The sequence below is a fragment of the Catharus ustulatus genome, chromosome 11, assembly GCF_009819885.2.
Source record: "Catharus ustulatus isolate bCatUst1 chromosome 11, bCatUst1.pri.v2, whole genome shotgun sequence".
NCBI classification, from domain to species: Eukaryota; Metazoa; Chordata; class Aves; order Passeriformes; family Turdidae; genus Catharus; species Catharus ustulatus.
In genome coordinates, this window is record NC_046231.1 from 15102906 (window position 1) to 15225182 (window position 122277).

At 50.0% G+C, this 122277-nt stretch overlaps 6 protein-coding genes across 9 annotated transcripts in view; 2 read left to right on the plus strand and 4 right to left on the minus strand.

Moving 5' to 3' along the window:
* Positions 1-7999, plus strand: part of PSME3IP1 (proteasome activator subunit 3 interacting protein 1) — a 13045-nt gene extending 5046 nt beyond the window's left edge. Inside the window, exons 4-7 of the mRNA XM_033069891.1 lie at positions 147-268; positions 4034-4167; positions 6087-6151; positions 7260-7999. Coding sequence (XP_032925782.1) covers positions 147-268; positions 4034-4167; positions 6087-6151; positions 7260-7477 — 539 coding nt within the window. The 3' untranslated portion in view covers positions 7478-7999. The remainder of the gene's footprint in view (positions 1-146; positions 269-4033; positions 4168-6086; positions 6152-7259) is intronic.
* A 2665-nt stretch (positions 8000-10664) lies between these two features.
* CPNE2 (copine 2) lies at positions 10665-53199 on the minus strand. Of its 3 annotated transcripts, none has more exons than XM_033069878.1 (16): positions 53166-53199; positions 42474-42670; positions 37202-37381; positions 34286-34360; positions 31806-31877; positions 28213-28296; positions 25161-25250; positions 24882-24980; positions 24057-24143; positions 23829-23888; positions 21377-21510; positions 20657-20711; positions 16396-16447; positions 15338-15471; positions 12101-12337; positions 10665-11256 (listed from the first exon to the last, which is right to left on the minus strand). In XM_033069878.1, the coding sequence occupies exons 2-16, from the start codon at positions 42639-42641 to the stop codon at positions 11149-11151; spliced, it is 1635 nt and encodes a 544-aa protein (XP_032925769.1). In that variant the 5' UTR covers positions 42642-42670; positions 53166-53199; the 3' UTR covers positions 10665-11148. The 3 variants fall into 3 exon arrangements, with proteins under 3 accessions (XP_032925769.1, XP_032925770.1, XP_032925768.1); XM_033069879.2 differs by lacking the exon at positions 53166-53199 and adding an exon at positions 51783-52079; XM_033069877.2 differs by lacking the exon at positions 53166-53199 and adding an exon at positions 47987-48561.
* A 5944-nt stretch (positions 53200-59143) lies between these two features.
* On the minus strand, positions 59144-88495 carry NLRC5 (NLR family CARD domain containing 5). The gene is made up of 47 exons (XM_033069809.1): positions 88427-88495; positions 87240-87540; positions 85858-85920; positions 84672-84737; positions 82502-84257; positions 82049-82132; positions 81646-81729; positions 81485-81568; positions 79949-80038; positions 79073-79123; positions 78676-78741; positions 78368-78451; positions 77950-78033; positions 77730-77819; positions 77074-77139; positions 75940-76017; positions 75469-75552; positions 75181-75264; positions 74154-74243; positions 73983-74030; positions 73517-73585; positions 72807-72890; positions 71981-72064; positions 71344-71433; positions 71176-71238; positions 70484-70567; positions 69791-69874; positions 69092-69181; positions 68141-68206; positions 67594-67677; positions 67435-67518; positions 66852-66938; positions 66317-66397; positions 66001-66081; positions 65575-65658; positions 65254-65337; positions 64699-64782; positions 64524-64607; positions 63791-63874; positions 63273-63356; positions 62380-62463; positions 61642-61725; positions 60824-60907; positions 60636-60719; positions 60122-60205; positions 59770-59853; positions 59144-59383 (listed from the first exon to the last, which is right to left on the minus strand). Exons 1-47 carry the CDS (start codon positions 88430-88432, stop codon positions 59302-59304), a joined length of 5580 nt encoding a protein of 1859 aa, XP_032925700.1. The 5' UTR covers positions 88433-88495; the 3' UTR covers positions 59144-59301.
* A 4291-nt stretch (positions 88496-92786) lies between these two features.
* LOC117001452 (cholesteryl ester transfer protein) lies at positions 92787-100014 on the minus strand. Its single transcript, XM_033069810.1, has 16 exons — positions 99712-100014; positions 98447-98561; positions 97606-97740; positions 97055-97125; positions 96609-96696; positions 96439-96508; positions 96111-96171; positions 95424-95515; positions 95027-95206; positions 94601-94651; positions 94105-94272; positions 93683-93750; positions 93520-93562; positions 93364-93433; positions 93046-93131; positions 92787-92951 (listed from the first exon to the last, which is right to left on the minus strand). The coding sequence occupies exons 1-16, from the start codon at positions 99860-99862 to the stop codon at positions 92877-92879; spliced, it is 1524 nt and encodes a 507-aa protein (XP_032925701.1). The 5' UTR covers positions 99863-100014; the 3' UTR covers positions 92787-92876.
* A 5683-nt stretch (positions 100015-105697) lies between these two features.
* Positions 105698-112552, minus strand: HERPUD1 (homocysteine inducible ER protein with ubiquitin like domain 1). The gene is made up of 8 exons (XM_033070156.2): positions 112395-112552; positions 111081-111158; positions 110925-110999; positions 109797-109918; positions 109204-109326; positions 108228-108575; positions 107280-107385; positions 105698-106724 (listed from the first exon to the last, which is right to left on the minus strand). Exons 1-8 carry the CDS (start codon positions 112524-112526, stop codon positions 106557-106559), a joined length of 1152 nt encoding a protein of 383 aa, XP_032926047.1. The 5' UTR covers positions 112527-112552; the 3' UTR covers positions 105698-106556.
* A 3648-nt stretch (positions 112553-116200) lies between these two features.
* On the plus strand, positions 116201-121588 carry LOC117001285 (partitioning defective 6 homolog alpha-like). 2 transcript variants are annotated; one of them, XM_033069483.1, is made up of 3 exons: positions 116201-116281; positions 117559-117781; positions 120511-121588. In XM_033069483.1, the coding sequence occupies exons 1-3, from the start codon at positions 116219-116221 to the stop codon at positions 121296-121298; spliced, it is 1074 nt and encodes a 357-aa protein (XP_032925374.1). In that variant the 5' UTR covers positions 116201-116218; the 3' UTR covers positions 121299-121588. The 2 variants fall into 2 exon arrangements, with proteins under 2 accessions (XP_032925374.1, XP_032925375.1); XM_033069484.1 differs by having other exon boundaries at positions 120514-121588.
* Positions 121589-122277: the final 689 nt, after the last annotated feature.

Below are 122277 nucleotides of genomic sequence, written 5' to 3' on the forward strand. Positions count from 1 at the left end.
AAATGCACTTCCTCTTTTGAGACAAGATTTTTGAGGGAAGAAGCAGTGTGATTTTTTTTTAGTTATTGGTTGATTTAAGAACATTTGGAGGAGACAGACTTGGACTTGGTGTCTGAAACCAACAAATTTCTTCTTTCTTTCTTCAGAAAATATGGTAAGAGGATTAGATGAAGATGAGACGCATTTCCTTGATGAGGTTTCTCGGCAGCAAGAGCTACTAGAAAAGCAACGGAGGGAAGAAGAGCTGAAAGAACTAAATGAATACAGAATATCCTTTGCACTAAAATGGCTGGTGGTTACCTAGAGGAGGGTAAGAGTGGGCTGCAGTTTGTTCTCACAGTCGACATTCTTTTTATAAAAATGCTTTTTACACTTTCAAGGTTTATCGGTTTCATTGTAGCTTTGATAGACCACTGCAATGTTTGATATTCCCCCCTCAATCCCATTTCTTTGATACTTTTCTTTCCTTCTCCCCTCTTCATTGTTTTGGGGTTTGGTTGTGGTTTGTTTTTTTCCTGTTATTGAGGTCATGAAATACCATCACAAAAAAGAGAAAGAGAACATAAAGAAAAACGAGTCTATTATTCCTAATCTTTTGCTTTTGTCGTCTTATGGAAAATTGCATGTGTTTTTTTTTTTTAACTGCCTGATTTTAACATACCTGTTTGAAATAAGGTGATTGCTCTCTGTTACTCTTCTTGGAGTATTAGATACTTTCTCCCTTGCTGATACTGCAGGATGAGAAATTAAATACATCTGTGCAGACTTTCTTCTGGCAGCTCCTTTAGGTAATACACACTTGTAGGCAGGACTAAGGGCAGGACAGTTTGGCTTTGCTGCCAAATTAATTGCCAAATTAAATGCCTAATTTTCTTGTAGATATGCTAGAAAATATAGGATACTTTTCCTCTTTAATTAGTGCCAGTCAAGGGAGGTTGGAATGCTTTGAGAATTTCTGTGCTGAGCAAAATGTTGCTTTTTTGAGGTTTAGTGAACCTATGCAGAATCTGATGTTTCCTTGTCTCCATTGCTTTTGAGTTATGGGTGAACAAAACACAAGTTCTTAGAGAAGCTTTAGTATAAATGGAAGAACTTGTAGACACAAGGAGGTGGCCAGACCAGTCAGCAAATAAAATGAATAGTGCTGATACTACAAAGATTAGTCTTGTCCTGTGTTAGTCAATGATTTACAATTTGGAGCGTGCGTCCCGTGAAGAGCATCTCAAACTCAGAAATGCATTTATGAAAAAGCAATCCTGATGCATTTTTTTTAACTTCAGAAATAAGCTGCAGTTAGCTGATGGATTTGGAGTGTTTTCTTGATTTGCTGGGTGTAATCTTGGGATATTCATGGGATATATTTAGTTTCAGTGATGGTTGCTTGCGGGGCTGGCTGAACCAGGGCTGTGCAGTGTGACTGTGCTGTGGGAGCAGCTGACAGCTCTTGTTATGTCACATACATCTGGGGTGAGCCATACCAGCCCTGAGGGAATCTTAAGTTGCCTTGAATTAACCACATAACACACAGATCCCTAAACAGCCTGATCAAGTTGTACAAGCCATCTTACCTCAGTCTTTGCACTCTTAGTAATATTGGTGGCTCTGAAGTCTTGCCATAAAAATTTAACTGTAGAACTTACTGCTGATGGGGTGGAGGAATCTCTTGAGAAAATCAAAAGTGTTGCCCATTTAATTTCCTTTTTAAATTTTTTTTATTTAACCATAATATTTCAAACAACCTCAGAGCAAAATGACTTGTATTTGAAAATTTTGGTATTCTGAAATGCAAAAGTGTTTTTTGCCTCTGCAGGTTGTTGCTACTGGTTTGTTACTGCAGTGACAAAAAGCGCTGTGCTGCATCTATAGCTACTGTTTAAGTGCTTTTCCAAATTAATAAGAGGAATGTCAACACAATGGATTTCATTATTTACTCTTTTTCCTGGTATAGCATCTAATTGAAGCTACCCAGAGGCATTAATTTAATGATAAAAACTGCGTCAATATTCAACTACAGAGATTTTTTTTTTCCTTGATTTTTCAGGTTGAGCAATCACAAAATTATACATCTTCAGGATAAATATGCCTTGGAATATTTTAATGTACACTTGAGTATAAGAAATTCATATGGATGGATGAATAGGAATTTTTCTTTCTCCTCCATGAACAACTAGGTTTGTTTGTTCCTTACCTTATCCAGACTCCCCTGTTCAGATAAAGATTTACAAGTATTTTTTAAGCCATTTCCAAGAAGTATTTGAGAACTAGAGCATCTTGTCTTCACTGCTATCTTAATGTAGGAACAGTCCCCCTCCAAGAAGCTGCTTTACTGAAGGACAGCTTGTTTAGTGCAGCTGATATTTAAAATTGAGAGATTTGTTTCTAATGTTGTCTTCCTGAGAGGGAACACTTCTTGGCTGGGTATAGCATTACATTTGCTAATGACAGCAGGATGTATAAAATACCTACTAAAAATGTGCTGTGCCTTTCTAGTTGAGGAGTTTTAGGAGAATGCCATCCTGGATGGAAGCTAAAAGCCTGCAGTTTGGTGTCCTTTAAAAGAAAAGCCTTTGAGTTCCTTTGAATATAACAAGGTGAAGGACCTAAATGTGGCACTTGAACACTGCAGTGTGTGGAAATCAAATTGTGTTCAGAACAAGGTGCTTTCAGATGACTTCAGACAGCCACAGGATGGCACTCCTGTGCCATCTCAAAAATAGATAAAATTGAACAGTGGTTTGGGCTGAGAGGACTTTTGGTTGAAGTAAGTCTGGATTACTGCTGTATCCTTAGGAAAATCAAATAATAAATGGCATCTGAACATTCCTGTTGGTGAAGTGATTGGAGATTGAATGTCACTTCAAAGCAAAGTCTGAGTTTTTGGTTTTCAGATGTTCAGTGCGGGGAAAAAAAAGCTATGGCTTCAAATATATGGGCCATCAATGTGAAATTCACTATCCAATATAGGTCTGCAGTGGCTGGGGCACCTGTAAAACTCCAGCTTGTGGAACTGTAGTCAGAGGAGAAACTGTTAGAGCACTAGATTTGAGTTTCTAAACATGCTTTTAAACTAGGTTAGTTTGCCTTTGCCATTGCAGTTAAAATTTTTGCAGAATTTTGTGTGACTCTCCTGGCACCTCATGTACAAACAGGGTTTTTGACAGATTTTATCACACAAGATGTGTTCGGTGTGTGCAGAGTGTGCCCTAACAAACAGACCCAGCTCCTTATCCCATCTGAGAACCTGTTTAAGCTTCTCCACTTCACTGTAGGTTTCAGCTGCATTCCACCTTGCTAACACTGTTTTAATCTACTTAGCTTTTCTGAGCAGTTGTAGTCTTTTTTGTGTGACTCTTGGACCACAATTCCCCTTATCAGTGTCTCCTTTCTCTTGGGATTGGTGCTCAGCCCAGCAGTGGAAGCCTTGTGGTCCTTACAGAGAGATGAGCTGATAAGGTAGAATGCTAAAGACCAAACACAAAAAAATGCTAGGCTGAAATCTGCTGGGCTCAGCAAAAAGGATTTGAGAAGTGGAAGTGAGTGCAGATATTGCTACTTAGCTTTTCTGGTCAGGATTAGAGTGTGGAGCAGCAAATTTGAATTACAAATGTGTTGATCCCCATAGAAGGGGCAGTACTGCATTGCCTGTTTGGTTTGTTTGTTTGTTTTGGTCCAGCCTCACCTTTTTGCTTTTCTAAGGCCTTTAGGGAAAGGCAGGATTGTGGATGTGTTAATGAGTGCTGGGTCTTTTGTGTTACACCTTTCTAGCCTCAGAACAGCAGCTCCCAGGCTGCTGCCTGGACATCTGCACAGGGAGAGCTGGTCCTGATACCTGAGAGAACTCCAACCCCAGAGAGCCAAGTATCTTCTCTTTTGGCTGAGGCCACCAGCTCAATGTCATTACAAAGAAGTTTATTTTGACAGAATATGTGAATGAACTTCGGTCGCTGCTGTCAGCAGAGCTGGCTAAATATATCAGGGAGGAAATGTCTGTTCTCCCCCTTCCTTGCCAGTTGATCCTTAACCCTTAATTCACAGCACTCTCGCTAAAGTGGGAGTCAGTATGGACCCAAAGAAGGAAACTGAGAAGAAATTGCCCATGAAGTCAGTGGAAAACAAGAACAAATTTTCTCAGGCAAAGCTGTTGGCAGGAGCTGTGAAACACAGAAGGTTAGTTTCACACCTCTATAAATTCATGAGGAACGGAACCCAGTTAGCAGTGTAAAGGGAGACAGGCCAAAACTGCCTCCAGAGAGTGAGGTGTAAACCTTAGCCCTAAAGAAAAAAGGGGGAAGGTATAAGAAAAGACCAGTCTTGTTGCTATAGGCTCTCACAAACTGTGGGGAAAAACATGAAGCAAATCAAATAGATAAGTGTGTGTAAAGCAAGTGGGTAGGATCTTCATTTTAGAGTGCCAGGCTTGGGCAATCCTGCTTGGGGTTCGAGGGAATCTATTTTATATCTCTGTTTGTAGATACCAGTGTCATCTCAGGAAGGCAATTTCATTCAGGTTGCCTTATTTATCAGCCAATTTTACCTGTGTTTAAAATGGATTGTTTTAATTGCTGCTGGGGACAGCATGGGGGAGACAAGATTACAAGAGAGGAGCTTTGTGTACCAGTTTGATCCTGAGGATATCAGAGAAACTCCCCAGTGATTTGCACTGATACATCAGCACCCTTTCCATCCCAGGGAGGTGACAGCTGCATTTGTGATGTGTTTGCTGCTGTGATCATGACCTGCAAACACAGCTGCTGGTGTACTACAGGTTATGGAGAAACCAGGCATGTGGGACCAGACTTATTTCCCACATGAATCATCTAATACTTAATATGATTACTGACACCTCAAAATTCAGTGTGTTTGAATCGTCTCAGAGAATATGAGATTATTTTAGAAGCTTATCTTGTAGGGTGATGTTTAGCTCCCAGCACAGCAGTTAATTGCATGTCTGGAAACTGAAGTAAGCACTTCTACCACCTAATGTCTGTGGGGTTGGGTAATAGTTTGGGTTTTGGAAAGGAGAAAAGAAAAACCCTGAGCTGATAACAAGGAGCCAATAATGTTGTCTTTGTCTTGTAACTAATAGGACTTAACTCAGTAGGATGTAGAAAAGGAGCTGGCATGTGCTTAATGGTACTTCTGAAGTCTGCAGATGGCATCTGTTTAAAGAGAGCATCTTAACTGACATGTCAGTGCCATTGCAGACTTGCTTTGCAGTCTATTTTTGCCATCTTATCTTTTATTGCAAAGTGGCCCAAAGCAAGTGTAGTATGAGCTCAACATCTGCTCCCTGAGCTTTGTAATTTCCTGTAAAGGATGTATTACTATTAAAAGCTCTTAGCACAGAATAACCTTTCATCTGTACTGCATGTTCTGATGGGGACCAAAAAGAGTTAATGCATAATAATTGCTCATGCTTCATCAGTTCATCACTGCTGAATCTGGGAAGCATTTGTTGATGTGGATGCCTTAGAATTGGGAACATGCAGGAGTGGGGGGGAAATCTGAGCAGTGACAGGGGAGAGCTCTGAAGAGTCAGAAGTCCAAGTCATGTTTCTTTCTCCCAATGGCACTTTGGATCCTTTCTGGACACTGCAGCTCTGTGAATTGCTGTAAGACTGTCTGGGCTTACTGGGTGCAGGATTTCCAGAAGTTTTAGGATTTCCAGATGCTTGAAGGAGGGGAAGGAAGCCCTGCAAGGGAAAAGCCATAGAAGCAAGCCTGGTAATCATCCACATGTGCAAGGCTGTGGTCGTGTGGGTGTCTGAAGCTCAGTCATTCCCTGTCTCCTGTGGGGCACATCCTGCTGAATAAGCAGCTCTAGGTTGCTGTGCAAGGAGTTTGACTTGGACTCTTAGAGGTGTGTTCCTTTCCCAGGTTAACAACTTGTAGTGTAGGTCTTGACACTTCCTTGGATCCTGCATGTTCCTCAAGGAGCCTCAGCTAACAGCACTTGGAAGTGGTGATGGTCATCAGGGACCCTGCTGGCATTTGCTGTAGTTTTTGAGGCAAAGATGTAACAATGACTTCACAGTAATTAAGTGGTTGCTTATGAAGAACAAGACACTTTCTCATTTTTTCCACAGTTCAGATAGTGGTAACAGTGTGAAGAGGTTGAAACTAGATACTGACCACGACGAAAAGAGTCAAGGTATGTCCATGTTCTGCATGTGGGAAGCTGGGTGTCTGTCACTGAACAGCAACTGAGTTGGGGTTAAATCTCATAGAGGCTTTGCTTTTCTGTTCCTTCACTGGGCAAGACAGCATGGACTTTGGTTGGCACATTCTCTTTTAAAGCAGTAGAATGGTAAGTGTGGGTGCTGACAGCCTTCATGGAAAATAGAGCTGCAGGGAACCTCTGCAGGGTATCAGGATGTCCCCTGCCCAAACCAGTCCTGACAGACGTTTGGCTAACAGCTCTTAAGTCTCCACAGACACACACTCTTCCTTCAAGAAGTTTATTAATCTGAAAGAGTTTAACCTGATAACTAATGGAATTGTCCTTAGGTGCATTTCAAGCCTAATGCGTGTTCTGTGGGCTGGAGACACAGAGAACAGATCATTCCCTTCCTCTTCACAGCAGCATTGCATACTTGTATCCATCCACTTCAGTTTTATGAAGTGATTCAGTCCATCCTGAAATCTATTTGTTTCAGAAAATTGTGGGGAACTAGAAGAAAAATTAAGTTGTGTTTCAGCTTTAGCTGTCAGGGCTGCAATTGACTTGCTGTCAAGATACTCTGACACAAATCGGGTGAGCTGCAGTTGTGTAACGACAACCCAAGGCGCTTCCTCAATCTCCTTCTGTTCAGTAAACTTTCAGAACAGCAGAAATAATTAATTAGCCATGGAAGATGGGTGATGTTGACTAGCAGAATGATGGAATAAAACTTTTTCTCAACTATGCTGTTACATTGCAAAAAAATACTCAATTACTCAAAGCAGAGCCATTTATTCTTATTTAGTGGGTTTGGTACTTGACAAGCATCAAACTGACAACTTTAGAATAAAAAATCTGTAATGCCAGCATAGAGCTGGGCTTAAACTAGTGATGAGAAGAAAAAAATCCCCTGAGGTTGCAAGTCCTCCCTGTCAGAATAGCTTTATTACAGCATAAAGCTGCCTTATGCTTTAATTAAATCCTGCAATCATCCGCTGCTTATGTGGGAAAAGCAGGTGAGTGACACGTGGCGGTTCCTGGGCTGATTGAAAGCCCTTTTGCTGCACTCCAATTTTTGACAGAGATTTCTCTCTTCCAGAAAAACCCTCCTGTGTTCCCTTGGGGAGCAGCTCAGTGGGAGGCTCCACAGTGCACTGTCCCTCAGCAGCTGTGTGCATTGGGATCCTGCCTGGCCTGGGTGCCTACTCAGGGAGCAGCGACTCGGAGTCGAGCTCTGACAGCGAAGGCACCATCAATTCCACTGGGAAGATTGTCTCTTCTGTCTTTCGTGGCAACAGTTTCTTTGATGGTCCATAACAAAATCCCTCCGTGAGTAATGTAGTGCAGAATATCTTCCAAAGCCCTGATGGATGCTTGTTGCATCCTTCTGCCCCAAATATAATCTTTCTAGCTAACTTCTCAACTTTAATACACTCAGATACTCCTAAAGTAACTCATTATTCCCCCCCCTACCCCCAACTTTCCATTTCTGGGGTGCATACTGAGCCTGGAAGAAAAGCTGCCATCCTAAGGCAGAAGGCACTCCTAACCATGTCACAAAGGTCTGAGGGTATGGAGGAGAGAGCTTTATCTTTTACAATTCTTATGGAAAGAATTATGTTGATTTAAGAAGTTTATACAAGACTTACAGGCAAAAAATAATCACTTGAAGCAGTAAAGTCTTGTAGAAGCAGCCATGTGTTCTGTTTTAAAATGTCATTTTTATTCTGTATTTGAAAAATGGGGGCAGAACCAAATTTGAGCAGATGGTGAAGTGTAGATTGCCATGACACTGTAAAGAAGTTTTAGTGTTACATGATTAAAGACGTTCTGAATGCATTTTTTTATCTCTGCCTGTGCCATTCATAATTGTTCTCATTCCATTAATCAATTTGTGCTCTACCCAACCAGCCCTTCCCTCAAACCACCATCCACAAGAGGTGTAGGTCAGTTTCCCACAAAAGCAGAGGTGCTGATGGAAAACTTGGCCTGAGTGAGTTCACAGGAACTGCAGTTGGCTTTTCTGCTCTCAGGCTGTTGCTCCAGCACCAGGGTTTTTTAGCAGCAGTGTCCTGAAGGGTATGAATCCATAGCAGGTGGGACAGCTCTGTTCAGCCAAACTCCTCTGGACAGAGGCTGGAGAATTCCAGAATTAGGGCTGAGGGCCCTTCCTTTTAATCTCAGTGTGCTGATGGGAGTTTGGAGGGTTGGAACAGCTCAGCTGGGCTGCTCAGGGGTGGAAGTGTCTTTGTGCAGTCCTGCACCATGTACTACCCTTGTCAGTGTGTGCCAAAGGGCAGTTACCTGGAGGTGACACTGAGGGACTTGGGAGGGAGCAGCTGAGCTAAAAGCAGAGCAAACAAGGCCTGTAGTGGATTCATACCTTAGCTTGAGTGTTGAATTTTCCAAAGGAAATGGGGAGAGTTGTGCTCATAATGAAGCTATTTTAGCCAAATACCTTTTGTGTTTGCACAGCCCTGCTCCACAGTCAGATCCTTACAAACACACTGCAATTCCTCCCCTGTTCTGGGCTGCCTGGCACCTCCTGTATTTGCTCCCAAGTTGCTCCTGCCTCTTCTCTAGCTACTGTAATTATGGCACTTTTAGGTGAAAGATAAGTAGCAGCCTCCCTAATGCTTTGCTTTTGATGACTTTCATCTTACTGAGCTATGGAATGAAATGGAAGTGGTGCACAAAAAAAAAAAACCCAAACATGTTTTCTTATTAAAGTTGCTTGGGCAAGAGCCTCAAGGAGTTGGTATGAGAACTGCTGGTGTTCTTCCCTGGCATTAAACTAGATCAATAATCTGACTATAGAGTCAGAGCAGCCTGGCCCAGCTGTCAGCATGCTAGGGCTATTTTCCTGAGTTGTATGTTGCACAGCTGCAGTCAAAATGCCTGATTTAGAGAGAAATTTATAGTGGGAGTTTCCAGCCAATTGTGGAAAATGCAGTGGTGGGCTGCAGGTGAGATGGTGTGTATATTATGGTGTGTATATTATATTATGGTGTGTATATTATATTATGGTGTGTATATTATGGTGTGTGTAAGGGGGTATCCAAGGCCAGGAGGAAACATAATCCAAGAAAAGCAGATGTGAGGGCCCTCTGCCTTTCTCCTGTTCCTAGAAGAATGGAACAGGACACTTGGGGAATGCCTTTGAGTCTGAGTCAGCTCTGCTGTTCTCAGGGCCTGGCCTGTGCAAACAAACTGCAGAGCTGTCCCAGCTCTTCACTCCATTCCTTGGTCCCATTTACCTTCGTACATCAGAAGCCATCTGACATTAAAATACTCCAGTGCCCTGGGAGGTGCTGGCAAGTGCAGAGTGCATGTGATGGAGGATAAATCAGACCTGAAAAGGGCAGCTGTGGCAGTAACCTTGCCCCTGGCTGCCAAAGCCGGAGACTAAGAGCTGGCTTTGGCTGGCTCCAGCAACTCTCATTCACTGGTGGATTTAGATACATATTTTTTGTTATTTTTAAGAATAAACCATGAAGCATAGTGTGTGCTTCATCCCCTCCCCAGGGACAGCTCAATAAACCGCTTGTTGTCTGTGCTAGTTGTTAAAGCTTCAGCGAGGTGTTAAAAAAAACCCAACAAACCCCCACAAACACTCTACTAGCAGAAGAGCTTACAAGCTCCTGCAGCTGCGTGTGAGGTTCTCTTATGGAAATTTAAAAAAAAAAAAGTTTTTCCAAAGCCACAGACTTGTGGAAGCTGAGCTGGATACAGCATTATTTTTAAACAAGCCACCCTTCAAAGTCTGCTTCTCCCTTTGGAAAAGGGTGGTGGTGGTTGTTTATTTTCCCTTCCAGGAGGTTTTGCAAGGCAAATGTTTCTCGGAGCAGTCCCACCTCTCCCAAGGGATGGGGTCTCAGCCAGCACTGTGCTTGGAGCAGAGAGTACAACCAGCAGCACACACTTGTGCAAAAAGGGCAACAGGCTTTATGTAGGGACAGCAACCTCCCACCTCAAAAGCTTCCATTAATGGGGAGGAGACTCAAGTCGAGGCTGCTTGAGTTTGGAGTAGGGCTGGTGATCCGTGCCGGATATTCAACAGCATACTCAGCTTCAAAAGACCTTAATCTAGTTAGGAGCAGCATAAAGCAGCAATTAGTGCATTGCTGATGAGCAGCTCAAAGGAGCTGCTGGAGAGCAAGATTTCATTACCCAGCCCATCTTCTGCCAGGCAGCAGGGAGCTTTTGTTACTCAGACTTGGAAAATTCTAGAGTTGAAGCAGCACTGAACCATGAAACTCCCTTTGATGGTTTGTTGTGGGGTCACTGGGTTTTCCCAAGCACACAGACTCAGCTCAGGCAGGCATTAGGGGCATGCTGCCTTCCCCAGGATCTCCAGCTTCACTAAATCTCCCTCTGGGCTGCTGCCATTGACAGTGTGGGGCTGATCCTGGGCCAGCAGAGCAACTGAGGGACCAGGACAGGCCCTGCCAGGGTGACTCCAAACACCCAGCACTGCTGACAGACCTTCCCATCTAGGAGACTCTTATTTTAAATGTCCAAGTTTCTTTATTAACCTGAGTATAACAAATATAACATGTACACAGTATAAAAATGAACACAGAACCTGACAGGTGTACAGGTACAACACAAATACATGAACTATACAACGACCAGTTCATTGAATGATAATAATATATTAAGCATTTCATTGCTTGGAAAAAGCAAGTTTTGATCATAAAAATTGTATCCTGTACCACTGAAATTATACAAAGTACATTCAATACTGAAAAGTGACTCAACGGAGCAGGACCAGGGCATGGCCTGGCTGCTTAGTGTTACCTTGGGCCAAGACTGTACAAAATGAATCCAGACACTTTGCTGGGATGAGTCTTAAGAACTTAGCAATTAAATTAAGAAGTACAAAGTGTTTCAGGGAGGGTATTCTTCTCTTTGAAAGCATGTGGAACGTGCTTTTGGCAGGACCAACAGGCTTCGGCAACATGCAGAGGGTGCAGCCTGGCACAGCTCTACGCGGGCTCCGAGTTGATGGGGGGCAAGTTTTGGTGTTTGAAGTACTGCACGACTTGCTGGGGCAGCTCTGCCAGCACAGCTTTGGCCAGGGTCTCCTTGGGGACCTGTGAGCCAAAAGGAACCAACACCAATGTTAGGACAGCCACAGGGGACCGACTGAGCAAACATGGCTGGGCTGTCCCCAGCTCCAGATCTTGGCATTTCATTTGATGTGACCCAGAGTCTCTTGATAGCCAGCATTTCAGACACCTGGGATTATTATATTCTATACCACCCTTCCCTCCAGGAGAGAATCCACTGGTACAGAGGAATAAAACACCCTGGGTAGGTCAGAAAACCAGGTGTGAGTACCAAGAGGTGAAACAGAAAGACACTGATTAATTGCAATAAGCACAAGCTCCATCCTTGGCAATCAATCCTGTGCCAGTCTGTCCCAGAGTTATCTCCTGGGTGATTGCAATGGACTCATCCCACAGAAGGGACGTGCAGGGCCAGTGCCACCAGGGGATCAGGGGGCATGGGGCTCCTTCTCAGGACAGTTCAGCATGAAGCCCTTGGTGTGTGGCACATCAGGGTGCTGGATGAGGCCTGAGTGGGACTCACCAAAACCAGCACAGGACTGTGGTGAGGAACCTGAGCCCAGTGCTGCCCCACCCTGCTGCAGGAACCCAGATCCTGCTCTGAGTCACTGGTTTTTGCTCCCACCTGTCTGACAATGACAGGGAAACATGGCATGCTCAGGTGGAGCCACTACAGAGCTGCAGAGCACAGTGACCCCTCCCTGTAGTGCTGATTTATGTGATCCATACCAGGACCTCCCTGAGGCTAAGACAGAGCAAGACAGGCAGGTACCTCCTGCCTCTGTCTGCCTCTACCATGGTTGTTCCACTTCCAGGGTGATTCCAGGTCTGACATTTCCCCGTGATCGCCTCCCCTGCCCTCACTCACGTTGCGGAAGTTGCGGAAGGGCACGAACTGGACGATGTCGCGCACGGCCTCCTCGCCGGTGTAGGAGTGCAGCACCCGGCTGTCCCCGTCCAGGAACTCCATGGCAGCAAAGTCAGCGTTGCCCACACCCACGATGATGATGGACATGGGCAGCTTGGACGCCTGCACCACGGCGTGCCTCGTCTCGTCCATGTCGCTGATCACCCCGTCCGTGATGATGAGGAGGATGAAGTATTGCTGTGGAGGGGAGGGCACAGGGTCACACCCAGCGGGATGGAGGCCAGTACATCCTCACACTGGGAGTGGCCAAGGTGCTCACATGAGGGCTGGCAGCTCCCCTGGGGATTTGGGGGTGAATTCCCAAATTTCCACCATTTCTCTGGACAGCTGGCTGGCATCATGCCTGTTAGCAGAATCCAGAAATTCAGGTGCTCCTATTCTGCCTGCTTTTTGAAAGATCTTAATCAAACAACAAACCAGCTGTCACTCCAAAATATTTTTCTGAATTACTGATTTGCTGTACTTAATGATGCAAAAAAAACCAGCTTCTAAACTGTACAGGATCTCTGTCAGGGCCAGGAGAAAATCAGGGTTGGCACATGAGCCCAGCAGGGAGATGAAATCTCTGCCTGCACACAGTGGGGTGTGCCCCATCAACATCTCCCTGCTCTCATGAGGAGCATCTCCTGTACTGCACTGCCAGGCTGTGGGGCCATCCCTGCTCAGGGCTTGTCCATCTCCTGTGCAAAGCCATGAGTATGGACACACTGAGGGGGGATGCAGGGGATATCTGCAAGCTGGGGGATGACAGAGCAGCAGCATTAGAAACTGCTCCCCTTCCCTTGGGAAAAAGGAGGGCACCAGGACCACTCCTGCAGAGCTGGGGAAGGATGGACAAACAGATGGACAGATAACCCTGTCCTGGAGCATGTGGACCCCCCAAAATCCCATCTCTGTCTCCAGGGAAAGTAATGGCTCAATTTTGGCACATTACAGAGCTTGTGCGTGCTGGAGAAATGACGAAAACAAGCACTTAAGAGCATTAAAGCCCTTTGTTCCTCTTCTCATTCTTTCCATTTCCTCTGAAAACCGCTAGTGCAGCATCCTGGAAAAGCAAAGGAAGGAGTGCTGCCCCAAGCCTGTTTTTCTGGTCTTTCTCCAGTCCACATCCCCTGAAACCTTCCCAAACTTCATCTGCTCTTGATGATCAGCAGTGCTAAACTCCAAGTACTAACAAATCTGGCTAGAGTTTAGACACAACCTGAGGACATGGATGAGGAGATTTTCCCAAGCCTGACCCTTCCCCACTCCAGCCCCTTTTGATGCATTAATCCTGCCTGCACAGCACTGTCCAAGCTTTTTATCTAAATATGAACTTTTGAGAATAAATCATGGTGAAACATAAGTCTGCAGAGCAGGACTGCAACAGCTGAGTCTGGAGGACAGGACTAAACTTCAGGAGAAGACCTGCACTGGTCATAACTGGAAGCAGGACTTGGACCTCACCCCATCTGGGAACCAGTAGGGGAGGAAGAATATAAAACCTTGAGGGGAGCAGCTGGTAATGACTTTAAGCTGATTCTGCCTTTCCCTGCCTGGCCTCTCTACTGGAAACATGGAAAGGGTTATTTCCCTTTGTTCCTTTTTTTCTGTGAAATCCGTAATAAGATCTGAGAAAAATGCTGGAAAGTATGCAGGAAAAGGGGTGGGGAGGCAGAGCTTGTCAAATGTTTATCACAACATATTTCAGAGGTCAAAAGAAGTAAGAGCTGATGCTGGGAATCAGCCTCAAAGCCCAGGGGCTGTGTAGGGGTGATGAGCATCACTACAAGCAAGGGACCAGGGGGCACTGCTGGAGAGCATCAGTGGGAGATTCCCAAGGAGCAGTGACAGTTCTGGTGGTGTCAATAAATGACAGCAGGACAGGAGTGCTGGTGGCACCTCTGGGCTCCAGCTGCAGTACCCAGCCAGGGTGGCACCTCTGCCAAGCCACAATCAGAGCTGCTGGTGCACAGGGACCAGGCTGGGGGGGTCTGTTACACACCAACCCAGCAGCACCTGCCTCCTTTCTCCTGTTTTCCTTTTCAAAATGGCTGATGTCTGCATCCCCATGGGCTCCTGGGATGATTCCTGATCCATTTGTTAATGATATCAGCAATTAGGCTCAGGGGTGAGCAGCACTCAGAGGGATTAGGCAGCACTGAACAGCATGAGGTGAGAAAAGGAGTGGTTTGGATGCAGGGACCCTGCTTGAAAGGTGAGTTCTAATTCCCCAAAGCTTATTAATCCTTCCCCAAGAGTCACATAGTGTAACATCCCTCTGTCCCTCCCCCAGCCCCAGGATGTTTTAGTCTCCCATCCCTTAAGAGCTGAGGGCTCTGTGTGTGATCTGTGTTGCTATGGAAAAACTACGAGGTTTTTTGGTTTTGTTAGGAGTGCTGGGAGCAAGCAAGAGGGGAGGAAGAGGAGGGCAGGTCCAGGCAGCCACTGAAGCCATCAGCACCAGGAATGGCTTTGATGCATGAGCTGAGGATGGGAGGGAAGAGGAGAAGACCCCGGGGGAGTGAGATCCCTCATCAATAACGCTTTGTGCTGCCAAAAAAACACCGAGCCAAGCCAGGCTTGCCTCTGACGACACTATTAGTGCCCATTATTTAAAATCTCCCTTGATTAAACTATTAGTGCCAGCAAAGGGGTGCAATTTGCATACGATTAGTGCCTCTGCTCAGTGCTGAGCCCGTGGGCTCTCCCTCCCCCACTGACAGCAGCACAGAAAACGGAAAAATGAGGAGCGACCTGGATCTGTGCTGAATTAAACCAAATTCAGTATTTCCTCATGCCTGGAGCTGGGAAGAGCAACAGCACTCACAGCAAGGCTGGAAAAGGTCCTCGTGGGGAATAGGTTTTAGGTGTGATCCTGCTTTGCTCCAGGCAGGAATCAGGGAAGCTTTTACCCCAACATCTCCTGTCATGCAACTGCTGATGCCCAAGCTGAGCTGTTTTGGCTAACAAAAGCCAGAGGCCAGATCTGCCATCCTCCATGGGCACCTGCTGCCCAAGGAAACTCTATCTTGGAGACTTCAGGTGCTCTTCACACCCCTAAGAGGACACTTTGGTCACCACTGGCAAGGCTGGACCCACAGAGAAGGGAAAGACACAAAAGCCAGCTCAGGGTTTGTGATCCCCTGCCCAAAGCCAACAGGATTGCCAGCACATCATGGAATCTCACGGACTTACCGACGCAGTTTCCTGTTGGGTGGCTTGAGCTGCAAAACGAGCCACGTGGTTGATGATGGGGGAGAAGTTGGTGGGTCCATAGAAGCGGATGTGGGGCAGGCAGGCAGAGTATGCTTGGACAATGCCCTCCACACCTTCAGGGAAAGCAGAGAAACCAGGCATTACAGAATGTCACAACTCAGGACCACAGCAAGCCCAGTTAGGAATCATTAGCTCATGCTTCATGGAGCTGAAGTCAGATCTATTCCCTCCTTCTTCCCCAAAGCATCCAGAACTACAAGTTTCTTCCACCCCAAATTTTTGAATACCCAAGCTTTGCTCTTCAGTCACTTTGCAGTGGGTCCTCAGACCTTCCATGGTAGGGAAGCCTTCACAGTGCCCACAGTCAATGAAGGCATTCCTTGGGATTGTGAAAAAAATCTCAGAATCCAACAAAGAGGAGGAGCAAAAAGAAAAGCAACTCCTGGTCTCTGAAGATAACCAAAAAACAGAGGGTCCACGGTGGCCCTTACCACTTAGGATTTGAGCAGTCCTTCAGCCATCCCTGTGAGCAGCTATCAGCTGCTAAATGGAGCATTAAGTCTGAATTCCCCATCTGCTGAACAGGCCTTGTGTTTCTTGCAGCCTTGCTGGGAGAGCAGACGGCTGGGAGGACACACCAGACAGCAGAGCGAAGGCGGATTTTACACAGTCTGAATCCAGTTGCATCTTACCCTGGGCCTTCCTACACATCCCCAAATTTTCTGTGCTTTCCTCTGAGTGTGCCTTTAGCATGTGCTCTGCTTCACCATCCATGTCTGCCTCTGAACATGCCTTGAAAAATCCCCGTGATCATGGAACCATGGAATGATTCAGGTTGGAAGGGACCTTAGAGATCATGCAGTGCCAACCATGCTGACATCACTGGTGATGCCATCCATTAGATCAGGCTGCTCAGGGCCCCATCCAGCCTGGCCCTGAACACATCCAGGGATGAAGGTGTTATTGAAGAAATGCAGAGGAAGGACAGAAGGCACTGAAGGTATCTAAGGAGTCCTAAAGAGCTGGTAGATGCTCACCTGAACAGAATGGATTCCTGGGATTGAAGTTAATGGCAAACTCATGGGATACCTGTGGGGAAGAAAAGACACACGTTAATTTGGATGGCCAGTGCAGGGCAGGCAGTTCACTAACAGCTTAGCTGATGCTGCAGGGCTGGTTTAGGGGTGATGCTCCCCTGGAGCAGATGCAGGTGGTCACAGAGTTATGGTCCATCCTGCTGGGTCAGTGCCACTTCCCAGCTCTCTGCTACCAAAAGCAAACACAAATGTGGTCAGGGCTGAGCAGCACTTGAGGATGAACCAGTTCCCCAGTGCCCCCATCAAGGAGCCTCCTGAAATTACCACACCATACATTCTTCCACAGTTATCAAAGCAGATCTGCCCAGAGGGGAAGCAGGCAGAAAGGATGCTGTCAGCCACTTGTGCCACCTCACCAGCCACTAGGAGAAATTGCTTCATCCTGTTGCAGGCATTAAAGGAAGAAAACTAAATCTCATCCCAGGAAGTCCCAGTCCTGGCAGCATCTCCATTACCCATCTCTCTGCACAAGGATGATGCAGCAGGAGGGAAGAAGGCACAGAGTGAGCTGTGCTGAAGACCTGGTGTGGCACGTCAGGTACAACAGCAAAGCAGCAGCTGATTAACTTCATCATCTGGGCCAGCACGAGGGTGAAAGGCAGCGTGGGAGAGGAGACATGAAAGCTTGGGTGTGATGGACAGTGAGTCCCAGCACAGTCTGGGCTGATTTTCATTGCCCATGAACCCATCCTTCCACCACAGCACATCCAAGATCCTTCAGCTTTTCCACCACCTCCTTTCAAGCTGAGGGAGAAGGTCTTGCAAAAAGGTCTTGTGGCAAGAGCAGAGAGCCCTCACACCTTGATCCCTGGCCTGATGCACTGGACAGCAGTTGCTTTGAACCTGTCTCTGCCAGCAAAGAAAGCTCAGCAGCCCAGCTACAGGAGAGAACTCCTGGCTCCCAGTATGAACCTTTCCAGTGCTGCTGTGGATCAACAGCCACCAGATGTGTGGGGTTAGACATTCCTCACTCTGCTCCCAGCAATTTAGGCAATCTAAGAAACAAACAGACTCTCAGGAGCATCAAGGATGTACAACTGCCTCTCCAGCACCTCTGAATTTGAAGGGGTGATTTGGGCTTTCAGGCCACCAGCTCAAGGACTCTGAAACAAAATGCTCCCACCCTGTTCGTGCCAGTGTTACAAAACAAGGATATTGTCTCCCTCTCGGAAGGGTGGAGGTTTGCTGAGCTTTTCAGCGAGGGAATTGCTTGGGGACACACAAATTCCCAATGCTGGCAGAAATCAGTGTCCTCCAAAGCGCCGTCTGAACCAGAGTCCTCCCGAGGCTGCGAACACAACACGCGGCTGATTCAGACTTTCCAATTATGCTGAGCATTGTGTCGAAAGCAGCAGAAACTGTTTTTACAAGAGGCTGTGGGGTGGGAAACAGCAACCAGACAAAAGTAAAGTCAACCAAAAGTCTTCCCCATGCTGCAAAGCTGATGGGCTGCCCGACTGTTCAGTGGGCACAGCCTGCTCAGGGCTCTCCAGGGCTGCAGAGCACAACCAGGAGCACTCACAGCCACCAGGTCAGAGACCAGCTGGATATATCGTGTGTTTTGTGAACACTCCTTCTCACAGAAGCCTTGATTTGGGCAATATACCCCAATTCAGTTGACTTGCGGTTGTAATGGGCTTGCTTCTTTTTTTGTTTTAGAGATGTTCAAAAATTCTGCCGCAAGTATTTATAGACAAGGCAGGCAGAAATATTTCCATGTTTTGCTCTGCAAAAGAGGTGTTTCTCTTTCGTTTAAGAAGCAATAAAATGGTTTCAAGCTGTGTTCCTCACTGTCTACAGAGCAGAACCCCTACATGGCAAATGTGTTGCAAAACCTCCTCTGGAGTTTTTATGAATTTTACATATATATAAAAAATATATATCTATATATACATATCTGCTAAAAAAATCAGCAGGAGGGCTTCAAAATAACAAAAAAAAATTTAAAGAAAGGATGTCATTCCCCACTCAGCTTGGACTTTGGAATCAGTTTCTGTGGAGTCCAGTTTGGAGCACCTATAGGTATCCCATTCCCCAGTAACTCACAGGGAGAAAGTTTTGAACCACTCCAAAGGGTAAGACCAACCTCACAGAAGGTTCTCTGCCACCCCCAGAAGGAATCCCACCCCTGCCATGACTCACTTTCTCTCTCTGTATGTATGCAAGTCAAAAGGATGGGAAGCATTGGAGGTTGCACATCAAGCTGCCAGCTTCCCTTGGCTGACCCCATCCCCCAAATCCAGGTGACCCCTGTGGCTCCAACATTAAGAATCCCACTCTCCGCTGCTGCTTTGCCTTTGCTCATCCCCCAGAAACCACAACCCATCTGCTCCCCTCTCCTGTTCCCTACTAGGAAACCACTCGAGGCTCTCTACAGAGCTGTTACACAGCAAGATGTTCTGTGACATTTCCAACGCGACTTTTGTGTGCAAAACATCTTGCTCCGATGGGCGCCTGAGAAGCGTTGGGGGAGCCATGGCAACGGGAGCACAAAGCGCCATTTATACCTCTTGTATCTCTTGGCAATCTTTACTTGGGGCTCTGGGTCCCTGTTTCCTGTCCACCATCACACAGGGCACAGGTTTTCATGAAGAGTTGCTGCTTTGGCTTTGAAATTACCCAACGAGCCTTGACTGCCAAAAAATCTTTAGTGAGTGAGTGGAGGCAGTGATGCTCAGAGAGAGCTGGGGAGAGCCCTGAGCTGGAGTGGTGCAGGGAGATGCACCAGGGATGGCCCCAGTGATAACATGAGACAGCTGATGGGTCATGGGGGACCTGCAGGCATGTGCCAAGCACCAGGGGAGGAAGAAGCTGCTCCCCACTGGGGTTTATTTGGGCTCAGAAATCATTCTGGGGAAAAACAAGGTGTTCTTTCTGGTAGCTTTTACAGAGCATCTCCAGGCCCACAGGAGGCTGCAGCAGGCATGTGCAGAGCCCCCAGCCCTCACCCTCAGCCCAGTACCCACCTCCAGTCTTGCCAGAAGGGCTGTTTCCAACCCAGCAACGCCCCTCCCGTGGGCACTGATCTCACACATGGGCAGCAGAACAGGATGCTCTCCATCATGATCCCAAGCTGCTGTGCCCTTTCCATCCCTACTGCATTTGCCATTCCCATTCTTCTTCCCAAGTAATAAAGCAGCTGCCAGCAGCTGGCTCTTAGATCTTGGAAGCTGCCTACCTAGATTTTCCCAACAGAAGTGATAAAGTGACAGACCAGAGACATTTGCAGGCCAAGGAGGATGAATCAGCTCCAAAGTGCACATGGAGGGATCTCCTTCTGTGGCTGGCAAACAGCAAGAGCTCCCACTTGAGTCATATGAATTGTGGCTGCCAGCAGAGCAGAGAAAAGCACAAAGCCAGAGCGGGCAGGACATCCCCAGCCACGAGGGTTGGCAGTGATGAGCTTCCCAGCCCAGTTCCCAGCTGCTCATGACTTCTGTGCCCCGCTGTGCTCAGCCCAGAGCACAGCTCCCCTCCCACAGAACACAAAGGGCTCGCTGAGATTCAACCCCAGCCTGAAGCAGGGAACGCCTCAAAACCAGCGAGCAGAAAGAAAATGCACACGAAGGGCGTGAGCAAAGAGCGGCCAACAGACCCAGCCAGCAATTAATGATGGTGGTGTCCCAGCACATTGTCTCAGCCATGAGAAAATGCTCCCCATCTGCCAGCCAGGCTGCAGGAACAGCCCCATTCCCTGCCCTCCAGATGAGCAGGATGTGCAGCTCAGCCCTTGTAGGACCAGTGTCTAATCCTAAACAAAGATCAAGGTGCATTTTTGGGAAAGCTCCTCTGCTTCAGCCCTTGCAGGCTCTGCCTGTGCAACACCACATCAAGGCTCCCTAGCTCCCAGCCCCCTTCCAGACTTAGCTGCCGTCTGACACATTCATCCAGAGGCCTTTTCCCTTCCCCAGAATTGTTCCTGCCTTCTGCCAGGAAAATGAATCAATGCCTGGCTCTGCCCTTTAATGCCAGGGAGCTGCTGCTTTCATGCCAGTGCAGAATGAAGGGATGGGTTGCTTGTGCCCCGTCTCTGTTTTGTTGCCCACCCACGCTGAGACATCTCAGTGACTGAGATTCCACATCTGCCCACTGCCCCTCTCCCCAGCAGCTTTTCCCCGACTGAGCCCTGGCAGTTCTGCTCCTGCCCAGGCAATATGAGGACAAACCCATCTCAAGCACTCAGGTGCCCACAGAATTTCACCTTCCAGTCTGGCGGGAGCTGGGCACCGAATCCCAGAGCAGGAAACATCTTGTCCCTAGGGAGAAGGAGGAAAACATATGGGTGTACTGACACACACAAAGCAGGCTTGCGCAGATTTTCCCAAAACATACAGTGCTTTTAAATGGGAGATGAGCAGAAAGAACAGATATTCCCCCTTGAATGTGATCTTTAGAGAAAAAAAGAGTCCAGCTTTGCTCTGTTTCCCATAGAGACCGGGAGCATCCTCCTGCCCAAACACTTGTATCTCCTGCAGGCATGTAACCCTGGAGATTTTAAAAAATGAACAATCCATTTTGGTCACAAAAGCCATCACAGTGAGAGCAACACTTTTGTTTTGTTTTCTCTATCAATGTCTGAGATGACATTTTTCTGGTATTTTCTCCACTCCTCAGGATATCTGAGGAATGAGGCAGTCTGGGGTCACAGCTCTGACAGTAAACAACAACAACAAGCTGAGGGCACCTGCCCCAGCAGAGGATGCTTCACCTCTGCTAATGCTCCTTCCTCTCCACAGCAGCAATGGGGGAGAGCAGAAAGCCTGTCCCAACCCTCTCCTCCTGCATCCTGATGTTTATGGTAAGTAACACCCTTCAGGTATTATTTATCCCTGAATCAAGGCAGATGCATCCCAGAAGCCTCTTGGGAAGCCAGGAAAACATCTGCAAAACAGAGGTGGTGGCAGAAGGGCACGGTGCTTACGAGTCATAGTCCTGGATGATCTGTCCTACAGCCCAGATGGCTGACAGGTACTCGTTGGTCCCCAGGGGGTTGATGTAGTGCAAAGAGGAGGGTTCCTGGGGGTTCCCATTGGAAGCTGTGAAGTCAATCCCAACCTGAACGACAAGAGAGATGCATAAACCCATCCTCTGTTAGCAAATGCCATCTGAGACCTGGCCACCAAACCTCTACAGCACACAGCTTCCCTCAAACCCCAAAGCTCAAATGTTTGAAAAAGTCTAACAAAATCCATTTCTTCACCTTCCCTGCAAAAAGCTGATTAAATACTACATTAGGCAAAGTCATTCACTCTTAACTCTCCACTTTTCATCAAAGAGCATCACATAAGGTGTCCCCAAGCAGCCCCTACTCCTGGAGCAAGCCACCACCACCTCCAGCTGAGGACTTTCACTGCCCATCTCCCAGGTGCACAGGAACTGAGCAGCCCCAGGGACACCAAAGCAGCCAGAGCCATCTGGGTATTTGGATCTCAAGGTCTTTGACCAAAGAATCACAACCCTGAGCAAATCTTTCCCTGCAGGCAGGAAGACCTGCTCTTCACCAGGCTTCCCCAGGGACCAATATACGCTGAGCTCTCAGGGGACTCTGTCAGGAAGGCACTCATTTTTCTCCCTCCTAAATTAGGCCTTCTATTTAAAGGCATTTGTAGAAATGCCTATCTCAGACCCAGATAAATCTGGCCAGAAGAGGCAAGATGCTGAGCCACCCAATTTGATACGACTGGGAAGGAAGAGTTGGGACGAGGCAAACAGGCAGCGTGACTGCACTCCTCTTGTTTGCTTAGCAAAGAGGCAAAACCCAAAATAACTCCACTGGCTAAATTGAGCTCAGGGATTTTGCAGATTTTGCTCCATGATGGGAGAGGAGGAACAGCAGTTTGGCTGAGAAGGGATCTTGACCTGGCTGGGGCAAGAAGACATCACAGCCCAGGATGTGCCACCGCGTGTGCCAGGGTGGCTGGTGAAACACACATGGCAGGATAAGGGAATGTTTTTAAACTGAAAGAGTGTGGGTTTGGATTGGAGATCAGAGAGAGGGGGGTGGTGAGGCACAAGTTGTGCAGAGAAGCTGTGGCTGCCCCATCCCTGCAAGTGTTCAAGGCCAGGCTGGATGAAGCCCTGGGCAGGCTGGTCCAGGGGAAGTTGTCCCTGGAGATGATCTCTGAAGGTCACTTCCAACCCAAACCATCCTATGGGTCCATGAAGACTTAACTTCTTCATCAAACAACTATAGGGCCTCACCACACCTGTGGCCCACCTCTGTAACCCCCTGTGCCCAGCTCTGGCCAAGCCACCACGGCCACAGGGCAGGAGGGAAACTGAGGCACGGGGTGGGGGCTCAGTGCAGTCACACAGGCAGGGCCCTGTGCAAGCAATGTCATCCAGAGCAGCACTTGGGCAAGGTCTGAGAGGGACACAGCTGCTCTGCTGCCAACATGAGGTGTGACACTGGGCCCAAAACCCTCTCTGTGGTTTCAGCTCTTCTGTCCCGAGCCCCTCCCGTGGTGGAGAGGACACCAGTTTCCAAATTGCAGGGGGTGTGTGCAGCATCCTCCTGCCAGCTCAGGTGTTTCTGCAGTGTTGCACCCTTTGGAAACACACCCTTGGGAGGAGGAGGAGCCCTCCAATAACCAGCAGATCTTTATATGGGGGGAAAATTTCTGCATTCAAACTAATTCATACAAGAGCTCTGTACTACCAATAAATTCACTGATTTTCTCTCCTATTCACTCTCCAGCACCAAGACCAAAGCACACAGAGGCAGAACAGCACACAAAAAGCTCTCCCAATCATTGCTGTTCCTATGGCAACTCTTCCTCCTCCTCCTACTCTTCCCCCATCATGTTTTCAGATAAAACAACAAAATACAAACTGATCTAACTGAGAGTGCCTGCAGCTCTCTGGATACTGCGCCAGGAAAGTTTGCAGAAATTGAAGAACCCACTTCTGCATTGTGGTGGTTTCACTCAGGATTGTTATGTTCTTGCTTATTTACTCCTGACAAGCTGTGGTCCAGCTTGAAAGAAGGTGGAAATGTCAGTAAAAACACAAAAAACATCTCTATAATGTCCCAAAGCCTCCCATCTGGGTTCAGAATAAGGAGAGCTTCCATAAAAAATGAGGGTTGTTAAAGCCTGAAATGGGGAGAGGAGCTGGTGACATTTTTGAAGGGTCAGAAGGTCTTTCTGAAAGTCTGGCCTTCAGCCAAAGTCCAGCCAGCTCCCCCCATGCTTCTGGAATTACCTCAGCATCCAGAACCCCCAAAGCCACATGGTTTAACAGCAGAACAGGCAGCTGCTTGCTGTCAGAAGTGACCCCAAGCTGGTGCCAAACCTCACACAGAACCTCATTCCCCAGCTCAGCCCTTTACACAGGTGTTACTATTACTGGGCAAAGAGAAGCAAAGTCCTTACCGTGAACATCAGCTGGCAGCCTCCCAGGATGTAGTCCAGGAAGGAGAAATCTCTGGTTATCTGAAAGAAAAATTAAAAAAAAAAAAAACCCAGTGCTTCAGCAATTGTCATCATTATTCAGGCTATGCAGGTCCTTGAAAATACAAGAGAGGCAGAAGGGATGGGGGGAGCTTGAGGAGACCCAAGCTGAGTCAGGGGCTGAAGGAAACATCTCAGTAACACACTCACTTTGCAGGACTTGACAATGATGATCCCAGAGTTCTTGTAATTCTTTTTCTTCTTTTGCTTTTTGGGGTTGATGCAGTCTAGCTCGAGCTGTAACACACAAGGCAGACCCTGGGGTGAGAGCTGGGCTGGGCTGGGCTGTGCCACCTGGCTGCAGATGCCACCAGCAGCACAGCCTGGGGCAGCCTCCCTCCAGTGAGGAGGAGGAAGATTTTATTGCCAGGATATTGCAAATCCAGAGGGAAAACAAGCTCAATGCCTGCCTCTGGCACCACCACCTCGTGCAATCCCAGACAGGGCACTTCCATGCCTCTGTGCCTCAGTTTCCCCAGACAGAAAATCCACACGTGGTGTTTTACACCCCTCCATGCCCTGGCCAAGATCTCCTGCCTGCAACCCTGGTGAGCACAGCAGAGCAAAGCCCTGCCATCCAGGGGGCTGCACAACATCCCTTCGATCAGGAGGCATCTGCCAAGGGTCCTGGCCAGCACTTCAGGGCAAAATGGGGACACCTCTGGTGTGTGAGCGGCAAGATGCAGCCCCAGCAGCCAGTCACACTTCCCCTTCTGGCCCCTCAAACCACAGGGCACCTCCAAATCCTGGGTGTAGCTTCAGACATCCCAGCAGAGCCTGATTTTCAGCAAAGTCTGCCTTAGCTCTGTCTAGCCCAGATGTTTTAGCCTGGGTCACTCATGGTGCGGGTGGAAAGATAAAGAAATTTAGACTTGGCTTGTTCTAGCAGAGATTGAGGGTGCAAGTACCAAAGTCTGTCACCAACCCTGAGGAGCCCCCTTCCTTACTCTTCCCCAAAACCATGTCAGCACTCACTGGAGAGGCATCTTGGGCTTCACACAGCCTGGCCACCGAGGTCTGAAACTCCCCGATGAAGTCGTGGCCCCCATCGCTGTCGTAGTCGTAACACACAACCTGGGGGAAGGAGCACAAACCTCAGAAACAGGAACCACCTCCTGCAGGACCTGCTGGAGACCCCAGACAAGGAGTTTTTTGTTGTTTTGGGGGTTGTTAATAAGCCAGCCATGGGGTTCAGGTGTTGAGCAGTCAGTCCCAGAGGCTGATCCCCACTGCAAGCCCAGGGCTCCCCGGTACCTTTATCAGCTTCTCCATATCTCCATCACAGAGCGACACCAAAGGCACAGTGAACGGCTTCCAGACAGGATCCAGTGTGTATTTGATCACCTGGAGGTGGGAGCAGAGGGATGCTGTCACATTGGGCACATCCACAGCTAGAGATCAGGACAAATAGGGACAAATCTCCAGGAGTGACCCTGGAGCAGCTCCCAGGCCAGGCAAGCTGTCTCAGCCCTCTCCTGCTTCCACAATTGAGACACAGCAGCTTCCCCTTCTCAGGCTGCAGCATGTGTGAGTTAGAACAGGTTTGTTTTCATGTGCTGGGTGATTTATCCACCTCTGGGAGCAATTAGATAAACTGCCTGAGAGAACAGCTGTGGCACACTGGGCAGCACAGGCACAGCAAAGCCACTCACTCCACAACTCCCAGGCCAGCAGATGCTATTAATGCCCTCTGCATCCCACTGCCTGCCCCCTACTCATTGTTTACAGCCCCCCAGCACCCAAACACAGCCCAAATCCAGCTGGGCCTGACCACTGAGAAGATGGAGCAGCAAGATGCTGCAAGCAGCCCTGGAAAGCCAAAACAGCCCTGGGCACATTAAGCTCTCTTGTCTCATCTGTGTAACATCTGCTGCCTGAGCTAGAGAAATATTAATTGATGCTTTTTGACATTTCCTGAGAGAATGCAATTGCTTAGTAGAAACCTAAGCAAACCAGAGCGGGCTCCAGGCACATGTTGTGTACATGGGAGGTGCCTGCAGGGCAGGCAAAGATCCCTTTTCTCAGAGGTGTGGTGCTCACAAAGACATATTCACATGGAGAGTAAAAAAGGCACAGGCAGCAAGTTAACCCTTCACTGTGCAAGGCAAACACAGGGGATATCTGGCCTGGAGGACCTTGGATGTCTGCAGCTGGGACAGAGCAGTGAGGAGGAGATCCATGGCTGCTGCTGGGGGAGCTGCACAGGACCCAGAACTGGCATCTTGTGTGACAGCCAGGCTCTTACTGAGGATGGGGAAACCCTGACAATGCAGGAACAGTTTAGCTGAGTTTGTAAACACCTCCTCCAGGAGCCTGGGAGAGCCCACACATCCCAACATGCTGCCCACAGGCTGCCAGGTCACCAGGATGGGTGGGGAAGGATCCAGAGTTCCAGCTGAGCATTCACATTTGTGTTTAGACAACAAACTGCAATAGTGCTCTAATCCTGCCCTGTCAGACCTGCCCTGTCCTTTGTGGCAGGAGAAATGTCAACAACAGACTGAAAGCTGTTTGTATTCCTGCACTGAAAGCTGCAAGAATGGAGAACTTCATTTCTTCATATCCAGCCTCAAAACATAAAGATGGTCACAGTATCATGGAATGGTTTGGGCTGGAAGGGGCCTTAAAGATCATCAGTTCCAACCCCCTGCCATGGGCAGGGACACCTTGCACTAGACCAGGTTGCTTCAAGACCCATCCAGCCTGGCCTTGAATGGGTCAGGAATGGGTCAGGAATGGGCCCAGGAATGGGTCACCTAATGTGGTCCCTCCCAGGGCAGCTGGATGCCTCCAGGGCTGGTAAGGTGAAGGCTGCTGGAGCATCCTTTACTTGAAAGAAAACTTGTGTAGACCTTGATGCAGGGAGACAGGACAACGGGACAGTATAGACATCTGCTCCCCACAAACCTGGCATGCTTACAGAGATCCCAGCAATGGATCACCTTCCCATGCCTCTTCCAGGAGGAAGGGCTGGAGGCCACTCCAAACCCCCACAACTGAGAAACATGGCTTGTTGAGTCAAAGCTACACACACTGAATCATGAGGAAAAAAACAAGTAAGGTCCGAGCCTGCTCCCACAGAAATACAGGAGAAATACCAAGGTTGATATGAACTAAATGTGCAGGGAAAGGTGTGTGGGAAAGCACCAAAAAAATAAACAGCAGAGCTGAGGTTATAAGGATGGCCTGTGCTGGTACCACAGAACACAAGGTGCCATGCACATCCTGGTGCTCGTGTGGGTGTGTGAGTGAAGGAAATCCTCATGGACTTCGCACACAAGTGGTAAAACCGAACATACGGAGAGACTTTGTAAATAAACACCACTTCCTCCTTCTTCCTGAGCTCCCCCCGGGTTTTGTTACAGCAGTTTCCTGAGATGGTACAACAGGCTCCTTAACTAGGCTTTGAGGGGACAAGAAAAGGGATGGAAAAAGAAGGGTGTGAGGTGGGAGCTCTCTCGGTCTGCCATGGAAGCTGCTGTGAGTCCCCCCTCCAGTGATTCCCCCTCCTCTCTCTGCCAGCTGCCAGGAACTATGTGCAAACTGAAAAGAGCCTTAAACAAGCTTTGAGGAGCAGAAAAAAGGCAGTTGAAAAGTAGTTATTAGTCCATTGTTAAAGGAAAAGCCAGCCTTTTTCTCCCTGCCCATGCCGTGCCTGGTGTTCTTAACACCACTGGCTTTAGCAGCTTGAGAATGTGACCAGAGGGAGCTCTGATGAAAATACCACAGCAGGTAAAAATAAGGGAGAGGAGGGGTCAGCTGGCCCTGATCAGACCCACCAGGAGCTGCACAGGTCTGTGCCTCCTTGGCTGTGGCTCTGGCTTGTGAGAGTTTCATCACTGGAACTGGAGGTGCCTGAACACCCAGCTTAGGTGAAGGTTTGGCAAAAGCTCATTTCAGCCTTTCCCCACCCCACAGCACCGCTTTCCACCTCTCCCCAGGTCACAGCTCATCCTGGTGCTCCTGCAAGTGGAGGGACAGTGGTCCAGGGCTCAGTGTAAGCCCAGAATGAGACTAGAGATTTTTATGGGCTTCAAGACCATCTCCCTCTCTGCATGCTAGATACAGCAGTGGGTAGGAGAGAAAACTGCTTCTATAGAAAACTATTTCAAGACTTTGCTGGCCTCAGTGAATCTCCATCTGCTGGAGTCCAGCAGCCTCAACTGGACACCAGGAAGGGAGCTGTGAGCTTTTGAAATCCCTGGGTCCCACCCTACTCTACAGGCAATGGATGAGATAATGCCATGAAGGGCAAGAGGAGCTGATGTGAAGGTGGAGGAGCAGCTCAGGTTGGAGTTTTGCTCACCTCTGTTCTGTGAACCAGCATCCACTTCCCATCGTCACCTGGTTTATAAAACTCCAAGAAGGGGTCTGACTTCCCAAAAAGGTCCTGGAGGGAGAAGAACAGGATGGGTTACACGGTGCTCTGCAAGCAGCAGAGGCCCAAGAGAGATGTTCCTGTGGCACTGCCAGCCCTGCAGACACTCTCCTGTCCTCATGGGGCCAGGTCAGGCACACACAGGCACGTCCTGCCCACCTCCCTGTCCTGTTTGTGTGGATCCCCTGGGTTTTCCCAGCACATTTTGGCGAGGTGGGTGTGCTGGCACCCAGCGTGTGCCCGTACCCAACAGGCTCTCTGGACACAGATGCCATGGAAAACAACCCCAGCTGGGAGGCAGCTGCGTTTGGGCTTGGAAAAACATCCAAAGCCTCAAAGGAAAAACAGAATTATGAAGTGCATGTCTTGGGGGAGAAAGGAAGAAAATCCACCCTCCTACACACAGCAGTAAAGCACAAGCAGAGGAAATCTTTAAGGAGCGAGCTGCCCTGGTGTTGACAGAGATCATGTAACACCCTCTGAGACACGCAGCCCTGAGTCAGTGTGTGCTGCCTCTCCTGCCAGCATCTCCTCAGATAATCCCCGACAAAGGGCTGCTGCTTTCTGAGGAACACACACACACACACACACACCCCTGCTGGGAATCTGCACGGGGGCTGATCCGCACCCGCAGCCCGGGGAGGCGGAAGGCACCGACAGGGAAACTCCAGCTTTTCTAGGCACAACTTCATTCCCATTCAGAAAAAAAAAACCAAGGAGTTGTTAACAAGAAACCAAGTCCCAAATATTCCAGACAATCCATGGAGAATCCAAGTTATTTCAGTTGGGTTTTCCTCCTAGAGGGAGGTGGGTGTTTGAATCCTTCAAAGAGCTGGAGGAACTTTTTATGGGTTTGAACAGGGACTTTTTGTGCTTCTGAGTGATGCAGTGGGGACGTGAGGGGCTGTGCATGGAGCAGGAGGAAACGTGGACACTCCAGGATCTCCTGTCCACAGCCAGCCCAGGAGATGGCAGCTGGGATTGCACATGGGTTCTAGCAACGTCCCAGCAGAAAATCCATCAACATTTCTATCTAAATCCTGTTTCTGAGGCCAGCCAGGAAAGTAAATCACAGCAAAGTGTTTTGGCTTGGGGGTACAACAACTTGCTTCAGTCAAAATTCTTCTGCAGAGAAGCAGACCATAAAGGCTCACAGGGATGCTCTCTGGTGAGATAAGGTTATTTTTTTTCCTACCCTTTTTCACATATTTGTAGGACAGAAACACAAGCCATTCCTTCTGCAGCATTCCAGCTACAGCACAGCTCTGATCCTGCTCACCCACCACCAGGACCTGGCACTTCCAGGCTTCACAGATGGATTAAAGAACCAGGGGTGGGTACCTGTGCTAGGTTAACCTCCAACCCAAGGCAGCTTCATCAGCAGCAGCCCAGCGTGGGCTGGAGGAGGCAGGGGAGGCTCTGGGGGCAGCAGGAGCTTTGAGGGATGTCTGATATCATCCCACATGGATCAGCCTGGCTGGCAAGTCCAGTCAGCCTTGTTCTGTTCAAAGCATGGTGGGAGATGCCTCCAAGCCACAAGATTGTGGGCTGCTATTTTAAAACATCAAACCCACGCACATCTCACCCCTGCAAACCTGGCGGGAGATGGAAGCTGAGCAACCAAAGCTCAGATCAGAAGTTCGATCTGCAAATTGGTCCAAGAATCAAAATTATCCAAACTGGTTTTAACACACCACGGAGAAGGAGGGTGGAACTGGCACTTCCAGCTCCCTAAATCACAGCTTCCAGCAGCAGTCCTGGCTCACAGCACTTGCTGTACCCCAGCCACGCTGGAGCATCACTGCCCTCCTGCTGTCCCCATCGTGGGGGTGGCATGGACAGCTCTGAGCTTCACATGGCTGGCCCCAGGTGGAAATACTCTTCTGCAAGACATTTTATCTTCCAACAACTCTCCCAAGAGCTGATCTGACATAAAGTATAAGAGCCCCAGGCTGAATCTGCTGCTGACATGATCCCACTCTGCAGCTTCAACACTGAAATCACGGTAGTGAGCTGCAGGTGGAGAGAACGGACTTGTGATGGGGAGGAGGCTCTGCCTGGAGCCCCAAAGAGATCCCAGCCCCAAGGAGATCCCAGCCCCAAAGAGATCCCAGCCCCAAAGAGATCCCAGCCCCAAAGAGATCCCAGCCCCAAAGAGATCCCAGCCCCAGGGTAGCCATGGCACAAGGGGCTGAGCACAGCTCCAGGCTGGGTTTGTGGCACAGCTGCCATGACCCAGCTTCAGCACTAAAGACGATCCCATGACCCCACCACGAAATCCTGTGAGATCCAGGCCCTTCCTGTAACATCTGAGCCTGTAGCTGTGCTCCCCAGCTCCATGCTGTGTGGTACAGGATGTTGTAACTCTCCAGGCTGCAATCTTAGCCTTGGCTTTCTTTTGTTTATTCAATTTTTCACTGTCTTTCCTAAGCTTAAACAAGTTTTACCCAGCTCCCACAGTTGCATTTCAACCATAACCAAAAATGACCCAAAAATAATGTTTGCCATCCAATTTCCTTGTTCAAGGGTCATAAATTTGCATAAAGTGACCTGAACATTCTTTGCTCAAGAGCAGGACTTTGAGCACTTGCACTCTGTCCTGCAGCATGGGAATTGGGAAAGAAACCTTGTCAGTTCTTGGTGACAGCAGGTGGTCACTGAGCACAACCTTTCTGCTGACACCTATGGATGAAATTGAGTTGTTATCTGTTATTTCTTAACTGGCAAGGTAAGTAGAGGGGTGAGCAAACAGCCATTTCCAACAGGTGGGAAAAAACATTTGGATAAACAGATACCCACTGAGTTTTAACAATGGGACTGGATGAACCCCATCTCCTGGCCCAGCAAATACCCTTCTGCTGCTTGCTTTACCCTGTTTTACAGACACTGAGGGCTATCCTGCCAATAAAACAAGCTCTGGAGAGACTAGGAAGAAGGAAAAAATAATATTCCCATCGATTGCTTAGCAACAGGACTGGTTCAAGAGGAACAGCTCTGGTTGCCTGGTAAATAAGGTCAGAAGATGCTGCTCAGAGAGGCTCACTGTTTCCTGTCATCACATCCAAAGCACAGCTCCTGTGCTACCTGCCTCTGTGAGATCCACACTTCCTTGGAGAAGACAGGCCCTACACCTGGATACAGAAGCAGAGGGGCTGAAGGTGACAAGCCAGGAGCTCTCAGCACACCTGAGATACAGAACCAAGGGTCACCAAAACTTCCAGTTCTGTCAGCAGAAAGTTCCAAACAGCTGCCACTGAGCAGTAAATCTGCTGCCTCTGAGACATGCTGATACACAGATCCTGTGCCACACAGAACCCTTCCATCCCCAGATGTGTGATGAAGGAAGAAATACTGTGACAAGAGGGAAACTGAGGCACAGCTGTGCCCAGCAGCCAGAGGATCTTGCCTGCTTTCACCCTGAAGTTTTCTCCAGTGGGACTGTTTTCTGTCACTGCTGTGCCCAAAGCAGAGATTTCTTTAGATCCCAAGGGCAGAAGTTAAACATTGCATCCCCCACTCACCTTTTTATCCAGTTTTCTGCCAGCCATGCTCAGAGTAATCACTCTGTTATCTGAGAGCTCCTGGGCAGCTATCTGAAAGACAAGAGAAGGCTGCAATCATTTTCAGCATAAAAAATTAAGCTTCTGGTAAAAAACTCAAGCCCCTTCTTGGGTGTTATGCTGGACTTGGTCTCACGTGGATTTTCTACACAGGGCTCCTTCAGGACCTCCAAGGAGAAGAAGCCATAAAACCCTGCCAGCAAGATGTGCCACCTCATCCTCCCTGCCCTGGGCATGGCAAAACAGGCTCCCATTCCTTAGGGGAAATGCTGGAGGAACCCAGGACTTGAGCCATGTCTCCACATGGCCACCTGCTAAGGCAGCCCCAAGGATGAAGATTCCAGACTGCTCCTGAGGAGCTGCAGCAGGCAGGAGCACAGCCCAGACCACTTCAGCTTAAGAGATTTTATTCACACATGCTCCAGAAGGGCTTCAGCTGCCAGCCCCCAGTGGGACAGTTTTGTCTGGAATATGGTCTAATCAGTCTCTTGGTATTTTAAAGGAATGTTTATAACAAAACCCCACATTTATTCACTTTCATTACAAGCCTTTTTCTGAATCACTTGTCTTTTTTTTCCTGCCCAAGCATCTGCTCCCCACCTCTCCTTCCTCTGATCTCTTGAGGTGGGCTGAGCTGTTCCCCAGCATTCCCAGCTGCATTCTCCTTCTCCCAGGGCAGGAGCCAGCACCAGAACAGCCAGGAGCACAGCATGGACACTGTCCCTGTGCAGTGTCCCAAGCATGGCTGTTTGCTGCCTCTCACAAGGGGCTGTCCTGCACTGAATTTTGCACTGTCACTACACCAAGGCTTTCAGAAAGACTTGCAGAACTCCAGGGGACAATTTTCTACAGAATGAGCAGAGGGTTATTGGCACTTAGGAGAGCTGGGGAGCTGGCAGAGCTGAGGAGCAGAGATGCAGCTTCTGCATCTGCCTGGGCAGCTGGGTGAGGGGATGAGCCACAGCCCCTGTACAAGCTCCTGGTTGTTCCCATGTGGACACAACTCTTTGGCCCACAGAGGACCAAATCACTGCATGTGAACCCCAGTTTTCCCCTCTGGTCCATACAGAAGTTCCCTGCTGCCATGCCATGGAATTACTTTTCTCTCCCACCCAGTCCCTGGTGGGTGTAACCAGTCACCAAAACCAGCAGGAGGAAAAGGAGCTGCAGGGAAGAGGATGAAATGTGCCCTTTCCTGAGCCCCACAAAAGCATTCCCAGTTGGAATCCAGCACTTTAGCACTGTGTAAGAGCCTGGATGTGCAGACAGGCCAGGAATGTCCTTGTGCCACCCTGCCACAGGTTGCTGGTGACAACTGCCCTTGGCCCTACCACTGTGACCAGCAGAGGTGTGCAGCAGAGTTTAAAACTGACTTCTACAAACACAGAGGTTTGCTTTGGGATCTTCTCACTTCAAACTTGGGGACCCCCACACAGTCCCAGCTATTCAGCCAAAGCTCTTCTGCTGCATTCACCCCGGTGGCATCTCAGTCAGGAAAGTGGATACTGGGCAAAACTGAAGGGAATGAGGACAAGGAGGTCAGAACAGGACTTTCCTTTTCCTAAACCATGCAACCTTTGAACTTGACTGGAAGCTCTTCCAGCTCCTCCCAAGCAAACATCAGGTGGGATGTGGAGAGCCTTGGGAATGGCCCCACTTCTGAACCTCACTGCAGCTTTTCCTCTCCATTTAAAGACTAACTGCAGCAATTAGGAGAGGAAAATATCTTCCCCTAAAGCAAACAGCAATGGAGATGCACCGGGGCCCAGGCTTTTAAACCTTTCCAGTGCTTTAAACCTGACAAAAGTTTAACTCCTTGCTGGCCTTTCCTTCCAAAACTTCTCACATCCCTGCATCTTCTGCACATCTCCCAAAACCCATAACACAGCAGAGATCCAAAAATGATGGGAGCTGTGTAGAACAGAAACACACCTAAATTTAATCTCCTCTCTTTGAAAAAGAACATTGCTAAAGAGAGCCGCAGCAGGAAGGCCACTGCCCGAAGGGGTCTGCATCAGAATCTGTGGCTGTTGCTATGAGAGTTGTTGCCATGGCACATCCTCATCCTACAAACAAAATCACCCATCCCTGGAAAAGGAATGAGCCCTCTTACCTGTCACTGCACCACAGAGGTCTGAGCAGGCTCCTTGTACCAGATAACAAACAACAGCAGCACAGATTTACTTTGTACTTCTCCAGGCTGAGGTATTTTTTATTTCTGAGACTGAAGCAGAAGTTGAAGCACTGGACAAACACTGAGCAAGACTGTCCCTGTCCCAAATAAACTGCCCTCCAAATAGACCAAAGTGGCCAGGAAAACAAAAGGTAAAAGGAAGAATATTCAAGAGATACACCCCAATCTCCTGGACCTCACGTGAGTGTCCTGCATTGCCCCCATCCATCTTTACACAGCCAGCAGTAACATAAAGCAGCAAACATACCGTTATCATCCCCTTCCCAGCTGGTTTGCCATTCCCCAGAAGGAGAGTCCGTGTTATTTTCTTGCTGGAGACAATCTAGAGAAGCCAAAGACAATAAAGCCATGATTGTACAAGTGATCAAAAGCAGACTCACAAGCAACTGATCATTGCTCACGTTGGTTAATTCAGATTAAGCATCTGCAAGAGTAGAAGAAAGGCACCAATCTGCAGGGATGAGTGTGGGAATATCAGCACTGACAGCCCAGCCCTCGGGGTGCACAGAACTGATGGCACAGGAGGCTGAGGCAGCACTGCCCACTGAACCAGGGAGCACTGGAGGAGTCAGTGGGACCTCACACAGACAGAGCTACTGCAATTTGTCCCCAGCAAAATCAGCACTCCATCCCTCAAAGCCCATTTCATATAATTCTGCCACAGCCCCTGCCAGCAGCTTGATTGCAGGACATGTTTCCATGGGGGATCCTGATCACAAGCTGGATGCTCTCCCCAGCATCACTCTGCACCCCCTGCACAGCACCTCAAAGGCATCTTCTCCCCTTCACTCCTGGTTTGTAACAGGACAGAGAGAATAAACTGGGAGATGAATTAAACCCTTGAGAATTTTCCCAGCTCAGTGAGTTTCAGTCTCCTTCACATCTGGAGAACCTGTAATTTTTCCTTATGAGGTGCAGACGCTCACATGGAGATGCAGCAACCTTCTGGAACTACCTGTGTCCTGATCCCACATCCAATGGGTCCCCCTTGAGATTGGATGAGCTTTAAAGGTTCCTTTTAACCCAAACCATTCTGTGATCCTTACAATTTCAAAGCAAAATCCCTTTCCATTTGTGAGGAGCCAGGCAAGTCCCAGTGCTTTTGATGCACAGGAATCACCAGTGCAGTGTAACCAGATCTCTGTGCCACACTGGGCACAGGCAGGACAAACCTCATAACCCTGGCTAGCAGAAACCATGGGCATCCTCCAGCCTGGAGTCTGATCCCTGCCACATTTCCTTTGGCCACAGCTCATTAGAGGCCTGGGAATGATCCAGCTTTAAAATCCTACTACAGATCTCATTAGCTGCACTAAGCAATCCAGCTAATCTGACAGCTCCCATGCAAACTCAGAACTGAAAAGTCAGATCCTCACTGCCCAGTTGCTGCACTCTACTTCTGAGAGCTCATGGAAACATCTCACCAGGCAAATTCCAGCCACCAGGAAAGCCACAGCAGGGTGGCTGAACCCACAAGCCCCATCCTCTTTCTTTCACCCCTCTCCTCACCCTGGCACAAGTGCCACCCCTCCAGCCCACCTCTGCTCCACTGGGCTGTGCTGCCAGCCCATGCCAGCCACAGGGAGAGCAGGCAAACAGGATTTCAGGGGGAAAAGGGAAATTAAAAGATTCCCCCATTCTATGCTGATGCCTTGTTTTGGACTGAATGTCACTAAGAAGCTGATATGGGAACTGCTGCAAAAATTGGGCACAGGTCAAGTTCTCTTTTGCAGAGTGAAAATACTGGTGTAAGTTCACAGAGTTCCAAGCTCTCTTCTTCCTGACAGACTAAGCCCACCAGCTGTGCCCAGAGACACAGCAGACAGTGATGCCACCACAGCAGAACCATCAGCTGCTCTGAGAGAGCCCCTGGATGTGAGACCTGCCCCCAGCTGCCCATCCCCAGCATCACCACAGCCCAGCAGGGTCTGTCCAGACTCATCTCTGACAGAATCACCTTCCCAAGCACCAGAAGGGTTCAGATCATCTGGGACACCCAACAAGCAGGAGGAGATGGTTCAGACCCTTCCACCTTCCTCCCCACAGCACATGGATAATGTTCTTATCCAACATGAGCCTGCAGAGTCACATTCAGGAACACAAAGGTTCCAGCTGTGTCCTTGTGTCCATGAATGCTCTGCTTCCACCAAGACCATGATCTTCACAAGCAGCCCTTGCTGAGCTGCCCCACACTGGAGCTGGGATTCAGCAGCAGCAGGATGGGTTTGGGCTGAACCACTGAACAAAGGCCAGATCTGCTGCCTGCACTGTCTCTTAACTTCTGCACGAGCAGAATTAGGTCATCACAGAGCACTTCCAAAATTCCAGCCATTAAACTTGAAACTCTGTAAATGTCAGTGCTCTTCTAGCACATCAAGCTCTGGAGCTGGCAGTGAAGTCCCTGCTGCTGCCTGCCCCATGCTGCAGTCTGTGTAACACAGAATTCTGCTCATCAGCACCTTGAGCTGGCTCCCTGTGCTGACACACCCACTACAGCACCTCCTTCCTCCCCATTCCCAGTTTCTTCTCTGTATTTGTGCCAGGTACCACAGCAGCCCTCAGCTGCCGGATGCTGCAAAAAGATGGAAAAAATTCCCCTCATTTCCTGCTTCTGAGTCAGAGAACAAAACATTTGGAGAATGTAGCTGCCAGCTTCTAACACGGTCTGGGATCATGAATGAAAAGACCTCCCAAAAACTTATAAATCACATTGTGTCTCAAAAGCTTTTCCACACAAGACACATTCCAGCACCAGCGTGCTCAAGCAGGAGGAATGTTTTGCTACACAACAGCAATGGACAAAACTTTCAGAAAGCGAAAGCCCAAACTGAGAAAGAAAGGCAGGCTGCATGCATCCTAACTTCAAATATCTGGAAGTTTCCCAAGCCCAATCAGGGCCCTTACTATAACCCAGAAGCTTCCAGCTGATGTCTCTGCCAGCACCAGCAGAAACCCACACCATGACTAGCTTAGACCTGAGCAAGACAACAGCCCTAACATGGAACAGCTCAACCTCAACAGCTGAAGTGTGAAAAGCAAATTAAATTTGTCTTTCCAGGAAGGAGCCAGAAAACTAGGCATGTGGTAGGAACAGCTGTAATCTCACCACACCCCTTGTCTGATGTGTTTTGGGGTCCCTGTGCTGCAGGGATCCCAGACTCACCGTGCCCAGCGTGCAGGAGAACTCGCCCAAGAAGTCATGCTCATACAGCTGTGTGCTCGACTTGTCCTGGTCAAACAGGGCAAACTTGAGCTTCTGCACTTCTTCAAAGTGGTAGTCAATGATGAACTTCTTGGCAAAAGCTGGGTTGAGGTTGTTCACAGCTGTCTCTGTCCTGTCCAGCTGCAAAGAAAAAGAGGCATTTCAGAAGTGCATCTTAGAGCTTTGTCACTGAAACTGAATTCAGCCAGAGCCCCCAGAAACCCCATGGTGACCTCAGAACAAGCACACCAGGCCCTCAGCAGAGCTGTCCCAAACACAGGCTGTGACACCCAGGTGCAAAGCTGGGATCCATCAGAGCACATCCTGCAGAGCTGCCTTCCCAAGCATGGGGTGCCTGGGGCTGGACAAACCCAGGGTGGAAGTGCCCACCAGCCAAGGCTCAGCATGGATTTAAGGATCACTGAAGCCACAATTGCTTCATTTGCTTCTTAGCCCTGTTCTCTCAGGAGCTGAGGCTCTCACACACCTCTGATCCTCAACCAGCTCTAGTGCCAAACTTGTTTCTTCCAGGCTGTGCAGCCAGCAACAGGGACAACCAAAACAAGAAGTGTCATGAGCCAGAACACAACTCTCTAGCATTTCCCTCCAGAACTCAAACCAGAACAGTCCCTTTTTCATAGATTTCATCAAGCATTAGTAGCAACAAGAGGAAGGGTCTAGAGACAAAACTTCAGAAAACATTGTCACCCTGAGCTATTGTGGGCAATGCTGAACTGGAAGGGCAGGAGCAGACAGGATGATGGAAACTGGAAGGCATTTGGGGAACCCACCATGGAGGGAAGCACCATGGAGGGAAGCACCATGGCTCTCTGCAGCATCCCACAGCCAAGAGCAGGGATAGCAGCAGAGCAAACTTGGCAGGCAGCTGGTGGAAGTGTGGGTTTACAACACTGCATGGCACAGGTGGTGAGAAAGCCTTGAGTGAGCCAGGAAAACACCCTGAGGACAGTCATGATGGAGATCCCACAATGCTGCCCTCCAGAAATGGAGCTTTGCTCCCAAACCCCACAACTCTCACTGCAGGAAAGGTGGCAGCACCAGCAGGGATCCTGTCAGGAGCCTCCACAAAGACAAACCCCATGATTTCAAAGTGTTAGAAACAGGGAAACTGAGGCTGAGAAAAGCTGGTGTATTTACTTCTGGAAGTCAATGGGCAAGGAGAGTCTGAACTCTCATGTCAGGACCCATGTTCCCCCCAGACTCACTGAAAGGCAGGAGACAAGGGCAAGTTTAGAGCCCAATATACAAAATACCCTTGTGAAGCTGAAAGGGGCAGGAAGGGCATGGGCAGCAGAGCCTGAGAGCTGAACAAGAAACACCCAGACCTTGGGGGGAGAGTCCTCCAGCATGCAAAGCAAGCAAGAGCTTTGTCAGAAGAGCAGCAGTTGGTATCATGTTATCATGTTCAGCCTGGGGAAGATAAAGCTCTGGGGAGAGCTCAGAGCACCTTCCAGCATGTACAGGGGTCCAAGAGAGCTGGAGGGACTTTGGACAAAGGTCTGGAGTGACAGGACAAGGAGGAATGGCTTCAAGCTGACAAAGGGCAGGTTTAGATTAAATGCTCTGAAGAAATTCTTGCCTGTGAGGGTGGTGAGTCACTGGCACAGGTTGTCCAGAGAAGCTGTGGTTGCCTCATCCTTGGAAGTGTTCAAGGCCAGGTTGGATGTGGCTCTGAGCAGCCTGGTCTAGTGGAAGGTGTTATGACAGCACTGGCATTTTGCCACATCAGCCTGTTATCCCAGGATATGGTAACATGGATATTACAAGAGAAGGAAACACAGGCACTGTCCAGTGTGATCTCATCAAAAGCTGCTGCCCTCGGTGTCTGGAAAGAGCATCCCATCTCCCTGGGGGATAACACAGAGCCTCTGGCCATGCTGTGGCACTGGCCAGCATTCCACCTCGTCTTGCAGCCAGGACACCCAGTTCTGGGCAAGGCTGAGCTGCCTGTGCATCCCAAACCCAGGGCAGGACCTCTCTGGAAAGCAGCTGCCAACCCTGGGCAGTGGGATGGTGGGATGTCTGCCAGAGCTGCCGAGCCAGGAATAAGCAGAGCAGAAAAGAGCCTCCAAAAAAGAAAACAAAAAAAAAAGCAAGCAAACACATACCTTAGTCCCAGAGAAACTCATTCAGCACAGAAGGCAGGTTTGGAGGGGCTCAGTGGAAATGTGGTGAGTTTGCTATATATACACCCAACCATCGCAGGGTTTTTTTGAAATTGCTCGCTTAGTCTGTCTTAATTGCCAAGAAACGACTAAAGTAAATGCTGTGTTCCCAGAATAGCCACCTGCTGCACGCCAGGGAATCAAATCCATCAACACCAGTGGGCTGTGAGCTGGCCAGGGCCACACAGATCCTCCCCTCTCTGCTGCCAGCCTGCACTGAGGGAGCCACGCATCTGCTCAGGGCTGTGCTGGACCAGGGGGCATCCACAGCTCGGCTTCATTTCAGAGCACAAGGCACAAATCCCCTTCAGGCCTAGGAGAGGAGTCTGCACAGGCAGCAGAGATGGATTTTCGGTTTTTCCATATTCTTTGAATGGCTGTGAAGCCAGGGAGCAAGGGAAACCAGTCCTGTCACACCCACACACAGTTTGAAGGAGATAACCTGAGGTCCCATCTCCAGCTGTGCTCTGGAGGAGGGGGTTGAAGGAAGGGTAAGAAAATCCAGCCAGCTTGAGGTAACCTTGGCAGTGATGTGGTTTCCTTCAACACCCAGATTTAACAGTTCAACCTCCTGCCCAGTGCCAGGGTGAAGCACAGCAATATCCCAAGCCCCAGCTGACAGCTGCACAAGGTTTGATCTGGGTTTGGTGAGCACAGATCACCTTCATGGTGATCATCACACACAAAACCTCTTCACACACCATCCCTCACCTGCCATCAGCTCCTGCCATCCCCTTCACATCTGCAGTCCCTGGAAAGAACTGTGAGGTGCCTTTCCTACCAAAAGGGTTTTCAAGAGGCAGCCAGGCTAATTAAAGAAATCTGTTTGGATAAGAGCCTCAAAGGGCCACAACACCAATTAGAGGGATGGAGTGCCTCTCCTGTGAGAAAAGGTTGAGAGACTTGGGATTGTTCAGAAGACAGAAGGCTCAGGGGAGACCTTAGAACACCTGAAAGGGCTGAAAGAGAGCTGGAGAGGGACTTCAGACATCAGCATGGAGTGACAGGGCTAGGGGGAATGGCTCCAAACTGGAGCAGGGTTAGTTTGGGTAATTGGAAAAAATTCATCCCTGTGAGGATGGTGAGGCCCTGGCACAGGTTGCCCAGAGAAGCTGTGGCTGCCCCATCCCTGGAATTGTTCAAGGCCAGGCTGGATGTGCCTTCAAGCAAAGGCCATGGCAGGGTGGCAGGAATGAGGTGACCTTTAAGGTCCCTTCCAACAGGAACCATTCCATGATTCTATGAGGCTGCAAATCAAGCACAAAACAGGAAATCATCTCCAGCACCAGCCCTTGTGCTCAGTGGGTGCAGCTGGAGAGTCTTCCAGTGCTCTTCCAGGTTGGCTGGAGACCTTCAAGCATCCCCAGCCCGTGGAGGTGCTTCATGCTCCAACATGGGGAGATGTCTGAAGTGTCAAGAGAGTTCCTGCTGAAGGTGCAGGACTGCCTGGATGACTCAGTGGCACAAAGGCAGCTGCAGGGCTGAGTCATGTGTCCCTTGTCCCTGTTCCTGGCACCAAAGGTCAGCTCTTTCATGGCTTCTGTGAGGTGACATCACCAGGCAGAACACTTAAACATCACCCATCTTCACTTCCCAGCCTGTGGTTTATCGTCCCTCCCTCTCTCCCTCCCTCCCCCACCCCTCCAAGGCTGATTCACAAAGATTTTTAATTCCTATTAAGCTCAGTGAGACAAAATAATTGTATTTGGGAACAAATGTTACAGCTAGAAAGAACAGTGAGCAGAAATCTCCCTGCTGGCATCAGCTGGTGCCACAGCCCCACCTCCCAGCTCAGAATCAGCACCAGGCTGGTGCCAGAGGAGGAGATCCACCACCACAGGCAGGTCCAAGGCTTGGGACAGGTCCCTGATCTGGTGTGGAGGACAAACGGGCAGTGGGGTGCCATGGGTTCACACCAATGAGCTTATTCTGTCCCATCCCTCCCCTACACTTCAGCTGTGCTATTGAGGTCATCCCTCTCAGACAGGAGAGGTTCCACTTGGGGCACATCAGTGTGGCCAAAATCCAGAACAAGGGGGTAGCTCTGAACCACGAGCCCTCAGCTGCCACCAAACATCCCAGCCAGCCAGGTTCTCATGGCAATCCCACCTCTCCTGGCACCCAGCCATGAGCCAAACCCACACAGCAGCCTGACAGGTGTGAGAGCTGGGCCATCTCCATCCCAGCAGTGTCCCCAGGGTGCCACTGACCAGAGCCAGCTCAGGGACACAAGAACACCACGCCCTGTGCCAGCCCATTCCACCTCTGCTGACACCAGAGCAGCCCTGAGCAAGCTGCTGCCCAAGGCTCATGTCCAGTGCCTAGAGTGCCAATTAAAAACAAGCTAAAAATAGCAGAAGAAAAGAAAGAAAGAAAAAACCACACCAAACAACTAAAAGCACCACACATTTGTATTGCAAAGAAAGCTTCAGGATCAAAACTGCTGGACTGAGACATTACTGACAGAAAGGGAAATTCCTGAAAAGCACAATTAGGTCAGAGATGACACCTGTCAAGGCTGGAAAGCTCATTAGTCTCATCCAGGCTGTTGAAAAAAAGTTAATTGCAGACTGTCAAAGTGAGGTTTTCCCGTACACTCTCCCTGCTGAACGTGAGATCAGCTGCTGGACACCTGAGGTGCTGCTGGTGATTCCCCAGCTCCTTGGCTAAGCACCTGAATGGGACCACCTAATTTCCCAGGAGCTGGGAAAATCTTTGTTTGGTTTGCATGATTTAAATCCCTTAATGCTCATTTCAATGCATTTTCTGCTGCACCCAATGCCTGCATCCATCACAATCCATGCTCTGCCTACCCTGCTCCCTCCCAGACCAACCACCTACTGCAGGTATAAAATGGAATTAGCAGGTAAAAACAATGCCCAGCACAAAGCAGAAAGCACAATTCTGACACAGAATAATTCACACAGTGGTGCCACACACAGCCTCAGCAGCACCAGAAAAGCTTCAGGGAGGAACAAGCAGAGACAGAGCGACACCAGCACGAGCAAAACACAGGAAGAATAAATCCACACAACAGCAGGACTTACCTCCACCCACTTCCCGTTGACTTCCATGAAGAGGACGCAGAAAGGGTCGGATTTGGAGGTGACATCCCTGTCCAGAAGGTTTTGGCCACAGATGGACAGCTCGACCTTGCAGACACAGTACTGGGAGCCGACGGGCGCCGCGGGCGAGGGAGGCACGGTGTACGCCATGGGCCCCGCTGGCAGCAGCTCCAGGCTCTCTGTGGGACAGCACAGGGACAAACCTCAGTGCTGGCAGCCACCAAACACCCTGCCAGCACTGCTGAGCTGGGCACAGCACAGCCTCCTGCTCTCAGTCACACACAGGATCATCCTCCATCCCGGCTCCAGCTCCCAGATGTCCTGAGCCCAGCACAGCACCCATGACCTGCTGTGAGTTTGCTCCATAAATTACAGATTTTCAAGGAAAATCTTACCCCCTCAAGGGAGAGGGAACTCTTCTTCCAGCATGCTTTAGTTTGTACCGAGAAGCCACATTTCCACACCACCTTTCAACACAAACCTGGCTTTCTGCTGGCAACAAACCAAAGCTACGAGGGGCAAACTTGAGCTCTGCCCTGCAAATCTTGATAAGGAAAGGGGTGAGACTGTGACGATGAGTGTGATGCAGGGCAATGCCAGCCCTCATCAGCCCCATCTCCACTCAGCTCCCAAGCCCAGCAGAGAACAGTGGCTCTGGCAGCAGTTAAAAAATGTCAATAGCTGTTTCAGAGCAGTCAAGGCAAATGTGACAAGCACTGCATGACCTGGAGCACAATTTACAGGGCTCCAAGTAAAAATCCATTTAAGATCTTATCAAAAGCCTGCTACCAGAGTAATTTTGAAGAGATTAATGTGCTTTATACCATTATTAGTGCAAAACCCCATCCCACAGGACAGTCTTGATTTCTGATATACATTTTACTTGTCACAAACCACCAGTGGTCTTCAATGTACAAGAAAGGGGAGAAAAAAAGAGAAAAAAAAGCATTCTCAGAGTAATTTATACTAAGAAACCTTTGTGGCTACAGCTGCTAGTGGAGAGTGAGCTCTTCTCAGCAGCTGCTTCAATATTTTTTGTCTTCTTTTTCAAGAGTGGCTCCTGGCTCATCCACTTTATCTGAAACACCCAAACATTGCCCTTCCCCACCTTGATAAACCATCTGCTTCTGTTTGGCACTGAAACCCCAATTAATATTATCTATTTGTTTTGCCTGGCTATGAGTATTTACAGCCCTTGTGCTGCCAGGAGCTGGGCTGCTGCCCTTTTCCCTTGCAGCTCAGCTTCCAAGCTGGAATGGGGCTGGAGGGCAGGACAGGGTGATCCCAGCTGTGGGAGAAGGAGCTCTGGGATGTCCCGAGTGCTCAGCCCTGCTGCAATGAATTCTGAGCAGAAAACAGCTCCAGCTCCCAAGGCCTGGAGCCCTCCTCTCCTGCCTGCCAAGATCTCTGCTTGGCACTAATCACCAGAAACAAGCCTGGTTTTAACCCCACCAGTAAACACAAGCTCCTCATTCCAGCCTGCTGCTCAGAGAAAGAGTGGTACAACCATCCCAGCTCCACAAGAACCCAGAAACTTCTCCAGAAGGAAGAAAACCCCATCCCTGGCCTACAGACACTCGTGTACATCACCAAAACAGCACCCACATCCCTTTCCCAAGCAAGGCTCCCCCTTGCCTAGACCAAGCCTGTCCCGTGCCCTCACTCCCCGTGCACAGCAGCACAGTGCCAGAACAGTGGCAGTGGCACACCAAAACTGTGTGGCAATTTTCCACCTACTGCAGCTTCAAGGAGGAGCACAGGGAGAAGTGAAAAGTCCTCATGGCTCCTCCACCGTGGCTGGGGATCAGCTCCAAGGTGCCCATCCCTGCCTCTGCTCCACTTGAGCCCCCGCTGCCAGCTGCAGCTAAAGTGAAGATTCTGCTTAATTATTTTTCTTTAATGCACAGATCATGTAATCAATGTCTTAAAATAGCCAGGCCTGTTCTATTTATGCTGCTGTCTGGCTACTCCCTGTGAAAAGCAAACATGGGGTAGCTGTGCTGGCATGAACCTGGTCCCTGCCGGAGCAGGGAGATCTGGGCTGGGTTTTTCCATCTCCCCTTCCCCCAGATCTCAGTGCTGTCTCATAAAAAGCAGAAGCACCAAGTGACTCAGTGGAAAAACCTCTTTTTCCCAGGGCTGGCAGGCGCCAAAACATCCTCTTGGTGTGCAGCACATCAGCCGTGCTCCAGCCCCTGAGCTCAGCCTGCCCAGCTCCCCGGGGTGAGGACAGGCACTGGGATGAGGTGATGGCCAGAGCAGACACTGGAAAGCCACCTCTCCAGATGCAGCACCTTGCTCAGGGCCAGGTGTGGGTTCAGCCCCTGCTGCCTCAGCACCAGCCACAGGTTTCCCCAGCTCAGGCTTCACATCTGAGGCACCATCAGCAAGCCAGCACCATTCTAACACCCCCCAAAAGCTTCAAATTCAGCGGGTATTTGAGCTGGCACTGAAAGAGTCAGCGTGCCATCATCTGTATTCCAGTCTCTCCTCCCGTTTTTGTTCTCCTTTCCCCACATTTGGTGCCCTGAACCAAGTCCTGTGACTCGCTCACATCTGCAGCCAGATATTCTCCCGTGTCCAATCCCAGCTGCCAGCTCTGTGCCGGGCACACTCACACGTGGTCTCACAACAAAACACAGCCAGGGTACCAATGAGGGCTCTCAGGGACAAGCCACAAGGTCTGAGTGCCCCACAGTCCCATCTGCTGTCAAGGGGTGTCACAAGAGCAAGGACAGGGTCAGCAAATCCTCTTTGGGCTCCAGCATCCAGAGCCTCCTGAACTGAACAACTTTGTGCTCACAACTTTCAAGTACTTTCTCCTCCATGGCTAGGTCACTTCCAAGCTGCTCCACGTCCACAACATCCTACAGAGAAGGGTTTTGTTGGCTGGGAGCACACACAGACCCTGGGGCCTGCCCTGAATCCCTAAGAATATCTAACAGTGCCAGAGCAGAGTCTCACCCCAGTCTCTACAGCTGATTGCCAAATCACTTTTACAAAGTGTAAAAGGGTCAGCAGAAAAACCTGGTGGTTTTATTTCCTCTTATCTGAAAGGGAAAGAGGGGAAGGAGGTAACTGTTTTGTAAAATAACTTGTGACTGAAGAGGTCCCCTTCCCTCTGCAGAAGAGCAGCCTTTCCTCAGGCCATGCTAAACCTCTGTTTTAAGCATTAACAAGAATAAACAGAAGGGAAAAAATAAAGCTGTGCTTCAGGAGAAACATTTGGGGGGGGACAGCTTTCAATCTTAACAGTACCTTAAATTCAGTGATCTCCTCTCATTAAAGAAATAATTTCTTTTCATAGCCAATACCAGGCATATTTGAAACACAGAAGCACCAACACCCAACAGTGATACCATGCAAAACCCTGCTGAGCCCATCCCAGGGAACAGGAGATCCTGCTTTGGGATAATGATCCGTGATTTCTGTAACAGCCCATGAAAGTCACCTGTGACTGCTTCCTCCCTAAGGCTGTCCCACTACAGCCTACTGAAATTGTGGAAGCAAAATTCCTTTTGGGAAAGCAGAAATGAGAGAGGAGTATCAAACAGGTAAATTGGGGTTGTTACAAATCACATATCTGAGCTCACAGGCAGCGGAGACACAGCGGGAGAGCAGCAGTACCCGAGGGAGGATTAAAGGCAGGTGAAAACAGGTTGTCAGAAGATTGAAGCAGGAGAGGAGTGTGAGGATACAGAAACTGGTTGCCCAGAGCAGCAGAAAAGCTGAAACAGGACATATGGAGCTGGAGACACCAGGAAAAGCCGGGATGCAATGGACACCCAAGGCAGCTCCTCACACCACAACTCACAGTGGCCACTTTCCTCTCTCCCGTTGACAAACAGAGTCATCTCCAGAATTTTTTCACAAAGCAAAAGTGTTTGCCTCCTAGTGACACCCAGGCAGTTCAGTGGATCCACAGCGTGCACCCAGTCCTTTTAGCAGCCTCATTACCTTCTGCACACAGGTGCAATTAGTCACGTACACTGCACCTCGCTGCCAGCCCCCAGCAAACGCCTCTGCCACAGGTGAGCGGGCTGGGAGGCACAAAGGGACCCTTGGAACATCCCTATACACGTTCCTGCTGCTGTCAGAGTCCCTTCATCTCTCCCACTGGGCAGGGAAAGGCTGAAAGCTGCCTCTGAGCATCCCAGCACAGGCAGCATGGCTGGGACTGAGCTCAGATTCTTCCAAATTCACAGAGATTTGGGGCAGACCCAGCAGAGAGAGATGCCCAGGAAAGGCTCTTGTTTCCAGCCTGATGCACAAGCCCCACAGTCCTGCCTGCTGGAAGCCAAGGGAACTGTACTGAGATGCTTTGGCACCTGATACCGAAGCACAAAGTTTTTCAGGACAACCCAATAAAGTGACGTCTCCAGTGAGCCCTTCCTGATGGAAACTGTCCCTGATGGGCTACAACAGACAATGCTGCTCGTGCTGACAGCTGGCTTCTCATTAGCACTGCAAAATTCCCTCTCAAGGGCTGGTGGCCACTGGTGCAGCAGTGGCTGCTTCTCCATTTCACACCTGGGCCATCCCCACCCACAGTGCCAGCCCCTCTCAGACTGCTGCTAAACCCAGAAAAGCTCTCACCCACCAGCTCTTGGCAGGTCTGGTGCCCACCTTGCTGAAACCCCACGCTGCACCAACCAGCACACGGGCAGCACCCAGCAAAGCTTCTGCAGGGGGTGACAATCAGCACAGAAGTCACCTGAGGTAACCTGGGAGTCATGAGTCACAAAAAAACTCTGAGGCAAACCCTGCAGCACCAGAGCTGGACACCTCCAAAGGGGCCCATCCCATTTAGAAAATATCACCTGGAAACCAACTCCAAAGCACTCTGCCATGCCCAGGACAGAGCTGAGACAGCCACTGCTGATGTCAAGCACGGCTCCACCACCTCCAGCAGCCTCTCTGCCATCCCCACACGTGGCACTGGACTGCGGGAGGCAGTGGCACCAGTGAAGGATCGCAGGGTGGGAGTGACTCCTCCGCAGAGCCTCCTCCTGCCCTGCACCCCTGCTCCCTGCACCACCCAGAGCCCTGACCAGCATCCCTGTGACCACCACACTTGCCACCTGGTTGCTTCCTCCATCTGGGCAGGATCTGGAAGGACCTGTGGCTGTTCTGTCCCCAGCAGCCATCCTGCATCCTGAGCTGCTGGGAAAGGCAAAACCCTCGGTGCCAGCATCCCTGCGGAGTGAAAGGCGGTCCCTCCACAAAGCCGCTGCCTGGACACTGCTCCAGGACCACAGGATGGACACAGCTCCTCACAGAGGGGCTCACACCCACACAGACACCAAAACTGGAAATCTCAGCACGCCGGGGATGTCCGAGTAAAACCAAACACCTTCATGTGCTTCTGGCGTGGAGGCAGCTCCGGGCAGATCCTGCCCTGGCACTGCGGACCAAAGAGCAAATTTGTTCTCCAACACTTTACCGATGAAATCTCAAAACGTCCCCCAAATAAACAAGTATCTAAACCCACTTACCGGTGAGAAATCACGGCCCCAAGAGCAGCAGAGCCAAGTGCTCCGAAGAGAGGGGCCCTGAGCTCTCCCGAGTTTCCGCAATCCTCAGCCGTCCTCGCAGAGCCGAGGGCTCCGCGCTGCCAAACGAAAGCGAAGCAAAGGCTCCTCCACACCCCGCGGTGACGTGGGGACCGGGGCAGCCCCGCTGGTGACCGCTGGTGGCCGGGAGGAGCTGCAGGGGCTGGGCGTGCTCGGAAAATAACAAACTGGGGGGAAAAAAACCTAAAAAAACACAGGGAAAAAAATCCTTCCTCAAAAGCGGAGAGGAAACAGAAGGGTCTGACGGGTGCTGCCAGAGCTGTGCCCACCTTGGTGCCCTGCTCACGGAAACCCCCAGGCTCTGCGGGTGCCCTCCGGGCTCGCTGCTCGGACGGGAGAAAGGAAAAGCGAGGTGAGAGCGCAGCAGCTCCCCCAGTTCCGCGCAGCGCACACAGAGCCCATTCCCGTCTCCTCCGGACCGCACGTATTTGGCTCAGATACGCCGAGAAGGGCTGCACATTTGCGCTTGACTACGAGTTTCCTCTGGGGCTCAGTTTAGGGAAATGTGTGATTCAGGGCAGAAAACATCGTGATGTCACCGTGAATGGTGGCGATCGCATCAAGCCCTGCACGCAGCCGCCCTGCGAGGCGGGCCCGAGGAAAGGTTCGTGTGCCGGCTCTGCACCAGAGGGATGAATCCACACTGCCCGCTCCAGGGGCAGCGGGAGGCTTGGTCACTCTGTCCCAAAGAGGGAAACGCCAAACACAAACCCCCAGCATCCCCAGGGCAGCGATGCTCTTGTCGGACACCTGCTCTGGGTGGGACGGACAAGCAAACCAGGAGGTGCAGGGAGGGAGGACAAGGCACTCAAGGATTTGGGGCATTCCTTGATTTTAAAATCCTAGGAGATGAGGTTTAATTTCTCTAACCAATCTGGGGCATGTTTTAACTTCCGATGTTAAAAATGCCCTGCCCCATCCTACAGCAGCCATATGTCACAAGGAGGGGGGATAGAGCTCTTTCAAAACTGGATTTGGAGGGAAAAGTGGAGTTATTAAAGGCAGGCCCTATGGAATGGACAGGATCAGGGCTGTGGGGAGGGTGCAAAGGACACACACAGAGCCAGCAGGGCTCAGAGGGAACCTCCCACATCCTAACTATACACCATGTATAGAACAGGCTGTTTAACTTATTAACCACTTTCCTATGCTATTGAAAGCAAAAATGCTGCCTTTCTGAATCTTAATTGGATTCCTATTCCTAGCCAACACCATCTATCACATGTGAGAGGGGAAGGAAAAAATCATCATTTATGTGATCAGAAATATCTTTAGCTGCTTTTGGACCTCACTGCATGTCAGCCTAACCTGGTGTCAGGCAGAACAGCCCCAGCAGCAGGCAGCTGTGCAGGCCCCTCCATCCCATGCACCAGCTCATCCCTAAAGCAGCCAGTGCTTCAGAGCTGATAAGATAAATAAATAATAATTCATGGTTATTTATGTGCCATGCTGGCTTGCACTGGGACACCAGCACCAAGTCAGGCAGAGCACTGATGTCCCCAAGGCTGGAGCCACTTTCCCCCTCCCTTCCACCCCCCACTCAGAGCCCCCCATCCCTTCCCCTACACAGACAGGATTTTCATCACTAAGATCCAACATTTTCCCACAGAATTTTAATTTTTTTGGCCTGCTTTGCAGCAGAGAGATGCTGCCACTTGATGTGTGAAGCTTCACCCTGAGACAGAATTGTGTGCCAGCGACACAAAAATGCTGTGGTTTGTGAGAATGACGTCTGACTAATTCTCGACCCCTTCTCAACAGCTTTAGACACCGCTCGAGGGAATATCAGACTGGGTTTAAATGGTTGCACAGCACTGGACTTGTTTAATAGCAAAACTTGTATTCCCAGCTTGTATCATTTTTAAAATCAGCCTCATGACAGCTGATGTTTCTTCCTAAATCCTCAGCTTCTGGAATCACGTGATGATGGAAAATCCAGGGCTGGGGGGAAGGCGACTATTTTAGACACAAGATTTTTTCCTTCTGGCTACAGGCAGAAAATATGACAGCTCCCAAACACACGGCCTTAGCAAAAGCAGCAGACAAATAAAACTGGAGCCCTTCTTGCTGAATTCTACACTCGTTTGTTTTTCTGGCATTTTAACAACAATTTTATGATCTCCAAACTCACCTGAGTTCCTGGGAATTAGTTTTCCCCCGCTCCCATGATCCAAACAAGTAACCTTGCAAAGCCAGCAGCCAGGAAACTGAGCCAAAGCAGCAAAAAGTGATGACTCAGGTCCTTCAACAAATATTTTACGCAGGTTTAAAAGACAAACTCTAAGATTTCAGCAGAAAGGGTGGGGAAGTGTTCAATTCTTTTTTTTTTTCACACTGTTTTGTGGGTTTTGCATCCTGCCAGGAGCACTATTTCAAGTGCCAGGCGCCTCCACTGCACCAGAAAATTTACCTTTCCTTCTATCCCCCCACCCTGCCTCTGAACACCAGCCAAGGTTCTCACATAAAGAGTTCCTTATGAGAGCTGGCAGCCCTGAACCCGGACAGGAGGCTGCAAGTGTTGCTTTTTCACCAATTAACCTGGAATTCTGTTCCCAGCGCACCGTGGCTCCTGGAGAACAAGCCCTGATTTACGGCGGCTCCCCCCGGGCAGAGCTTTCCACTGAAGTCAGTGGGAAACTCTTTCCACCGAGTGCAACAGGAGCAGCAGAAGTTATTCCTCCCAGACTGAGGCTGCTGAAAGGCAAGCAGAGCTGATGCAATTCCAGAACACAACTGGGCAGACTGGGAGATCGTGGGGTAGCTAGTGGCTGCTCCAGCACCACAAAATCCTGATGTTTTGGGGTGAGGGAGGGGGATCGCTGGGAGAGGAGCAGAACTGAGGAGTGCCAAGGGCTGGGCAGCTGATATAACCCCCTAGGGCAAAGAGATCTTCATCCACAGCTCAGCCCCAGCAGCTGAATCCAAAAAGGATTGTTCCACACTGGAATCCCCAGCTCCTGGGGCCCAGGCCCCCCCTACAGCACAGACTGGACGTGCACTGGAGCTGTCTAACCCTGACAGGCAGAGCCTGCATGAAGCTGTCCCCCAGCACAGACCCCAGGAGCAAGGACATCCCCAAGACACACCATGTTGATCCTCAGGATCCATCACAGCTGTCAGAAACCCTTCCCACCCTCACACTGCACCAGGGCAATGTCTGCAGCCCCTTCAGGAGATCCAAACTGTGCTCCTGGGAGCAGCAGGGCACATGCCAACAGTGCCAGCAGAGGCAGGATGCTGGATAACTCCATCCCTGGGGGCTGGGGACAGCCTTGGCTCTTGGAGAGCAGCTCCAGGACGGTGTGCCTACACAAGGCAGGTGCTAGGGGCTGCCTACACCACAGGAAGATGAAATCTGGGGACACTTGGAAGCCTCCCTAGATAGCCACACTCCTTCTCTCCACTTTATCCCAGTCAGGATGCTCCAGCAGGGAAAGAAAAACACACATCACCAGAAAACCTACGTCCCAGGCTATCACAGAGCTGTAACCAAAGCAAATGCAGCATTTCCCCAAGGCAGCTACAGGAAAACATCCTCCACTGACTGTGTTCTTCAAAATAACTCCTTTCCACATGCCCCGAGCTTTTGTTCCCAGCCTTCCTCCTCCTGTCTCTCCATTCCCTGCCCCCAACAGGCTTTGGTGGAAGGCTATTTCTGGCTGATAATAAATAATTTTGTGACTCCAGAAAAGCACAGTGGTATCACAGGCCCCAGTACCTGAGCTGGCTCGAGGAGGCTGATGCAGGTGACAGGGGAGCAGGATCAGAACTGAGCACACCTGGGCTGTGCTCACATCTCCAGCTTTTCCAGGGAGGTTCAGGTGTGTGGCCAGGAGGTTCAAACCAGGTCCTCGAGGTTCAGCAGGATCCTCCCAGTTCCTTTCCACAAAGCAGCTCACACTCTGGGGAGTCAGCAGCAAGGACCCAGCCCTTCGGAGATGTTTCTGCCACTGAAGCTCAGCTCTCTGCTCACCTCTATTTCCTGTTCCACCCTCCTTGTGGTGACCAGCTCCACAGGGTGTGTTTGCCCACCAAGTCCTCCAGCCTTGCTGGCTTTACTCCAGCCACTTGCCTAAATTAGGGTTACTCACACAAAGACTTATTGCATCAGGTCTTCAGGCTGGCAGAGCTGACAGGAAAACACCTCCGTGCTTGCCATCCTCCAAGCAGCCTCACACTGCTGAGCAAAACGCTCTGCTCGCCTCTTCCCCAGAGAACAAAGAGTCTTGCTGGGCACAGAGGAGAGAGAGGCAGCACAGGGTGAGCACAAACCCCCCCAGTGCCCCCAAAATGCGTGGCATGAAGGGTATCAGCAGCAGCTGGAGCAGCATCAGGCTGCAAACAGCTCCTGAAGAAGCAACTCTGCGATTCCTCAGCCTCCAACTCGCCAGATCCCCCTGGGACTCAGTGCCAGAGGATAAAAGGAGAGGGGCTTGCAGCAGCTGCCCAGAAAAAACCCTGCAAATATCCCCAGGCTTGGGGAGCGGAGCCACCACTGGCGTTTACCTGGGGGTCGCATGCCCAGTTCACATCATTAGAAACAGATACAGACACACAGAGAGTGGGAACAGAGCAACTTCCACACCGGGCAGGAATGAAGGGACCAGGGCTGGGGAAGGGGAGCATAAAGTGACAGGGGGACTGTCCTGAGGGATGGTCAAGGAATGGAAGGTCAGTCCCAGGGGATGGAGGGGCTGTCCCAGGGGACGGAGGGTCACTCCAAGAGGATGGAGGGTCACTCCAAGAGGACAGAGGGTCTGTCCCAGAGGATGGAGGAGCTGTCCCAGAGGATGGAGGGTCACTCCAAGAGGACAGAGGGTCTGTCCCAGGGGATGGAGGGTCACTCCAAGAGGACAGACAATCTGCCCAAACGGATAGAAGGCAGAAGCGCCACCACACACCTCAGGACCAGCCAGTGACGGACATTCCCCTGCAGGTCCCCATCCGCTGGCTGCCACCGGTGTCACCCTGTCCCGGCCAGCGCCACCCTCGCACCGAACTCTGCAGTATCTCAGCACCCACCCGAGGCACGGCGGACCATCCCGCCGAGCATCCCCACTCCGTTATCCCCACGGCATCCTCGGGGGCTGCCGGTACTCACCGGGCCGGGCCGAGCGGCTCCCGCGGGGCTGCGGGCTCAGAACCTCCCCACGGCCGCGCCCGCCGCCCGCCCCTCGCCATCCCCCGCCCGCCCCTCGCCATCCCCCGCCCGCCCCTCGCCATCCCCTCCCGCCCCTCGCCATCCCCTGCCCGCCCCTCGCCATCGCCTCCCGCCCCTCGCCATCCCCTGCCCGCCCCTCGCCATCCCCGCCCGCCCCTCGCCATCGCCTCCCGCCCCTCGCCATCGCCTCCCGCCCCTCGCCATCCCCTCCCGCCCCTCGCCATCCCCCTCCGCCCCTCGCCATCCCCCTCCCGCCCCTCGCCATCGCCTCCCGCCCCTCACCATCCCCTCCCGCCCCTCGCCATCGCCTCCCGCCCCTCGCCATCCCCTCTCGCCATCGCCGCACAGTGCGGGTGGGCGGCGGGGCCGCGCTCGGACTCGCCCCACCCGGAATGGATCCGTTTCGGATTTAAAAACAAAAAATCTATCCCAAAACTTCTTCGCTGGCTGCTTTGGAAAAAACAGCCTAAAAAACACACCTAGAAAATTTTTCCACGTTACGCACTCAGATCCAAGGGGAAATACAACTTTGTTGGGTTAACACCTGTTATTTTTAAGCAGAGCCGCTGGGTTTTGTGCTGTTTGGGGGTGTAAGCAGGTTTTTGCCTGCCCAGCCAGTGTGGGTGCTCCTGGTGCTGAAATCATTCAGGCCTGGACGGTGTCCTGCTGATTGTGCTTCCCGTGGGAAAAAGATGGTTAAAGAAGGAAAACAAGCCGGCTCCAAATGCACGGCCCAGATGTGGAGGGCTGGCCACAGGGCTGGCCAGTGTCACACTGACCCATCACCCACTCACCCGAGGAGCTGGTGTGTGCTCCTTCGAGGCTGGTACCACTGGGGTTTGACCCCAATGTGCCATCAGCAACCTCAGCCAACCCTCGGACACATCATCAGGTGTCCAGGATATCTATAGAGATATTTTTTATGTGGAGACAGGGTAAAAAGGCTGAAAGCCTCCCTCTGAGGCTGCTGATTAAATAAGCCATCAGTATTTGTTCAGAGCTCTTTACTATGGGCTCCTTGGGAAGATCACAGGCAAATAAGCAAGTCCTGAATTCCCCTGGCCAGCTGGAATACTTTCCTCAGTTTGTGGAAGGAGTGTTAAGGCACCAGGGTTTTAGCCTGCACAGGGTGCTGCCTCTGCCAGCCCAGGAGTGGGGCAGGGGACACAGGACAGGTTCAGGGGTCACCACTGCTCCTGCTCAGCACAGGCACCACTCAACATCCACCCAAAAGCTGAGCCTAGTGTTTAGGAGCAGCCCTGTTCTTTCTGTGGCCAGAAACCATCACAGAAAGGTTGTGCCTGAAAGAGGAATTCAGTGGGAGAAGTGGGGTCTGTGCCAGACCTACCCTCCTACCTCCTTGCCTGAGGCTTAAAATGTCACTTTGAGGGGAAAAGGGAGAGGCAGACGGTGTTTCACAAATGCCAATATGCTGTTTTCTCCAGATCAGCTTTTCCTGTGTTTCCCCTCCTGCCAGCACGATGCCTCCCAGTCACAGCAGGTTCAGGGCTACCTGGAACAGGTTTTAGCAGAGAGGAAAGAGGGGCTGTGTTTCCAGCTCTACCTGGAGCAGGTTTTAGCAGAGAGGAAAGAGGGGCTGTGTTTCCAGCTCTACCTGGAACAGGTTTTAGCAGAGAGGAAAGAGGGGCTGTGTTTCCAGCTCTACCTGGAACAGGTTTTAGCAGAGAGGAAAGAGGGGCTGTGTTTGGAGCTGCCTCCATGGTGTGCAGGAGCCTGGCCCAGGCTGGCTCCAGCTGCTCCCCAGCACAGAATCCAGGCTCCCTCCCGCCCTCCAGCAGTGTGTTTATTTACAGCACAGTGTTTCTTTCTAAAGATCCGGTCTCAGGGGGCAAAATGCCTTCTGTGTATGAATCCAGTACTGACTAGCTCAGGCATTGTCTTCCAAAGACTGCAGGCAGCCTGAAACAATAGGGGTGTGCAGAGAGTCCTGCTGCATTTCCATTTTTGGATCATGATAAATCCAAAACCTAATAGTAACAGCTCTAAAAATGGCCCAGGGTAATTAGGTGGTTGGGAATTGTTTTGTTATTTGGCCATCACACACAGTCCCTAATGGCCTCACGTCTTCCTGCATTCCAGAAGATTCATTTAACCCCTCAAAATTGGACAAAGCCCCCGAGTTCCCCTCAGAAACTTTCAGAAATGAGCACAAGCTGGAACACGGACATGACAAGCACAATGGAAATGGGAAGCACACCCCAGAAGTCCTTGGAATTACATGGAAGAAATGAACCACAGACCGATCGTGTTGTTGTGTACAACTAGGTCCAAATCTCTGATTTTTAAAAAATGCAACCCATGCACATAAAATACAGCACAGAGCCCGTTTTTCCTCCTAAACCGCTGGATTACAGACAACAGCTCCCCATTTTTGGGGTTTTGCTGACACCTGGTGTTCTGGAAAAGATGCTGTGTGTTCCTGCAAGTTCCCTTCCCTGGCTCCCGTTGGGATGGCCGCTCTCCCAGCTCAGACTGCAGTCCTGAATTTGGGGGAGACCCCGAGAAATGCAAGTGTGCAGTTCGATTTCAGAGCCCCTCTTTTAACATCTCAAGAGAAGAGCAGTGCTGCAGGAGCATTCACACGTGTTACATCCCTGCAAACCTCACCGTACAAATGGACAATTCCTGACTTCAGCAATCAGGGGAAACCTCAGGTCTCATTTATCACAGAACAGTCTGGGTGGGAGGAGAGCTTAAAAATCGTCTTGTTCCAACCCCCTGCCACGGGCAGTGACACATTACACTGTCCCAGGCTGCTCCAAGCTCCATCCAGCCTGGCCTTGGACACCCCCAGGGATGGGGCAGCCACAGCTGCTCTGGGCAACCTCACCAGGAAGAATTTCTTCCTCATATCAGGTCACCACATTTGGTGAAGATTTTTCTAAGTGGCAATGTTTAGATCTGAGGTGCTTGCTTAGTCCATTGATTTACAGCCTGATGAGGAATTTCACTCCCTCGTTTTTCCTTTGTTTTTGTTTCTAAACCCTTTTCGGAGCAGTGTCCGTAAAACGTGTCCCACTTTTACATCACCACGTCATTGTGTCACAAAGCACGATGCTGATCTTTAAATAGGGACAGTGGCTCCCCCAGGAATAATCAGCACCATCTGTTCACAACCAGTTGCCCAAAGATTTGCTGGACCAGCATTTCTATCTCATTCCAGATGTCTGCCCTGCCCAAATCAGATCAGTTACATCTCTCCAGGCAAACACTGCTGCAAACAAAATTCCATAAATAAACCCACCACAAGACCCAAAAACATGTAAGAAAAACATTATAACATTAAACATTAAAACATTATAAAACCAGGTAACAGATGAGAAGAGTGTAGCTGCACTCCTATGACATGAGCCAGAATTCCATAAGTCCAAGAGCAGTAGTTTGTCTTCTCTAAGCAGCAGCAAATTTGGTGTTTGGGATCTTTTCCCTGAAGTTCCCACAGGTCCAAAATCCACTAACCAGCAACACAAAGGCTTTGGGGTGCAGGGGACAGCAGAGACTTGAAGGATCTTTCATGTGGACAACATTTCAAGCTAATTGACCCCTCACTTCTCCTGGAAGGGGTTAGTGCAACTAGTCCAAAACCCCACAAAGCTCTACAAAACCCTACATGAAAATAGTCAGTAGCATCACATTCCTGTCACACAGAGCAGTGGGTTTTCTTACAAATTATTTTACAACCTCGGTCCCTTAATATTTCTAATTGAAATTTATGGCAATAGCAGCATTTCCTTTTTATCACAGTATAGACATTGATCATTTCTGGGCAATGACTTGAAATTTCAAGTGGCCTGAAGCATTTTTTTTGTTTTAGTTTTTTTGGTGTTTTTTTGTGGTTTTTTGTGTTTTTTTGTTTTTCTTTTGGTTTTCTTTTGGTTTTTTTGGTTTTTTCTCTCTTCTTCACAAAACTGAAGCAATTCTGTGCGAAAAGGAGGCTGATATAAAGAAAGCAAAACTAAATATTACCTTTTTCTTTCATTTTTTTTCTTATGAGAAAACCTGTGGCTTCCCCATCCCTGGGAGTGTTCAAGGCCACCTGGCTTTGAGAAATCTGGTCCAGTGTAAGGTGGCCTTGCCCATGGCAGGAGTGTTGGACCTGGGTCTTTAAGGTCCCCTCCAACACTATCTGTGATTCTATGACTTTTTTCCTAAAAATCATAGAGGAATTTCACACAGTTACAGATGATTTTCAAGCAGCCTGTTGGACTTCATCTGTAACAATGTCTACAATTCACAGTTTTGTAAATACAGTAGTTTCACGAATACAAGCCGCACGGATTATAAGCCGCACCCCCGGTGCCTCGACAATGTTGCTGTCTTTGTTAATAGATAAGCCGCACCCCGAATATTAGCCGCACTTTCGTTCGTCGCGAGAATTCGTGCGCAGCTTTCACAAATTGGCCAATTAGTAACAGGATCGCGGCATAGCGGGCTTTACTGGCTCGGGGCGGGGCCAGGAAGGCTCGGCCCGCTCATGGTTGCCAACGGGGCCGGGTGGCCCAGCTCAGCGCCACGGCTCGGCGGGGCTGGCCGGGTGGTGCTGCCGCCGCCGCCGGGCTCGCTGGCCCCCCTCTCCCGTCAGCACCGCCCCGCTGCCGCTTTCGCTCGCCCCGCTGCCGCTTTCGCTCGCCCTGCGCCGCGCCTCGCGAGCGCCGCGCCCGCCCCGCCCCGCTTTCGCGAGCGCCGCTTTCGCTCGCCCCACCGGCAGGGCTGCCGCCGCCGCCACCAGGCTCGCCGGCCGCCCCCTCCCGTCTGCACCGCCGCCGCGTTTCCTCACCCTGGCCGGCACTGCAGGCCCCCGCACCGCCGGGCTCCCCCACGCTGCTGGCCCCGATTCTGCTGGGCTTCCCCCGCTGCCAGGCAGCCCCACCCGCCGGCCTTCCTGCTTCTGCCATGCTCCCCTGCACTGCTAGCCCCAGTTCTCCCGGGCTCCCCCGCCCTACTGACCCGGCTCTGCCGCCCCCCTGCCCCGCCCTGCTGGCTCAGGCTCTGCCGCCCGCCCCCCACACTGCTGGCCCCGCCTCTGCCAGGCTTTCCCACCTCTGCCGGGGCCGGCCGGGCTCCAGCTTGGCTTGGGGCTGCCGCGGGCTCTCACTTCCGTGTTGGCAGCTTTTAGAATTTTGTTAATAGATTAGCCGCCCCGGAATATTAGCCGCACTTCCGGGTTTCCACCAAAATTTTGGTCAAATTGGTGCGGCTTGTATTCGTGAAATTACTGTAATTCTACATCCTCTCCTGGAGGATGTGTATTCTTTTACTGCAACACCCTGTAGGTGTTGTAATCTTGATTAAGGATAATGAAATACTCTGCTGGCTTTCTAAATGCCTGAGAAGATGCATCTCACCCTAGAATAATGCAATCATAGATGGTTAAGGTTGGAAAAGACCTCTGAGATCATTGAGCCAAACCCTTAACCCAGCATCAACATGTTCATCTCTAAACCATGCCTCCAAGTGCCCAAATCCACACGTTTTCTGAACACTTCCAGGGGTGGTGACTCCAAAATCTCACAGGTCTGAGAAAACCTTCTATCTGCTTTTTCATCACTGTGTGTGAGAACTTAATTATGGCATCAATTCTTTCTGTCACTCACTGCCCCTCCTTCAAAATAAAGACCAAGTATTTACCTTTTAACACAGCTGAAGCTTGGATGGAGGTGATGCCTTTCGTTGTAGGACAATACATAAATAATGTCTAGTACATAAGCATTCTTATCACTATTTGCCACTAATTTTCTGGAAAGTTATTCTCTTGGAGAGAGTTTCAGTGCTTTTACACTAAGAATACTGTACTGCCTGCTCAGCAGCAGTTCTTCTGCAAATAACAATAAATTACAATAAAACAAAACAAACAACAAAAACAACAAAAACAATACAAGTAAAACCCCAAACCAAACAAAAAAATGCCAGTGTCCACATTTTGTTCAGTGCAGCTAAGAAATACCCAATAATAATGGTATTCAGCTGTAGGAACTTGGAGTTCCTGGGTTCTTCAGTGCAGTTTTGAGGGCAGTAGGAGACAGAGAGCAACTCCTAGTTAGGCAAAGGATCTTTTCTAGTTGAAGGAGAAACACAGTCTTGGGTCTTGGCTTGTCAGACTCTCAGCAAGGCCCTTGGGCACTGGATTGTCCCACAGCCTGCAAGGACAGCAAAGGTGTTACCTGTGTCTGGAAGATATGGACCCCAGGCGAGGGTGGGACAGGGCAGGGATGTGCAGCAGAAGTGAAGCGACGAGGGAAAGAAAAACTTAAAAGAACAAATGCAACAACTTCCTGATGGGGGCATTACACAACTGGGTCTTCATTTTTGCCTCATTTAAAGCCATTTAAAACTTTCTTTTTTTCCCTGGACTTTCTGAGGAGGTGAAGGTATTCTGGAAAACCCTCAGCTCACTTGTGTCTGCATTCCCTGACAGCTACCCCAGGGCAGCAGGGCCATGGGTCACATCTGTCCCCAGATGGTCACCCTGACTTCTCCCTGTTGAGCCAAGACCCAGCCACAGAGCTGTGTGGTTCCTGCTCACCTTATGAATTGAATGTCTGGGCACTTGGCAAGTTCCTCCATGAGCTTTGTGGCCCCACTGGCTCCAATGCGGTTTTTCTCCAGGCTGTTTTAGAAAATGAAAGAGAATTTTGAAATCCAAAACAGATCCAGAGTGGAAAACAGCTGAATAGTCCCATGCTGTAATCACCTCAAACAAAATAAATGCTACTTCAAGTGTATCAGCCAGGCAAGGCTGGCCCTTGGAAGCCAGAAGTTGAACTGCAGAAGCCTGTCTGCTCCTCACGTACATCCCCTTTTCTCAAGACCCCTGATTGAAGGCTCAAGGACAGAAAAATGAGCCTTCCCAGGGTTGTTCTCAGGGCTGTACTCACTCTAACACCTTCAGCTTTTCCATCTTTGGGAGAGCACTGGCCAGCTCTTGGGCTCCTCCATCTCCAAGGACATTCCAAGACAGTCTAAGGGAGACAAGAAATCCCAGCTATGAGTCTGAATAAACGCTGTCACTACAGTGACCTTACCCCTCAGGGATTAGCCTTTCTGCAAGAGCTAATCACCCTCTTACCATGACAGGTAAACACTCCCCTGGATTACAAGCTCAGTTTTGGAGATTTCCCTCCATTTCATCACATGGAGTGTCTATGGACTGTGATTATCTCAGAGTCCTGCAGATCCAGGGAATGAGAGGTGAAAGATGGAAACGACTGCTGAGCACACAGCTTTACCCCAGGAGTGTGTTTCATCAATTAGTCATTACTGGTACATTATTAACAGTATTAACAAGTATTCAGCAGGCTCAGAAGTGCCTGCATTTCCAAACAGGAGCAGACATGGCAGTGATTGTGCCCTGTGTGTGCTGGATGCCTCCCCACCCCTCCCCACACTCACATTATCTCCTCCAAGGAAGGGCACTGCCGGAAGCCCAGGGAGAGCGATTTTGAAGCATCATCAGTGATTCCACAGAGTTTCAAGCTGAAGCAGCAGGGAGAGAGCAAACAGAGGGCATGGTGTGCTGGTGTCAGAGCTGTGGGGAGCTGAGTCCTGCCATGCTCTGCCCCCAGTGCCCTGGTACTCACTCGATCCTCCGCAGGCGTCGGAAGCACGGCAGCCCCTCGGACAGGGCACGGACACTCTGCTCCCCGAGGTCATTTTCTGATAAACTGTAGGAGGGATGGAAAAGCTTTGAGTGGTACAGAAAAAGCAGGTACAGTCAGAGAAAAGCCACCATAATCATGTGAAGTAGCTAGTTAATAACTACTACCCAGAGTAAGTGAGGACTGTGTAGGCAGCAGGGATGAGCCAGATTGGTGCACAGCAATTTTAAGTCAATTCACTGCTTGGTACAATGGGAATGACAGCCCTGCTGTCCCTTACAACCTCAGTCCTGGCAGCAGGGAATTGCTTGCAGGCAGAAACATGGGGTGTAAACCTGTGTCAAAGGACAGATCTGCAGCACATCATGTGAAACTGGAAATAAAAAGTTATACTGGAATTAATGACTTGGGAGGAAGTGACAGTAAGAGAGAATGGGAAGAAGACCTTCCAACTCCTAAAGGAGCTACAGGGGAGCTGGAGAGAGACTTTGGACAAGAGCATGGACGAGGGGGAATAGCTTCAAGCTGACAGAGGGCAGGATTATATTGGATATTAGGAAGCAGAAATTGTTCCCTGTGAGGATGGTGAGGCCTTGGCACAGGTTTCCCAGAGAAGGTGTGGACATTCCATCCCTGGAATTGTCCATGGCCAGGCTGGATGGGGCTTGGAGAAACCTTCTCCAGTAGAAAATGTCCCTGCCCATGGCCAGGAGACTGGAATGAGGTGATCAAAGATCCCTTCCAACCCAAACCAGACTGTGATGTTTGGCACCATCCCAAGTGCACCTGCCATATCCTACCTTATCTCTTCCAGCAGCTCACACTCCACCAGGGCTCTGGCCAGCTCCAGCCCTCCTGCCTGCCCAATGTTATTGTTCTGGAAGCTAACCACGGAAACACAAGCATTGGAGGATTGTTTTGGAATAAAGCTGTAACAAAAGCTCATGTTTAACTTGCCAAGAACTGAACCAGAGGTGGTCTCCTACCACTGGGACTCCTTTTCTAAGTTATCTTTTGATTACATTTTCAACACAGACAGGAAGAGATGCCTCTAGGCTAACTGAACCCACTGAGCACTTCTAGCTCACCATTTTCTTGCTTTGTGACTATAAAACAGTACAGGAAAGTCCTACAGGTCAGAGTCCTGGAAAGATTCCCACAAAAGTTTTAAAAATACAGTAACACTGAGTTCAGGGAAAATAAATGACTCAGAGGTGCCTGCACAAAAAAGTGAGGGTCCATAAAAGATGTTTATGCTTACATTCCACCAGAGGCATCAGAAACCAACACACTCAAAACCAATTTTAAGGCTTATTTTACTGTATATCTCTTCCTGGTTCATCTCTATAGCTAATGCTGCAAGAGATTAAGCAAGAAGAGTTTGTGACTCTTACAGCAGAGAAATTGTGGAGGATTTCTCAGCCCTGGGAGATTACTCTCTGAACAACCATTGCCCATGCCTTTTCCCATTCCTTCTTTCAACAATCCTCATATTCCCCAGGATATCCTGCCTTCCTGGAGCAGAGGCTGACACTTACTGCAGGATCTTCAGGTTGGTCATGTGAGGCAGACAGAGGGCAAGGCTCACTGCTGTCCTGTCTCCAAACCCATTCCTGGACAGTCTGCAAGAAGCAGACATGAAATGTTAGTGGCAGTGAGGGCCTCATTCCTCACCTGTGTGTCACCCACACGGATGTGTGACCCCCATTCCTCACCCACATGTGCTGAAAGGACCTAAAGTGCCTCATTCAAAGGACTCAGAGTGGGAGGAAGAACAGTCAGATTTTGAAATCCTGCAGCAGAAGTTAAGAAGGGAAGTAAAACTGAGCTACACTTGTCTCCCTTCCTGAGTTACCTGAGCTGGAATTTAACTGAAATTGCACTTTTTCAGGTGTGCCCTTAGTACACACACCATAATCTGAAGGTTACAAGGACAGCTCCAGTAGTTTAACTGCAATTTTCCCTTATTTGTTATTTTAAAATTTTATTTATAATATGACAGGGTACATACATTCCTTAAACTAGTGTAGAATAGAACATCAATAGGTCTGACTGTGTAAAGCCTTTATCTGTCCACTTCCCTCTGTTTTTGCAGCCACACAGATTAATGGTGATTTCTTGGGCAACACAGGCACTGAGCAGCTGCTGTGCTTGAGACACTGCCTATAAACTTGCAGATTCAGCTCTTGAATCCATTAGTTCACTAATGCAGACTGCACAATTCTTGGAAATCTCCAAGACAATCCAGCAACCCATCCCCAAACCTTCCACACGCAGCACCACACATTTCTATGGTGTGTGGCAGAGTTTTACCCTGCTCCCACAAGAATCAGTGGTAAAACTGATCCTGGCTTTATTGGAGCTGTCTCAGATTTTTGTGTCTTGGTTTTTGCCCAGCTTCCCAAAAGGACATTCAAAATGACACACTTACAGTAACTCCTCGATGTGCTTGCAATGGGCAAGAGCTTCCATCAGCTTTTCCCCTCCAGCAGGACCAGGACAATTCCCTGAGAGGCTAAAATAAACATGAGACTCTCAGTGAGTAAATGAGAACCACAATGGACCAGCTGAAATATTTCACTGTTTGCCTGCTGGGATGGAACTTGGGTCTCTGGGAAATGGTCTGGGGATTTTTAGGCTCTTTTGTCAAGTTCTGAGTAACTCCTGGCCCTGCAGGTACTGTGGGGAAAGAACAGTTTTCCCTCTAACAGAAAGAACTGGGAACTTCCTATTCTTCAAGTTATTTTCAGGTTTTTAATTTTAAAAAGTTACAAGGTTTACCCCAAGAGTTGAGCCTAACAAAGAGCCTGGATGCTCTGATTTCTGTTCCCTGGGAGAAGTAACAGTTTGAGCCCATGTCTCAGAGAGCCCTGCACAGGGATTCCCACATAGGCTTCCCCACCAACCACAGCCATGACCAAAAAGCTGAACCAAAACAAAGGGACTCACTCGATTTTCTTCAGGTTTTGCATTTCCAGCAGGACAGCAGCAAGATTTATCAGGCCTGGATCTCCAATCTTGTTGTGGCTCAAACTTTAAAGAAGAGACAGAAGTCTGTGTTGTAAAGGAAAATGGCAGGCAAAGTACAAGATCTTTCTTAATGTGTCCCAATTGCTGGATGACACCTGGAGCCTTGGCAGCAGAATCAAAGAGATGTTTATCTCAACATCTCACAAAACATTAATAGGTGTTAATGAGGAATATTTAAAAATGGCAAAGAACAATTAAAATCATTGGATCCTGTTGACAGGTGGGAAATTACTTCAGCCAGAACACCAAGACAGGATGAAGACAGGTTGTTATTATTTTCCAAATTGCTACAGTGGAGAATGGACAGCATTTGGCAAGGGAGAGGGAGAGAGCAGAGCAAGCCTAGGGCCAGCTCCAGATCTTTTCAGACCAGGCAAATTCCGGGACTGAGGCTCTCCCAGGACAGAAGGGAGTCTCTAGTCCTATTCTGGATCCCAAGGAAGATTTCAATTCTATTTAATCCATTTTTTACATGTCTGCAGCAGAGTGGGGTAAGACCCAAGTTTCCTCTTCTGAACATCAAGTCCAAGGTACCTCTTGCATGAGCATTTTGCAGCCTTGCTGCTTTGCTACAATAGTGTGTATAAGCACATCTGTTCTCTGCAAATGCTGGCACCAGTGGTCTCCTCTCTGCAAGAAAGGAAAAACTTACTTGATTTCCTCCATGTTGTGCATTTCCCTCAAGGCTTCTGTGAGTCTGGAGCAGCCGTCATTCCCAATGCTGTTGTGGTTCAAGCTGGAAACAACATCCCCAGGAAAATGGGCATGAGCTGCTGCCACTCAGCATCCCCAGCCAGGCCAGAGGTGAGCTGCAGTCACATACTTACAGCAGCCTTTTCAGGGATGGCATCTCACAGAGCCCCAGCACCAGCTCAGGGATGGCAGCACTGCTGAGTTTCATGTGGCCCAGGCTGAAGGAGGGAATAACAAAGGTACAGTTTTACAATTATCTACCCAGGGACAGCTGGGTGAGCACTGGGCACAGAGGGGAGCAGAACAAGAGTGGGAGAGGTGTGGGAGTGTGTTCTAGTCCCTGTGGATCATTTCAGTTTTGTTCTCTAATGCAGTTCTAATGGACCTGTCTGGATTAACATCAAACCTCTGGAGCAAGAGCCCCTTGTGGAGCCACTGTGACCACAAGACAAGATCCATGCAAAAATAACTACCAAAACATTTGATTCTCCACTGGAATTCCCTGCCACAGACTACTGGTGTCTGTCTCACTCACTGTTCATTGCAAATAAAGAAGAATTGTTGCTTCTTCCCCATCACAAGCAATCAGGAAAAGTATATCTGTCCACAGTAGAAGAGAGGCTGCAGTTTAACTAAAGCTTCTAGAAAGTCCTGGCAGCCTCTGGACAGCCTGGTAACAACTCACTCACTTGAGTTCTTCAATGGCCTGGCAATTCTGCAAGCCTGAGATCAAATACTCAATTCCAGTTGGTGCAACACTGCTAGAGGTCAGCCTGCAAAACAGCAAGGATCAAATGGGAAGATTAGGTCTCAGCACACTGAGAAAGAAGAGTTTACTCCACAGGTAAACTGTCCCATCCCAAATCCCAGACAGCACAGACATCAGATACCAGTAAATTTGGAGAGATTTCCACACCCCTTGTGTGCAGGACTAAGAGGACTGGCCTGAGGCACAGGATTGAACAAATAATAAATATTATTATAAGGAAAAAGTCACAGCTGAGACATACCCAAACGTCCTCAGCTCTGGAAGGGGTAGCAAAATCCTGACTAGAATTTCTGCTTCATCCTCATGGAGTTCCACATGAGACCATCTGCAAGGAGGGAACAACAGGTCTGGGCTTTGTGCTGTGGTGGCAAAAGGTCTGTGCCAAGCCCACAGCTGAGACACAGCAGTGCTGGTCACTGAAGGAGTGACACAACGCTGGTACTGCAGCCATGGTGAGTGAGTAGAGCTGATCTGGGCACTGGGACATTTAGATGATTTCAAAGGACACCCCAGGAAACCACCAGGTCTCTGGGTCTTTCCTATTTTCCATTCAAACACTCCAAAGGGACTGGGACCTTGCACTGGCCTCTCTGTGTGTTCAGAGTGCTGCACCCACCAGGACAAGCTGCTCCCCTCCCTAAAAATCCTTTACAACACCTCAACTCACCTCAGCTCCTGAAGCTGAGCACATTTTTCACAAAGCCTTTGGCAGGAGGAGTGCTTGATTTCTGGCTTGTACAGACTCAGTCTGCAGGACACAAACACACAGCACAGCTGTCAGTGAGGATCAGCAGAGCCCAGGGCAGCACCTGGTGCCCCCCAGGGACACGATTAGGGACAGATCAGAGCTTTTATTCCACATGTGTGGCACAGAGGGGCTCTGAGACTGAACCCAAGTAGCCTCAGACACTCTGAAGATATTCTTCATCCCACAGTGAAATTCAGAGCAAGCAGAAAATCATGATAATCAGTCACTTTCTCACCTGCTAACAACTGATTCTGTCTTCTCCAGGCAGTGTGGGAATTTTATGACTAATTGGAAGAGGGTTTTATCTTTACATATCCTGGAAAGGTAGAGATTAGAGAACCAGTGAACTTCCAAGGGAAGAAAATACTATTTTGCATAGGAAAAATTAGGAGGACTGAATGGGATAGGGTGATGCTGGCACATGAAAGCTAATCACCCATCTCTGAAGAGGTTTGTAATGTTTAAACTAGCTCCAAAACCAGCCTAAACCTGGCATCCTTTCTCCCAAGGACAGCCAGGAATATGGTCTCCTTCCCATTAAACCTCCTGAGCTGTGTGACCATAAACCTTCTAAGCACTTCTACCCACCAGCCATTTGGGCTAAAATTGGCTCAAGTGGGCAAACAGATCATAAATGCACTGGAGACAGTGAATAAACAACAGAAGAACCAGTGCTGGCTTCAATCTCATTTCCTTAAGAGTATCAGGACAAAAGAAAAGGAAGACACCAGTGAAATGGTGAGAGACACCAGAAGCTGAGTGCCACTTACATGATCTCAGAAATGTTTCCAGAGGCCTGGACTGCCAGCTCCAGAAGGTTCATGACCCTCTCTTTGCACACCCATGGCTCTTCTATGCTGCAAAGCAGAATAAAGGCAGCTCTGCTTTATTCACACACAGGGATCCATCTCTGCCTCTGTCAGCTGAAGGTTCCTCACTCTAAATACGTGGAAAGGCTGCTTGGCTTAGCAGAGTCATGTCTGCATGGCAAACAGGGGCAACCTGGGGACAGGCAGGAGTAGCCCAGCTTCCCTGCAGAGGAGGGAGAATTCACCTCCCAGGCCAAGGGCAGGATGCTCTGGCAGCAGGAATGTGTCCTCCAGAATTATCCCCCTGCTCTGCAAGGCTGGCAGTGCTCTTTGGAGCCAGCACAGTTTATGGCCACATGAGGCTCAGTGGGAATCAAGGAGATAAAGCCAAATACCAATAACAGAGTCAGCCATGGGAGTTTCTCAGGACAATGTTTCCTGCCTTTGGAAGAAGCACAGTTCACTTCTGTTTTTGATGAAAAGACATCTTAGAAGATCACACCAGACTCAGATCAGTATCTAAAAAAGCACAATGACACAGTACCTGATTTTCAGCAGCCCCAAATCTTTCCTCAGGGAATGCAAAAGTCTTTCTGCAGCTTGGACTGTCATGTTGTTATTTGAGGACCTAGAACCAAAGCTGACTGGAATGAACAGCTCACAAATAAACCCACCCAAATGGGCCCAAGAGCCATTAACTCACGTGTACTCTGTCAGACCAGTGCACTTTTCCAGGAGCAAGAACAACTTTTCCAAGTGCTCTGGCTGAAAGTTGCACTCTGCCAGTCTGAAAGGATGAGAAAGAACAGCCTTAGTTCATCACACACAGCTCAGGCTTCCTGAGCCAGAAATATCAGACAACACAGCCTAACCTCACAGAGAAAGGAGGAGGCACAAAAACCTTAAACACCTTTAAGAGTTTCCAAAAAAAGATTGTGGCAACCCTTCAGAAGCATCTGTTGAGATATTCTGGTAGAACATAAGTGTGTGCTACAATGGCACTGCTTTTTGTAGGACCCTGTCCTGTGACAGGGGTGTAGAGCAGACAGTGGGGAAGCAAAGAGAAAAAGGGATGTGGAATTCTCTGTGATGTGAGAAAGCTCTTCTCAGAAGGTGAGTCAAAGCAAATGTATCAGCTATTAGTGTAAAATATCACCATGCCAGGGGGAAAAAGAGGTTTTGTCTGCTTTGTCCCTTGAAAAAGGATACCACCTTTGCCAAAGAAATCACCAAAAAGTGTGTAACATTACCTCAAAACCTTTCTTGGGTCATTTCCACTTGTCAGCTTGATGATTAAAGTTGCTTTGGAGCACAAACTGCACAGAGGAGACATGAGTGTAAGATTTAGATGGATCATTACTACCTTCCCCAGTGATCAGAATTTTATGATACCAAATTCCAGAATATAATCCAGTACAGCAGTGACAGAGGTACCTGGCTCTGCTCATCCCTCCCTAAAATAAACCAGCCCAGGGAAATGCTTCAATAAGGTCTCACTCATGCTAAATTGGCACAAAGGCAGCACTGGTGTTTGGAGAAGCAATCCTGACCTGTCCTGCTTTTACCTGCCTCCTCTGCAGTCCCTGTTGGGCTCTGGGGAAGGATACAACAGGAAACCAAAGATTCAGCACCCACATCCAACTGCAGGAATGAATGGAAGTGCCCCTGGTTAAAACTGGCTCAGGACAGACCAGCTGGTCCCATGGACATAAACACTGCTGAAGTCCCACAGATGTGCAGCACAGCCCAGTCTCATGACTGGAATCTGTGAGAAAAGCACTTTGTGCCAGAGCACCAGGCCCAGAGCCCATGGGATATTTTTGCCTGAGAGAAAATGAGATAAAGATGTAAATCCAAGTAAAAGAACGTGGGAAATTGCTTTCTATTGCCCCTGAAATCTCAACATACTGAAGAGAACCCTAGAGAGCAAATGCTGGCCTCTGCCCTAAAGAAGTTCATTAGCAGATTCATGACAATAATTGGTACAGCTGAGCATCTCTGTCTATACACAAAATAACCTGGCCCTGTGGAGTGCTTGGCAGTTATGTTTGGCCATTCCAAATGGACATAAACCAAAGCTTTGGATAGCTGGACATAAAGGTAGTTGAAATCATCATTATTACCTGAAGATCACAAACTTTCAATAATGAAGAGGAAAACAAGCAGAGAAGACTCAGAAATTAATGAGGAGAAACAGTCACCTGACTTGAACTTCAGTGGTGTTTCCAGATGTGACAAAGGCATTTATGAGATGTAGGACTCCATCCTGAGAAATCCCATTATGGCTGAGACTGCACAGAAGAGAAGGAAGGATTTTCATGTCAGGAGTCAGGGCTGACCCACAGGCACAGAAGCAAAATTCAAGTTGGCACCAAAGACAGAGCAGTTTGTGCTGGGCCTTTTCAGCTCTGCTCAGTCACTGAGCACCCCAGGACGGTGCTGATGACTTGGGGGACACAGCAAATGCAATTTTCCTCTTGCACCACAAGAGGAACAGCTGGAACATTTACTGCCCCACCAGCAAGGGAAGGGGAGAGGCTGCTCTAGGGCTCAGCTCAGCTCACACAGCTCAGCTCACAGCACCTGTGGGTCCTGTGCTACTCAAAGAGGACACCCCATGCACAAGAGTGATGAACTGAAAACCCTGGGAACTTGGTCAGCTTCTGTCACACCACCCCACTGTGGTCATTGCTGTTTCCTGCTGACACTAATAAAGAGGCATTTGCTTATTTTCAGCAGGTTTTGGATCAGGCCCTGAGTCACCACAGCCTGGTGGTCTTGAGTTGTACTCAGGGTTCAGTCAGAGCTTTCCTCCTAAGGCAGGAGAGGGCAGGAAGCACAAGCAGCAGTCTCATGAAGGATCACACACACCCTCCTTGACTCACTGGCTGTTCTCTTACTTGAGGGAGCAGGTCCCAGGAACTCGATGCAAGTGGTCCAAGAGGCACCTCAGGCCTTCATCTCCCAGCTGATTCCTGGAGAGACTGCAAGGCAGAAGAACAGTGTGGCCAACCAAAACTTAGCCTTTGGAACAGGCTGCCCATCCCTGGAAATATCCAAGGCCTGGTTGGACAGGGTTCTGAGGAACCTGATCTAGGTGAAAATGTCCCTGCTCATGACAGGGAGTTAGACTAGAGGGACTTTAAACATCCTTTCCAAAAAAAGTATGCTGTAATTCTGTATTCTATATATTCTATACATTAAACAGCAATGCTCCTCTGAGAAGCTTTGAAGGAAAAACTCAAATTTCCTGGATTTAAATCCTAGCTTAGGCAATAAAAGTCTGTTTAAAACAACTCACTGCCTAATGAAATTACCTCATGAATAAACTCCAGAGCAAGCTCAAATGAAGAGCTCAGGTGAAGCAACAAATGCCTCAATACAGCAATGGAGTGAAAATCCCAAGGAATTTGTCCCTTCAGCTCAAAAGCACCTCTATAATTTCCAACTGATTGTGTTTCTCAGCAGTCTGAATGAGCACACATCCCCCTGCAGACAGGCTGAGAAACTCCAGGCAATGCTGAACCCCACCAGCACAGCTCTCCCTCAGTGTCTCTGCTCAAGATCATGGTAACACCCCAAACCCCACTCACTCTACTTCTGCCAGCCACTGGTGATGCTCCAGGATGCTGCAGAGCTCCTCCACCTGCCCCTGCCCGATGGCACAGCCTGTCAGCCTGTGTGAGACAGCAAGGGTTAAACATGGCCAGCTCAGCCTGTGTGAGACAGCAAGGGTTAAACATGGCCAGCCTGTCAGCCTGTGTGAGACAGCAAGGGTTAAACATGGCCAGCAGCCTGTCAGCCTGAGCTCAGAACTCAGCAGCTGCACCAGTCTCTGTGCAGCATTCAGTTTTTGCCATCTCCTTGGTGCTGGAACAGACACGTTACAATCTCCTGGCTGGGGCACTCAGGAGCCACCAGGGAGGCTGCAGACACACCTCACATCACACAGAGTTCATGTGGAGATTATCACCCAGAATTTATGGCACACATTTGGAAAATGCAGTGATGAGGGCTCAGTTCAGGTGCTCGTGCAGCAGAGTTTGGTGCAACTCAAGATGACCCAGAAAAAAAGATTTAAAAAAAGTACAGCCCTTCCAATGCATCCAAATTGTTCTGAATTGCATTTAAGCAGATGAATTGAGCACTAAGGCTTAAGCTACTAGCTCAAGCTCCTTGGCCACCCATGAATTCTCAACACAAGAGGAGATCTGGCTCCCTGCACCAACTTTTGTATTTCAAACCCACCCACAAGTGAATTACAGTAAGAGCTCTCTGCCAGTACCTGCAGGATGTCTTTTGGCTTTGTGTGCTTGCTCCTAGATGCAAGAAGGCATTTTCACCTGACCTGAAGCAGAAACAAAACACAGTCCTTGAGCAGTGATCTCCAGAGATGACAGGCTCTGCAGTCCCTCCAGGGCTGAGCTGCTGGGCTCCAGTCTGAGTGCCTTACCTGACTTCCACCACTCTGACCCGCTCACAGAGGTTGATGGAGTTGAGGAGTGAAACAGCACAATGTGGGGACAAGGAGTTTTTCCTAATACTGTGAGGGAGGAGAAGGAAAAAACACTGAGGTCAGCTCCTGAGAGGCTCCCATACACACAGCCCAATTTTCCCATTGCTCATTTGGAGACACAAAAGATTGGATACATCCCATTTAACTCAGGATGAGGGAGCAAGGACCTGAAGTTTTGAGCATTGGCACCCAGCATTCCTTTACCTAAAGGAGAATCTCCTTTAGTTCACTTTGGCTAAAAGGGGAGTACAGACCAAGGGCTACACTGAACCCTTTGGGGCCACTGGACTAGAGATACCCCAAACTGGAGGCAACCTCCTGACTGAGCAAACTCAGTCTCATGAGACATGAAGATGCTACAACATCTTGTAAAAGATGGCCAAGCTCCTTCTGGGCTTTTTGTCCACACAATGGAGTGTCCTAGCCCCTAACAGCACTTCTCTGGCCTGAATTCCAGACTAAATATTCCAGCCTAAATGGCTGATATGCTGCAGAAAACTCTCGTGGTGTCAAGATCTGCTGTGGTATTAGCACTGTTCATGGCAGCAGCCAAAGCAGGGACCCCAAACATTACCTCAGTAGTGTCAGGTGACAGAGGGATGGCAGAAAGCTCAGTAATCTCTCAATGCTCTGGTCACTCAATGAATTTCCAGACAGACTGTAAAACATGGGAGGAAACAACACCCAGGAGAAATTGTTTCAATCCCTAATTACTTCTACAACATTTACATGGACGTGCACACATACATGGCGTTATGTGCAAATTCTGTAAAAGGACATGTCCAGAAATGCCATGAAAGTTGGGCAAGATTTAGTCCTTACAACCTGATCTCTGTGTTTCTTTACATCCTACAGCCAATTATCATTCCAGTTTCAAGAGTCTAACTTTTGTACATTTACAAAACAATGCTACTGATGTCTTTCATGCACGCAATGGGGTGTTATATTGTTTTTATTTGCTATTACTCAGTTTTTGTTCTGAGCAGTATTCTTCTAATTTTCAGTGACCAGCCCTTCAGGAGCAGAGCTCATGGCTTAGTGGGGCAGGAGCTCTTGCTCTGGCTGTTCCACAAGGTGAAGTCTTGAGGAATAGAAGACAATCTAGACACAGGAGGAAGTCTAGAATCACTGAGGAAGATTATGAGAACACACCCTTGTTCTGGGGCCTTCACACACTGATGTGGTAGGCTTAGGAGAGGCCAGGTTCTCTTTGAAACAGGGCAGTAAAATCTGGGTTTAGCTCAGTATGAGGGTGGAGCTCTGTGGGGAGCCCTGGGAGGATGTGGTGAGAGCAGAGCTGGTGTGCACCAGCTGCCACCCTGAACATCAAATCTGTGTCTGGGGAGGCAGACAGACAGACAGACAGGCAGGCAGACAGGCAGGCAGGCAGGCTGACTTACTCGATTTCTGTCAGCTGGGGACATTGAGCCAGTGTCTGGCACAGCCTGGTCACATCCTCCAGACCCACTCTGCAGTCCCTGAGACTGAAGCAAACAAAGCACTCAGGAGCTGAACATGACCACAGGGTCCAACATTCCCAGCACACCCCAGATCCTCACATCCCAGAGTGACCCTCCCACTTTCCCTACTTACACTGTGCTACCCTGAGTCTGGGACTAAGAAATCAAAACCTGGGACAAGCTGATGATGATTTCACCATCCCTGAGCTGATTAGAGAGAGCCAGTCCACCAAAATACCAATACTTGGGGTGCTGCCTCCCTGGAGCCACACCATTGGTGATTCAGTTGTCTCAGGAGACTGGACAGCATCTTTCCCTGCTCAGCGCTGTCTTGGCTCTCCCAGAGGGAGGCTGGAAATGCTGCTCCTGTCCTTCTCCAAGGAGGAAACCATAGAAGCCTTTTTGGGTGACAAACTGGCAGGTCTCCATGGGATGAATGCAGTAGTCACACAGATCTGTCTCTCATTATTTATACTGGAAAGCGAGGCAATCCCCTCAAGCCAAGCAAGAGATGCACTGTTTATTTTCCTCCCTGAGGAGACACAGCCAGAAGGATGGTCTGTCCCACACACCACACTGCCCCAAGGGCACAGACCCCACTGCCATCCCTCCCCCAGTCCTGGTGGCACAGGGAAGCCAGGCTGCCCTACCAAAAGCTCTGTCCTGTGGCTTCCTGCTTGGGATGTGCCCGGGAACAGCTTCTCCATCTGCTGGCACTCCTGGGGAAAGAACAGTTTAGCCCATGAGCTGTGCTGATGTTCTTGCTCCCATGTAGCCAACTCCCCACGAAGGGGTGAGGAGGTGGCAGTGGCCTCATGTTCCAACCTGCCTTCCCTCACCACCTGCCACAATGAGGCTCACCCCTTCCCCAGGAGAAAAAGAGCCTGATTAGCCCTTTTCCAGCCTCCAGAGAGTTCTGCACCCACTCAGCCCTTGGGCATCTCTGTGTCCTGGCCCAGCAGGGAGGTGACTGCTGCTGTCAGCCCACCAGCCATGAAACAGCTCCCTGTGCTTCCCCCACCCTGCCTGGAGCTTGGCTCTTTAATTAACCCACACATCACCTCCTATTCAGAATTTCACAAGTCTTTTAAACTTTATGAGTGGGTATGATTTTACCTGACTCTTTCCCAAAAGGTCAGATGAACCACCTGTGTGTGTCCTAAGCTGTAACCAGAAAAAATATCATCAGCATGGAGTTTGACAGCACAAGCTGCTGTATCACTCCTCAAAACCCACAGCTTGAGGTTTTAAATAGCAAAAGAATACAAAAAGTACTCCTGGCCATACCTGAGGCTCACTGTTTTAATGTGTTCCATTGCAGTTAATGATTGAGCTATGAAAAACACAGAGCTGAGGGAGATCTGGTTGTCATTAAACCTACAGGAAGAAAAGAAATCAGCTGCTGCAAGAAAAACTGATAAAAATTAACACCATGCCACAGAACAGTGCTCCTTGTGCAGCACTCCCAGGCTGCTGCTTTGTACCTCTGCAGGATTTCCAAGTCCAGTTCTGCAAACACAACTCACTCCTGTATATTTTAAATTCATCCCTCACTTTCAGTGTTCAGAGAATCACAAAATAAAAGAGGTTGGAATGGACCTCTAGAGCTGATCTAGTCAAACTCTCCTGCTCAGAGGAGGGTTAGCATGGAGGAGACTGCTCAGGACATTGTACAGCTGGGTTTTTAACACTCCCAAAGACAGAATTCACAGAATTCTGTCTCTCAGGGCAACCTGTTTTAGTGAGATTGTAAGTAGGACAGTCTTGGCTTGAGAACAGTTCAGTTAAACAGGAACAATAAATATTCCTTTCCATAGTGCAGAATGGAGCCAGACTCCTTGAGCTCTGTTCAGAGCACTTGCAATGGGAGTGCCAGGTGAGATACCCAGATAAACACCAGCCACCACTGCAGGTGAGCTCAGACCCCACCACCGAGGCACCTCCCTTCCTTCAGAGCTGCTCCCCTCCAGAGAGGAAGGACTGCTCCCCCTCCCAATGAGGAACTTGAAGAGGAAATGTTCAGTGAGTTGCTCAAGGCTGTTTCAGAACCCAGGAGCTGACACAAGAGCACCTGTCCCCTTCATGGGCAGTGAGCACAGAGGCTCTGGGGCACTGAGCTCAGTCAAGCTTCAAGTGGAGTCAGCCTGTGCTGGACTGGAGGTGGGGGTGGAGCAGACAGCACAGTGCAGCTGCCCAGCACAGAATATTCCTGCTCTTGGTTGTGAAGAGCCCTGCCCAAATGTGCACTGTGCTTCCACAAACAATACTCCACAAAACCCAACCCATGCATAAGGAAAAAACAGGAGCTACTCACTTGAAAGAACGTAACATTTTCAGTTTTGGGAGGCACTGAAACAGCTGCAAAAGTCCCTCATCTCCCAGATAATTATGTGATAAGCTAGGATTTAAAGAAAGGCATTTAATCTTCACAGCAACAAAAACCAATAGGCACCATCAGCTCTATTTTCTGTATGTACAGCCACATTTCCCCCAGGCCATGCCTCTACCCCACTCTGCACAACTCTGCAGAACAAACAAGTGGCATTTTCTCAGCATCCCAAGCAACTGCAGGTAAACACCATGGGGGATAAGGAGCACTCACTCCAGCTCAGAGATGTGCCCACATTCCTTCAGGACTGCACACAGATTCTTCAGGTCACTGCCTTGAAAATTACAGTCTGTCAGTCTGTGGGGGAAAAAGAAATCAATCAGCCAGGTCTGCAGGATTTCAAACAAGCTTGTAAACTTCACTCCTATGAAAACTAGAGAATCAATGAAGAGATAACAATGGAGTTAAACAATCCCCTTGAAACAGCTCACTGCTCACCAGCTCCCAGAGGGGCTCCAGGTGATGGGGCCACCCCCTGCCTGGTCCCTGTGTCCTTTGTAAGGCACAGGGTGGGCACAGGGGCTCCAGCCATTCCCCCAGGGCAGAACCTGCAGCTCCCCTGGCAGCTGCTGGCACTGGGGAGATTCCCAGTTCTCCTGTGATTCACCACTGAGGGATGCAGAGATTGGAACACAACCCAGAGACAGGACATGCATGTAATACAGTGAAAACTGGCCAGGGTACCTTATTTTTTGGGAGGTGGCAGGTGTCTGGTTTTCCTCCCCATGTTGTTGGTCATCAGTAGAGAGCACAGGCTCTTCCCTAAGTGAGCACAAAACCAGACAAAAGTAAAAACTCTTTTGCTTTAGCAATTTGACAGATCCCTGGGGCTACCCTGGCTCCAGCCCACGTCTGTACCTTGTAATTGCAAGCTCTCCTTTTCTAACCAAATATTTGAGCATGCAGGCTACTGGGGAGAAGGGGAAAGAGATATTTCTATCAAAGTTGGATGGAGAATTTAGCTTTGGCTAAATAAGTTTTGTGAAGAGCCTGTACAAAAATCTGACTATTGATAATTAAATGGAACTGTCTATGATTAACTAAACTGTAACCCTGTAACTAAAAGCTACAACTATAAACAGTAAAGCTGTAACTAAATCTGACTATTCATAACTAAATGGAACATGCAAAACCTAAAATATCAGAGTTAGAAATGTCACCTGATGCCTTGAAGGAGTCCATGTGTGTCACTCTCTTTTGAGCACAACCACTGGGCTGTACCCCAGCCCAGCTCTGCTGTTTCTCTCTGGCTAAGAGGTGGAATGCAGGTACACCATGGGAAATGCTATTTTACAGTGGGCTCAGTCCACAGAGAACAAGAGTTTAAATAGTGAAATTTCCTAAAATTCCAGGAGCAACAAGAAACTATTTCTTGGTCAAAACCTTTGGGTTGAGCTGTTTCAACCATAATTTTCTGAGGGGAAAATTTAAACTCCAAACATCTCATGATTTAGGAGTACCATGGTCCAGAGTGCCTGGTGTTCTGAACTGCAGGGATCTGTGAATCTTTTCAGAATTTGGTGTGGCATTCACTTGTTTTTCAGCCTCACTTATCAGACAGCACAGGTGTCATTAAACAGCCTGCTCTGCTTAGGATGCTGTGGGATGAAATGTGCTGTAGAGACATAAAACACTACAGAAGGCAGTGACAACTTTTAAAGTGGCTGAGAAAGCCAGGAGACAGCTCTACATTTAGATTTGGGGGTGGGGTGGGAGGCAGGAACTGCTGTGCAGTGGAGTGTTACCCTTGGTACCTACACAGGATGCAAGAACTAAACAGGATGCTGAGATAACACCATTTGTGCACACACAGCCTACCTAGGAGGAAGAGAACCAAAATCTCTGTCTTCTCTAAACCTCAGGACTGCAGTTTCACGACAAAGGCTGTGAAAAAGAGAAGCAATCAATCAATGTCATGGTTTGGTTATTTACAGGACTTCTTGTTTGCTTTTGCTCTGCAAAACTCTGATGACATCAATCACTTGTGCTTAAAACACTCCCAAAGCAAGGAAAAATAATCTACATCAGTTTTAAATTATGAGTGGATCAAATTATGCAGTTTCTCTGAATCACTACACAAAGCCCAGACAAAATTGCTGTACTTGAACTCCAGTGTGTTTGCAAGTGAAAGTAATAGAGGAGAGCTTCAGTTCTGCTCCAGGAGGTGTCACCAGCTCTCACACTCTGCAGAGATCCTGTCTCCAAAACTTCCCAAGGCAGAGAGCAGGGAAGCATTTTAAAACTCCCCCGTGCATGAAAGGACAGCCAGTTTTGTAAGTTTTGTAAGTCAGTTTTGCTGGCTGATGGCCCTGATAAATTCAGCTTACAGCAATGTGTCACCAAGGGCCAGTGTTAGTGACCACCTTGGACATGTTCTTCACCCACCACACTCCTGAGCTGACAAAACAAAAACCTCAGAATGTAACTCCCAGAATTCTGGGATTAACCCCAGGGATGATTCAAGAGCTACATACCTGACCTGCACCTCCACCACCCTCTGGCAGGTTTTTACTGACTTCAACAGGCTGCAAATGCCAGTGACAGAGAGGCGGTTCTGACTGAGGCTGAGAAAGGAAAAGGCAATTAGCTGGAACCTGAAATCCCACAGCACTGTCCCAGTGGAGCAGCTCCCAGTGTTCTTCATGTTGAAACCTTTTCACTTCAGAAGAGGGTTTTGTACAAGGCAGCACTTACTTCAGCTGCTTGGAAATCGATAGCCAGGGGAGGCTTTCCAGCAGGAAACTGCAGCCTTCATCTCCAAGCTTGTTGCCTGATAAACTGAAGCATTCTCCAGTTAGTGGGGACTGATTTGAACAGTAAAAACAAAGCCCTCAAAACCTTGCTTCCCTTGCTTGCTTTCCCTTTCCTACAATTGGTTTTTTTTTTTGCCTGGATTGTTCTTCTGTCTCAATCTTCCCTGCTTATTTCTGCATGAACCAACTTCAGACAAAAAGTTTAAGTCCTTTGGCAACATGATTCATGTTTTAGACCCAAACCATTTTGCTTTAGAAAATCTATGATCTTTAAGGCCCTTTCCAAGCCAAACCTATGATCCCCTGCTCCCACACTACCTGCCTACAGCCACCCAACAGGAAGGAGAGGAGGCACTCACTCCACTTCAGAGAGACAGGGACAGCTCTGGAGAATGGCCACAATCATCTTGGAATGTTGGGAAGACAGCCTGTGATCCTGCAAGCTGTGAACAGGAAGGCTTGGTGAGCAGTGAGGGGATGGGGGTGCCCCTGGCTGGGCTGGAATAGGATTTCTGTTGTCATTTTTATTTACTGATTCAGGTTTATTTCAAACTTTTCCAATATCCTCTGTCCTCGAGGATGAAAACCTCTGCTTTTCTTGGCCTTCTACAGTACCTGTCATCTGCAAATCACATGCACCAGCAGGACTTTCAGTGTCTACTCTTACCATAAATTCACACGTCTAGTTGGAATTACATGTTCTTTATTCTCTTCCAACTTCAAATCCAAAGATCTGCAAACAAACAAAATATTTGGTTTTTAACGTGCCTTCATGAAATACCTGACAGCTTGGGTCCTGGTTAATATTTTCCAGCAGAAGCCACAAGGTCTGTGGTTTCAAGGTTCTCTGTCTTTCAGCAGTTTTGCAATAGAAACTTGGCACCTCCAGCCTACCCAGGCACTAAAGAGCTGCAAACCCAGGTGTTTTGGTTATTTTTCTACTGCTCAGGCAGACCCTGCTCAGTGGGCAGCAGTTCTGCTGTGGTTGTGGTTTATGGTGACACCCAGTGATGGATTCAACCAGCCTGACTGAACACAGCATGACCACAGGTGCAGCATCTCACCTTTGAGCTTCCCCAGACGCGCCAGAAAAATAAATAATCATGGTGTTCACCCTGAAAAAGAGATCCAGGTCAGTGTTGGGGAAGAGGTGGAAGGATGCCAGTTGTTTAGCAGGAGTGTTGGGTAAGGACAAAGCTGTTGCCTGGATGCTAAAGAGGACTCTGACATCTGCCTGATCATCATTGCCATGTGTGGAGCTGGGGCTGCAGAGCACATGAGATGGTCACACCGTGGGAAAGACTGGCCCAGGATTTTATTTTTTCTTTTATTTTTTATTTTTTTGCAAGGCCAGAAGTTTGTTGGAAAGACATTCAGTAGGAGCTCCCTCCCAGCAAGAAAAATAAGAAAAAGCCATATGCAATTTAAGTTACACCAGGGATTACTTTGGCCTGTTAAACTTAGAACAGAAGACAACCACAAGAGCCAGGATGGTTTAAAAAAATCTGCCCTTGTCATCCTGGACACATAAAAACCCCCAAAACCTGTAATTTAAAGGAACACACAGCTAGAGCTAAATTCACACATTTTCACTAAACTTAGTTGACTGATAGCAAATTTATGCTGGTTGGTAAAGAATTTTCTTTGTGATATATTGCAGACCTTAAAAGCAAGTTTAAATTCTGTTATACAAGAAGAAATATCACACCCTGCAAATGGCTTTATAGACCAAGGATAAAGTGACCTATTAAAAATACAAAGAGGAAGTACATGGTATGACAAATTTCCATTTTGTTTCAAATAGAAAAGAAAAAAGGAGTCAAACTGATTTTTGTTCACTTCAATTAGCCAACCATTAAGCTAAAAAGCAGTGTCCCCTTGAAGTCAGCGTCTAAAGAGACAATCTACTTGCTTTTGCAAGAGCTCTCATGTGTTGATACCTGGCACACAGTTCAGTGACATTCTGACACACGATGCCTTCCTTTGCCAAAGTGAGAACAGCACTCAAGTTCAGGTGGTTGTTGCTCAGGCTGTGAACATGAGGAAAAACAGAACTCAGCTGTTGGACCCCAGAGCATTTTCTTTTGTTACACAAATGCCCTCTGCTCTGCTCCCCAAATATCCTGAAGCACACAATCTTTCAATTAGGGTATTTCTCAAAAAAAATCTGAAGTTTACATTTAGGACTCAAGAAAAGCATTATCAGATGATCAGTTCTTTCTCTGCAAGCTGTAGCTCCCGTGAGTTTAGAATCAGAGACAACTCTTCTGTGTGCAGCAGAAGGATCATTAACCAGTTTAGTTAGTGGAGGCAGCTCTTACCTTCATGGTGACACCACTGATCCACAGTGCAGTTAAACTCCCACCACAACAAATCCAATTTAAACCTGGCTTATTAAAGCAGGGAGGCCTGAACACAACCCTCCAGCCTCTGAGGATTTATTCTTTAATTGCATGTTCGTTCTGTTTCATTGGACCTCATTAGGTATGAAACACAAGATCTTGCTTCTACAAATCCTCTGCTTGTTCTCAGGGCCACAGGGCACTGAGAGCCTCAGGGGAATCACCCTGAGAACAGCACTGTGTGTGCAACAGAGAGGGTGAGGGAGGGAGGATTGCAAGTGGCACAGTTTTCCTGCCTTTTCTCTAGGATAAGCTGCTTCCCTGGGGGCAGGCTGGCATTCCCCACAAGCTGTTATCCAGTGTGCCCAGGAAAGCAAGAGCAGCAGGTGCATTCCTCCCTTCCTCCCTCCTTCTGCCCTGCTTTCAAACGCTTCTAACCACACTGCAGAGTCAGTGACTAATTCCTGGATGGGATCCAGCAATGACTGCAGGTATTTTGGATTCACCTGCTTGCACCTGAGGGTATGTGGAAGACCTTTGAAGGCAGAGTCTCTCCCTTTCACCTGGGGCTTTGTGTCTATTCCTGTCCTGTCACACAAACTGCACTCAGACTCCAGCACTGACAGCAGCTCTGCTGCTGCTTCATCTGCCCCTGGCAGCTCCTCAAAGGCTTTAAATCCCTTCAGCCAGGCTGGTTCTCTCCACCTGAAAAGCTGCAGGTCCATGCTGGGAGTTTCACTAGCAGTCTGTCCCTCTCAGTCAGCACTGGGTGGCCACAGGAGTGTTAGAGGGAGCAGCACAGGAGAAGAGGGAAGACTCTGATGGAGCCATCCTCCCTTAATCAGAGTTCAGACATCTCAACCTGAGCCTCACCAAGGGAGAGAAGAGGAAAAGCCCAGCTAGGCACTGAGCAGAGCACAGGCACTGTAATTCCTGGAGAGGTGTCAGTGGTGCCAGGACTCCCTTGGGATGATTTTAAAAGACCTAGATAAGAAGTGTGAGGCTGAGTCTGTCTCAAACTGAGCCCAGCACAGTCCTGCTTACAATTAAATGTCTGTGCCTCAGCTGGGGGCCCCACATCTCTGTGCTATGCTTGTCTTCACAGTAGCCAAGGTTTAATCCATTTTTACTCACTCTACTTTCTTCAGCTTTTCCATTTTGGAGAACAGGTCCATCACCCTCTTCACTTCTGGATCCCGTATCCGATTGCCCTGCAAGCTGCACACGGATTCATTCCCATCAGCATCCCAAGGAAGGAATGGTTGGTTTGATGGTCATTGCCACAGCCCACTCACTTTATTTCCTCCAGCTGGAGGCACTGTGATGCAGCCTGGACCAAGTTAGTCATCCCCTCAGCTGTGATGCTCCCACCTGTCAACCTGGGAAGAGAAAGGATCACTCAGACCAAGCAAAGGGAGGGCTAGAATCCCCTGCCTGTCTCACAGCCGTGCCTGCACCATGTGCCCAGCACACAGAGGCAGCAGCCTGGCTCTGCCACCTGCAACCAACCTCCCACTCCTTTTCCAACACAGCACTGCTCTGGATGCCAGCACAGAACAAGAGGCACACGTGTATGTGCTGCTGTGTGCGCTGTGACCCTCACACTCTGCACAGAGCAGATCAGCCTGGGGTGAGCCAATGTCACTGAATTTTACAGAGCACACAGGAAGGGAGAAGGCTCTGGTGTTACAGACTTACTCCAGTTTCTTCAGGCTCCCCATTCCTTGGATGGCCTTTGAAAGAGCAGCAGCAAAGTCATCGCCACATCTCCTGCTACGGAAGCTAAAATGTGAAGAAAAGGGGGAAAAGACAAACAGACCAAAAGCTGATATTATCATTTGCTTGCACCCTTCCTTCATATTGAAAAGAAATGCCTATCATCTTCCCTCTTATCTACTGCATTAACCACCCTGTTGTTCATCTTAATCAAAATGGAAAAACTAACAAAAATACAGCCAGAATGGATTTATCACCTTATTATCCTTCAATCACTCATAAATTCATTATTTCATGCAGTACTGAAGTTATGCTGTTCAGACCAAATTTTCTCACATTATCTCTCTCTCTCTTCTAGAACAGACTTGAGGTTTGACCTTCCAGTCCCTTTTCTCTTCTCCCCACCCACCAGCTTACAGCACTCACTGTGTTTACCTCAAGTGTTCCACATTTTTACAGCCAGCCAAAACCTCCAAACAGTCAGTGTCCACAAGACATCCTGCAAAATCCAAACAAATCAAGTCCTGGCTCGAGTTTATGACAAAAACCAAAGCTGACATGTCCAGCGTTGTCAGTCTCAAGTTTTTAAACTCATACTTGAAATTCAGCAGGCTCCCAATGTGCTGGGCTACTTCGAGGTTTTGTGTTTCAAAGGTGCAGTGGCAGAGCTCAAGGACCTTAGGCCCTGACAGATGAGTGGCTGCCAGCTTCTTGAGATTCTGCAGGATCACATCCTGCTTTTCCTGTACCCAAGCTTCATCTTGCTGTGCCAGCAGCATGAGAAATGTCCTACACTCTCTTGACGACAAGCCCGAGAGAAATATGTGAAAACTCTCCATAAACGCAGTCTTTGTCTCATTCTTTGAATTCCACTTTGACTTCAAGAAGAACTTCTGCTTCAAGCAGTTCTTGTCCACCCTGCTACTCACCATGAGACACAGTGCTGCAAAAAACTCCTGCAAGCTCAAGTGCACAAAGGCATAGCCAACCTCTGGGCAAGTGCCAGTGGTCTTCACCTCAAAGACAGTCAGCAGTCCATGCAAGGAAGCAAATTCCTTCACGTCCTCGGGAATATCACCAACATAAAACACAAGTTTCTTCTCTTCCAGGCCTCTCAGTGCAAGGTCAAACAGACCCAAAATGGCCTTTTTGTTACAGTTCAGCTGAGTCTCCTCATCACCAGCACAGTCTCCTTGCTGCTTGTTTAGGAAGATGAGAAACATTTTGATGTAAAACTGTGTCATGGTCTGAGGAAGCTCCACGCTCAGGGGATGCTTAAGGAGCAAATACTCCAGGCAGATGCAGACGATGTTACACAGAGCAGGGATGAGGCACATGCTGAGGAGTTTGGTGTTGTTCTTCACGTGAGCTATGGCTCGTTCTCTGAATGAATGCTGACGAAAATAGTGGCTGACGTATTCCTCAACCTTCTCATGGTCAAACCCCCAGATTTCTGCCAGCACACTTACTGTATATAACAAGAAGTCAGGTAGCCTCTTGGGTCGGCTGGTGACCAGCACTGTGCAACCAGGCAGGAGCTTCCCATGACAGAGGTCTGCAAAGAGCTGGGATATGGGCACAGGGCAGGAAAGACCTGGGTCTCTCTTAGAGGAGTATGACACGTCTATGTTGGCTGCAAACTCATCCAGCCCATCAAAGATGATCAGTGTCTGCTGGGCATTCTCCAGGAGGCCCTGGAACACTGCATCAGGGCTGTCCTCTGGCTGGAGGAACATGTCAAACAAAAGCTCCTTCAGGGTCAACTTTCTTTTTAACAAATTCAGCTGCCGAAACTCAAACAGGAAAGTGAAGAGAAACTGAGGTAGGACACCTTCTGCCCATTTCTGACAAATCCTGTGCATCAGCCTGGTCTTACCTGTACCTGGTTTACCAAACAAAAAGATCACCTTTGTTGTGTGAGATGGAGCCTCACTACAGAACAGATCTGACACTTTCATGGCTGTATCTGCACATTCCTCTGGCTCAGGAGCACCTCCCTGCTCCTCTCGGGCTTTCTCTGTTCTCTCTTTTAAACGGGGGGCTCTGCTCTGGTGAATGACAACATTGACAAAGGTCTGGGTGAAAGGCAGTGGCTGTGTTTGCTCCTGAGCTTCTGCTCCTGCTTCTCTCGTGCTCCTGTATCTCTGGTGGATGGAATTGATGAGGAGGTGCCGGTACTTCACAGATGAGTCTAAGAGAGAAGACAACATAGGGGGTATGAGGGTAAAAAAGCTAGTTGTGGGTCATGACACATCCAAAATAGCACCACTTATGGACAGAGAAACAACAGCCCTGATCAGAGGTTGCTGGGTAGAAACGACGAATTTGGAACTCCTGAAAATATCCTAAAACTTTTCCTAATTTTTCACAGGGGCCAAAGAAGAACAACATTCAGGGGAAAGATGAAACAGCTTTATGTGAAAACTAAATCCTTCTGTCTCTCAGATGAGAATTAGGTATCTGTGTATTATGCATATAATTCCCTGTTCACTAGCCCCCAGTTCACTCATGCTGGAAGTTGATTTCTTGGGCGTTTCTGCAAAGATGTTAAATAGATCCTTTCCTCAGAGGGAAGCCCAGCACAGCTTCTGGAATTTCCACATACCCAGTCGTCGCTGTTTGGCATCCTTGTCACTCCCAGAGCTGCTGTGACGGCGACGGCGAGCGGAGCCTGAAAATGGAGAGGTCAGAACATGTCAGAGGAGTGCTTTGAATGGCAGGGTATTAAACCAGAGCAAGACTTTCCAGCAAAGCATTTAGGGGGCTGAAGAGGAAAAATTGGGCAGACAAAACTATTTATAAACTCGGTCTGAGATTACAAAATTTCTTTTTCTGAGATGGGCCACAAGCACCTCGCTGGTGAGTCTTTGCAGGCTGATCGTGCACCTGCCTCACTCTGAGCAGAACTGCTCTGATATCCTGGGGAATGTGGCAGGCAATATCTGTTCTGGGGAATGCAGGCCCACAGATTCCCAAGGTTGTTTATGGTGGTTATATTTCCTGGTTTTTTTATGACACACTGTCAGATGGAAATAATGGACAGAGCTGAGAGAGGCACATGCCTTTCTCAACAGGTCTGAGTAACTTTCAGCACTATTTTCAAATTCCCATTCCACCAGCAACTGGCAAGATGGACTCTCTAGGACACCACAGCAGCTGGCAGCAGTCTGAATGCAGAACAAAGGCCACCTTTTTCTTATTTTCAAGATCTTAAACCTGCACATGACACACAATACAGTGCCATGTGACATTTGCAGTGCTGTGACTTAGAAGTCTCTGAGCAAAAAGCAGAGACAAAAATGTCTCTCCATGATCTGCACCAGCTAGGAAGGTCTCAGTTCTAAATCCACCCCTGAAGAAAACCCTACTATCTGTTCTCTTAAGCTCCTATTCTGACAACTCTGGAATGGTTTCTGCTTGATTGATGCCTGAATAGTTTTTCTGCTCTTCCTTTAAAGACCAAACCAACTTCCTCCACTGACCAATGAGCTGACCACAGGAAAAGTGCAAAAAGCATGGGTTTTGTAGAGTGAGTGGGAGATTCCTGCAGAGAAACTAAAATGAGTGAGTTCCTTAGCTGGGGGCCAGCAAGGCTTGTCTGAAATTCATGGACAAAACCAAGGGAGGTTCACAGGCAAAGCACCAAGAACAGAACAATGAGATGTGAAGTTGCAGTGGCTTTTCCACACCTTGCCTGTGCTGAGGGTCAATACCTGGGACATTTGGAGCCCTGCCCAGGCCATGAGCAGAGAAGACAAACTCCAAGAACTCAGGATCTGTTCCAGCCTTACCTTTTGGCACAGGGGACTGGACTCTTGTATCTGTGCCTGCTTCTTCTGTTTGGCTGAAGTAACCTAAAGGAGTAGAATGGGAAATTCATTATGGTTAATGTGAGCATTCTGCCCTTAAATTTGGAGTGTGGCTGGCCAGAGAAAAAAGACAAGCATCTTGCAATAGACAGCACAAACCAAAACTCAGTATAAGGGATGCAAACATCCAGGTTTCAGGGTCTCCATCTGCTCCTTTCCTTCCAGATTACTCTTACAGTACAATTAGCTTTGCTTTTAAGGCAGGAGAAAAACAACTTTACTCTCTGATACAAACAAACTCAGAGTATGGGCAGCTTTAGCTGATGTAAAAACACACTGTGGCCCAAAAGTAAAGCCCTACTTTCCTTGCAAAGAAGGGTTTTCTGTGAATAAACCACCAGCAGCCAGTCAAGGGCTTTTTCTGACTCACTGCATAGCTCAAAGCTACCACAAAGCCCCCTCAGCATAACCAGAAACAATTCACCCTCAGAAGGATTAGCGATCTCAGCTGCTACTGCAGAAGTTAAACCAGTATAAGCCAGCTCCAAAAGCTTAAGAGACATCATCTTTTATGATATGTCACAGTATCAAAAGGCTGAAAACTGTTCCAGCTTCAGTCTGAGAGAACTCCCCCACCAGTCCACATTCCCCATTGGTTGTCTGGTTTTTGCCCTGTTTCATCTCAGCCAAAATAGCTGCTGCTGCACTTGGTTACTAAGGCTGCATCCACCCAGCTGGTGCATCTAATAAGAGTTACTGCAAGCAGGTTGTGAAAGACAGTACCGTTGAGAAGGACTCACCCTGTAAGACTTCCTGCAGAAGAGAAGAATTAATCACCAGATGAAGCAACCCACTAAAGGAGAGGCACAGTGGCCCTCACCAAAAAGATAATGTGCACACTCTGTGTCGTTTGAGATAACACACACTAACTGATCGTGGTCCTTATGAATTGCTTCATTTTCTCTAAAGCCACTGCCTCTGCTAATGAGAAATATGGAGAAGTGGCTTTCTGTGGTTATTTTATGACTTATTGTTTTTTTCCTTGCCTTTCTGGATCAGGAGAATTTTAAAAAATAACAAAAGTCTACAGAACAAAGAGATTGGAGTCTTTTCTTCTTCAAATAAATCCGTCCACAAATTGCATCTCAACTTTGTTGGAGGTGGGGGTGCACAATTTTTATTGGTTTCATCTGTTAATGCCAGGGCTTTTTTACTTCAAATTACAATTCTAACCCAGAAATCGTGCTTCCAAGAAAAACAAGACCATGCAAGTGAGGGCATTATGGTCCCAGTACCTAGACTGGGTGAGGTGATGGGTGCCAAGGCTGTGTTTGGTCAGGGGACACTGGCCTGACCTCTCTTACCTTCTCCTGCAGAGCTCATGAGCAGAACCTCCAGATCCAGGGGCAGGTCATACTCCATGCAGACAGACTGTGCAAAGTGTTTCCAGGCAGCAGGACCAGCCTCCTCCAGCAGGTCAAGGAGCACTGAGGTTTTTTCTCTGGGGTCAGTGATGCCCCCCAGGCTGCTCAGGGCTGCCGGGGGGATGAAGCGCTGGGAAGTCGTGAGCAGCCAGTGGGGACAGGGAGTCAAGAACTGCACCAGCTGGGGCCTGGCTCTGGCTACAGCTGCTTGCAGGTCCAGATCATCATTCTGAAATGGGGGCTAGAGGGATGAATGAGCACAAAGGGTAGCAGTGGGCACAGGAGCAAGAGATGTTCACCCACGCAGCCCTGCATGGCTTGATCTGCTTTTCTACTCCTTCACCAAACCCAGAATTTCTTACCCTTACTCCTGAATTTCTTACCCTTACTCCTGAGTCTACAGTACAGATCTGAGCCCAGCCATGAGGGTGCAAGGATGGCAGTCCTTGTCTGCTCAGTGCCTGACAGCAGGGCTGGGAAGGACAGGGGCAGTCCCTGGGAGTCTTTGGCACAGCCAGGGAGAAGCTGTTAATATCTGTATTGCTGCAGTGGCCATCTGCCAAATATAACCTCCCAGGTATCTCTCACACGTACCAGGACCTCTGGGGAGGTCAGGGATGTTTTTGTTATTGTTGAAGAGTGCTCAACACAGACTTGAGGCTTTTCCTGCTTCTCACAACACCCTACCAACAAACAGGCTGGGAATGCACAGGGAGTTGGGAGGGAACAGCCAGGACAGCTGACTTCAACTGGCCATGTGGCATCATGCTCAGAACATAAAGCTGGGGTAAGAAGGAGGAAGGCAGGGAGTTAGAGTGATGGTTTGTCTGCCCACATCACCATTACATGTGATGGAGCCCTGTTTTCCTGGAGAGGGCAGAACACTTGCTTGCCCATGAGAAGTTGTGAGTTAATTCTTTGTTTTGCTTTCCTTGTGTGTGCAGCTTTCCCTCTACTTGTTCAGCTGCATCTCAGTTCACAAGTTTGTACAGGACCCCCCTGCACAAACGGTTCAGGCAGCTGCTCTTGCTGCTCATATTGTGGGAATGAGCAATCCAATTCTGCTTGGTGACAATGCCACCTCCACACCACTTCCTTCCCACAAAGCCACGCACAGGATCTCCTACCTGCATTGTTGTGTAATCAGTCTCCTTCCAGTCGTCAAGTGCTCCATGTTCTGACAGAGAATTGATCTGCTAGAGGCAGTCTTGGCACACAGACACACCCCAACACGTGGGACATGCCTAGCTGGGTGCAGATACCTGGGGATGACACCAACAGAGCTTGATGTAGACCTGCCAGGCCATGGAAATTATGTGGGTCACAATCTAGAAGCTCTGCCTTTGATCCAAGGGTCAGCTGTGTTGCTTTTCATCTCTTCTCACTCAAACCAGCAGTGACCACAAACTTTCAACATTTGAGGATTCACTCCTGGTCTCATGAAAGTGCAGGACTGAGCCTTGTGCCCTAGGATGTAAGTGAAGAAAGACAGCTTCAGAGGAACACTGTGGGAATCACAGCTTTCCTGGAGTCACTGCCTGATCTGAGCTGGGCTATGCCACCCTGCTGCTGTCAGCCCCTCTGTGGAAGTTGATGCAGAAGTAGCAGCATCTTACTCAAGTCACACCAGAAAAACTGTGAAAAGCTGATCTCTGAAAGTACACAGATCTCACAAAAGAGTTTCAAGTGCAGGAGGCTGAAAATGCCCCTAGTGCAAGCTCCTCACTCTCAGCAGAAAGGGAGAAGGGAAATTTCACCCTGCTCAACACCTGGCAGTTGGTGTCCAGCCATCCCTACCACAGGCAAAGGGAAGAGGAGAGCAATCACCGACTGATCAAGAACAACAGATTTAATAAAGCCATATTAAATACATATATAAACAAATAAATCAGCCCTGAATGCCAATGAAGACTAAGAGCCACTCATACAAATTAATGACACATATTCAAGAACAAAACAACACTGGAAAGCTGGATGAAAGCTCAGCCACACTGCACAGCTCCTGTACAACTGCTCTGCTCATGATTGGCAGTTACCTTCAGTAAAATATCTCTGATCCCAAAATGAAGCACAAAAACCTCCCAAGAAGAGCCAGAAAACTTATGAGCCTTGATCCTTGCCCTTCAAATGCAAAACCATCTTTATCACACTTTGCAGAACTTAACCTCCCCTCCATAACTTGGCCTTCGTAGCGTTCTCAGCCACAAAAAATAAAACTGAAATGTGAAACGCCCTGTTGCAAATCGAACGACTTCTTGTGCCCTGAGGGCACAGAGTACTCACCAGAAGCCCAGAAACAGAGTGCCAGCACCAAAACAAGTGTGGGGGTCACCAAACACCAAAGCTGGAGGACAATACCCACTGCCTGGATTTCCCCACGTGCTAACCCGAGGCACAAAGCTTTTCCCTGCCCTTTGGGACCTAATGAACAAAAGACTGAGCAAAATGAAAGTGAAATCAGCCGGGAATTCCCCAACTGAAATGCATCTGCTGTAAAAATAGAGAAATGCGCAAAAATATCCGGTCAGAACAGAGGAAAGGTAATATCCCACCCTAAAATCTATAGTTAGGTGATAATTTAGGTAAAGCATCTGAGCAGTGGTCCAAAGAAATGGGATACACTCATCATGGAGTAAATTCTGACTTGGCTTTGGTTAACACACTTCCAATGAGAATATTTCTGTTTAAACACATAAATCTAATTATCCTGGCACACAGAGAGATATTTAATTACCTCTTCCATTATATCTAAGAGGAAAAAACAAGTTGTTTTTCCTTTGCAAGAAGGACGAGGTTTAAATGATAATGTAGCAGATGTGAATAATTAGGGAAGAGATCCCATGTCTAGGCAGAGCTGTGTATCAGAGATCTCCAGATCTGATCGGATGGGCTGCAACAAACAATGAAATGCTATTGATATTTCTCTGAAGGGCAAGGAAATACATTGGAAAACCAGAAGGAGCCTGAAGCCGAGTCCTAAAAAAGGCAAGATGGCACACTGTGCTGTCCCATAATTCACTCATCAGAGAAAAAAACCACCCGGACCGAGCATCCCCCGTGTGTCTGGACAGAAGGACGGACTCGGGCTGTCCTGCCTTGGGCAGGGTGCGGCGAGTGAGGGGACAACTGAGAGGGGATGGAGGGGTGACAGTGACACCTCCGCCCCACCTTGCCACCTCCTGGGCCAGCTCTGTGCCTGGCAGCACAAATCACCTGTTCCCCTAAAGTTTGGCCTCAAACACCTGGGAGGTGTTTCCAGCCTTCACGATTCCCTTCTCTATCCCGGCTATTCGCATAAGGGGAGCACAGAGCCAGCCCTCCAGCCCCCAAACCCTCTCGGGGCTCCCAGCAGGACCTCGCTCCGTCCCTCCCCGGGTGCCCAGCGCGATGTCCCGGCCCGGCCCCGCTCACCCGGCCCGGCTCGGCCCCGCTCGGCCCCGCTCCGCCCGCCCGGGACAGCGGCAGCGCCGAAAGCGAAAGCGGCGGAGCTGTGCCGGGAAAGCACGTGGGGCTGAGCCGGGCGGGCGGTCCCCGGGATGGGCACGGGCAGCTCGGGGCCCGGGGAGGTGCCACTGGGTTTGGGAAAGATCCCCGACATCACCGAATCACGGCTGTGCTCAGCGCTGGGGCTGCATCCGCAGCCTGGGACAGCGCCGGGGATGGTGGGTTCAGCTCTGCCCTGCGCAGCCTGTCCCGCTCCTGCTGAGCTCATTTTCACTAATATCCAACCTAACTGGCCCTGATGTAATTTAAGGCAGTTTGTTCTTGTTCTGTCACTTGGTACCTGGGAGAACAGACAGAGCCGCGCCTGGCTCCACCCTCCTGTCAGAGAATTGTTCTCCTTTTAGAGAATTGTTCAGTGTCCCTGAGCCTCTTCTCCTCCAGGCTGAATCCTCCCCCTTCCATCAGCTGTTCCTTATCCAGCTTCTGCTCCAGATCCTTCCCAGCTCCTCTACCCTCCTTGCTCCCGGTCCAGTCCCCACTGCACATCCCCCAGTGGGGCAGGGCACCTCCATGGCAGAAACAAAGGTGTTTTTTCACTTTTATCAACGCTCACCACTTTGGGGATGTCATTTAAGACAACCAGAGGGCTGTGGCTTGATGGAAGCCAGGTCCCCGTGGTCCTCAGCAGACATTGCCATGCAGGGAGTGATCACCTGAGCGCTGGTGGCTTTAGAGGAGGAGGGAACATGGAAAGCCCTTAAACAGCTGGCACTGAAACAGCTGGCACTGAAACTGCTGGCAGAGGCAGTGATGGGAACAGGGTGAGAAGGGAGGTAGATAACTGCCCACTGCACCAGGGCTCCTCCCAGGCCCCAGTGTCACACCACACATCACACCGTCCGTAGCCCTTGGCTCCTGCTGTCCCATGGCCACCCCTGTGTCTGACCTTCCTTGGCTGACTCTGAGGCCACTCCAGCCTCCTCTCCCCCCAGCCAGGACCACTGAAAGGATGTTCATGCCAGGACCACTGAAGGGATGCTCATCCCAGCCCCCAATGGAAAAAGGAAGGGCCTCTGGTGCAGTGGGGGAGAGAGAAGCAGGTCAGAGTGACTTGGCTTATATCCATGGCAATGCAGAGGGAGCAACCACCATGCCCAAGGAGCTCGGGAAATTGAGCCCATGCTGCTACCAGCCCTTCCTGGGACTGAGTTTAATGTTTGTGTACTGCTCTGCGCTGGAGGAGAACATCATCTCTTCCTTGGTTAATGTGATCACCATTACAGGTGCTGGATTTGTCACCCAAGACCTCCACCAAGTGAAAAAAATAAAACAAAACCAAAATAAAGCAACAGCATGAACTGGTACAGGAAAATAACTGAGCCACTTGAGATAAAGTATTGCACTGTAATAGGAAGGAAAAGGGACTTGCTTCTTGACTAGATACTTAAACTTCCTCTTATAATCTCTTTGGTTTCCTTATAATTTTCATTGCTTTTCTCATGTTTGCTATCACTGTCTCAACACGACCTTTATCAATTTGGAGCTCTAAACTGAACCATCAGGGTCTGTAAAGGAATTACCCTGGGCACAAGAGCTCTCTGTTATTGTACTGCACTGCAAATTCACATCCCATTTACTTTTTTCAGCAGTATTCAGGTCTTTTAGCATTACTGGTTCTGAGCTTACTTGGAGTTTGGTAATTTCATTTGACTTGCTGGATTCTGTCAAAATCAGGAGGCTCTTGGCAGAAGTGAAACCCAGGACGAGCATGAAAGGTGCTGTATTTCCAAAATGTAACAACAGAGATGCCAAAAGGTGGCAAAACCCATTTCTGCTGCCTCCTGAGACTGCTAACCCAAAGCCCGTGCACTTCAAGAGCCCAGCTCTGATTCCTAAGAACACAAGCCCATTAAAGATCCTGAAAAAGTATTATGGATTGAGGTGTAGACTTCAAAATCTTTGCAGAAGAGAAGCTCCATGGAAGCACAGTTGCATAGAGCCTAGAATGTCTCTCAGGAAAAAGAAACAAAATTCAATCAAAACTGATTTAAAGCAGCTCATCTTTTAATTAGTTCAGACACAATTTTTCTGGCTGTACACAAGTTCCTGTGCTCCTCTGTGAAGGGATGAGCTCTACAAACTTTTCTCAAGAAAATTAAGAAGCAGGTGACTTGGGAAGCCAAAGTCAAGCTGTGCAATTATGTATCCCTAAAAAGTGGGGAGAGAACAGAAAATATGATATTAGTTCATGCCACAATCCCAAGAGGGTTTTGAGAGCTGGGTAGTTCTGGGCTCTGCTTACCTTTCTGGTGATGATCTCAGGATTTATGATATCAAAGAGATCAAGCCCTTTGCTGTTCATCAGTGAAGTCAGAGTTGATCCAATACCTGTGGAATCAGCAAACCCATCGAGTTACAGGGATGTCCATCCTGGCTTGCTGCTCGTTGGGATCCTCATTCCCCAAGTGTATCCAGCAGAATTTCAAACACTAATGTGATTTTCCCCCCTCCCTTCCCAGTTGTCAGTGTTATTGATGCATTTCTTCAGTACTCAGGTTTAGGAGATCTGATTTTAGACAATTTATGGAGCAGGTTGGCATTTCCCCAAAAGAAAACTCACGTGAAGTTACTTCTGGAATGCCAGCAACCAAGATCATATTCTGCAGGAAGCTTTGTATGGATGGGTCTTCCTAAAACCAGAAAAGTCATACAATAATGCTTTAAAAGACATTGTTTAGCCTCAAATGGCTTAGAGAATACTTGTTGCAGGACTTACCCCACTTGGATCAGCTGTGCATTTAAACACTTTCATCTCTACACTGAAGGGAAGGGGGGAAAAAAGGGGAAGAAAAGTCACTAAATGCTGCAGAGTTCCTCTTTGTGTGCTGCTCTTAAACATGGACCAAAAGAGGCAACTCTCAAGAGAGAACAGCACCAACCTGGAGTCCACAGGCTGCAAAATGAGTTTCTTTTCTGCATAGGTAGCTTGGATAGTGAGGGTGATTTCCTGCAGAGAGAAGAGCAGCAGGGTTCAGGCATGGCCTTATAGCAGGAGCTGCATTTGGATATTTTGGGCTGTTTGCCAGGAGCCAGACTTCAATGTCTTTTTGGTTTTATCTTATTATTGATAGAGAATGACAGCATTTTCCTTTTCTACCCCTCATGCCCACAGCCTTAGTCTCTAGTCACTGTCATCATTCCCAGGCTCAAATGTCTAAGGAACAGATGCGAGTGTTAAAAAAAAAAAACAAAACTGATTTGCCTTCTCCACCTCCCATGGTTTAGCCACCCACCCTTCCCAAAGGGCTCCCTGCACACCAGGAATCCCAAGAATTCACAGCCAGGAGGTGCCAGGACTGACCTTCTCCATGTACAGAGCCACCAGGGGCTCTTCTCCAGCCAGGAGGATGCTGACCTCCACTGCTACCGAGGACCTCACGACTGTCCCCTCAGGCTGAAGGGAAATCTGGGGCTGGCTGAGACTCCACACCTTGGCCACAGAGTCATTGTAGGAGGTGCCCTGAAAAATCTGGTCGAGTAAGGAGTAACAAATGAGTATTCAGGCTTTTTCCATCCCAATTTCACATTAACTTGTCACACAGCTGTGTTCCTTTTGCAGTCCCCAGTTCCTCCTCCTGTTCACACAAGCCCAATAACTCAGACTGTGCCAGCATGGAAGATGGAGAAATTCTCCTTGCAAAGCACAACTGCTTCTCCATCAGCCCCTCTTTTTCTCCATCTGGCCCACCCAAGACTCAGATTATCAAAGGGAAGGACCCAAGTTGTTACAATACAACAGAATCCATTCTAAATTTCCTCATTTGGGATGCAACATTCCGAATAGGACAAAAAGTTACCCTCTGCACTGCCTTCTGCTGTGCTTCTGTGTCTTCCATCTCAAACAGCTCCTTCAAGAAACAAACCAAAAACAGATTGTGGGAAAAACAAAAGACAAGGTTATGAGTGCCCCTGGTGCAGAATGGGCTGAGGACTGTGCCCAGTGCAGGTCATGGCTGAGCTCCCCTTTTTTCCATCTCAGTGACCCCCCAGAAAATCACATCCCTTCACAATTCAGCAGACAAGTTTTCTATCAGCTGCTGTAACCCACCCCCAAGGAATAACACTGCCTGATAAGAAGGCTCCAATTCCAAAATCACATGGAGTTACTGGCTGTAGATTTCATTCTCCTACAGCTCTCACCAAAACACAGTATTTAGTGAATTTTTCACCTTTTCCCCAAAATATGGTGTATGAGGTAAGGAGGGCACCCCTCTGGGAATCACCTGCAGTTTGTCCCCCCTGAGGCTGAGCTCCAGTCGCCCATCCAAGAAAGCTGCAGCAGCCAGGGAGCTGAGGCTGTGCTCGGAAATCCAGAAGTAGAGCATCCGTGACTCTGTCAGCAGTGATGGGGAGAACACCGAGTCACTGAGCACACTGGAGGTGTTATTGTACAGCACAAGGCCCTGCAAAGGAAATCAAGTGTTGGCCACAGCAAGCAGCAGGGAAGCAGGACAAAAAGGCAACACCTGCATTCCATGGCAAGGCAAAGGGCTGGCTGGACACAGCAGGGAGCAGGCTGGCATCAGAGTGCCACAGCCTCACAGGAGCAGCCCCTGCAAGCCCTCCAGAGCACACCATGGCCAGAAAAAACTGGGGTCTGAGCAGCCTGGGTTACTTCACCTTGTGATGGGATTCTATGTAGTTTGCTGTTATGACAGGGTCCGAGGCGAGGGAGATATCGACAATGATGTCCTTGTCTCTGACAAAATTGGCTGCAGGGAGAAACACAAAAACCTCACACCAGACACAGGACCTTAAGCACAGCTTGTGCCACTTGCTTTTACAACTTGGTGCAGGTGGTGACAGATGTTATAAAGGCACACAGGGGTGGGACAAAGGTTCCCATTCCTGTGGATGCCAGCACTGATCCTGCTGCAGCTCACTGACTCTGTTTCTTCATGGGGAAATTGGGATAATTTTCCATTCCACAGTTTTACATTCCACTCCTTTTCCCTGATATTTGGGACTGGGTAAATCTCCAGATGCTGTACAATCTCATCCCTAATACTGCAGTACATGCTTCTGCTCTAGCTAACACTGATCCTGCAGTAACCTGCACAGCTGATCAGCACATACTGAAGGAGAAATTCCTTATGAATTGAAATGTTTCTGAATCTGTGCAATCACCCTAAAAGATCAAACTGATGCAGAAAAGTCCAAACATAACATTACTAAGGTTTATTTTGCTGCTGTCTGAGGGCTTGGGATCCCATATACATTTTTAAAGGATGTGGCTACTGCTCTGCTGGGACTCAAACATTAAAAGCTGCACATAAAAAAGAAAGCAGAAAAAACAAGACTATTTACCTGCTAAATCAAGTACAAAATTTGTCAGCGTCTGAGCAACAGCATTTATTTCCTTGCACACCTACATGAGGAAAAGATGGGGAAAAATTAGGGGAATGAGCAGGATTTTGGTTTGTAGAGCAGAGCTGAGCCCCATTGAGATCTAGGGACTGTTGGTTGAGTCCAGCAGCCTCAGGGTCAGCAACACCTCTCACTTTGCCCAAGCTGCTTTTTTATTGTGGATTCAATTTATTTGTCTTATCTTTCATGAGCACTAACATTACACTGCTACTGTCTTGTGTGGCATGCAAAGCCACAGAGCTTTCCTCAGTGCTCAGGCTGCTCTTACCTCCCTCTTGAGGACCAGCTTCAGAGTGAAGGAGATGAAATCTGTGAAGAGCTGCTTCAGCCAGCCAGGTCTGTGTGAGACAGAGCACAGTCAAGGACCACCTGTGGTCTGCACATTTGGGGACCAGCAGGCGGACAATAAATCTCAATTTTGAAAGGGGTCAGACTCACTGCTTGTCTCCTTGGAGGTGAAGTGTGAGTTTGTGGAAAGCCAGGTAGCAGTCTGAGGCATCAGGAGCCACTTGTTGCTTTTGGCACACTGCATGGGACAAAAGGAAAAAGAATAGCTGATTTATCACTGAGATGAGTGCACTTTGCAGACACTGCAGAGGGCCAGCCAGGACTCCCCACATCTCCCAGAGGAGGTTTCCAAAAGATTCCAGACCCTGCCAGGTCGGGGAAGATGGGGCTAGCTTGCACCTGGATGGTTTCTGCTCAGCTGAGCTGGTCTACCAGACACCCTTCTTCATCTGGGTACCTGCCAGCTGCCCTAGCTCCTGCCAGCAGACACAGCTGTCCCCTCACACAAACCCAAATCTGAACGTGCAACCCACAAACCAGGGTGGGGAGGGAATTAAGTCACACTGCAAAAAGTTTGGGTACTGCAGCATACTTACTCAGATTGATATTTAGCTGGAGGTCAATGGAAGACTCGATTTCAAAATCAACTGAGTGAGAAAGCTGCAAGCTGTAATGGCAGGAGAGAGGACATTCAGGAACCTGTGTCAGGAGCAGCTCCTCCCTGACAGATGTGGATTTAATAACACCTCTCACACCTGTCCTTGCACTGCAATGAGCAAACCCCCAGCACACCACAGCCCCATCTCAGGTACCCTGGCTTTAAATCATTGCAAACTGCTGCCTTAGTGGCACTTAGGAGCATTAACCCCCCTTTTTATCCACTCAGAGTTCACAGAGCAACAAAGCAGAGCCAACTCATATGCTTTGGCCATCTGGTCCTGTCCTGCAAGGTGAGGACAGAAAGGCAAAAAGCAAAATGGGGCTGAGAAGTCCTGCTGGAGTATAAACCCCTGTCTCAGGCAGGAATCAATGCAGCATTGCCAGAGAGGCTGAGGAGCTCAGCCCCCTCCCTTTGTCACAGGCCAGCCCCACGGGCAGCAGCAGGAGCTGGGCTGTGGTGTGAGCAGCCCCAGCCCCAGGTACTTACAACCAGGCCCCAGAATAGCCATAGGTCAGGGTCCCTTTGAACAAGGCTGACACGTTTTTGATGGAGATGTGAATGGCATTGTCCTCCTTGAGCTCCACCTCGCTCCTCTCGATGGACAAATCATTGACCTGGATGCTAGAAACAACAGAAACACAGCTTGTCCCCAGCCCAGAGCTGTTTGCTGTGATGGGGCAGGACAGGTTTATTCCTGAGCAATAGGATCCCTGAGGGATCCAGACTCAGGAGATTTTGCAAATCCAACAAGCACAGTGACAGCGATGCTTTTGCTCAGCCTGGTGCACTGTGCAGTGCTTGGACACAAGGTTGAGGAATGCTTTAAACAGGAAACATGGAACAATGCTGGGTTATTGCAGTGCTCTGTGCAGCTGTGGTCATGGCAGGAAGTGTGATCTGTGAGTACACCACCGAATTTGTGGTCCCAAAATAGAAGTGAGTAACACAGCAAGACCCAGCTTGGTTTGTCATAAAGCACAGCCAAGTGACATCCTGCTGACAGGGGTGGCTCTGGCAGCCCTGGGTGGGTCCCCTCTGCCCCTCAGTGTCACAGGGACACTCTTCCCCATCCCCATTGTCAGAAATGAGCTCCACACCCTGCCTTGCTGGCTGCCCATTCAGTTGGAAAAATAAATAACTCTTAAATAACACATTAGCAGCCTAAACCTTAACATGCAAATGGTCTGGGAGGCTTAGATCCAAAACTGTGCCTGCCCCAGTGCAGACCTTCGCTTCCACCAGGAATTGCTGCCTCAAGGCTCCCTCCAAGGCCAGTTCTGGTGCCCTGTGTCCCCTGTCCCCTCCCCTGGCACAGACACAGACTCACTTGCTCAGCCCATACGCCACCCGGCCGAGGAGCCGCATGGACCTTTCCCCGGTGATGTTTGGGAATTTGGCACTCCTGAAGGCTGCTTGAATGACCTGGGCAGTTTCCTGGTTCACTGTCAGTGGAAGAAAAGGGCAAAGATGTCAAACTGCAATCTCTGCTGGCTGCAAAGTCAGACCTGCACTCTGCATTAAATCACTACAGAAGGCTTTTATCTGAGGGGTTTCCATTAGATTCAGGAAGCACTAGAAGTAATTTCAGAGTAAATTTAAAAATTTGAAATCCCTCACTGTCCCAGCTGATGGCAGCAAGGGACAGCAGCATGTGTGGCTGGACAGCCACCAGTAGGAGCTGTCTCCAGGGAGTCGTGGCCAGCTTTCACACAGCTCAGGAGCAGATTTTGGAAAGGTCAAAACGTGCTCATCCTTACACCACACAAGCTGTTGACTTTACCCCAGTGCTTCGTTGCTGCTTACTTGTATTGCAGTCAGCTCGTGGGTCTACAAAGAAAAAATTCTGAAAAAATTTCCGTGCCCATTTTTCTAAGTTAGCCCCTTACAGCCTCGGGCACATGCTTGTACAGGACTTTTTCCTTCCAGAAATACCCTCTGTTAGTTCAGGAATGCACCTTTCTCTGCATGTACCACTGTGGGATGGGACAGAACAGAGCTGTTCCCACCCTCCACAGAAGAATTAAATTCTTCCCCCACCTGCAGAGCTCCCAAATCCTTGTAAATAAGCCCACAGCAGAAGAGAACCTGTTTCCCCCTTCTGCGTAACACCTCCAACAGACGACATTGCAGTGAAGAAAATCAAACACCCATTTGCTCATCACACCAAGCCCCTGCAAGAACAGCACAAATCCTTGGGCTGAGGAGAGGGGCTGGGGACAATTTTCAAGCTCCTTTACCTGTTCAGGCTTTAACCTGTGCTCCCAGGCAGGGGTTTTCACAAGAGACAGAGAAGCAAGAAGCCCCCTCCCTGGGCTGCTGTGACACCAACCTGTGTCAGAGGGGCAGACACAGCCCCAAGGAGCACACACAGCCCCAAGGAGCACACACAGCCCCAAGGAGCACACACAGCCCCACAAGGAGCACACACAGCCCCAAGGAGCACACACAGCCCCACAAGGAGCACACACAGCCCCAAGGGGCACACACAGTCCCACAAGGAGCACACACAGCCCCACAAGGAGCACACACAGCCCCACAAGGAGCACACACAGCCCCAAGGAGCAGGCACAGCCCCAAGGAGCAGACACTTACACAGCAACGCCGCGGGCTTGGTCATCCTGCACACGATCCCTGTGGCTCTGTAGGGGAAGGGCCCAAACTCACAGGCTGCTGCTGCTGCTGTGTGGACAAGCACCAGCAAGGTGCTGAAGGTCCCCAGCATCATCCTGCCAGCCCAGCACATCCTCAGGCAGAGCAGAGAGCGCTGACAAATCCAAGTGACCCTTGGTGGAGGCAGAGGCTGCTTTCATACCCCCAGCAGAGCCCACCCGAGGCAGGACATGACCTGCTTCCTCCACTTATCAAACTCATCACACGTTTCCTAATCTTCCTATAGTTTCCTTGACACCATTCATGTTGCACACTACCTTCCTCCCTCAGCAGGACTTGGGCTGCAGGGCTCGGTGCTTCTGCCAAGACTGCTTTAACTCAGGACATGTACACACACCAGGGTGGGTGGAAAAGGCTGGAGGGAGATGGAGACTTGAAGAGTCAAGGGAGCAGCCTCACATGCTGGCTCCAGCCACTTCATCATTTTTTCTTCTTGCAGAAATATTCCTTATTTTGTATTGCTGCAGCAATTCCCCAGAAAAGCCCTGTTAGAAAGGTGCCTGCATCATTCACTGCTCCCCCTTCCACTGATTTTATAGACACTGTGGGGAAACTGAGGCACACTCCTGGGAAGGGGATGGTTCCTGCTACCACTGGCAGAACCCACATCTCCCACATCCCTGGAAAGCTCCATGACCACAGCACTGATTGCCTTTTGCTTCTTGTCTGGGTTTGTGACTGATGATTTGCCACCAGAGTTTTTCATGCATCCAGACTCTCAGCTGCTTTTTGGGGAACATCAGAGACCCAAGCTCACACCTGCCCTAAATGCCACTGCCCTCCTGCACCTCTGCTGTGCTGCTGGGGCCCATCCCAACCCCAAAAGAACCTCCAGCATCAAACAGAGTGGGGTTATTTCAGAAGGAGCTCCCTTCTGACAGAAAAGACCGAAGGAGAAGGACAGGTGAGAGCCTGGCAGCGCTGCAGGAGCAGCCCCAATGCCCTGAGCCAGACGAGGTGCCAACCTCCCTCCTGTCCCTGCAGATGCCCCATCCTCCTGGGCAGGGTGAGCACATTCCTGAGCACATTTCCCGCGGGGTCCCCGCTGTCCCCACCCTGCCGTGCTGTTTTCTTCCTGAGCTGAGGAGGTGAACGGCCTCGGGTACCCCCGGGAGGGAGGCACTGCCGGTCACTGACCCAGGGGAGCCGAGCGTCCGCAGCTTCCTCCGGCTCCTCCGTGGACAGGCTGCCTGCTCCAGCTTTATAAACCAGCAGCTGATTGTTGGAAACACAACTGCAAAGGGGAGAAGATAAAGAACTGGACACTGCATGGTTCACTGCATGAATCAAGCAAATGCTATTTTATTGTTCTCTTGTAGCCCTGGTATACAATTTCTCTTCCCCTGCACTCAAGCACACATCATTGGTATAAACCTCTTGCACAAGGCAGACATACAGACTTTTCTGCTTTACATTGGCTTAAGAGTTCCTTGGTATTCACCTTTAGCTGTTTTTGTCTCATCCCTTGTTTCCTTGTTAGACTGCAGCTGTTCTTATCTTTTTTTCAAGGGCAAAGCTACAGGCCTAGCTCAGGCTCATAAAAGCATTCATATCCCTTCTCTGGTTTGTTCACTACATGTCCATTTTTCTCTAAAAACATTCCCATACAGAGACAGCAGGTGCTTGAGCAGCAGAGCTCCCACATGGCATCATCTCAGCTGCCACAGCATCCCAGGCCAGGAGAGCTCTCCCCAGGACAGCTGCACACAGCACGGGCACGTTACAAAAGGATTGGAATTCAAGAGGATTTAACCATCCAACAGCTCTATTTTCTATCCTCTCAGTTCAGGGGATGTGGGCACAGTGGCCAACACCTGCCATAAAGGGAATCCTGCAGGCCACAACCACTTCTTTGCCCAGGGCAGCAATGCACATCAGCATGGAGAAAGGGAAACTGGCATTTTGATACAGGGATATTTGTCACTGGGGTAGATAAATGCTGGAAATCCAAGACCCCAGACCCATTGTGGATCCATGCATTCACAGCTCCCCTGCCCCAGCACTGCTCTGCAGAGCCTGCTGTCAGCTCAGAGAAAAGGAGAACAGGGAACTGCCGGGCATTGACCTCCAGTGGAACAGGAAGGCTGGAGACTTTCTGCCTACAATAGGAAAAGCATGTGGAACACAGAGATGCTGTGAGCATCCTTGTCCTGGAGTAACCAGGCAGAGGCCAGGACAGCAGGGACAGCACAGCCCACCCCCCTCCCAGGGCAAGGTCAGGCTAGGACAAGTCAGGTCAGATTTAAAAGCCTAAGGAAAGGTTAATTTTGGTTAGCAGGAGGCAGGGCAGGCTTGAAACCCCCAAAGAAAAGTTAAAAAGCTGTAAAGGGGATGCTGGAAGATGTTTTGATAAATATTTGCTGTGTAAGGCTTTATCTGAAGGCTGTACATGCACACATGCACTCACCACCTTGCTGTGGACTGCCCTGTAACCAGGCTTGTTTTTCCCCACATTGTCCAGGGCAGAGGTACATCACAGTGCCATTAATCTTTGTGCTGCATTGACTAAAACATTTGGTGTTACCCTGCAGATGCTTCCTGAGAGAGCCTTCCAGGTGCTCTGGCTGCCCCTGTCAGCAGGATGGGCTCCAGCAGCACTGCCAGCACTCACACAGCCCTGGGATGGCAGCAGGGTCAGCCCAAGGACCCTGCTCCCTTCTGTCCTAGGGGGTTATAAAACTGAGACAAGTAATATTCAAATAAGATTTATTTAAACACTAGTTAAATCAATTAAAGCTATGCGATATTTGAATACAGATTTGTGATGCTAAATGAAATTGGTGTTACCCGAGTTACTCTCAAAATTTTAGAAAGCAGGAGTAACCTGGAATCCACCATCCCATGATAAAGTGAGGGCTCTCAACCTCAAGGAGTCTCCTTGGGTGATGTCCTGACCCCAGGGGTGTGCTCTCCCATTGCAACTCCAAATTCTCCTGAACTCAATTTCTTCTCTTCTGTACCGGTATCATCCAAAACAACCTCTAAAGAGTAGAAATAAGCAGGCACACACAGATGGCCCTAAGTCAGCCCAGGCTTTTCACAGCTGAGGGTGCCCAGGACAGCTGGGCTGGAGCTGAAGTGCAGCAGCTGCATTTCTGTGGCACTGACCCTGCACTGGCAAATCCAGATTGAAAGAGCAGAAAATACAACTTTCAGTGCTACTGTAAGAAACTGGGGACATTCTTCTGCAGCACAGGCCACTGAACAGACACAAGGCATGACCCCAGAAGCAACATTTCCCAGGATTTGTGCAACCCTCCCAGGCAGGCAGCTGAGCATGAACTGACCTCTCACTGCAGGCTTGTGAGGGGCTGTCACACCAGAACTGGGTCACCCCCATGATATCACTCCAAATGAAATTCACACCACATTGAACACCAGCAGGCACTTCAAGAGCTATCCATGTGCAGCAGAAGGGTTGGAGGGAGGAGATGAAGATGCAGGTGGCAGGTTTGGTAACACAGTGGGGAGTAGCTGGGATGGCCTCTGAGCAGACTCAGTTTGTGTGCACTGCTCTGCAAACCCCAGCAGCTAGAAATGGACCACAGGACAAAGAGCAGGGGGAGGTTTAACACTTGTACAGCTGTTGGGATGTCCCTGGCTGCTGAGAACAGGGACAACAGGCAAGTCAGTGCATAAATGAAACAGCTCTTAAGAGAAAAGGGGAAACCACACACAAACAAACATCACCAGCACATCTGCTCAGCAGCAACATCTTTCTCATGAGATTTAAGTTCCAGGAGCTGAGGACAGGGCCCTATCCATCCTCAAACAGGACTTGAGTGGTTCCCAAGCAAGCAGCCTGTTAGGAGCTCCCACAACAAGAACAAAGGTGCCTGAGAAAAACAGATTGGACATTTTTTCCAAACTCATTTCTCAGTGGGGACAGACAACTGCTCTCAACGAGGAGCAGCTGCCAGAGTGCCTCAGGGGACAGAGCAGCAGAGGAACTGGCTTTATCCTGCTGCTCACTTTGCCACCCTGTGGAGCTTCAGAGGACTCTCACTGCCACAGCCTGCCTGCTCTCAGGAGCCCCACACAAACAGCTTAACAGGTCGGCTGCTGCAGCTCTCAAGCATGCAGAGGAGCTGAACCAGCAGCAGAATCGGAGCTTGAAGTGTGAGCCAAAGCAAACCCAGGCTCCTAAACCCACAAACCTCAAGGCACCTTCTGGTCTCTCAGCTTCTGTCCCAGCAGAAGGAACAGTCTTTGCTCTGGAAGATTCAAATCTCCTGTTTGCCTTATTTAACCTGGATTCCCTCATTTTCAAGGCATCCAGGCTGTGTCCCTTTCCTTGCCCTCCCTCCTCACACACCTCACTGTTTACACTGACATCCCTCCAAGCTGAGCTGCCTCAGTCATCTCTGCTTGCTCCCAGGGTCTCAGGGATCCTGTGGCAGGGTTGGGGCACCCCAGACTCCCAACTCCACAGAACACCAGGCTGGCTCAGTCACAGGTGCTGGAGCCCTCAGCCAGGCACTGTTCCCTCACATCCCAGTGCTCCATTGGCAGCTGCCTCTGCAGGATTACACAGGATTTACTTCCACATTGTGTGTCCCCTGCTCCCCTCCACCCCAATGGCAGAGGTTATGCATTTCACAGAACCATCAAGGAAATGTTCTCTAAGGCCCAGGACTCTCACTGTATCTCTGCAGTGGAATTAGCTACACTTCATTTGTTTCTCAGCTAGTTTTAAACCCACCTGCCTGCTCCTGGGAACAGCAAAAGCTGCAAGACAACAGATGTTTTGCTGTCTGATAAATTTTCAGATTAGAGATTTCACAAGTAATCCAGCACTATGTACTCATCTTAGCCATACCAAACCAGTTTATTTCTGGCTGCCAGGAACAGCTCTCCCCTGCTAAAAAAAGCACAGGCACAGCTCAGTGGATGAAGGCACTTTGCCAAGACACCTGAGTGAAGGTTTGCTACACCCTGAGGGAGAAAAATCCACAATCCACAAAGCAGCCTTGATGTGGAACGTGCCCAGTGCAGCAGCTCGAGGTGCAGCTGCCATGGGAGCTGTGTCCAGGGTGGGGGAATAGCTGTCACCTGGCACCCACCCTGTGCCTGCCACAGGGACACACACTGGGAGGGTGTAAAAGCCTGGGGATGCAATTCCAGACCATGAGCAAGGCAAGAAAGAGTGGGCACATCCTCCAGGAACATCCTCAAAGGCTTATACAGGATAGATCTGGGTAACAAAACTTCCTCTCAAATTATTTCATTTCAAATACTTAAAAATTATTTTACCACTGTCCTACCCCTCCTCCAAGTCTCTAGCAAACTGAAGATATGGTAGAAAAACAAGCCTGGAAAATAACTTGCTCAGATCAAAAACAGCACCAGGATTAAGCGGCTTCCACAGGTAACACCAACAAACCATGCCCAACATTAGTCTGACCTGACATGGCAAGACCAAGCATTACCTGCTACAGCTGCTTGTCCCAGCTGATGCTGGCCCTGCCAACACTCCTCAAACTGTCCTGCCAAGGGCAGGCAGCAGAGGAAGAGTGACAATTCCTGGAGTGGCAGCTGTTCCTGGACAGCACATTCCAAGCCAAATTCAATCCTAAACCAGGACAGTGTGTTGCAATCCACCATGAGTCTCAGGCAGGCTTCAAGGAGCCCGACTTTGCAAATACCTACAGAATTACTCATTTCAAGATGTCCATGGCCTTTCTGTTACCAGCTTTCCATAAGCAAACAAACCCCAAGCTAATCAAGGCACTTGATCTGCTGGAGGCTGCTGAAGAACACAGCTGGGCCAGGAACTGAGTTAAGATCCTTTTCCCCTCATATCCCAACTCCCTCATCACAACTTTTCAATAAAAGCCAGGCAAGAAAACACCCTGTGCTTTGCACAGGCAGCCTTCTGATTGCTGTAGAGAATATATACAAATGGGGATATAAATGCCTGCAAATTTTATTGCAATAACAGCCCTTAACCATATCAGAAATTAAAGGGAACACAATGAAGTAATACAAGAGGAGTTGCACTGGAGTGAGAATGCAAAGTTGAATACAGGAATTAGACTGCTTTAACTTTGCATCCAAAAGCAGTGTGAATTTACATTCTGCTTAAGTTTTTACAAAATATATTTAGACCTGAACACACTTACTCTTCCCCCATGATCTGGCAGCAGGGCAAAGGGGAAGAAGGAAGGGCAGGGGGAACTACATCTTGAACTATCTGAATTCAGTAACATGAAATTTAGTCTGCAGCTCCACTGAGGTAACTTCTTATCCACATCACGATCTTTCAGTCCTCCACTTTGTCCAACAAAAAGATTGCGCAATACATTCTTCATAGGGAAATATTTACAAAGAGAAATTAAAATATTGTTGAAGCAATTTAACAACAGATTTTTCCTAAAAATCTGCTAATGCATATCTAGCAATTTTTTGTTTGAGATCCTACACTCAGTGTAATTAAAATAGCATTTGAAACATTCCAACAGGAATCACATTGCACAGAAGCAGCAATTTGCTTCCCTAATATTTTTGCACACCCACTCAGAGCTTGTGCCTTAAGTGCACAAGTCCACAATGCCAAGCCTCTACACAGGTTCCTAATAAATGCTATGGAACAAAGTTCTTTGGAATGAGGACAAGCATCTCAGTCTCTGGGCTCTAATGATGTAAGGCTTCTTGCAGCTTTATTTGCTTGGAAAGCCAGAGAAGTGCCATCCCTCTCCATGCCTGGAGCTGGTATCCAATTCTCTCAGGTGTCCACTGCAGTTTCAGACAGGCAGATTGGTGACAGATCAGTTGCGGGTCAGTCCAGGCCCTTCTGGAAGGAGGGATGCAAAGAAAGTCTTGAAAAAAACCCACACCGTGCTCATGAGGGAAGGGTTGGCCTGCTGCAGTTCTTGGAAAGCCTGTTCCTCATCAGGAGGTGTCTCAGACTCATCTGTTCTGTCTCCATTTTCCCCCTGCCAAAATAAAGGATATTTGGTAAAGGAGAATTTCAGAAATGGATTTGAAAAAAAAAAAATCAGGCATCAAACTGTTTTTGTTGCCAAAATGTCATTGTTTGAATATTAATTTTTTCAAGTAGCCCCAGATACAAAGCCTAAAACCCAAGCTGCACACTGGTTAACTCACACTGGTGTCCAGAAACACTGATCAGAACAGACATCAAACACCAGATCAGGTCAATTATGTATTTACAGCTAATTAACTTTCATTGACATCAGAACTGTCAGTTTGAAATGAAAGACTCAAACTGCTTATATTCCCAAATCCTACATAGATGCAGCCTGAACCCTGCCCTCAATTCCAGCCTGTGACAGACCACTTCTCATTATAACTTCCTAAAGGACAGAAGTAGCTGAAAGAACATTCATCCTGAAATATTTTAGTATGGAAGACTCAGGTGGCAATTTTTCTCCTATGATAGTGTCTGACAGAAGTTTAAAAATTTTTTTCTATTAAATCAAAAGCAAAATATCAGTGTTTCATGGTTTAAAAACATAACAAGGAAATACCTGAAAGTTATTGTTCTGGTCCTGGTTTAGAGCAGCTTGAGGAGGAACATTGCCTGGGAAGGGCTGAGCTGGTCTTCGTCTAAATGGGAACCATCCAGCATGGTGCCTGGGGAAGGCAACAGATTCATTAATTAATTAATGCTGTTTCAACATTACTCATCCTGTTGCACAACATTTGACTGCTCAGAGCTGCTGGCAACCCTCAACAGTAACATTCAAGGACTTTCAGTGGAACAATTAACCTTCAGCTCTTCAAGTCTACACAGAATTTGGAAAAGTTGCTCCACTTTTAACTCCTAGACCTACAATTCAGACACCTACATCACTTGTTCCACAGGTGATCAAAGAATTTTGGAGGAAGATTATATCAGATAAGACACCCTGAGTACAGCAGCTGAGGGTCCATTATAATCTGTGTTTTCACCCTAATTATATTCCCCCACCCTGAGAAGTTCAAAGGCAGTTCAGGACACTCTGTTCAGTTCAGACTGGTCTGCTCTCCAGAGGGGCAACACAGCAGAAAACTGCATGGATGCCAAAACTGAAACAGCCAAGTGTGAGACCCTTTTCCCAGACCTGAACCACTTATTTCCCAACAAGAAGGTGCAATTTTCTACACTGAACCTATAGGTCTGTCTGCTCTGTGCTGCTGAGTTGTTGAGCTTTACAACAGGGGCTACTTTGGCTTCAAGCAGTTTCCTGAAATAGAAAGCCACACTAGAAACTGCAGAACCCCAGTGAGATCAGCCACATCATTCACTTGATCCAGACATAGGCTTAATTATCTTTTTCCCTAAATGTTGAGTTACACAGAATATAGAGGAGCAGTTTGCTCTTTCCAGGTTCAAGAGACCTATGAAGCTCAACAGGAAGAGGCTGAGCACAGCACAGAACTCAGTACTTCAGTGAAACCCTTCTGAAGAGGAAGTATTAACACCACACACTTACAGATACATGAGAACAGTGCCACCCATGACGAGGAGGAGTCTGCTGATACTGGAGTAGAAATAGACCATGTTGACAAAAACATATAACAGTGTTGCTGAGTAGAGCCAGTCCAACCAGTCTCGGTTGCCACCCTCCTCATCTTCCTCCATGAGAGGTCCCCCTTGGGCATTCATCCTCAAGTTCTGATCAGCCACTGCATTAACCTGAGCAGCAACATTCTGGTTTCCAGGCTGGTTTTGGGCAGGAAATGGGTCTGGGAGAGGAGCTGGAGGTGTCACTGGTGCCACTGGTATCTCCTGAGAGTGCCGTGCGTGGGATGGGTCAGCAGACGCAGCAGTAGAAGCCAAGCTGGAACCAGAGAACAAAGTACAAATGAGGCTTTGTTCAAACCCTATCACACTTCCCACAGCTCCTGATGTGTGAATATCTGTCCACCTTTAACCATACTCACGTCACATGCAAGTACAAAGCATCAAGTTTAGAGGCTACAGAAACATTTAAATCAAGTTTTAGTCCTACACATAACAACCATAAAGTGATTTCAACAAATCAAACCAGGCACCCTCCCCTTTATCAACAGTAATGTCAATATTTCACAAAAACAATTTAGAGCAACCTGCAGATAGTCTAAAAGCCTTCTGCAAATTTCAGCTTGACCTGTCACAGATGTGTGATGCAATGCTGTGTGCACTTTGAGCAGTCAAAAAAAGCAAAGACTCATCAGCAGGATCAGATTTACTCCAGAGACACCTGCCCTCCCAATCAAGAGTCAGACAGGCAATGGGCAAGATTCAGAACCACTGGCCTGAACAGCAACAGAGCAGCACAGTCAGGGGTACATTCCCACAACACTCAGCACAAGTCACAAGGAAAAAGTCTCCAAGCACCATCGAAAGAGGAAGAATTGCCACGAGTGCTCAAATTTCTAGAATTGCACTTTCTACTTCCTACAGGCAGCTCAGAATAGAACACTTACTATTGCATGTAATACTGTCTTGCATAGATCTGCTGGAACCAGGACATCTGAAGCATGCTGTAGGTTGTGTAAGCAGAGAAGCCAGGAGCCACACTCTGGAAGGGATGCTGACTTGTCTCCAGCCTTGGTCAAAATTTAAACACATTCATTAGCAAACACTGGACTAACAGCAAGAACAATTTATTATAGAACAATGCAAATAGCTTCTGCCAATTTGTGTACCCAAATACAAAATTAATTCTTCCTTCTAGACACCTCTACCCACATGAACAAAGGAAATATTTTCTTCCTAATAATCAGAGCAGTGCATTTTCCTTTAGATGCCACATCCTTGGAAGTGTTCAAGGCTAGGTTGGACAGACCAACCTGATCTAGTGGAAGGTGTCCCTCATGGCAGAGGGCTGGACTAGACAGCCTTTAAAGGTCCCTTCCAATTCAAACTACTGCATGTCCACCAAAGGTTTTATATAAAGCCTTGCTGTATTTGGCCATGTTCTACAGACTTATGACAGTACATGTGGCATAAGGAGCTGGAATTCAACACAAATATACCATCCTAAAAATCTTAAAGATGTACATAAAATTGTATTTACCCATTGCTGGCTTCTGCTGAAGAGTGGACACCTGAAGAGTTCCTCAATGTTCCACCATTTGAGGAAGACACATCTGATTCCTGCCTGGCTTCTGAGGGTAACTTGGGCTGATCAGCTTTAACCTGCAGGCAGCAGTGCAGCCAGTGAGGTTTACTCAGGACACCACACACCCTTTATGCAAAAAGGCTGACCCCATAAAGTACAGCCCTGTTTTAAGGCCTACTCCTGCACAGCACCTCTCAGTGCTGCCCCTGCTCCTGGGCACCACATCACAAATACCTCTATCAGTATTTTAAAGCTCATGGAGCCAAATTCCTGGGATGCAAAACTGATTTGATGCTACTCTTCCCTTTCACAAGACCTATACTATATTTGTTACTTACACAGATTCAGTGTCCATCTGGTTATAAAAATACAAAAGACACTTTGGCTTTGTACTGCTTGCACAAACTGCTGTACATGGAGTTCAAGAGCTGTCCTATGGTGATTCATCTAACAACCAGCCAAAGCTGGCTCACATCTAACAACCACTAGGCATGTGTAGGGTTAACTCACAGTGCCTTTAATGGACAACAGGAACACATCTCTAGAAACCTTTCCTCAGCCACTTGACAGAAAAAATGTGTTTTGGCTATTTGTACTTGAGACCAGCCCCTAGAGCTCAAGCACTAGGGCTGAGCCTGCAGAGAGGAAGCCAAAGATGAGTCATTAATGGGAGCAGTTGAAGTGTCTGCAGTTCTCAGCCTCCTTCCCTCCCCACACAGCCCAGAACCACTTCCCTCTGCTTCTCTCCTGACCACAAGCTCCAGCTCTCAAATGTGCCTGGGACATAGCAAGTCACAGTCTATTTAATAAAACTGAATCCACCAGAAAGCATTTCTCTCCTGAGCAGTACATCACATCACAAATAGATCTTTCTTAAGATATGTCATGAGAATCTTTACTCATGAATTGCAATTGTTTTTCTACTCAGCTTAATCCAAATTCTTACATTCCCAAATGATCACAGATACTGCTGTTGCACTAATAGGGAAAACCTGCAGTAACAGGGAACTTTAAATTGTTCATCCAACATGTCTTGTTTTCAGTTACAAGCCCAAGATTCAGAGTTAACTTAAGTCTAATTACCTCTGATTTGGTTTCTTGCATATTGGCAGGAGTCTTGAAGTTGTATACCAAATGAAGAGCATGCAGCTCCCCATGCTGAAATATAAGGGAAGAGTTGTTAAAACAATCCCTTCTCTGGATGTATTTCAGCACATCACAAAAGGTAATTTTTTATACCTTTGGCAACAATTCTCCCAGGCAGTGGTGATCAAGCAGCAGCTTCCCAGAATAAATCAGCTTTTGGTTCTCTTCAGGCTTTGAAGAAAGAAAACAAAGAATAGGATTACTTGCTCTGCCAAGCATTAACCAACACAGCTGGTGGAGAGAGGCAGGGAGCTTGGAGCATCCCACATACTAAGGTGCAGAGGGAATTGTTCACATCTAAATTCAGCTGAAGTTACAAGAACTGAATGCCCAAGTGGGATATTATCAAGATGCAAACCTGCATAAGAATCCAAAGTCCCTTGGGCAGAGAACTCAGTTACATGCTCTATCGTTTACAGTCTCAACAAAAACATTTGTGTTTCTTAAAAACAGAAGTTTGGAGTTCCATGTGATCCGATCAGCACCCCAGGTGGTGCCAAGTAAATCTGTTGCACCCCATCCAAGGGGAGCCAGCAGCTCCTCATCGGGAGCTGTCCCACAGCAGCTGTGGAAGCACATGGAGCCTGTTTGGGTAACCACCACACCCCAGGGAAAGAATGACAAAAGCATGGGAATCTTCCCAGGAAACTAGTGACAGGAGGAGGGGAAACAGCCTTAAGTTTGCAGGGCAGTCTCCAGCTGGATATTGTGAAAAATTTATCCACTGAAGGAATGGGTAAGCATTGAAGTGGGTTACCCTGGGAAATGGAGTCGCTAGCCCTGAAACAGTTAAAAAATGGAGTATAGACATGACATTTCATAGCGTGGCATTTGGTCGAAGGTTGAACTTGATGAACCCGGAGGTCGTTTCCAAGTTTACTGAGTCTATGAAGGCCACACTCCCTCCGGCAGGAGCAGGAGGACACGGAGCACAGCTGCTCTCGTGTCAGCCCCCGTGCTCTGCGGCCCGGGGGGAACCACACTGGTGCACCGAGCCCACAGCCCCGCCGCACACACACAGCGCTGTGCCCGCCGTGCAACGGGAACGCCCCAAGGCCCGGGCAGGGCCCGCTCCGCCCGGCCGGGCGCGGTGCCGGCCGCTCTCCCCGCTGCCAGCCGCTCTGACGTGCCCGCACACCTGCAGGACGCGCCGTCCCGGCAGGCCGCTTAATGATTAACCGGGCCGCAAACCCGGCCCGAAATAGCCCAAGCGCGGCTGACGCAACCGGGACCCGGACACTCCACGGGGCAGGCACCGCTCCCGGAGCCCCCCGAGAGCCCCACGGCAGCGGCCGCCGCTGCTCCGCGGGGACACGGCCCCCATCACCCATCCACCAACCCACCCGGCGGGGCTGCGCGCAGGGACCCGCCCGGAGGGGCTGCGGGAAGCGGGGATCGCGCACTCACCGGCGCGTCGGGCAGCAGCCGGCGCAGCTCGGTCTTGAGCCGGTGCACGGTCCAGGCAGGCTCGGCACTGAGGCGGAGGTCGCGGTGCCGCTGCGCGGGGCTCCGGACCAGCAGCGACAGCGGAGCCTCCATGGCGAGCGCGAGGAGAGCGGCGATTGCAAAACCTCCCCGGGGAGGCCTTTATAGGGGCCCGCCCCGCCGCAGGGCCGCGGTGGCCGCGGCTGATTGGCCGCGATCGGGGCAGGGGCGGGGGCTGCCACGTGGGCCAATGGGACGGAGCCCCGCGTGCGGCACCCGTGAGGGAGCGGAGGCGCTGATTGGGCGGTGCCGGGTGAGGGGCGGGGCCATGCGGTCACCACGGTGACCGTGACCCGCCCCGCCCGGGCCCTGAGGGGCGGAGGCCATGGCCGGGCTGGGACCGCTCCCTCCATCCCTCCGTCCGCCCCACCACCTCCGGCACTAACGCAGCTCTTAGGGATCCCTTGTTCGCCTTCCCTCTCCCCTCCGCCCGCTGTGTGGAGCCCTGTGCGTGCTGCATCCAGGTGACACATTCCCCTTTTCCCCCATGGTTATTCTCCCCGACCTGTGTAGCTACCTCAGCAGGGTTGCTGCGGGCTTTGTGGGTACAGGACAGACCGTACTTCTGGGTGGAGCCAAAACAAGTGCGCAGATATGCTGGGAAAAGTTAATAATTAATTATATTTTTACCAGCATAAAAAATAAAGAGCCATAAAAATGTGAACCAGCAGTTTCTGAGTGCTCCTCCTCATGCCCATTCCTGTGAGATGCGATCCAGCGCTGGGAAGGCCGGTGGTAATGATCCTGATACACCAGGAGGGGGTTTTCGCGTCCTTCAAAACAGAACTGTAGGAACGTGAGACGTCGGGTTTATCTCAGCACCAGGAATTTACTCTGCGTGTTTCAGGAGCTGCTCAGTATTCCTTGGCAGCCAGACCTGTTGCCCAAAGGCACGGATGAGTCTGCAGCCAAGACTGGATTTTGTAACTGGTAAAACACACTCTGCCATGGGGATGCATCACCCCGCGGCTCCCCGGGGAAGAGCCGAGCCGAGGGACAGCGCTGCCGGGGGAGCCGACAAAACAAAACCACGAGAAATGAGCTGAGCCTGGGTCTGCTCGGGTGAACCTGGCAGCTGCCAGGGTACGTCCTTGCGAAGGTGGAGAATTCCATCGGAGCCCATTCCTCTCTCCCATGTGCATCCCACAGCGAGCACTGTGCTGCACTCCTGCCTGCTCTGTCCTTGCTGAACCTGGGAGGGCTCAATGCCCAAGTGGGCTTTGCCTCCCCAGCCTCTGCTCTGTGTCCCACCAACCCAAGGAGACAGTGCCAGAGCTATTTGCTGTTCTTGCTCCATCAGCACAGATCATGATCCTCATCCCTCAGCTCCCACTGGCAGTGGGGAAACACAAACACACTGTCCAGGGCCACCCTTGCTGTTGTCAAAGTCAAGGTGACTTGGCTGCTCGCTTGGTTGCAGCCTTTGCTCAGAGCACCAAGACAGTTCCGTGGGTGGCAGGGACAGGGTAAGGCCGTGCAGGTGTTGGAGTGAAACCAAGATCTTGGACGCTGTGTTTTTTCTGGGACTCCCTGTGCTGTTGCTGGCCTGTGGACCAGCTGTGCAGCTGTAGCCATAGCACTGATCCTGCCTCGAGCTCAGACTCCTGTGCTTCTCCTTCATCACAGACAAGAGGGGCAGAACTCAACTGAGCTCTCTGCTCATTCCTTCTCTGAGACCTTGCTGGGAAAAATACCTGCTCACTGAACAAACTTACCTGAATCCAGCACTGACCTGGCTTGGAGGAGCAGGGGCTGGAGGAGCAACCTTCTGAGGCACCTGAGTGCTAAACCTCCTCCACGTCTGAGGGTGCTGGATTCCCCAGGCCCTCACTGCCCTCACCCACAGCAGCCAAGAACTGTTGGTTCTGGACTCAGTGGACACATCTGGACATCGGGTAGCACATGCTCCAGTTCCAGAGGCTGATTCAGAGCTCCTGGGACTGAGGTAAAACAAACGCTTGCCCTGATACTGTCTGCTTAGCTCAGCTCTCTCTGTGGCAGCAGATAAGGAGCCACAGCACAAGAAGGTGTGACCAGCACATCACCCCACTGTCCTGCTGAACAATTAACTCCAAGCTACCAAAATTGGAGATGAAGGGCTGCATCTCCTTTTGTCGCCTGTGTAAATATTAACCACGGTGTAAATCAGGATTATCTCTCTGACCTCAACACAATCACTCTGTTTAAAAAACATCCCCAGAACTGGAGGGGGTGCTGAGTGGGGTGTTGCTGATGAGTTTACAGCTCTGTTTGTGGTCAAGCTGGTTTTCATGGTGTGGCAATCACTTGGCACAGCAGGAACAGCCGGAGGAGAATTTGCCAGCACATGAGATGCCCCACGGTCTCACAGCCTGGCGTGCTCCTTTGCTCATCCAGACACAGTGACAGAGGGGACAAGAGGGGATAAGCCTGCCAGGTGCCACAGACCAGCTAACGCAGGCCTGGTGCTGTGGGAATGCCAGCGTGTGATGCAATTTTGTCCAAAGGTTGCTCCCTGAGCCAGGATAGAGCAAGGATCAAAGGGCAGCAGAATCCAAGCCAAGCTGATTCTCCAGGCTTGGTTCAATACCTTTATTCTGTCAGAAATACTGTGCTCATTAGGTGTCTGGCTTTAAAAACTGTTTCATGGTGCTGCTGTCATGGTCCCTTTGGCTCCAAAATTCCTCAGAGTCCGTGAACAAGAGTTTGGTGTTGTTCAGGTGCTGGCGCTGGTGACCCTGGTGCTGGCAGGAGGGAGCTCACAGTGTGCTCTGGTGTCACTGGCAGAGCTGCACTGCTGCAGGGTCTGCAGGGAAGGGCTTCTCTGGCTGTCCCTGAGTGTTTGTGTGCCTGAGCAGAGCCAGTTCTGCCACAGACACATCCCATGGGCATGGCCTGTGGACACAGCCTGGCAGCACCAAGGAGATGTGCTCTGGCTGCAGATCCTGGCAGCCTGGTGCTGGGATGGGCACGGCGAGGCTTTGCTGCACACCCGGTGAACTTGGTCAGTCTCCCTCCACTCGCTCAGCTGTTCCACTGCTCAGTAAAACAAATCACCCCCAAAACAATGAACCTCACCTGGCCCACACTGCTCTGGGGCAGCACGAAACTTCCCTGCCAGACCAGGGAGAAAAACCAGAACGGACGGGTAACCAGGAGGTGGGGAACGAGGGGCACAGCTGGAGAACATCCCCTGCTGCCAGGGTTGCCTCTGCCAAAGGCCCCAAAGCGGTGGCAGGGGAAGCCCCCGGCCAGCATGGAGAAACGCCGGGATATTCCCGGGCGCGGCCGAGGCTTCCACCGGTGACATTGGCGGGGATTCCGTGCGGATGCTGGCCGCGTGCCGGAGCTCGGTGTCCCCAGAGAGGCGCCGCTGTTGGGTTTAATGTGTCGCTAATGAGGTTCCTGACAGCGATGGGATGCCCGAGATTACCGGCGCGGCGCCCGGTGCCGTGCTCGGGTAGACGGGGCCGGCGTGGAGGGGACAGGGGAGGGGACAGGGGAGGGGACAGGGATGGGGACAGGGATGGGGACAGGGATGGGGACAGGCTGATAACGAGGATGGGGTCCTGCCGCCCGCCCGTCCCCACCCCCGTTACCACGGCGACGTTGTCAGCAGCCGCCCGGCCCCGCCCCCCGCCCCGCCTGGGCCAATGGCGCGGCGGCGCCCGGCCGGCCCGCCGGTGACGTCATGGCCGGTGAAAATCCCCCGTGGCCGCGGGAGCGGCGGTGGCGGCGCGGCCCCGCGGCCCGGCCCGGCCCGCACCATGGCCAAGCACCACCGCACGCCGGCGCGCTCCGCCGAGCCCGTCATCGAGGTCAAGAGCAAGGTAAGCGCCCGCCGGGAGCGGGGCCGGGGATGCTGATGCCGATGCCCGTGCCGGTTCCGCCGGGTCACGACCGAGCGCGTCGCCCCCGCGTCGGGCAGCACACGTGGGGTGGCACCGCGCACCAGGGAGCGGCGCGGGAGCCAGGCCGTGCGGGAGCTCCGCTCCCTGCGCTGCGGCGGCGCTGCCCGGAGCCTCCCCGAGCCCAGCCCGGCCCGGCGACTGCGGCGTCCCGCCACCGTGGGCTCTGCCGGGCCGCGGGCTCGCTCGGTGCGGCCGTGGGAACGCCGCGCCGGAGCGCTCGCCAGATGCGCAGAGCGCCGGTGCGCCGTTCCGGCGGCTCCGGTGTGCGGGGTGGCCCCGCCGGTGCGGGTGTGCGGTCACCCCAGGGACACACCTTGCCCAGATGTGCACTCGCCCAGATGTGCGTGCTCGCCAAGGCATGCTTATCCCCGGCCATGCCATCAGCCAGATGTGCACCCCCAGCAAGGAACCAGCCCCTGCCGTGCATCCAGATGTGCACACCTGCATGACTGTGCGTTCGCACAGTTGTGGTCTCCCCCAGACGTGTCTGCTTACCCAGATATGTGCTCACCTGGCACACCCTTGCCCAGATGTGCGCCGTCACCCAGATATGCACCATTATCCACCTGTGCCCACCCACCCATCCCTGTGCTCAGCCAGATGTGTGCGCTCCCTTTCTATGCCCTTATCCAGCTGTGCCCTCGCCCAGCTGTGCCACTGCCCGCTCGGGACCCCCGGCCGGATGCAGGTTGCCTTCCTTCCCAGGACCTGGTGGCCGCCGCCTGCCCCGACAGCTGGGGTGTGACCCCCGCGGGCAGCGCGATCCTCGCAGTGTTCCTCAGCCTGTTCTTAATTGGCTTCCCCTCGGTCGTGACGGAAGGAGGCATTAATTAGCGCTGTTGCTCACCAGGTGCTACAGCAGCGCCCGTGTCGCAGGGAAGGGCCTCCCGGCAGCACGGAGTCTGCCACGGCTGCTGGTACGGCCAGAGGGTCCTTCCTCTGCCGCGGGGCCGTCTTTCTGCCCCATCACTTCAGTGTTTGGGCACAAAAACGGCTTCGCCCCTTTTACTTTGTTTTTGGGACGGGCTCTTCTTGACTGGCGCTGCTGCCTTGGTGCTGCCGGGCTCCGCAGCTCTGCCTGCCCTGGGGCAGCTCTGTGTGGTGCCCTGCCTGCATCGGTACTGCCGGCCGGAGCCAGCCCTGCCCAAACTCACCCTCTTCCTCCTCTTCCTCTTCCTCCTCTTCCTCCTCTGCAGTTCGACGCTGAATTTCGCCGCTTTGCCATGAAGCGCTCCGGCGCCGGCAGCTTCCAGGACTTCTACCAGCTGCTGCAGACAGTGCACCAGATCCCGCGGGTGGACGTGCTCCTGGGCTACACCGACATCCACGGCGACCTCCTGCCCATCAACAACGACGACAACTACCACAAAGCCCTGTCCTCTGCCAACCCCCTCCTCAGGGTCATCATCCAGAAGAAGGGTAAGCAGGGCACCGGATGTGTCCTCCTGCCAAAAGAGATGAGCCACATCCCACGGTGCTGCTGGTTCCAGCTTTGGACTGTGCCAGCAGGGGCATGGCTGCTCACACACCCTCCAGCCACTGCTTTGGTGGGTGGATGTGGAGATGGTGGCACTGGGAGGCTGCCAGAACCCTACCAGGGCTGTGGCACCCACATGGGCTCTCCCTGGAAGGTGAGGGCACCTGCCTCAGCCCAGCCCTGTGCGCCCTGTGAGCAAAGGCAGATCCTTGCAATTCACCTCTCTGAAGTCGTGTTCTGCATCCAAGCTTGCGTGGGCTCCCAGATAACACCCCTGTTACACTTGTGAGCGCTGTGCCAGCAGCCCCATCCAGCTCCCTGCCCTGAGGAAGCAACAGCTATCATTTTGGCAGAGCTCTCAGGGTGCCAGGTGCTGCTGGTTTTTTGGTGTTGGGAAGAGGCTTGGTGACTCCCTGGCAGACCAGGGGCTTGCCCTTGCCTTAGTGGCATGTTCCCACAGGTACACCTGATAGCATCCTGATAGCAGCGTCCTGGAAAAGATGGAAGCTTCCAAGTGACAAACTCTCAGAGTATTTCTCCTGTTTGCAGGGAAAACAAGCCCATCCCCTTCCATCAGTTTAGCAGCACCAAGGTTTTCTCTTTCATAGCATCATCAGTCAGCAGTTCACAGAGCCAGAGCCTGACCTGGAGCCACAGTTTTCCCTGCACAGCATCCAGAGCTAGTCTGTGTTTCCAGCTCATGTTAGTGGTATGAAGTCTCTGGGTGAGGGGTGGTGCTCGTGGCCAGCCCTGGCTGCTGTGTCAGTTTTCCCAGGCTTTTGCATCAGGCTGGTGTAGGATGCCCTGGACATGTATTTCCTCTGTGGCCACATGGTGTGGGTGCTGGCAGCAGTGATCCAGAGCCCTGGTTCACTCAGGGACTGTCCCTACCAGCACTGAACCATCCCCTGCTCCTGGCCCAATGCTTGGACCCAGGCTGTGACATGGAGAGCCAGTGCAGGGGTGGGTGTGCCAGGGCAGCTGTGGGAGCCTCACTCCTGCTCCCAAGAGCCACCCTGTGAGCTGCTGGAAGAGCCTGTGGGGACCCACAGCTGACTGTGCCAAGACAGCCCAGTGTGGAGAGGGAGCAGGCAGAGCCTGGCTTCATGGGCAGCATGATAAGGAAGGTGAGCAGGCAGTACCAGGGAGCCCCAGCACCCAGCTGTGCCCGCAGGAGAGGGGCCACAGGGCCGGCAGCACCACGGGGAGGTGAGCAGAGAGGCCAGGAGCAAGTCCTGGGTGAATCACAGCTAATTTAAAATGGATCCAGGTCATCCCGAGGCTGGGCTGTCGTTGAACCGGTCTGGGTCGCTGAGGAATGTGGCTGCAGAGCCACTCACACTGCCGGGTGCAGGGAGCTGTGCACACACGGTGTGCTCCTGGCAGTGGGCTCTGCAGCAGCCAGTCCTGCCACAGCAGGGCAAAGAGCAAGGCTGCAGCTGGGCTCCCCTCTGTGCCATCACCCCGTTGGGTGAAGCCATCCCTGCAGGGCAGCCCGGCTGGGACAATGGCACTGGCTCTCCTTGGCTGAGCCACGGCTCATGGGAAGGGCAGGGGACAGTGTGGGACATTGCCAGGGCCACCATCGGGCTCATCCTTGGCGTGCTGGACCTGCCTGGCCCAGCCACTGTGCGCCCCTTGGAGAGGAGCTGTGTGCTGAAATAGCTGTGGGAAAGCCTCCGCCGCCCTTCCCCGAGCTAAAAATATGCAAAGGCTGTGTGTGCAGGGAGATATTTATAAGCCAGGAGCCCTGGCAGGCTGGCTTGCCTAGGGAGAAATCCCATGTCCCCTGGGCCTGGGGACATCCCTAGCAGCCCTGCAGCTGGAGCAAGGGTCCAGATGCTGGTGGGGGACACTGTGGGGAATGTGCTGACCATGGAGCAACCAGATCTGGGCTCCCCCATGGAAAGAGATGGGGAGAAACCAGAGAGGAGCCAGGGGATACTCCCCAGCACCTGGTGGATGAGGCCAAGGATGATGGGCTGGAGCTGGGCCTCGCAGAGCAGCCCCAGGCCATGGTCCAGGAGGGAGTCAAACCCTGCATGAAGGTGCCTGATGGTAGAATAAGAGACATGGGCACAAATTACAGTGTGGGATATTCAGGGGCCCTGAGGATGCTGCAGCCCTGGTAGGAATTTCCAGGATGTGGGGAGTCTCTGTCCTTGGGAATGGCAGAGCTCTGCAGGACACAGTGGTGGCTATCACCAACTCATGCCAGCAATAGCCCTGCTCTGGTGGCACAGAGGACTCTGGTGGTGTCTCCTGGGCTTGGACTCACCCTAAGGGAGTTGGCTGCCACCATAGCACAAATGTGTGGGGCGTCTTTCTCTCCCCAGACCCAAACTGGGGCATGGCTGCAGCTCTCAGGCCATCAGGGCTGGCAGCTCTAGTGTTAAACTGCAGAGTTTGGCTTAAAGTGTGATTAAGGCTGAATCACTGCCTCGATCCCACTAATCCCGGCCTGTGTGCCTGTGTACGCTGGGTAATCCCAGGAGATGGGCCCCAGCAGAGACAGGCTGCAGGGAAAGCCAGGCTGATGATCTGGGGAGGAAAAGCCGGTGAGACCTGTGAGCAGGGCCTTCTGCTGACTGCTGCCCCAGCACCTGGGGCCAAGGCCACGCGGCCACATCCCCTGCAGTGCCTGACCTGTGTCCTCCCTTGCTCCCTACAGCAGAGTCTGACGCCAGCGTCTTCGCCTCCAACTCCTTGCAGCGGAAGAAGAAAGGGCTGCTGCGCCCAGCACACTACCGGGCCAAGCCTCACCTCCTCATCGGGATGCCGCAGGATTTCCGCCAGATCTCCTCCATCATCGACGTGGACATCCTGCCCGAGACGCACCGGCGCGTGCGGCTGCACAAGCACGGCTCCGACAAACCGCTGGGCTTCTACATCCGCGACGGCGTCAGCGTGCGCGTGGCCCCGCAGGGCGTCGAGAAGGTGCCCGGCATCTTCATCTCCCGCCTGGTGAAGGGCGGCTTGGCCGAGAGCACGGGGCTGCTGGCGGTGAGCGACGAGATCCTGGAGGTGAACGGCATCGATGTGGCTGGCAAGTCCCTGGACCAAGTGACGGACATGATGGTGGCCAACAGCCACAACCTCATCATCACCGTCAAGCCGGCCAACCAGCGCAACAACGTCATCCGCAGCAGCAAGGCCTCGGGCAGCTCCGGCATGTCCACGGACAGCACCCCCAGCCAGCAGACCCCCAGCCCGGCCTCGCAGTACCTGAGCAACTACAGCACGGCCGAGAGCGACGAGGAGGGCGACCTGGTCATCGAGAGCGACAGCGCGTCCCACTACATCCCCGGGGGCTGCCCCAACGGCGGCCCCGCGGACGGACCCCTCCAGCGGAGCCTGTCCCCGCACAGCTCGCGCGGCTCCCTGCAGTCCCTCGGCAGCCACGACGGCAGCCCTGGCAGGGGCAGCGGGCGGGAGGATGGCACCCTCCTCACCCTATAGCTGCAGGGGCCTGTGCCACTCGGTGGCCGGCCGGGTTTTTGCTCGTTCTGGCTGGATGTGGACTCCAGGGTGATGATGTGGTCAGCGGGCAGGGGTGGAGAGGGGCTGCCCGCTGCCCTCTCCCACCCCCGTGACCCTGGGAGCCCCACTGTGGCACCCACTCAAGCTGGGCACTGCCCCTCTGAGCCCCCTCGCCTCCCCTTCCAAGCAAGTGGGGGTTTTTAATTGTTTTATTGAAATATGCATCATTAATATATTGCAATGGACAGTAAAACTTTTTCTAGAAAGCACCACGCTTGTCCCTGGTTCATGTCACTGCAGGGAGGAGTGGGACACTGGGGGGGTACCCCAGCCCTGTGCATGGCAGGCAGTGCCTGGGGGTGCTGGCCTTGACCTTAGGACACTTTGTGACTTTGCTGCTGTGCTGGGCAACCCCACTGAGAGCCATGGTGCTGTCCCAGGACTCATGTCCAGGCTGTTTGGGGCAGCCACCTGGCCTGATGCAGTCAGCCTTGCTTGGCCCCACCATTCCCACCTTGTCACCACTAATGCAGGGCACACCTGGTCTGGCAGCAGCACCCTGGCTGTCATTCAGCCCTGCAAATGCTGCTGGGGATAGTGCAGCCCCATCCTCCTTCTTCAGCCCAAGCTCAGGGCAGGGGGGGTCCACACCTGCCCCTGCTGCTCTACTAGGGTTCCCAGCACCCTCAGTCCCTCTCCCAAAAGTGCCAAGCTGATGGTGGCACTCACTGCTGCCAAGGGCTTGTGGTGGGACTGGCAAGGGGGAAGACCTGCAGCTCTCAGGGTCTGAAAAGCCCAACTCTCCATTCAGAGCCTCAGGGCAGGCAGGGAGTGCAGCAAGGGCTGAGGACACTCATGGCACACAGCCAGGGCCCAGACCAGAGAGCAGATCTGAGAGCAGGGCTGGCAAGCCCAGGCTTGTTTTGGACAGGGAGGTGCCCAGGGGCTGTGCCCATGG

Bases quoted from the DNA above. Each gene is read 5' to 3' on its own strand.
- CPNE2 (XM_033069878.1), bottom strand. From the start codon at position 42,641: ATGGCGTACACCGTGCCTCCCTCGCCCGCGGCGCCCGTCGGCTCCCAG. The intron at 24,981-25,160 runs GTACCGGGGAGC...TCCTTCCCCCAG, and splicing joins ATATGGAGAAGCTGATAAAG to GTTGTGTGTTACGACTACGA. The intron at 11,257-12,100 runs GTGAGTGAGGGC...TTTGGCTCACAG, and splicing joins CCTTCCGCAACTTCCGCAAC to GTCCCCAAGGAGACCCTGGC.
- NLRC5 (XM_033069809.1), bottom strand. The intron at 63,875-64,523 runs GTAAGTTTTTCC...TCTTCTTTAAAG, and splicing joins CACAACATGGAGGAAATCAA to TTTGAGCCACAACAAGATTG. The intron at 59,854-60,121 runs GTGAGTACAGCC...TTTCTAAAACAG, and splicing joins GAAAAGCTGAAGGTGTTAGA to CCTGGAGAAAAACCGCATTG.
- LOC117001452 (XM_033069810.1), bottom strand. From the start codon at position 99,862: ATGTGCTGGGCTGGCAGGATGATGCTGGGGACCTTCAGCACCTTGCTG. The intron at 97,741-98,446 runs GTGAGTCTGTGT...TGTTGTTTCTAG, and splicing joins GTGGCGTATGGGCTGAGCAA to CATCCAGGTCAATGATTTGT. The intron at 95,207-95,423 runs GTGAAGTAACCC...TTTCCTTTGCAG, and splicing joins ACATAGAATCCCATCACAAG to GGCCTTGTGCTGTACAATAA.
- HERPUD1 (XM_033070156.2), bottom strand. From the start codon at position 112,526: ATGGAGGCTCCGCTGTCGCTGCTGGTCCGGAGCCCCGCGCAGCGGCAC. The intron at 109,919-110,924 runs GTAATTAGACTT...TGCTGCCTGCAG, and splicing joins TGCAAGAAACCAAATCAGAG to GTTAAAGCTGATCAGCCCAA. The intron at 106,725-107,279 runs GTATTTCCTTGT...TTATTTTGGCAG, and splicing joins ACCAGAACAATAACTTTCAG to GGGGAAAATGGAGACAGAAC.
- LOC117001285 (XM_033069483.1), top strand. From the start codon at position 116,219: ATGGCCAAGCACCACCGCACGCCGGCGCGCTCCGCCGAGCCCGTCATC. The intron at 116,282-117,558 runs GTAAGCGCCCGC...CCTCCTCTGCAG, and splicing joins TCATCGAGGTCAAGAGCAAG to TTCGACGCTGAATTTCGCCG. The intron at 117,782-120,510 runs GTAAGCAGGGCA...TGCTCCCTACAG, and splicing joins GGTCATCATCCAGAAGAAGG to CAGAGTCTGACGCCAGCGTC.